The 124050-nt window shown below is 44.4% G+C and overlaps 2 protein-coding genes, 1 long non-coding RNA gene, 1 other non-coding gene and 1 pseudogene across 4 annotated transcripts; 3 read left to right on the top strand and 2 right to left on the bottom strand.

Annotated features, from left to right (window-relative positions):
• Window positions 1-2715: 2715 nt before the first annotated feature.
• Window positions 2716-91613, bottom strand: LOC136324997 (maestro heat-like repeat-containing protein family member 1). The gene is made up of 26 exons (XM_066258625.1): window positions 91404-91613; window positions 65133-65231; window positions 64287-64365; window positions 63619-63729; window positions 62593-62666; window positions 56378-56491; window positions 56129-56173; window positions 55193-55331; window positions 53901-53944; window positions 52588-52747; window positions 52052-52104; window positions 51359-51475; window positions 49122-49238; window positions 45802-45921; window positions 45292-45444; window positions 44444-44569; window positions 44026-44105; window positions 43315-43450; window positions 33941-33970; window positions 33108-33197; window positions 13483-13587; window positions 12573-12708; window positions 12029-12126; window positions 11312-11461; window positions 9694-9958; window positions 2716-4749 (listed from the first exon to the last, which is right to left on the bottom strand). The coding sequence occupies exons 1-25, from the start codon at window positions 91578-91580 to the stop codon at window positions 9728-9730; spliced, it is 2784 nt and encodes a 927-aa protein (XP_066114722.1). The 5' UTR covers window positions 91581-91613; the 3' UTR covers window positions 2716-4749; window positions 9694-9727.
• Window positions 60124-60199, top strand: TRNAS-GGA (transfer RNA serine (anticodon GGA)). Its single transcript has one exon. It is a non-coding gene; the product is annotated as a tRNA-Ser (tRNA).
• On the top strand, window positions 60548-61136 carry LOC136323755 (actin-related protein 2/3 complex subunit 3 pseudogene; annotated as a pseudogene).
• A 648-nt stretch (window positions 91614-92261) lies between the features above and the next one.
• On the top strand, window positions 92262-93492 carry LOC136323061 (uncharacterized). Its single transcript, XR_010728909.1, has 2 exons — window positions 92262-92357; window positions 93009-93492. It is a non-coding gene; the product is annotated as an uncharacterized lncRNA (long non-coding RNA).
• Window positions 93493-97032: 3540 nt separating this feature from the next.
• KRT8 (keratin 8) lies at window positions 97033-104755 on the bottom strand. Its single transcript, XM_066258622.1, has 9 exons — window positions 104319-104755; window positions 101119-101327; window positions 100445-100505; window positions 99896-99991; window positions 99136-99300; window positions 98665-98790; window positions 97899-98119; window positions 97721-97779; window positions 97033-97430 (listed from the first exon to the last, which is right to left on the bottom strand). Exons 1-9 carry the CDS (start codon window positions 104652-104654, stop codon window positions 97258-97260), a joined length of 1446 nt encoding a protein of 481 aa, XP_066114719.1. The 5' UTR covers window positions 104655-104755; the 3' UTR covers window positions 97033-97257.
• Between the last annotated feature and the right edge of the window lie 19295 nt (window positions 104756-124050).

Below are 124050 nucleotides of genomic sequence, written 5' to 3'. Positions count from 1 at the left end.
TCAGAATAAAAAGTTTTTGCTCAGCAAGAGAAACTGATATCAAAATAAACAGACAGCCAACTATATGGGAACTGATATTTTCAAACGACAGCTCAGATAAGGGCCTAATATCCAAAATTTACAAAGAACTCATAAAACTCAACAACAAACAAACAAACAATTCAATAAAAAAATGGGAAGAGGACATGAACAGACACTTCTCCCAGGAAGAGATACAAATGGCCAACAGATATATGAAAAGATGCTCAGCTTCATTAGTTATTAGAGAAATGCAAATCAAAACTACAATGAGATACCACCTCAATCCTGTTAGATTAGCTATTATCAACAAGACGGGTAATAGCAAATGTTGGAGAGGCTGTGGAGAAAAAGGAACCCTCATTCACTGTTGGTGGGACTGTAAAGTAGTACAACCATTATGGAGGAAAGTATGGTGGTTCCTCAAAAAACTGCAAATAGAACTACCTTATGACCCAGCAATCCCTCTACTGGGTATATACCCCAAAACCTCAGAAACATTGATACGTGAAGACACATGTAGCCCCATGTTCATTGCAGCACTGTTCACAGTGGCCAAGACATGGAAACAACCAAAAAGCCCTTCAATAGAAGACTGGATAAAGAAGATGTGGCACATATACACTATGGAATACTACTCAGCCATAAGAAATGATGACATCATATCATTTACAGCAAAATGGTGGGATCTTGATAACATTATAAGGAGTGAAATAAGCAAATCAGAAAAAAACAAGAACTACATGATTCCATACATTGGTGGAACATAAAAATGAGACTAAGAGACATGGACAAGAGTGTGGTGGTTACCAAGGGTGGGGGGGGAGGGAGGACATGGGAGGGAGGGAGGGAGAGAGTTAGGGGGAGGGGGAGGGGCACAGAGAACTAGATAGAGGGTGACGGAGGACAATCTGACTTTGGGCGAGGGGTTTGCAACATAATTTGATGACAAAATAACCTAGACATGTTTTCTTTGAATATATGTACCCTGATTTATTAATGTCATCCCATTACCATTAATAAAAATTTATTTAAAAAAAAAAAAAAAAAAAGTATATGCATATATATTGCAATATGATTACTACCAGAGCATTAATTAGCTAACACCTCCACCGCATCACATAATTATCACTTCTTTTTGTGGTGAGAGTATTTAAATTTTAGTCTCTTAACAACTTTGGAGTATATAATACAGTATTACTGACTGTGGTCACAATGCTATGCATTAGATCTCCAGAACCTGTTCAACTTCTAACTGTAAGTATGTTCGCTTTTACCAGTATTACCCCAATTCCTTTACCCCAGTCCCTGGTAACCACCGTTCTACTGTTTCTGTGAGTACAGCTTTTTTAGATTCCACATATAAATACTATACATACAGTACTTGTCTTTTAACATACATTAATACTTCATTTCTATTTATTGATGAATATTATTTCATGGTATGCATATGTTATATTTAAATTACCCATTCATTAGTTGATAGATTAGGGGTGTTTTCCTTCGCTTTTTGGCTATTTTTTGGCTTTTTTTTCATAGCAGCTTTTATGCTGCTATGAACACTTCTGTAAAAGATTTTGTGTGAACATTTTTTTAATTAAAAATATTTTATTGTCTTTTAGAGAAAGAGAGGACGGGACAGAGAGAGAAACATTGATTTGTTGATCCCTTTATTTCACATTCATTCGTTGACTCTTGTATGTGCCCTTTCTAACTTATCTCACTTAGCATAATGCTCTCAAGGACTGTCCATAGTAAAATTTCCCTCTTTCTTATGGCTGAATAATATTCTGTTATATATAAACCACATCTCTTTTTACCCATTCATCTGTTGATGCACATTTGGGTTGTTTCCATATCTCGGCTATTGTGAATAATGCTACGATAAGCACAGAGTGCAGATATCTCTTCAGATCTTGTTTTCATTTCCTTTAAATATATACCCAGAAGTGGGATTGCTGGATCATTAATTTTTGTGAGTAGTGTAAAATAGGGATCCAATTTCATTTTTCTGCCTATAATTATCCAGTTTTTCCAACACCATTTATTGAAGAGACTTTTTCTTACTGAGTATTCTTGGCTCCCTTGTCAAATATTATTTGGCTGTGTGTACGGCAGTTTATCTCTGCGCTCTCTATTCTGTCCCATTGGTTTGTGTGTCTATTTTTATGCAATATCTTACTGTTTTGATTACTCTAACTTTACTGTATACTTTAAAATCAGAAAGTGTGATGCCTCCAGATTTGTTCTTCTTTCTCAAGATTGCTTTGGCAATGGTCTTTTTTGGTTCCATACAAATATTAGAATCATTTGATCTATTTCTGAGAACGCCACCTTGGCCAGTTGGCAAAGTAGTAGAGCATTGGCCCAGCATGTGAAAGTCCTGGGTTCAATTTCTAGTCAGGACACACAGGAGAAACTCCCATCTGCTTCTCCACCCCTCCACCCCATCTCCCACTCTCTTTCTCTTCCCCTCCTGCAGCCCCTCGTCACCACCGCCCCTCACCCGCCCCCAGCTCCACGCCACTGCTGCTCCTCACCTCCCTCGTGCTTCCTGAGCCACTGCCCCTCACCCCCCTTCGCCTGCTCCCCTCAACCCCCCCATCCAGCTCCCCGCCCCCACGTGCTTCCCGAGCCACAGCCCCTCACTCCCCCCTCGCCTGCTCCCCTCTGCCCCTGGGGCCCCTCACCCCTCCACATGTGCTCCCAGGGGATTGTTGAAAAAACAGGTGTTATTTAGGTTTGCTCATTTGTATTGAGGGGCTGCGGCCTCCTTCACCCCCACCTGCTTTCTAAGCTGCCCCTCACCCTCACCCTCGCCCTTTTTCTTAGTTGCGCTAAAAGATTTGTCAATTTTGTTTATATTTTCAAAAAATAAGCTCTTAGTTTGGTTGATCTTTTATGTTTCTCTTATCTCTTCACTGGGGAACAAATTCAAGTGTGCTGATCTCAAATCTGACATTAGTTTTTCTCTGTAAGCTACAGTTTTTTTGCAATTCAAGATTTTAGGTTTTCATCTATTGTAAAATTTTCAACATTTAGTTTAATATAATGAAGTAGAATGTCTTCTTGGGCATCATTTTTGTGAAAATATAACAATTTAATGCAGTAAATACACCAATACACTAAAAGATATGATTGCATCAGAATTTGTCTACAATTTTGAAATAGAACATATTAAAACACTTATTTTAATCATAAAATTTGCACAAAACTTATTTAAATTCTATTCAGGCAAAAATTTGCATTTGTAGCTCTTGCATTTGTGTACTTGTTGAGGACAATCTCGTTCGATGCTCCAGCAGTAGTCTGCTGATCACTAACAGCTACAAGATTTTTGGGAAACTTATCAAGGTGACTGTTCAGGAAGTGAATCTTAACGCTCATGTTACATCAATGTCGCAGAAAGCCAACAGCATCCTTTGAACCAGAAGTTCATAGTTTTCTGCTTTTTTGTTGCCAAGGAAGTTCTTTGTAACTGCCACAAAAGACTGCCATGCTGCTTTCTCCTCCTTATTCATCTTCCTGGCAAATTCTTTGTCACGTATGAGGGTTCAAATTTGAGGTTCATCGAATACACCTGCTTTTATCTTCTCAAAAGACAAGGCAGGAAAAGCAGAAATAATATGTTGAAAGCATTCACTTTCTCTATTAAAAGCCTGAACAAACTGCTTCATTAAGCCAAGTTTGATGTGAAGTGGGGGGAAAATGATTCTGTCTCAATTAACTACAGGTTCATTCGCAATATTTTGCATCCCTACTTCCAGAGCTTCATGTCTCGGCCACTCCTTCTTTGTCCAGTGTTTCTCCCAAGCTCGGCTGTCCCACAAACACAGAAAGCAAGGATACTTCGTGAAAACTCTTTGTTGTCCTAGCAGGAAATTTACCATTTTAAGATCCACACAAATGATCCAGTTATGCTCCTCATACTTCAGAAAGTCGAGGACAATTCTTATGTCATTATGATCTTCTCGCAGATGAGTTGAATAACCAATTGGAACCGCTGCATAAACATTACCGTTGTGTAAGAGAACACATTTCAGACTCCGTTTAGAGCTGTCAAGAAATAGCTGCCATTCTGTTGGACTGTAAGTGGTAACACCTAGCTGGCTGAGAAGACTACTGATATCATGACAGTAAACAAAGTGTTTGTCTTCAGAAAAAAAGTCCACAAAAACTTGTTCACGCTTCCTGAAATGGGATACGTTAGCTGACCGGTGAAGTACATTCTTTTCTTGAAGCCTGGAAGCTAATAACTCAGCTGCTTCTTTGATAGGCCCAAATCTCTTACTAAGTCATTCAATTTGGGTTGGCTAAACTGCTGAGGGGTTAATGACTGCTTGGCATCAGAAGAAGACCCTTCAGATTCTACAACCATTTCCTCATGCATCTTATCAAAATACACTTGATCACCATGTTCACTTTCTTCATCCTTAGAAGAAATAAAACCATTGAAAACTGGAACCAGGAGTGTCTCAGAGTGTGGGATAGGTTGTATTGCTGAAGGAATATTAGGATATGCGATCATATGCTGTTTCTTCTTGCCGATGTCCTTTGTATAGATCAGACAGAAATAACAGTCATTGCTGTGGTCCTTAGGTTCACGCCAAACCATGGGAATACCAAAAGGCATTCCTTTGCGTTTTCCTTTTGTCCAGTCATGAAGCATTTCCTCACAATTATGACACACAATATGAGGAGCCCAATTCTTGTCTTGATCGCCAAGGGGATCTTGAAAATAGGCAATATATGCACGTCACAAATGATGAAATTGCGCCTTTGACGTTGAAGTGTGTAACAGCCACATATATAACAGAAGGTGTCAGGACTATTCTTACATTTATGCCTACTCGAAGAAGCCATGATTCAATCTTAAAATAAGAGGGTGTTTTTATCAGATAATAATTTTTTACATTTAAAAACAAGTGTTTCTCCTGAGCTCAGCTATTCCACAAACAGAAAGCAAGGATACTTCGTGAAACCTCTCTGTTGTCCTAGCAGGAAATTTACCATTTTAATATCCACACAAATGATCCAGTTATGCTCCTCATACCACATGCCCTAGCCAGGTGAACTCAATTCCATCTGGGGAAACATTAAATTACATTTAACTACAACTATGTAAAAGTGATGTTTGTAAAACATTAATTGCCTTGTGGTTGTGTTCAATCCAAGAGTCTTGCCATTTAACTCCAATTTTAAAACCAATGCATGCCATTAACTGTGACAAAAAAGAAATTAAAATTGCATAAAAACTATAGCATGTACCAAAAAACGGATTTCAGATTTGGAATCCGCGATGCAGAAATATATAGACATAGTTCTAAAACCTCATGCAAAAGAAAATGAAAAACAAAATTTGTTCCCCAGTGTTATTTTTAATTTTTCCTAGAGGAAGAAAGAAAGGGAGATGAGGAACATCAACTTGTAGTTGCATCACTTCCCTTGATTGCTTCTCATCCATTCCTTAACATAGAGGGAGTGGTGCTCAAGCTGAGCCACTGACCCCTTGCTCCAGCCCCCAACCATGAGTTCAAACCAGCGATCTCTGGGCTCATGTTAATGATCCTGTGCTTCAACTGGCAACCCCACACTCAAGCTGGTGAGTCTGCGCTCAAGCTGGATGAGCCCAAGCTCGAGTGGCAACCTCTCAGGTATAAAATGGAGATAACAGGACCTATCCTGTAGAACTCTTGTGAGCTCAATAAGATCATCTTGGTAACATAACAGGTTTCAAACCTGGGACCTCAGTGTCCCGGGTTGATGCTCTATCCAATGCCCCACCACTGGACAGGATATAAGTGTTTCTAATAGATTTGATTGACTGATTGATTGTAGAGAGAAAGGAAAAGGGAGAGAAACATCAACTTGTTGTTCCACTTTTTTATGCATTCATTGCTTTATTCTTTTATGTGCCCTGACCTAAGATTGAACCCCATAATCTTAGCTGTTGAGGATGATGTTCTAATCAACTGAGCTACCCAGCTAGTGTTTGGCCAGAATTTTTTGATACTTTTATTTCTGTCCTCATGACCTTTTGATAATTTTAAGTACATGCCCTAGTAAAATCAGACTTCCTGGATTCAGAACACTATTCCACTTTTAATTAATTGGGTAGCCTTGGAAGGTTGTTTATATACTCTGAGCCTCGGTGTTCTCAGGTATAAAATGGAGATAACAGGACCTATCCTGTAGGACTCTTGTGAGCTCAATGAGATCATCTTGGTAATGGGCTTAGCACCTTGCATGCCACATTGAAAAGTCTAAAATTAAAAAAAGGTTAGCTATTACTAATATTAATAATATTAATTGGGATTAGTTGTGTTCTTATGCTTTTAAGTTTCCTTAAATCCTCTTTAAAAATAGCTGTAATATAAATTTAACAATAAAGCCTGACCAGGTGGTGGCGCAGTGGATAGAGCGTCGGACTGGGATGCGGAAGGACCCAGGTTCGAGACCCCGAGGTCGCCAGCTTGAGCGCAGGCTCATCTGGCTTGAGCAAAAAGCTCACCAGCTTGGACCCAAGGTCGCTGGTTCCAGCAAGGGGTTACTCGGTCTGCTGAAGGCCCACGGTCAAGGCACATATGAGAAAGCAATCAATGAACAACTAAGAAGTTGCAACACGCAACGAGAAACTGATGATTGATGCTTCTCATCTCTCTCCGTTCCTGTCTGTATGTCCCTGTCTATCTCTGCTTCTGTAAAAAAAAAAGATCTCCAAATTTAACAATAAATACATAAATCTAATAATAAGTAAAGTCGAGTCCTAACTATGGATCAAATTTTGAAATCTAGGTTTTTGGCAATTGGAATAGCAGAAATAAGGAAGTAAATAAGATTATTCTGTGTCTGAGATGTTTCACATGCAGTTTGATGGGGTACACATTAGTTTTTGTTGTCAGGAGGGGAGAGGTCATTCACATTACAGGCAGGACAGGACCTCTCAATAGCATCTTATCCTGGGTATAGCCTAGCCTTGGCATTCATTCATTTAATAAATAGTAACTAAGCATCAATCCAGAAGCTGAGTTATCTTACTAAACTCAGCAAGTGTCAGGCCTACAAAAGATGCATAATTGCTAAATTTACATTTGTCAATAGACATACATTCATAAAAGAGTCATTTCCAGCAAGTGTAAGCTAATTTCGTTTTCTATTTGGAAAGCAGATGTGAACTGGAAGACTACGTGGTGAGTATAAATTCAAAACAAGAAAAACACAGGAATTTGAGTGAGATATTTTACATCAGCACCAAGAGAGTCCTATGAAATGCACCTGTCCTGTAAGAGAAAACACCATTCTAGAGACCAGTAGCTCTCCACCTCAAAAGCCTGTATGCCTCTCCCAGAAACTATAAGACACACCCTAATAATATTTGCCTCTCTGAACCCTAGATCAGTGTTGGTCCCCAACCCCCGGGCTGCGGACCAATACCGGTCCGCAGAGAAAGAATAAATAACTTACATTATTTCCATTTTATTTATATTTAAGTCTGAACGATGTTTTATTTTTAAAAAATGACCAGATTCCCTCTGTTACATCCGTCTAAGACAGTGGTCTCAAACTCGCGGCCCGCCGAACAATTTTGTGAGGCCGGCAGACTAATCCACGAAGTTCAAAATATTTTGGATAAAATTAAGTAAGCCTAGGGGCCTACTTGTATTTTTCATTTCTCTAGCATCCTAGCTAGATATTAGCTTAGTTAACAGCAGTTGTGATGCGAACTACAGTTTCTGGTCGTTTTGTGACACTGAGTAAACTGCATGTACGATTGTGCTTGTTGTACTGATTTTTTTTTGTTTTCAACTGCAGTGAGAAAAGTGTTGCGTAACAGTTGCCTTTTGTAGACCTAGTGTGGCCCGCCGAAGGGCTGTGATCTTGCTCTGCGGCCCACATGCTGAGTTGAGTTTGAGACCCCTGGTCTAAGACTCATTCTTGACGCTTGTCTCGGTCATGTGATACATTTATCTGTCCTTACCCTCTTTTAGCTGTAACAAGATCCAATTCTCTCCTGTTTTGTAAGGTATGGGCTGTGAGAGTCTATTTGGTCCTGTAAATTGACTAAGCTTTTTGCAATATTATCTAGGCTCTCTTGTAGACTCTCTGATAGGGTTTTGAAGTACTGTAGAGCTGTGACTGGTCCCCCTATATCTGTCCCAACTCCCGAAGTTATGTAGAGAGTTACTGAGAGAGGGATGAGCTGCACTGCCCTCCCCTGCTGGACTTGCTGAGTCACTGGACTAGGCAGGGACTGGTTGTTGGGGGCTGGATCAACACTGGGAGAGAGGTATGCTAGAGAACAGGTTTCTGTCCAGTTTGTAAGAAGGCAGAGGTGGGCATCCTTGCTGCAGAGGAAGAATATTCCCTGTTGTGTTAAGCAGGGAGAGAGATGAACTGAGAAGAGGTGAGAAAGAGGAAAGGGAGGTGTGCTCCTTTCTTGAGGAGCGCACCTGTCCAGACTGATAATGCAGATGTCATTGCAGCACAACTAAGAGTGAGAAATAGGTAGTTGTGCCAGGTGCAGTGAAAATGAGAGGGAGCAGTGAGGTGGGAGGTGATCCAAGGGAAAGGGGGGAACAGTAGTTAAAAGAAGAGGCTTGAAATGTGGGAAAGGAGAACCGGACTGGCCGGAGAAAGCAGCTGTTTGTCTCAGGAGAGAGCTGGTAATTTACTCATTGAAACTAAAGTGTGCTTGGAAGTTGCATGCTGTTTTTGGCAGATGGCTAACTCAAGTGTTCCCTGAAGTTCTGGAGAAGTAGAAGGGGGCTTGACTTAGTAGGGGAGTGTGTAAAGCAGTGGAGTCAACCTGGTCCCTACCGCCCACTAGTGGGCGTTCTAGCTTTCAGGGTGGGCGGTAGCGGAGCAACCAAAGTATAAATAAAAAGATTTAACTATAGTAAGTTGTTTTATAAAGATTTATTCTGCCAAACTTAGCGAAAATCCGACATAAAGTACTTGGTAAGTAATTATTATTATATGCTTTAACTTGCTGTAATTCTGCTTTATAAATCTTATAAAGTTACTTCCCTACTTTATAAATTACCATTACTGTAGAACCGGTGGGCAGTTAGAAAATTTTACTACTAACAGAGATACAAAAGTGGGTGGTAGGTATAAAAAGGTTGACTACCCCTGGTGTAGGGCAAGAGTCATTTTTGTGGGTGACATTAGGGGTGTTTTTAAATGGCTGCGTGAGTGTATGATGGGAAAGGTGCATTCGCAGTCAGTGTATGTGTTAATTTCGCATCCCTGGGCGAGGGTCAGTGCTCTGGTGAGAACTACTAATTCAGCTTGTTGGGATGTGGTTTCTAGGGGTAAGGATTTGGCCTTGATAGTTTGGTGGAGGGAAAGGCTTGAATTCAGGAGGGAGGGAGAGTTTGTGTAGCTAGTAAATCAGAAAGACTAGAAAGGAACAAACTGTTATTGGTTGTCCAAAAGTGAGTTTTTTGCTGTCTTATCCATCTCATCCTAGGATGAGGACTGGTCAGCTGGGAATAATGAGGAAGGAGGGAATAAAAGAGTGATTTCCTAGATGACAGAGGAAGGGGGTGATCAGTGGTTTGGAGGGAACACTGTGGACCTCAACAATCGAGATGGAGGAAGGAAACAGCAGTTCTAAAAATGGAGGGGTGCCAATAAGTGGCCCCCATATCTAACAGGAAAGAAATGCCTTACCGGTGACCTGTAGAGCTCCCCTAGGCGTCACCATTCAGATGGTGAAGGTGGGGGCCTGTGGTGAGGTTTCCTCTTTCCCCCAGGATGCCAAACAGTGCTGCTGCATCCAGGCTGGTGCAGCTTTTCTCTTCTTGAGCAGCATGGGCACGATGGTGTGGGTGTTGCTGCCTGCCAGCGAGCACAGGGCCTGAAGGGTCTCCTTCTCTGTGTCGTGCTCCAGCTGCAACCTGAGCAGATACAGGATGTTCTCCACAATTTCCTTCACCTACAGGGTAGAGCCAGAAGAACCTCAGTCATTCCTTCTTTACTTCCTTTCTTCCCCCTCCCTCTCTACCAAATCCTCAAACTCAGGGGGCCTACTGGCCAACCTGTCAGTGACTCTTCTTAAGGCCAGTTCTGGGGTGCCAGACCCAGAGCAGCAGAAACCACAAAAGGAATTCCAGAATGTTGTGCCAAAGCCTACTATAGCAAATACCTGCCCACAGCCCTAAAGGCAGAGGGGACCCGCAGGTGACTCAGGAGACACAGGATCCCTCCTGAAGAAAGGCAAAGGCCCTGGAGACACTCAGGGCTTTCCCTCCCAGCTAAGATCAACTTCCACCCATGAAACTGCAGGGACAGCCCGGCCTGTGGTAGCGCAGTGGATTAAAAAGCAACGACCTGGAACGCTGAGGTCACCCGTTCAAATCCCTGGGCTTGCCTAGTCAAGGCGCATATGGGAGTTGATGCTTCCTGCCCCCCCCCCCCCCGTTCTCTCTCTCTCTCTAAAAGTGAATAAGTAAAATCTAAAATAAAATATATAGAGAGAGACAGGGACAGAGAGAGAGAGAGAGGAGAAGGAAGGAAAGAGAAGGGAAAAGAAAAGAAAAAAGAAAACTGCAGAGACAGGGGCATTGCATGTGGAAGGACCATAAGGCTCTTGTCTGGCCCTCAGATCTCTAATCTCCGAACCTCAGGGAAGCCCATTTTATTGGAATACCTCAAGGACACCCCCATGGTGTCCTTCCATTTCTGGAACCTGGGCCAGGCGAGTCATATAAATGACGGGAGGCAATGGGTGTCTGGGGGTGGGGGACAGGAGGGTCTGGAGAGCCAATGCTTATATAACGGGGATGGTAGCCACACACAGTTGCCCTATGTGACCCCATTTTATAGTGTTTGTTTTTCAATGCAATGAGAAATGTAGATTTTTTCATGCTAAACCTTCCCAGTTTTACATTAGACTAAAAGAAAATTTACGCAAAGGTCAGAACCATTCTGTGAGCTTGTTAGCAATCCACAGCCTTACCCTTCACAGCAGTCTGAGCCCCCTGCCACTCCCGGGATTCAGGGTAAATCCCCCAACAATGCCTATGCCTCTTCACAGACCGGTCATTTACTGAGGAATCAGCCACCAGGTAGGAGGCACTGCAGTTACAAACTCAGGATTACAATGTCAGAGCTCAGTGGGACCACAGAGAAAATCTACTGCAAGCCTACTTGTGAGAAGTGAGTGAATTAAAGCTACCTGAGGAGAGGGCTGTGCCCAAGGCCCCCCAGCTGGTCAGTCACAGAGCCAGTGGAAGAGCCCAGAGCTCTTGGCTTTCAGGATAGAGCTCCCACCATTGCACCACACTACCTCTATGATGTCTGTGCCCCGCTCCTCCATGAGAGCACTCATCAACTGGGCTGAAGCCACAGACACCTCGGCCCTGCTGTCAGTCAGGTCCTCCTCTGCCATCAGCACCAGGTTGGTGAGCTGGGTCTGAGTGAAGAACTCAGCAAACACCTGCAAAAGGGAGGAAGCGGGCTGGAAGCAGGGTCCCCTGCCTGAAATAGCCTGTGCCATCCCCCCTGGTTGGGGAGGGCTCCTCCTGTCCTGGGACGTGATGTGCTTTTGTCCTAGGCCTGTGCTGCCAGCCCAGCTCCTAGAAGACTTGCTCACTGGACCGGCATGTTTGGGGATGGGAGAAAGAGAACTCTGACCTCAGGTGCCCTGTGGGCTCAGAGGTCAGTGTTTGCAGAGCAGAGCACCGGGAGAGGAGGGCTGGGGCTGAGACCCGCAGTGCCATCTCTCTGAGGCACGGGTTGAGTCTACACATTGCTCACAAAGCACCATTAGCACGAAGCAAGTGCTTCTGGGCGGGCGAGTAACAAGGAAGGAGCAGGGCCCATGATGCTCAAGGGGAACAAAGGGCAGCATGTGGCAGGAAACCTCCCCCAAAGGAAAAGTTCCCATCTAGTAATGGAAGGGGAAGGGAGATGGGATCAGAGAGTCCCACCCCAGGAGGCTATAACACCATGTGGATGAGAGGCCCAGGCTCTCCCTACTTTGTCTCTGGTCCTGACGCCTCACCTTTGCAATCTCAAAGGTATTCTGGTTGAAAACGTTGGCACTATACACTTCTATCTTGCCATCATCTTCCCACAAGCCAGATGTCTTACTTTGCATCTCTGAAACAAAGACAATGGGCCCGACTCCTCAGACACTCAGAAGGCATCCTAGCTCCCCGCTTCCCCACCTCGTACCCTCAAATTCCGACCAAACTAAGTCAGCTGGGGCTATGTACATCTAGTGGGGCTGAGAGAGGAGCAATGGGAATTAAAGTCCTCGAGGAAGGCTGGGGGCTGAGGTCAAAGGAACCCCCACATTACCTGCCTCAGAGCAGAGACAGGATGGGGTAAAAGTATGGGGCTCAACCAGAGGAGGAGAAAAGATGTCAAAAATCTGTTTCCTGTGTTGGGAGTTTTCTCCCAAGAGATTATCTATGGATGGTTGGGGGCAGGTTGCTCAAAGGAAATGCGGTACTCGGGTAGCTTCCTGGCTGTCACTCTTCTGGGACTGGGTGTGTGGGGACGGCTGGGCCTAAGTGGGAGGCTGGAGGGGGTGTTCCCCATACTCTTTTTCCGCAAGAGGACACAGTAGAGTTGGTAGACAGCCTTCGAAGACTGGAAGCAAATGCTGGCCACTGGGTCCTGGCAGTGCTTGGCCACCAGCATTACCAAGTTCTCCGGCCGGGTGAACTCAATTTCCATCTGGGGAAAAAAGCGGAAGTCAGAAGTCATCCCAGCCATTCCCCTTAGGCCGAGCTGTTACAGGAAACGAAGTAGGGGGTGGGAATGCCCATGTCAGAAACAAGAAAAGTGAGACTGGGTGAGGTGAACGGCAGTGAATGTAGACTGGTGAACTGTGGCCATAAAGGACATAAGGGATCACAGTTTTTAAATAACCTTACTTTCCCCCCTTCTTTGCCTCTTGACACCCCACTCATCTGTCAAGCCTAGCTCAAATGCCTCCTCCCCAATAAAGCTATCCCTGACCCCCTCACTTGGAACTGTTAGGTCTTTCATTCTCATATATTTGGTTAATATATTTATTATCAACTTGTATTTAAATTTGTTCTATGCATGCCCTCTCCCCACTGGACTGTAAGACACATGACGTCAGAAAACTGCCTTGGTCATCTGTGCATTCACTACAGCACCTAGCATAGTGCCTGGCACAGGTGACTATTTAGTAACTGTTAGTTCAGACAAACAGCATCAAACCGAACCAAGTGGAATGAAACATAATTGGTGGGTGCGGACAAAGACCAACTAGAAGATGTCAGAAGGGAGAAAGGAGAAAACAAGTTGGAATGCACAGGAGAAAACAGGATGAGGCCTGGGGGCTGGGGTGAGGGGGGCGGGGGAGAAATGGGAGGAGGAGAGGGAGTGACCGAGGCTAGGTAATGTAAGGAATGAAGTTTGGGAGAAAGGTAGGGATTAGGGCAACCAGACAAGTATGAGGGCCGCAGGGCTCCCACTCACTTTGAAGTTGTCCATTTTTGCAGTAAAATCAAGAATTCTGGCAGCACAGCTCATGGCCTGCTCCTGCTCATGGATCCTCTGAGAATTAAGCCATCTATCCAGAAGCTGGAAGGAGAAGAGGATAAGAGGAGAGGTCTGTTCAGCTGCATCCCAGAGGACAGAAAGCTATTCTTGAACCTGGCTGTGACAAATTATCGGGACAAGACTTCTGACAGCTGGACCTCTGTTGCCAAGAGGCAGATTACACGTGGGCCTGGCACCAGAGGCCTTCAGCCCTCCAGCCTCCAGCTTTTCTCTCATCTAGGAGCCAGAAATCTCCATTCCTACACCCCCTTCTTTCAGGTTAAAGCAATGGCTCTCAAAATATATTGACTCTGATTCACTTCAGTGGGTCAATATACCCCAGTGTTTCTACCCACCTCCTCCCGTTCTTCAGTAGGAAGAGAACTCAGCAGTAACAAAAAAGAATCACTATATTCACAGTTTCCAGGGTAAAGTGCATGTAAATCTGCTTGAATAAAATAATTATGAGTAATTTCAGTTGAAACACACAAATTAATGTCAGATCTTTGGTAAATTATGGGTCCAAAGTACCAGTGATCCTACGATACACTGCTACTTGTCAATCTACACTATCAATCTGACAATGATGTGACTCAACAAGAGCAACTTGTAATTGAAAAACAAAAAGAGCAGCAGGTGAAAAGCCACAAAGAACTCAAGAGAACACTGAGGCTGTACTGATCAGAAGAAACACTTCCTGAAGACATGAGGAAGTTTTGTGGGTGTTTTACAAGTGTTCCTGCAGCCAGGCTATAATGAAATACCCCAGTGCCAGGATTGTGGTGTCTAAATACCAGTTTTACTAAGAGAAATTAAAGCTCCTTGGAGAAACAGTGATTCCAGGACTGAGATAGGACGTATACAAGATATTACATTGGAAAGCAAGGAAGCTATGTCATGGTAGAGGGAATCAGAAGCCAACTTGGAAAGTCCACCATTGACCAAGGATGGGACTAAGTAGTACCAATCAGTACTTACAGAATAGTCAGGGGCTGTGAAGTACAACACAGGGAATACAGTCAATAATATTCAAACAACTATGTGTGATTTCAGATGGGTACTAGATTTATCAGGATGATCACTTTGTATGATGTCTAATCACAGGGCTGTACACATGAAACTAATATTGCTCATCAACTATAACTGAAAAATAAAATATTACTATTTAATAAAGATCATTGGACATTGTTACCTGAATTGAACCAGGTCAATAGCCTGGTAAAATGAAAATAACAACACTTTTTGTAGTATATATGCATATATATAACCCAGAAGGTCAGTATATAATATTCATAATGTTCAGAATACAATACAAAACAATTCCATCTATGAAGAAGCAGGGAAAACTCAACTCAGAGAAAACACGATCAATAGGTGCCAATACTAAGATGACACAGACATTAGAATTATCTGAGAAAGATTTTAAGGCAGTTATTATAGAACCCCCCCCACACAAAAAAGCACTCATGAACACACTAGACATAAATGCAAAAATCAGAAAGTCACTGCAAAAAAAAAAAAAAAGGCTATAATAAAAGAATAAAAAAATTATATAACTGAAAAAGACAACTAAAATATAATATTTATTGGATTAGGCTCAGTGGAAATATGGCAACAACAGAGAAAAGAATCAGTAACCTTAAAGAGAGACAAATTAAATTCATCTAAACTGACTAACAGAGAAGAAAATAAACTGAAAATAAACAGAACCTCAGGGACCTGCGGGAATGTCCAATATTCATGTCATTGGCATCCCAGAGGGAAATCAGAAACTGCAACACTGTAAAAATAAGAATAGAATGATGGTTGAAATTTTCCCCAATTTTCTAAAAGACATAACTTTAGAGATTCAAGAAGCTTAAGCGAATTCCAAACAAATAAATCCTATGAAATCCACATACAGACACATCATACTAAAATTTCTGAAAACAAAAAACATAGAATAAAGACCTTGAAAGAAACCAGAGGAAATGAAGCATTACCTATAGAAAAACAATTATTGAAATACCTGTGTATTTCGCATTAGAAAGAAGGAAGTGGAATGCTAGTTCTAATGGGTTAAAATATAACCCAGAATTAGTGTCCAGTGAGGGAACAAATCTTTAAAAATAAAGGCACTATCCGGTAAAGAAAAACTAAGAGAATTCATTGGCAGCTGACCAGCTCTAAAAGATCTGTTAAAGGAAGTGAAATGATAACAAAAGGAAACTTAGAACATAAAGAGCCCTGGCCGGTTGGCTCAGTGGTAGAGCGTTGGCCTGGCGTGCAGGAGTCCCAGGTTCGATTCTCGGCCAGGGCATACAGGAGAAGCGCCCATCTGCTTCTCCACCCCTCCCCCTCTCCTTCCTCTCTGTCTCTCTCTTCCCCTCCTGCAGCCAGGGCTCCACTGGAGCAAAGATGGCCCAGGCGCTGAGGATGGCTCTACGGCCTCTGCCTCAGGTGCTAAAATGGCTCTGATTGCAGCAGAGCGATACCCCAGATGGGCAGAGCATCGCCCCCTGGTAGGCATGCTGGGTGGATCCCGGTTGGGCGTGTGCGGGAGTCTGTCTGACTGCCTTCCCGTTTCCAACTTCAGAAAAATACAAAAATACAAAAAAATACAAAAAAAAAAAAAAAAAAAAGAACATAAAGAATGAACAGCAATGTAAATATCTCAGCAAATAAAACAGACTACTTTTTAAATTGAGATCCAGAAAATGGATTGGATGGCCCAAAGCAAATATAAAATTGTCTGATGGGGTTAATACATGTAAATATAATATATAAGACTGCTATGACATAAAGAGGGTAGAGAATAAAGAGTTCTATATGATAACATTTCTACATTCCACATGGAGGGGTAAAATATTGATTCTAGGAAGCTGTGAGTAGTATCTATATTGTAATTCCTAGAGCAAATGCTATAAAAACTATACAAAGAGATATTTTCAAAGCCACAAATAGAGAAACTAAAATATAATATTAAAATGTGAAAATAACTTAAAGGAGTGGAGAACACTGAGAAACAAAAACAAGAGGGAACAAACAGAACACAAGTAATAAAGTAGTAAACCTAACCACGTCAATAATTTTACTAAATGCTAATGGTCTAGGCATCCCAATTAAAAGCCAAATTGTCACAAAGCATTTTTTAAATGCATTTACTAAATGAGTTTCTTTTAAGAGAGAGAAAGAAAGATAGAAGGATGGGGAGGAAAGAGATAAGAAGCATCAACTTGTAGTTGCTTCACTCCAGTTGTATATTGATTGCTTCTCATATGTGCCTTGCCTGGGGGGGTGTCTCAAACACCCTTTGCTCAAGACAGGGACCTTGGACCTGACCAGGCAGTGGTGCAGTGGATAGAGCATCAGACTGGGATGCAGAGACCCAGATTTGAAACCCCAAGGTCGCTAGCTTGAGTGTGAGGCCGCTGGCTTGAGCGTAGGATCATAGACAAGACTCCATGGTCCCTGGCTTGAGCCCAAACGTTGCACTAACCTTGGGCTTATGGCCCAAGGTTAGTGGCTTGAGCCCAAGTTTGCTTGCTTGAGCAAGGTGTCACTCACTATGCCGTAGCCCCCCGGGTCAAGGCACATATGAGAAAGCAATCAATGAACAACTAAGGTGCTGCAACGAAGAACTGATACTTCACATCTCTCTCCCTTCCTGTCTGTGTGTCCCTCTCTCTCTGTCATTTAAAAAAAAAAAGACAGGGACCTTGGGATCATGCCAGCGATCTTAGGGCTCAAGCCAGTAAACTTGGGATCAGGTCCATGATCCTGCACTCAAGTTGATGTGCTGATGACCTCAAGGGGTACGAACTAGGGGCCTCAGCATCCTGGGCAGGGGGTTCAATCCTCTGTGCCACCATCAGTCAGGCCTAGATGGATTTTTTAAATGACCAACTGTATGCTATCTACAAGAAATTCACTTCAGGTATAACAATGTGGTTATGTTAAAAGTAAAAGGATGGATAAAGATATATGTACCAGGCAGATACAATAACAAAAATGCAAGGATGGCCATAGTGATATTAATAACAGAGAAAGAAGTCTTCAAGCAAAGGAAATTACCAGAGATAGAGAGGACATTTCATATGGATAAAAAGAACAGATTACCAAGAAGATAGAGAAATCCTAATGCAGGGGTCTCAAACTCGCGGCCTGCGGGCTGCATGCGGCCCGCCACACAATTTTGTGTGGCCCGCAGACTAATCCACGAAGTTCAAAATATTTTGGATAAAATTAAGTAAGCCCGTGGATTGCTCTGCGGGCCGCACAAAATTGTTCGGCGGGCCGCGAGTTTGAGACCCCTGTAATGTGTATGCCCTTTAACAACAAACTTGAAACTATACAAAGCAAAAGCTGACAGAACTGAAATAAAAAATAGGCAAATCCTCAGAGTAGTTCAAGAATTCAACATTCCTCTCTTAGTGATCAGTAATTAGTAAACAGAAAATTAGCAAAGAGACAGCAGATCTGAACAACACTGTCAATTGGCATTTTAGCACAGTCCCTCCAACGAAAGCAAATAGGAGGCCATGTCTTGCTCCATAAAATAAAACCTTCACAAATTCTAAAAATTGAAATCATAAAATATATATTCTCTGACCATAATGGATTTAGGTTAGAAAACAGTAACTTAAAGATCACATGGAAGAAAAATCTATAAACACTTGGAAATTAGCACACTTCTAAATAATTCATTGGTGAAAGAAGAAATTCAAGAGAAATTATATTTTTAACAGAATGATGAAAATGCATCAAATCACTATGTATAGGATGCAGCGAAAGTAGTGTCTTAAGGGAAATTTATAGCACTAAATATTTATATTAGAAAACAGGAAGATCTCAAGTCAATAATCTAAATTTCGGCCTGACCTGTGGTGGCGCAGTGGATAAAGCATCGACCTGGAATGCTGAGGTTGCTGGTTCAAAACCCTGGGCTTGCCCGGTCAAGGCACATATGGGAGTTGAAGCTTCCTGCTCCCCCCCCCTCCCCTCTAAAATGAATAAATAAAAATAATTAAAAAAAATAATCTAAATTTCCACATAGAAAAAAACTAGGAAAAAATCAAATAAATACAAAGCAAGCAGAAGAAAATACTACAGAGAATAGCAAAAATCAATGAAATTAAAAACAGAAAAATATGAAGAGAATGAATAAACAAATATGTTGGTTCTTTTAATAGGTCAATACTATTAATAAATTTTTATAAGACAAAGTGGTAAAGACACAAGAATGAAAAAAATCTATGCAGAGATTAAAAGCACAATAAAGGAATACTACAAATAACTCTCACATAAATTCAACAGTTTAGATAAAATGGAAATAATCAGTTCCTCACAAACTAAAACTGTCCTAGGATAAAACAGGTAGTGTGAATAACCCTATAAACCTTTTTTTAGACTGAAGATTTATATTTTTAAAAAACCCTAAAAAAAAATCTCCAGGTAAGGATGGTATTAATGGTGAATCCTACCAAACACCTAAAGAAGAAAGAATATTTTACTCAGAATCTTCTATTACATAGAAGAAGGCACACTTCCTAACTCATTTTATGAGGCCAATATTAACTTGATACCCAAATCAAACAAAGACTGCAAACACACACACATACACACACTTCTTAAGTCAACATTTCTCAGAAACATAAACACAAAAATTCTCAACAATATATTAGCAAATTAATCCAGCAATATATAAAAAGAGTAATAAATCACAAGCAAGTGCAGTCTAAACTAGGAATACAATACTGCTTCCATACTTGAAAATTAATGTAATATGCCATCTTAAGAGTCTAAAGAAGATCAACATGATCATATTAAACAATCAAGAGTCATAACGTGACCGTGGATTAGAAGACTCAATATAATAAAGATTTCAGTTCTTAAAAAATGAATATATAGATTTAAGGCAACTCCATAAAAGTTGATTCTATGCAGGGTGATTTATAGATCTAGATACAAAGAAAGCAAAACAAAAATTACAAGTTAAAGCTCCAACAAGGTCACAATAAAAACAAGGATAATCTATGACAACAATAACATAAAAGGGGAAAGGATAAAATCTGCAGTAGCAAAGGAGGATGGACTGCAAAAGCTCTCATAAGAAAAAGTATTCCTGCTGACTCCAACCCAAGAAGATCTAGAGCCAACGCAACTGGTAGTGGGTGGCAGACAGCACCAACCGTGGACTCAGCTAGCTACACAAGCAGTATGCCCAAAGGAGGAGTCCAGCAGGCACCAGACACTGTGGAGAATAAATATGCCCAGCAGGACAGACATTCAACGGTGTGTAATACACATGATCAAGGTTGACCCATAAAGCCAGCCAGCCTGAAGGAATAACCATACCCATGAAAGGACCAACTGCATTCAATACTCACATACAACAAGAAGGAAAACAGTAGTACCCTCAAGAAGCATTCCTAGAACAAGAAAAACAAGTGGCCTGGAAGTCCGTACCACTGAGCCCCTCTTCCTAATAAAGACACCACAAAACTTTCAAAGTCAGAGAATGCTACCTGACACACAGACAAAATAGGCAGAGAAATGCAAACCAAATGAATCAACAAGAGAAATCCCCAGAAAAAGAACTTAATGAAATGGAAGTAACCAAACTACAAGATGCAGAGTTTAAAATAATGATTTTTAGGCCTGACCAGGTGATGGCGCAGTGGATAGAGCATCAGACTGTGATGCGGAGGACCCAGGTTCGAGACCCCAAGGTCACCAGCTTGAGAGCGGGCTCAACTGGTTTGAGCAAAGCTCACCAGCTTGAACCCAAGGTCGCCGGCTCGAGCAAGGGGTTACTCGGTCTGCTGAAGGCCCGCGGTCAAGACACATATGAGAAAGCAATCAATGAACAACTAAGGTGTTGCAACGAAAAACTAATGATTGATGCTTCTCATCTCTCTTCATTCCTGTCTGTCTGTCCCTGTCTATCCCTCCCTCTGACTCTCTGTCTCTGTATATAAAAAAAAAAAAAGATTTTTAGGATGCTCAAGGATCTTAGAGCAATAATGGATTAACATAATGAGCACCTAAATAAAGAGATAGCAAGAATCAAAAAGGACATTGAAATAATAAAAAAAAACTAGTCAGAAATGTCAAATACAGTATCAGAAATGAAGACTGCACTAGAAGGAATCAAAAGCAGGCTGAAGGAAGCAGAGGATTGAATCAGTGATTTAGAGGACAAGATAAACGAAAGCATAGAAGCAGAGCAGCAAAAAGAAAAGAGGCTCAAAAAGACTGAGGAAACTCTAAGCGACCTCTGTGATAACATGAAGAGAAACAACATCCACATCATAGGGGTTTCTGAAGGAGAAAAGAACAAACAAGGGATAGAGAACTTGTTGGAAGAAATCAGAGCTCAGAGTTTCCCTAAGTTAATGAAGGAAAAAGTTACACACATTCAAGAAGCACAGAGAGTCCCATTAAGAGGAACCGAAGGAGGTCTACACCAAGACACATCATAATTAAAATGCCAAATGTTAGAGACAAAGAAAGAATACTAAAAGCTGTAAGAGAAAAAGCAGTTAATTACCTACAGAGGAGCCACATAAGGATGACATCCAACTTCTCAACAGAAAAGCTCTAGGACAGAAGAGATTGGCAAGAAATATTCAAAGTAATGCAACACAAGAACCTACTTCCAAGACTTCTTTATCCAGTAAGGCTATCATTTAAAATTGAAGGAGAAATAAAAAGCTTCCTAGACAAAAAACAAACAAAAAAAAACCTCAAGGAATTCATTACAACCAAACCAGTACTGAAAGAAATGTTAAGGGGCCTGTTGTAAAAAGAACAAAGGAAAAAAAAATCGAGGAAACGAGGTTGTAGGTTTAAAGAATAAAATGGCAATGAATAAATACATATCAATAATAACCTTAAATATAAATGGATTAAATGCTCCAATCAAAAAACATAGGGTGCCCTGGCCGGTTGGCTCAGCAGTAGAGCATCATCCTGGCATGTGGATGTCCCGGATTCGATTGCCGGCCAGGGCACACAGGAGAAGCACACATTGGCTTCTCCACTGTTCCCCCTCTCTTTTCTTTCTGTCTCTTTCCCCTCCCGCAGCCAAGACTCCAGTGGAGCAAAGTTGGCCTGGGCACTGAGGACGGCTCCATGGCCTCTGCCTCAGGTGCCAAAATGGCTCCAATTGCAGCGGAGCAATGCCCCAGAGGGGCCGAGCCTTGCCCCTTGGTGGGCATGCCGGGTGGATCCTGGTCAGGCCTATGGGGTAGTCTGTCTGTCTGCCTTTCCCTGCCGCCACCTCACCCCCATGTCTCACTTCAGAAAAATACAAAAAACAAACAAACAAACAAAAAACACAAACATAGGGTAACCCCTGGCTGGTTGGCTCAGTGGTAAAACATGGGCCTAGCATATAGAAGTCCTGGGTTCTATTTCTGACCAGTGCACACAGGAGAAGCACCCATCCGCTTCTCCACTATTCCCCTTCTCCCTTCTCTCTATCTCTCTCTTCCTCTCCTGCAGCCATGGCTCCATTGGAGCAAAGTTGGCCCGGGTGCTGAGGATGGTTCCATGGCCTCCGCCTCATGCTAGAATGGCTCCAGTTGAAATGGAGCAATGCCCCAGGTGGGCAGAGCATCACCTCCTCGTGGGCATTCTGGGTGGAACCTGGTCCAGAGCATGTGGGAGTCTGTCTCTGCCTCCCTGCTTTTCACTTCAGAAAAACACAGACACACAGAGAAAAAAAGGGTAGCTGCATGGATAAGAAAACAGGACCCATACATATGCTGTCTACAAGAGACCCACCTTAGAACAAAAGATATACATAGACTGAAAGTGAAGCGATAGAAAAGAGTATTTCATGCAATTGGAAATGACAAAAAGCTGGGGTAGGCCCTGGCCCGTTGGCTCAGTGATAGAGCGTCGGACTGGCGTGCAGAGGTCCCAGGTTCGATTCCCGGCCAGGGCACATAGGAGAAGCGCCTATCTGCTTCTCCACCCCTCCCCCTCTCCTTCCTCTCTGTCTCTCTCTTCCCCTCCCGCAGCCGAGGCTCCATTGGAACAAAGATGGCCCGGGCTCTGGGGATGGCTCCTTGGTCTCTGCCCCAGGCACTAGAGTGGCTCTGGTCGGGACAGAGCGACGCCCTGGAGGGGCAGAGCATCACCCCCTGGTGGGCAGAGCGTGGCCCCTGGTGGGCGTGCCGGGTGGATCCCTGTCGGGCGCATGCGGGAGTCTGTCTGACTGTCTCTCCCCGTTTCCAGCTTCAGAAAAAATACAAAAAAAAAAAAAAGCTGGGGTAGCAATACTTATTTCTGACAAAATAGGCTTTGAAATAAAGGCTATAGTAAGAAATAAAGAAGATCACTCCATAATGATAAAGGGAACAATCCAACAGAAAGATATAACTATTGTAAATATTTATGTACCTAATATAGAAGCATGTAAACATACAAAGCAGACTTTGACAGACATAAAGGGTGAGATCAACAGCAATACTGTAATAGTAGAGGATTTAATACCCCATTAACATCAATGAATAGATCCTCCAGACAGAAAATTAACAAGAAACAGCACCTAAATGACACAGCAACTGGATTTAATTGAAATCTTCAGAACCTTTCGCCCAAAGCAGCAGAATATACTGTATTTCCCCACGTATAAGACACACTTAAAAAAAATTGGGTCTCAACATTGGGTGCATCTTATACAGTGGTTGCAGATTTTTCAACTTGCATTTCCAGCTTTTTCGTGCTTGTTTTTACATTCATTGTTGAGGACAGTGATTCGTCATCAGACACCAATGACAACAAGCTAATGGATGGGAGTTTTTTTATTTTATTTTATTTTATTTATTCATTTTTAGAGAGGAGAGAGAGAGGGAGAGAGAGAGATAGAGAGGGAGAAAGAGAGGAGGGGGGAGGAGCTGGAAGCATCAACTCCCATATGTGCCTTGACCAGGCAAGCCCAGGGTTTCAAACCGGCGACCTCAGCATTTCCAGGTCGATGCTTTATCCACAGCGCCACCACAGGTCAGGCTGGATGGGAGTTTTGACAGTGATGAGGAGTTGTATGAATTTTATGATGAATAAAACTTGAGTTCAATAACTTTATGTCATACATACATACTTTTTCAAATTTGGGGCACCAAAATTAAGGTGTGTCTTATACATGGGGTCGTTTTATATGGGGAAATATGGTATATTCCTTTCAAGTGCTCATGGTACATTCTCTAGGATAGATCATATGTTAGGACATAAAACAAGTCTCAATAAATTTAAGAGGATTGAAATCATATCAGGCATCTTCTCTGATCACCATGGCATGAAACAAGAAATCAACTACAAGAGAAAAACTGAAAAACATTCAAACACTTGGAGGCTAAATACCATGTTATTAAATAATGAACAGGTTAACAATGAGATCAGGAAGAAATAAAAAATTCCCTTGAAACAAATGACAGTGAAAATACAACAACTCAAAATCTGTGGGACATAGCAAAAGCAGTCCTGAGAGGGAAGTTCATAGCATTACAGTCATACCTTGAGAAGAAAAAACTCAAACAACTTAACCCTGTATCTAAACAAACTAGAAAAAGAACAACAAAAAAAGCCCACAGGAAGTAGAAGGAAGGAAATAATAAATATCAAAGTCGAAATAAATGACATAGAGGCTAAAAAAAACAATACAAACTATCAATGAAACCAAGAGCTGGTTCTTTGAAAAGGTAAACAAGATTGATAACCCCTTAACCAGACTCATCAAAAAAAACAGAGAGAGGCCTCAAATAAATAAAATTAGAAATGAAAGTGGAGAAGTAACAACTGACACCGCAGAAATACAAAGGATTGTAAGAAAATACTATGAAGATCTATAGGCCAAAAAATTAGACAACCTAAGTGAAATGGATCAATTCGTAGAAATATACAATCTTCCAAACTCAATCTAGAAGCATCAAAAAAACTAAACAAACCAATTACAACATATGAAATTGAAACATTAATCAAAATATTCCCTGCAAACAAAAGTCCTGGACCAGATTGCTTCACAGGCAAATTTTTATCAAATATTCAAGAAGAACTAACAGCTATTCTTCTCAAGCTATTTCAAAATATTCAAGAGGAGGGAAGACTTCCAAGCTCCTTTTATAAGGCAAGTATTATCCTCATTCCAAAACCAGGTAAAGACACTACAAAGAAAGAAAAGTATAGGCCAAATTGGAAAAGAAGTAAAACCTGTCATTATTTGCTGATGACATGATACTGTACATAGAAAATCCTAAAGTCTCAATCAAAAACCTACTAGACCTGATAAATGAATTTTTTTTTTTTGTATTTTTCTGAAGCTGGAAACAGGGAGAGATAGACTCCCGCATGCGCCCGACAGGGATCCACCCGGCACGCCCACCAGGGGCTATGCTCTGCCCACCAGGGGGCGATGCTCTGCCCCTCCGGGGCATCACTCTACCGCGACCAGAGCCACTCTAGCGCCTGGGGCAGAGGCCAAGGAGCCGTCCCCAGCGCCCGGGCCATCTTTGCTCCAATGGAGCCTCGGCTGCGGGAGGGGAAGAGAGAGACAGAGAGGAAGGAGAGGGGGAGGGGTGGAGAAGCAGATGGGTGCTTCTCCTATGTGCCCTGGCCGGGAATCGAAACCGGGACCTCTGCACTCTAGGCCAACGCTTTACCACTGAGCCAACCAGCCAGGGCCTTGATAAATGAATTTGGCAAGGTGGCAGGACATAGAAATATCCAGAAATCAGTGGTATTTTTTTTTAATTTTTTTTTTATTTATTCATTTTAGAGAGGAGAGGGAGAGACAAAGAAAGAGAGAGAGAGAGAGGAGAGACAGAGAGAGAGAAGGGGGGAGGAGCTGGAAGCATCAACTCTCATATGTGCCTTGACCGGGCAAGCCCAGGTTTTCGAACCGGCGACCTCAGCATTTCCAGGTCGACGCTTTATCCACTGCGCCACCACAGGTCAGGCCTTTTTTTTTTTTTTTTTTTTTTTTTTTTTTTTTAACAGAGACAGAGAGGGTCAGAGAGAGGGATAGATAGGGACAGACAGACAGGAACGAAGAGAGATGAGAAGCATCAATCATCAGTTTTTCGTTGTGGCACTTTAGTTGTTCATTGATTGCTTCCTCATATGTACCTTGACCGTGGGGCTACAGCAGACCGAGTAACCCCTTGCTCAAGCCAGTGACCTTGGGTCCAAGCTGGTGAGCTTTGCTCAAACCAGATGAGCTCGCACTCAAGCTGGCGACCTCGGGGTCTCGAACCTGGGTCCTCCGCATCCCAGTCTGACGCTCTATCCACTGCGCCACCGCCTGGTCAGGCATCAGTGGTATTTTTATACACCAACAATCAACTGTCAGAAAGGGAAAATAAGGAAACATGCCCCTTCACTATTGCAACAAAAAAATAAAGTACCCAGGAATAAATTTAACCAAGGAGGTAAAAGACTTGTACTCAGAAAATTATAAGACACTGAAAAAAAGAAATCAAGAAAGAAGCAAACAAGCAGATGCATATAACGTGTTCATGGATAGGAAGAATAAACATCATTAAAATGTCTATGTTACCAAAATCAATCTATAAATTCAATGCAATTCCTATTAAAATATCAATGGCATACTTCAAAGATATAGAACAAATATTCCAAATATTTATATGGAACCAAAAAAGAACATGAATAGCCTCAGCAATCTTGAAAATGAATAATAAAGTAAGAAGTGTCACACTTCCTGATATCAAGTTACACTACTAGGCCACAGTAATCAAAACAGCTTGGTACTGGCATAAGAACAGGTATATAGATCATTGAAACAGAACAAAGAACCCAGAAATAAATCCCCACCTTTATGGTCACAACTGATATTTGACAAAGGAAGTAAGAGCATATACAGTGGAGTAAAAACAGCTTCTTTAATAAATGGTATTGGGAAAATTGGTCTGGCACATACAAAAAAATGAAACTAGATCATTAACTTACACCATTCACAAAAATAAACTCAAAATGGGTAAAAGACTTAAAGGTAAGTCAAAAAACCATAAACATCTTAGGAGAAAACATAGGCAGTAAACTCTCTGATATCTCTCATAGCAATATTTTTGCCAATACATCTCTAGGGGCAAGTGAAATAAAGGACAAAATAAACAAATGGGACTATATCAAACTAAAGAGCTTTTGCATAGCAAAAGACACCATTAACAAAACAAAAGACCACCCATATAATGGGAACATATTCACCAATACATGTGATAAGAGGTTAATAACCAAAATTTATAAAGGACTTTTAAAACTTAACACCAGGAAGGTAAACAATCCAATTAAAAAGAGGGCAAAAGAGCCTGACCCAGTGGTGGCCAAGCGGACAGAATGTTGAACAGGGATGCGAAGGACCCAGGTATGAAACCTCAAGGTTGCCAGCATGAGTGTGGGCTCATCTGGTTTGAGCAAAGCTCACCAGCTTGAGCCCAGGGTCACTGGCTTGAGCAAGGTGCCACTTGGTCTTGCTGTACCCCCCAGTCAAGGCACTTTTGAGAAAGCAATCAATGAGCAACTAAGTGGTGTTTAAAACACTCAATAAAATGGGTATAGAAGGAAAGTACCTCAACATAATAAGGTCTATATGACAAACCATCAGCTAATATCATATTAAATGGTGTAAAACTGAAGGCCTTCTCTCTAAAATCAGGAACAAGACAAGGCTTCCCACTCTCTCCACTCTTATTCAACATAGTTCTGGAAGTCTTAGGTAGAGCAACCAGGCAAGAGAAAGAAATAAAACACATCTATATCAGGGGAAAAAAAAGAAAAGGTATCACTTTTTGCTGTTGACATAATCCTGTATATAAGAAACACCAAAGACTCCACCAAAAAACATTTAGAAACAATAAACTAATACAGTAAAGTCGCAGGATACAAAATCAGTATACAAAAGGCTACTGCTTTCCTATATAACGACGATAAAACTTTGGAAAATAAACTCAAAAGACATAATCTTTCATAACTGCAACAACAACAAAAAAATGCCTATGAATAAACTTAACAAAGCATGTGAAAGTCCTATATACTAAAAAATACAAACTATTATTGAAAAAAATTGAAAAAGACACAAATGAAAAAATATTCCATGTTCATGGATTGGAAGAATCAACACAGTTAAACTAACCATATAGCTCAAAGCAATACACAAATTTAATTCAATTCCCATTGAAATACTAATGCCATTTTTTAAAGAAATAGAAAAAAAATCACCAGCTTTGTATGGAATTATAAAAAATCCTGAGCAAATGCAATCCTGAAAAAAAAAAAATGAAGCCAAAGGTATTACAATACCTGACTTCAAATTATACTACAGAGCCACGATAATCAAAACAGCATGGACATTGGACTAAACTTAGAGGACTCTTCAACCAAGGAACACTGAAGAAGCCACACCGAGACTGGTAGGAAAAGCGGAAACGTGGAGAGGGCTGCCCAGCTCCCCGAAGCGAACGGCAGCAGGGAGAGACTCGCGTGGCGGGAACTTAGTGTATCCCAAGGTTCTCTTTACCATGCCACAGTCGCAGAGCTCCAGGGAAAAGCTACCTGGTCTCATCTCTCCAGGCAGAGGGGAACAGAAGCTCCATATTCACGCATGCTGCAAATGGCTTCTCCAGTCTACCTGAATCATTACCAGCTAGAAGCAGCAGTCACTGGTACTTGGACATGAGCTGCAAAGTATAGAATAGTGACAACAATTCCAGTGCCATGCAGACTTTTCCTGGAGGTGGACTTTTCCTGGACTCCTGCTCCCTGTGACAGATCCTACAGACTGAACTGTGGTTGGGTTGCATTTTTCAGGGATTTGACATGGTGATGGGGCCAACTTGGACTTGGTGAACATGTTAAGGACACTACTCTTGTATGGATTCTTGCTGTATTGGCCAAGAGTTTGCTTAAAGGCTTTAATCACTGTAAAAAAAAAATAGAAGGCTGGATAAAGAAGATGGGGCACATATACACCATGGTATACTAGTCAGCTAGAAGAAATGATGACATCGGATCACTTACAGCGGATTGGTGGAATCTTGATAACATTATGCGGAGCGAAATAAGCGAATCAGAAAAAAACAAGAACTGCAGGAGTCCATACATTGGTAGGACATAAAAGTGAGACTAAGAGACATGGACAGGAGTGTGGTGGTTACGGGGGGTGGGGGGAGGGAAGGAGGGAGGAGGGGAAGGGGAGGGGTACAAAGAAAACTGGATAGAGGGTGACGGAGGACGATCTCTCTTTGGGTGATAAGTATGCAACAGAACTAAATGACAAAATAACCTGGAAATGTTTTCTTTGAATATATGTACCCTGATTTATTGATGTCACCCCATTTAAATAAAAATTTATTAAAAAAAAAAAAAAAAGATTTCCTGATGGAAATTCTCCACTTACCCACACAGTACTTTCCTATAGTGGCATTTTTCAAATGCTATCCTGTTGAACATTAATTTCATAAATATATGCTAAATAATTTTTGAGAAAAAAATTTAATGAAAATGAAAACAAAAACAAAAAAACAGCATGGTACTGGCAGAAAAATAAGCACACAGACCAACAAAACAGAGTCAAGAGCCCAGAAATAAAACCACATATATATATGAACAAAGCATCTTTGACAAAGGAGCCAAAAACACACAATGGAGAAAAGAAAGCCTCTTCAATAAATGGTGCTGGGAAAATTGAAAAGCCACACACAAAAGAATGAAGACTGACTACAGTTTGTCCCCTTCCACAAAAATTAATTCAAAATGGATCAAACATCTAAGTACAAGATCTGAAACAATAAATCATATAGAAGAGAATATAGGTACTAAACTCATGGACCTTGGCTGTAGAGAACAATTTATAAATTTGATCCCCAAAGTCAGGGAAGTAAAGGTAAAAATAAACAAGTGTGACTGTATCAAACTAAAAAGCTTCTGCACAGCAAAAGAAAACAACAACAAAATAAAAAGGCAGCCAACCAAATGGGAGATGTCATTTGCAAACAATATCTTTATTATATGCAGCTTAAGTGTCTCTTTGTCGCCGATAGCTTATTGGTTGCTTGCGTAACTGTACTAGCCAATGGGGTGAAGTTGCCACGGCATTCAAATAGTCCCGCCTTCTGGCATGCCACCTCACAAATTGAGGTTAAAGATTGGAGCAATTATTATGCTGTTAAGAAATCTTAACACCAGAAGGGGTCTTTGCAATGGTACAAGACTAGAGGTTCTCCAATTGAAAAATAATGTCATAATAGCTAAGTCTTTGACTGGCTCCTCTAAAGGTGAAATACATGTCATTCCAAGAATTGATTTGGCTCCATCTCAAACAGGGTTGCCATTTCAATTGAGACGTAGACAATTTTCTGTAAAACTTGCCTTTGCTATGACCATCAGTAAGTCTCAGGGCCAAACGCTTAAGCGTGTTGGCATTTTTTTACCTGAGCCTGTATTTGGACATGGTCAACTTTATGTTACCTGTTCAAGAGTTCGTGAAAGAACGGACGTAAAATTAAAAATATTATAATTGATGGTCCTCTGCAAGGTGAGCTTAAAAATGATGGAAAGATCTACACAAGAAATGTTGTGTACAAAGAGATCTTTGACATGTGAATTAACATTTTATTATTTAAATCACTTTTATTTATTGAGCTAGCGGTGGCTCTTAAGAAATGTACCACCAGTGGTTTCCTTCATTGCACTCTACTTTAAGGAATTAAGCAAGTAGAAGGAGGAAACCCCGTGGGGCAGTAAGCAAAGGGGCGTTCTCGCCGCCTGCCCTGGATAATTCAGTTTGAATTAGCAGACACCTTTGCACAAATCATTTTAATTACAATTTATAATATCTAGAACAGCGGTCATTTCGTATGACCACCGGGTTTTCTAGTCTCCAATAAGGGGTTAATATCCAAAGTATATCAAGAACTCACAAAGCTCAGCAACACACAAACAATCCAATTAAAAAATGGGGAGAGGCCCTGGCCAGTTGGCTCAGTGGTAGAGTGTCGGCCTGGCGTGCAGAAGTCCCGGGTTCGATTCCCGGCCAGGGCAAACAGGAGAAGCGCCCATCTGCTTCTCCACCCCTCCCCCTCTCCTTCCTCTCTGTCTCTCTCTTCCCCTCCCACAGCCGAGGCTCCATTGGAGCAAAAGATGGCCTGGGAGCTGGGGATGGCTCCATGGCCTCTGCCCCAGGCGCTAGAGTGGCTCTGGTCACAACAGAGTGACGCCCCGGATGGGCAGAGCATAGCCCCCTGGTGGGCGTGCCGGGTGGATCCCAGTCGGGCACATGAGGGAGTCTGTCTGACTGCCTCTCTGTTTCCAGCTTCAGAAAAATACTAAAAATAAATAAAAATAAATAAAAATAAAAATGGGGAGAAGACCTGAACAAACACTACCCCCAAGAAGACATACAGATGGCCATCAGATATATGAAAAGCTGTTCATCTTCACTAGCTATACAATAAATGCAAATCAAAACTACATTGAGATACCACTTCACACCAGTCAGATCGGCTATTCTCAACAAGACAGGTAAAAACAAGTGTTGGATATGAGAAATGGTTACTATAAGGAGCCGCAGTGAAGAACTGATGCTTCTAATCTCTCTCCCTTCCCCGCCTGTCTATCCCTATCTCTGTCTCTCTCTCTTTCTCTGTCACTCTTGCTTAAAAACAAAGAACAAAAAAGTGTTGGAGAGGATGTGGAGAAGAAAAATGAACCCTCATTCACTGCTGGTGGGAATGCAAACTAGTACAACTATTATGGAAGAACGTATACCGGTTCCTCAAAAAAGTAAGAATACAACTATCATATGACTCAGCAATCCCTCCACTGGGTATCTACACCCAGAACTCAAAAAACATTGGTAAGTTAAGACACATGCACCCCCATGTTCATCACAGCATTATTCACAGTGGCCAAGACATAGAAACAACCAAAGTGTCCCTCGATAGAGGACTGGATAAAGTAGATGTGGTGCATATATACAATGGATACTACTCAGCCATAAGAAATGATGACATAGTGCCATTTACAACATGGATGGACCTTGAGAACATTCTACTTAGTGAAATAAGTAAATCAGAAAAAGCTAAGAACTAGATGATATCACAGAGGTGGGATATAAAACTGAGACTCTTGAACACAGATAAAAAGCGAAGTGGTTACCAGGGGGAGGGGATGTGAGGGAAGGGTGTTAGGAGGGAGAAAAAAGAAACAGATATATGGTGATGGAAAATTATTTAAGATTGGGTGATGAGTATACAACATAATCACCAGTTCAAAGCTACAGAAACATCTACCTGCAATTTATGTACTCATTGATCAATGTCACTCTGTTAAATTTAATTTCAAAATATAATTTTCAATAAATATTTTCATGATTGAGCTCTTCAATTAAATAAGAGAAAATTCTAAGATTTAGCACAAGTCTATATGAATTCAATTTGATAATCATACAGTAAAGAATTATTTCAAGTAACTTTTAAATACAATATTCTATGGTCCTCAGTGATCTATATTCTAATAATAAGAACTACAAAGAAATCTTAAACTTCCTGTGGTAACTGGGGACAAGAATTTTCAGAAAGCCAAAGTATCCCAATAACATTAGTACAACGTAAATCAAGTCAATAAAAAGACATACAATGTTAAAATCGGCAAATTATTTGAAACTGCACCTTTCTTTGAACCAAGCACTTTATAAACATCTCATCTAATTATCCAATTTACTGTATTTACCAATTATTACTGTCATTTCATATTCCAGGAGAAAACTGAGCCAAACAGAAGTAAATACCTTCCCAAAACCACACAGCAAACAGCAGAACCAGAATCTGGACGTGTACTGTATGAAAGTCTAGAGCTCGTGCTCTGAACCACTAACTGCTGTGAAGGAACAGAGGAGAGCTAAGAGAGGAGCTGGCCACCACAATCGGCTGCAGGGAAAGAAGAAAAGAGAAGCTCTTCTCCTCCGAAGGCAAGACGAACATCATTTGTATCCTAGCCCTTATTCTCCTGTCCCTAAAAGCTCTGCACCCAAACTTCACCAGCAGTTCCAGCTCTAAGTTTGTCCCTAGACTGTTTTCCTGGCCTGTTGCCAACTGTACTGGGTCTATAGTGTCCCCCCAACCCCAAATCCATGTCCATCCAGAACCTCAAAACTTTGTTTGAAAAGAGGGTCTTTGCAGATGATTCAACTTAAGGTGAGTTCATATTGGATATGGTGGGTCCTAAACCAATGACTGCTGTCATTAGAAAGAAAAAACACACAAGCACACACAAATGCCTTGTGCAAATAGTAAATAGAGGCAGAGATTGAACTGATATGTCTATAAGCCAAGACACCACAGGTGGCCAGGGGCCACCAGAAGCTAGGAGAGACGCATGGAGCAGATGCTCCCTCACAGCCTCCAGGAGGAACCAACCTCGCTGAGACCCTGATTCTGGACTTCTAGCCTTTGGAACTGTGAGAGAATGTAATTCTGTTGTATGAAGCCACTCATCTGTGATACTTTGTTATGGCAGCCCTAGGACACCAATACACTGACTTTCGGGGACTTCATCCCACTGACCTCCAAGCAGTTCTCCATCCAAGTGGGCGTCTCAAAAACAAGTGCCTCCATTAGACTTAGGAGGGATTGCAGAGTCTCGTCCAACAGAACCTGAGGGGAAAAAGAGACTCAATCAACTGCAGAGCTATCAGCCCCAACGCCCCTTCTAAACTCTGCGCAGCACTCTGGCTCTCTCTCCCAGGACGCCTTCCTGGAGAAAGGCTGCTCCAAAGGTTTCTCCCTACCTTCCAAGTGCTGCCTGCCCGCCATTCACTTGAACAGATTCCTGTGTTGTTTTCACCAGAGCACAAAGGTCCACCTGCTGTGCACTTTGTCCTGGTGAGCTGGGAGTGTCCCTCCCCCTCCCGACAACATGGCTGCCCCGCCCCCTCCACCCCACTCCCTCACTGGAGCCTATCAGGGACTCTGCCATGGGGAGCAGCCATGACTGAGGGCTGGCCAGGCAGTCTGCAGGGCACCTGAGTCACAAAAGCTAGGACAGTGGGTTTCTCTCTATCGCCCTTGACTGAACTCAGTGGCCTTGCCCAAAACCGTATAAAGAAAGTCGGTGATCTGCCAAGGTGGGCTTCTAAATTAGAGGTAGGGGTCTGCTGGGAGAAACAAAGCAACATTCGTGACAGACCTGGACCACTGAAACTGAAAAGCAAGGGGAAAGAAAAAGAAAGGCCACCCTCCCTGAGTAAAGTACTCAAAGGAATCTACCTCAGCATAAAGCTGTTCTCACTCCGGCACCTGGAATTCACAGCTGGTCCTAAATACACGGAAATCCTGTCAAAATCCCCTCCTCACCCTAACCAGATTTACACATGAGGCTACAACCAAAGAATACCTACCTCAGCCCTTTCTCTGTGCATCAGTCCCTCCTTTGTAACATAAATAAATATGAAATGAAAAAAAGGATCACCAGACATCTGATGAAAAGAAGGCCCAAAATACACAGACCAACTGACAACTGACCTTAAAGAAAACCAAGTTAATGCAGTGTGTACTGTAGAAACCTTGATTTTTAAAATTCTAATTAGTACCTTCAAAAGAATTTAAGAGACTATGGCATCAATAAAATAAGAACCACCAGTCAAAATAAAGGAGCAATCACAGAACATGAGAGAATTTTTAGATTTTAAATATACGACTATAAATTAAAAATGAATCCCTCTTTCTTCCCTCAAGGAAACACTGCAGGTCCTGTAAGAAATGGATCCAGCCCTGGCCGGTTGGCTCAGCGGTAGAGCGTCGGCCTGGCGTGCGGGGGACCCAGGTTCGATTCCTGGCCAGGGCACATAGGAAAAGCGCCCATTTGCTTCTCCACCCCCCCCTTCCTCTCTGCCTCTCTCTTCCCCTCCCGCAGTGCCGCGGACCAGCGCAGCTTCCAAATAACGGTGCGGAATTAAGGAAACACACTTTGTCAGAACAAAACCGATGGGACCGGGAGGACTCCTCAAACTGCCTGGCAGCATCTGAGTGCCTCACAGCCTCAGTTCGCTTTATTATATGGACCTATGCAAATCAAGGACCCTGATACAAAGTTGCACATCAAAGGCTAAGACAGGAACTCTCCCAAGGCAAAAACAGTATACATTAGTGAATTTTACAAACATCTGAAAACAAAGAGTCAGAGGAAGGGTATGTATATTGCTTCCTGCAACCCAAGGAAGGAAGGGGAGTGGGTGCAAACACAGAGCATCAAAGCCAAATATGGAGATGGAGGGGGTAGAACTTAAGCCCCCTGCCAAGCCTTGAATCTATAATGGCTTTTTGCCATTACTGGTCCACAACATATCCCCCTTTTCTTTTTAATTTGTGTGCGGAGATTTGCACTCATCTGATTTTCTAATTTGGAAGCAGACGGAGAAAATACAGAATAAACACAAAATTAGTATAGCCAATGCTAACAGATACCCAAAACAACTATACCAATACATCACAGTGATCAAAGCCTTTGAGCAAACTCTTTAAGCTAATACAACAAGAATCTATAAAAGAGTAATGTCCTTAAAGTGTTCACCAAGTCCAAGTTGGCACCAACACCATTCCAAATCTCTGCAAATGCAACCCAACCCCAGTTCAGTCCATCAAAAATTGTCACAGGAGCAGGAGTCCAGGAAAAGTCCACATTCAGGAGAAGTCCTCATGGCACTGGAATTGCCGTCACACTTCCACACTCTGCAGTTAGCGTCAAAGTCCCAATGACCGCTGCTTCCCAGCTGGCAATGACCCAGGTAGACTGGAAAAGCCATCTGCAGCACGCATGAAGACGGAGCTTCCGTTTTCTTTAAACTGGAAAGATGAACCCAGGGGTCCTATACTGGAGCTTTACAGCCATGGAGTGGTGAGGAGAACCTTGGGATACACCAAGCTGGGTGGCAGAGGTAATTTTGTAAATTGGCAAAAAAGGAAAAAAGGAGCTCTGAATTAGGAGTAGGTCCTAGCCTAAACTATGAGTGGGGCATTGAGGCAGGAGGAATAAAAGAAAGACTGTATATTAATCAAAGCAGCAGAAAACAGGACTATCAATACCCACAACAGAGATCTTCGAGGGAAGAATAAAAAACCTGAATATTCAGGCAAGACCTAGTTAAATGACCCTTGTGTAAATGAGACCAGTCTACCAGCTACTTGGAAGAAATACCCCAGGCTCGTCCACAGTGTCGTAGATGGGGCTGACGGCCCTGGGCACCTTTTAGCCTTCAGTGGCAAATCCCAGTATTCTGGGCAAGGTTAGGTCACAGGTGGATGGAGCAGGGCTGGAAGAGACTGAACCCTCCCTTAGAGGAGCGAGGGGGAAGCCTACCTTCCAGTGTGTCCCTTCTTCCTCACAGCAAAGGCATGTAAGCCTGGCAGGCTTTGGCTTAAATGACCATCCTTTCCACTATTGAAGCAGGGCCCTGATGAAGTTCCAGTTGGAGCGTTGGAGCCTCTGAGGGCGTATGCCAAGAGCTAGTATTTTACCTGATCTCCTTTGGGCTTTTTCGGCCTCTTGGTACCTTAAAAGCCATGCTCAGAAGATCTCGCTGAGGGGCTTGAGAGTCCCTATCTGCCTATATATCTGGAGCTATTCAGAATAGAACAAAACAGTGTCATTAGCTGGAATCAAATAAAAGTAAAAAAAAAGGGTAGTAGTTTGCAGGACAAAAATTTGGGCATCTCTTGTACATCAGCATTCAAGATAAACTGTTTGAAGTAAAAAGCGTAACAGGGTAGACCTGCAGGAGCTCCAGGACATGACTCCCCCCCCCCCTTTCTTTTTATATTATTTACAATTGAATTACACTTTACAATATTTTGACTTCAAATATTGCAAGAAATTCTTGACTTTGTTAACTTTTAACAAAAATAGAGTAAAAGCACCTCCAAACAACATTCCCACACTTATCAAAACACCCCCTTAACATTAATTAACAGGCACTTTAGAGAGTACATATCAAAACTGAAAAATCCCATTGTGATCTTCATTATTCTTCTACAGCAAAAAAATCTTTACACCTTTATTATGTAAATCTATGCTGCTTCAAGCCTTTCACTTGCGGCCTGGAGCAGCCTGGCCAAACCAGCAAGTCTTTTGGATCCAAAATGAGCGTGCTCTACTTATTGCAAACAAAATTATATTTATATAGGGAAATGAAATTATTCCCGTTTTGTTTTCAATACTACAGCCGGCACTTCCAAAACTATTATTATCATTACTTTTCATGTAAGGACTTATTCAGGCCTTATAAACAAAAACACTTAGACATTAAACAAAGACTTCACATACAATCACACAAATCAAGAGTGAAACCCGGGGTTTTAGAGATTGAACTATGGCCTGCTTGATCTTAAGTAGGGCTATCTTAATAGGAACGTAATAAGGATATATACTAAACAGAGATCTCTCTCGAAAAATCTCAAGACGGCCGTATGAGATTTCTATTCAGCAATACCCAAATCAGGCCCCCCTTTCGCCCTCTTTTCAAGCAATGGATCAGGAAAATAAAATGATCTAAAACATTAAAAAAAATTAGATAATAATTGAGAAAGGGAAAAGAGCATAGTAACTCTTATGCAATTGCTCTTGTGAAGTGAGTCTCTCATCTAGAATCATGGTGTCTCACCAGTCATTCAGGGATCCACCGAGGAGCTTCAGCAGACCTAGGAAAAACACACACATATCCTCGGCCCCATAAGAGAACAGGGTCTGGCCCTTGCCAGATTCCTGTGAGTGGGTCCCTCCATCGCACTTCAGGGAAGGCTTTCCTTGCAGGGTTCCAGAGTCTCTCTGCTGCTGAATGACCCTGTACATCAGTATTTAAAAAATTTAAAGTGAAAAGAGCATGACAAAGAAGATTTGCAGGAGTTTGAGGGTATAATTCCCCTTTTTTAATTTTTTCCAATTGGTTTTTAAGTGTTTGATGTGCACGCTCTACAATGCCTTGACCCTGGGGATTGTAAGGAATTCCCGTCCTTAGGTCAAGTCCAAAAGTCTGACAAAATGTAGTAAATGCTTTTCCTACATATGCAGGAGCATTGTCAGTTTTAATCAGTTTAGGAAGTCCAATAATAGAAAATGCATACAAGCAGTGAGCTATAACATGTTTAGCAGCCTCTCCTGTTCTGGCAGAGGCTACTATAAATCCAGAATAAGTATCTACTGTAACGTGGACAAAGGATTGTTTGCCAAATGAAGGTATATGAGTAACATCCATTTGCCAAAGTTGCCCCGGTAGGAGTCCTCGAGGGTTAATTCCAAACGAAGGGACAGATTGTAATATAGGGCACCTTGGACAAGATTTAACAATCTGCCGTGCTGCTTCCCGAGAAAGTTGAAACTGTTTACGCAGGGCTGCAGCGTTCTGGTGATGGATAGTATGAGACTGAATTGCTTGATCTGTCATGGTTGCTCCAATAATTTTCTTTTGGGTAGCTTGATCAACAAGGGCATTCCCTTGCGCTAAAGCTCCAGGGAGCATGGAGTGAGCTCAAATATGTCCTATAAAACACGGAGCTGTATGTTGACGTACAAGTCTTTGAAGAAGGAGGAACTGCTGAAATAGTTCCTCATCAGCAGTTGTCCCTAAGACAGCAGTCTCTATAGTGGAAACAACCATAAGTAAATATCTGCTGTCTGTATATAAATTAAAGGAGGAGTATGGCAAATGCTGAAAAGCCATGATAATGGCATGTAATTCTACTCTTTGGGCTGATTTTAAGGTGACTGTTTCAGTATAAAGCTGTCCATTGATTATTAAGCCTGCTATTCCTGAGCTGGATCCGTCAGTAAAGATTGTAGGTGCTTCAGGAATGGGCTCATTAACAATTGTCTTAGGAAATATAAAGGTAGTAATTAATGAAAATTGAACTATTTTATCAGCTGGGTAGTGAGAATCAATTTGGCCTGTAAAATTTGCAAAAGCGATTTGCCATTTTGTGGAAGTTTCCCAGAGCCATTGTTGTTGATCCTTTGAAAAAGGAACAATAGTCTGTGGCTCAAAACCTATAAGCTGCAAGAGTCGCCTACGCCCCTTGATAATCAAGGAGGCAACAAGATCAAAATATGGAGATAAAACTTTCTTAGGAGTAACAGCTAAATGAATCCATTCAATAGGACCTGAAGCTTGCCACAATAGTCCTGTTGGAGTGTAACTTGAGGGACATATTAGTAGGGCAATTGATTCCTCAGGATTTATGCGTTTTAGTTGTGCTTGCTGCAAGGCCTTTTCTACAAGCTTTAAAGCTTGTTGTCCCGCAGGTGTAAGTAGCTGAGGAGAAGCTGGTTCAGCTGAGCCTCTAAGAATATCAAAAAGTGGCTTCAGTTCTCCAGTAGTTAATTTCAAGGAAGGTCTAAGCCAATTAATGTCTCCTAACAGTTTCTGGAAATCGTTTAAAGTTTGCAAATGATCTGTCCTGATTTCTATTTTCTGTGGGCGAATTTGTTGTCCCTCAATAATTTGTCCTAAATAAGAAAAAGGTAAAGATTGCTGTACCTTTTCAGGAGCTATATAAAGTCCTGATTTTTTCAGAGAATATTCTAGTTGTTGCAAAATGGTCAACACAGTGTCTTTATCTGGATGAGCAATAAGAATATCATCCATATAATGAATTATGTATGCCTTAGGGTGTTGCCTTCGTACTGGAGAGATGGCTTGAGCAACATATTTTTGGCACAAGGTGGGACTGTTAGCCATACCTTGAGGCAAAACTCTCCACTGGTATTGCTCCATGGGAGCCTGAAAATTAAGTGAAGGAACACTGAATGCAAAACGCTTGCAATCATGAGGGCTTAAAGGAATAGTAAAAAAGCAATCCTTCAAATCAACAACTATAAGGTGATAGTTCCATGGAATGGCAGTAGGAGAAGGAAGTCCTAGCTGGAGAGGACCCATAATTTCCGGTCTTATTTATTGCTCTCAAATCTTGTAATAGCCTCCAGTCTCCTGATTTCTTTTTAATAACAAATATAGGCGTATTCCATGGACTATTAGATGGTTCAATGTGCCCAAGCTGTAGCTGTTCCTGTACCAATTGAGCAGCTGCCCTAAGTTTCTCCTGAGAAAGGGGCCATTGGTCTACCCATATAGGATTATCTGATTTCCAAGTAATTGGGTCTGCACAGTGCATTATTGGGGTAGCAGGAGCTACCAAGGTCCCTATGTAAAATTTTGATATCCTAATCCATGCCTTCTGGTATTGGGTGCCACTTCTATGGGGGTGAGAATTCCTCGCTGTTCTTTCCCTAGACCCTTAGTGGGCAAAAATCCCTGATCAAGCATTTGAGTGCTACCTAAACTATTAGGACTGACAAGCAATGCCCCCATATTTTTCAAAACATCTCTACCCCACAAATTAACTGGCAATCCAGGGAGCACATAAGGCTGAAAAAGTCCAGAATGACCTTCTTTATCTTCCCATTGTAAAAAACTAGAACTTTGTTGAGGGGATTTACTCTGCCCTATACCTTGTAATTCTGTGGCTGCTGCATGAGTGGGCCAGGAAGGAGGCCAATGTAGCTTTGCAATAACAGATACATCAGCCCCAGTATCTAAAAGCCCTTTAAATTTACGCCCTTGTATTGTTAGTTCCATTTCAGGGCGTTCCTGACCTATTTTTTGAATCCAATAGGCAGTATCAGTGGAGCCAAATCTTTGATTCTCTTGGGGTCCCTTTAGCAGGGTTTGGCCTTGTCTTAAAAGAGGTAAAAGGATTAATTGAGCAATTTTCATATCAGGGGAGATAGTGACTATATTCCTCAAAGTGTGAGCCATTACTTTAATTTCCCCTGTATAATCAGAGTCTATCACTCCAGGAAGAACAAAGAATTCCCTCATAGTTAAACTACTTTTGCCTAACAAGATTCCTACTGTGTTACTGGGAAGTGGCCCAAAAATTCCAGTGGGTATGGCTTGAGGTCCCATCTCTGGAGTCAATAGGAATTGGGAGGTGGGACTGAGGTCCAGTCCTGTACTGCCTGTTGTTGCCTGGGATAGTTGGGCAATGTTTGGCCTGTTGGAATCTGAATTTGCTGAGGAAACACTGACATTGCCCCTATTGTTTGATGGGGCCGGGGAGGGCCCCATTGTCCGTTTCCCTGCCCTGCGGTAGTACATTTAGGCCTCCCCTTATTCTTCCAATGTTTCCCTTGTCTACAAAGTGGGCAGAGGTCCGGAGCCTTAAGGGCTGGCTGTCCTTGAGGGAGAGGCCGAGACCAATATCCGGGGAAAGCAGGGCAGTTTTTAGCAAAATGCCCCGAACCCCCGCATTGAAAATAGTTTCCACGGGCAAAAGTACTTCCCTGACCTTCCTTCCTTCGCTTGTTCTGTCCTTTATCTAAATTTTGTCCTGGAAATCTTGCCTTATTACCTGTGGTAAAGGCAAGACCTTGCATATATGAAGGCCCAACATCAGCGCAAATTCTAATATAATCCTCTATATCTCCCTTCTTGCGGTGAGGCCGAAGTGCAGCCTGACAAGCAGAATTAGCATTTTCATAGGCTAGTTGTTTTATTAAAACCTTTCCCACATTTTTATCCCCTACTATTCTTTCAACTGCTTGAATTAGCCGTGAGACAAAGTCTTGAAATCGCTCGTCTGCACCCTGCCTAATTTTACCAAATTCTTCTGGTTTGGTCCCTGGAATAGGCAGGCATTTCCATGCCTGTGTGGCTAGCTGATTAATTATATCATAAATAGCTGGTCGATATTCTAATTGAGTTGCCATATGGGCATACTGTCCTTCTCCAGTTAACATATCTACAGTAACAGCAACCTCCTCTTGCTGATTTTTCTCATCCAGCTCTATAGCCTTTTCATGAAAGTTTGACTTCCACAACAAATAATCACCCCCAGAGAGACAAGCACGAGCAATCGCCTTCCAGTCATTTGGGGGAAGAGCCTTTGCACTAATGGTATCTAATAAACCAAGTGTAAAAGGGGCAGTAGGCCCATACTGAGCACAAGCAAGTTTAAGCTCTTTCAGAGTTTTAAAAGGTACAGGTTCATGTTCTCGCACTAGTCTCCCTGTATCATCCTGTCTTTCCACAATAGGAAAACAGGCAAAGCCATCTATTGTTTCCCCTATATTTCGAGCCTGGTCTATAGATTGTTGGAGAGGAGATTTCCCAGATTTTGAGCTATAGACTCTGGAATCAGCCCGATAAGGGAACGGAGGAGCAGAGGGTTGAATGTAGGAAGGAGCTGAGGGCAGCGGAGGCCCCGCGGCTAAGGCAGCCATAGCCACGGATTTTTCATCCCCCCTGTCATCCTCAGACTTCAAGTTATCCTCATATTCACATCCCTCTGTTTCCGGCTTACCCTGATACTCTTCAGACAATGATTTGTCTTCATATGGAAACATTTTTACAAAAAGGTCCCTTACTTTTGACCCTATCTGTCCCATATTCTTTTACTCCCAACTACACTTTCCCCAAAAACTTTCTTTACTCACTGTGCGCACTTCACTTTGGGGAGTTCCGTCACCTTCCTTCAGTTTTAGTTTCCTCATACTCATACTCAAGTCGTCTGTTCGGGCGCCACTTGCCGCGGACCAGCGCAGTTTCCAAATAACGGTGCGGAATTAAGGAAACACACTTTGTCAGAACAAAACCGATGGGACCGGGAGGACTCCTCAAACTGCCTGGCAGCATCTGAGTGCCTCACAGCCTCAGTTCGCTTTATTATATGGACCTATGCAAATCAAGGACCCTGATACAAAGTTGCACATCAAAGGCTAAGACAGGAACTCTCCCAAGGCAAAAACAGTATACATTAGTGAATTTTACAAACATCTGAAAACAAAGAGTCAGAGGAAGGGTATGTATATTGCTTCCTGCAACCCAAGGAAGGAAGGGGAGTGGGTGCAAACACAGAGCATCAAAGCCAAATATGGAGATGGAGGGGGTAGAACTTAAGCCCCCTGCCAAGCCTTGAATCTATAATGGCTTTTTGCCATTACCGGTCCACAACACCGCAGCGAGGCTCCATTGGAGCAAAGATGGCCTAGGCGCTGGGGATGGCTCCTTGGCCTCTGCCCCAGGCACTAGAGTGGCTCTGGTCGCGGCAGAGCATCGCCCCTGGTGGGCGTGCCGGGTGTGATCGGCGCATGCGGGAGTCTGTCTGACTGTCTCTCCCCGTTTCCAGCTTCAGAAAAATACAAAAAAAAAAAAAAAAAAAAAAAAGAAAGAAAAAAAAGAAATGGATCCAGCCCTGGCTGGGTAGCTCTGTTGGTTGAGTGTTGTCCTGAAACTCCAAGGTTGTGAGTTCAGACCTGTCAGGGCACATACAGGAATCAACCAATGAATGAATGGATAGGTAGAACAAAAAGTTGATGTTTCTCTCTAAAAAATCAACAAATAAAAAAAAATAGACAAAGACACAGATCTCTTCCTCCTGGAGATCCCTGGTTTTACTTACCTACGATCCTTTAGTAAAATCACATTTGAATTTTCTAGTCAGGTTACAATGGCAGAGCAGTCATAAAGGGAAGGATCACGTACCTACCTTTGGGCCAAAGTGTTAAAGTGGTAGCTGTCACAGTAAATAGGAGGACGAGGAAGTAGGTGTCAGGAGTAGAGTTCAGACTGCATTACCTAGCAACCCCTTCTTCAGAGGGCTTCCCTCCAAAGACTTTTTTATTAAAAAATGCAAAAGAATTTCACATAAAACTGCCAACCCTTTACTTCTCATCCTCTGAAAAAGTGAACAGAACCAGAGAAACAATCACGCAAGAGTTATTTACCACACTGGCCTGGGCCTCCTCAGGACTACTTGCTTCCTTTTGCAAAACTTCTGTAGCTGGCAGGCAGAGCACACTCTCCAAGCATGTTTGGAGTATCTCTTCTCTTTCTTCTATCCCTAAGAGTGGCCTGAGCATCCTAAGAAACAGGAAGGAGAAGAAGTGTAACCAGACAGTGGTGGCCAAGATGACAGTTGAGAAAGGTACAGAAAGAGATGGTGGAGACAGAGGAAGAGGTGGGAGCAAGAAAGAGGAAGTTATCCAAAGAAAGGGTAATAAAACAGGAGAGGGAGGAAATAAGAAGAAAAGGCAAAAGAGCCAGGAAGATGAAAAGAAAGAAAATAAGGGAAGGAGGGACGTGTGACTATTACAGAAAAGGGTACTGGAATGTGGGATGATTTCTTAGTGTTTTGTTCCCCAGAGGTTTGAGAAAATGGGGGAACAGTGATGGCAATGGAGGTGCCTAGTCAGGGGATCCCTGAAAACAGAGGAAGACTGGGGCAGAAGTGACAAGAGACAGGCCCTGCCAGGTGCTTCCAAAATACCATCTAAAAAAATCTTGGCAAAAAGAAGTCTCGGATATTGTCCAGTAAATTTCTACTACTCCCTTATGCTAGAAGCAGAAGCAGAAAATAGAAGGTGGGGACCGACCAGGGGATAAAGAGCTGAAATAGAACCAGGGCAGGGGAGGCAGAGTGGGTGGCATGTTGTTACCTGAAGTTACTGATGATGGTCATTGCCTTCTGTCTAATGGGGCTGGAGATGGACGTCAATGGCTCCTCCCTGATTAGCTCCTGTCACACATACACACAGAGGATAGTGAACATATTCTTCTTGCCTGCCTCTACCTCCTCCCACTCCAGGTTTCATTCATGAGAAGATGAAATGTAGAATGACTAGGGACTCCAAAAGACTCTGAGGACATCACCTCTCTCCTACTCCCAACCACACCTTCCCCACAGGACTCATCTCTGCTTTGAGGATGGGAAAGGGAGCACTAATACAAAAAGCAACACCAGAAGATCTGGACTTCTACCTTCAGGCCTAGCCTAGGAGTGTTACCAACGGTTCCCACAGGACCCATCCTCCCTATCCATGCACTCCCTCCTCCATCCCCCTGAGAGGTACTCACCACCATACAAGCTAAAATCGAGAGTTTGTGGGGGAACTCTAATTGAAAGGCCACGTGCTGCTGGCTGCTCAGGGTGTCTGTCAGTATGGTCAGGGCATTCAGGTAATCCAGCTTCACATACTCATCCTGAATGAATAGTGTACTCAGAGACCTCCACGGTGGAAATGGGCCCACAGCCAGGACGCACTACCTACCCGAGGTCTGGGGGATGAGGAGCTAGGCCCCCTGTCGCCTTCCTTAGGCTGACGCTCTGCACCCTTGCTCTCAGGGCAGCCCAGGGCAGCCCTGCAGGGGACAGGTCCACCCTTTTCACCAACCCGCTTCCAGAGACCCCCTTGTATAACTCTTGAATTAGGATAGCTGTAGCTTCCTTGTCTCTCAAGGTATTGTCTTTCCCTGGAATGAGTTCCACAGAAGGGTATCTAGTTGGACATGAAAAGGGCTTCTTCTCCAACCCTGGGCACCCCTGCTCTGGACAAATAGAAAAGGCAAGAGAATAGTATGGGGCTCCCTCGACCTCCCCTGAACGTTCCTTCCTATGCACATTAGGTAATTAAGGTTTTACTTGTCCCTTCATCAGAGCGGGCAGCGAACAGCCCAAAAGCATGGCACCCCGCAAGCCAGCAGGGAAGGAGACACTTCAACAGACCTAAAATTACGGTGGTCTCCTCCTCGGGCTAGTTAGAGTCTCAGAGTAGCAGGATTAAGAGAAAGTACTGAAATGAGGGAGAAGTCCCTGTACTAGCCCCACCCACTGACTCCCACCAGGGCCAGGCATTGTTTTCTTGGAGGGGAGCAAGGAGATGGTAGGGATGGGCTGTTGAAGAAGTAGAGGAAGCAAGAAGTACCTTTTTCACAACACAGTTGTGGTAGTGTTGCATGACCAAGGCCAGGATGGCATTTAAATGCATGAAGATGGTTCCGTTGCTCTTTAAAATAATCTTGCTGTAGCTTAAATAGATTGTATAACAGAGCAGCACCCACTCCCTTTGCTGATGTTCCTGTAGAGGAAGGGGGAAAACTTGCTTGATCCTTGCCCAATCCTTCTTTCCTGACAGGAAATGGAGGTGCAGAGAGGAAAATGTTGCCCAGAGGATGTGGGAGAGAAGATGGGGCTGCAGAATGGTGAGCCGTTGGGGGTGTGGAGAGGGGTGCATCTGGTGACACCAGGGCCTGAAGTGCAGACATGAGGATTCAAGAGAAAGGGAAGGAGGATGAAACTTTCCCCCAGTTGGTCAGAGGGAGAGAGAAGCATTTATAGGTGCGTGAGGCCTCAGAGAAGTGGGTGGCTGGGGTGATAGGGATGCCTTGGAAGGCTTTGTGTGGTAGGCGGCAGCCCTTCCTGAGAATGATCTCACCTCTGACAGCTTGAGGATGAATGAGTCACTGTCAGTGAGTCTAGCACCGCACTCTTCCAGTTCTTTCAGGACTATCTCCAGATGTTTGGTGGACAAGATACTGAGCGCCACAGCAATGCCCTGTAACCAGGATAGTCTCAACCACATGCCAGGGCTCAGGGAGAGCCAAGCGCTTGCTAGGCTCCCCCCAGAAGCAGGATTTAGGGAGAGAAAAAGAAATGGAAGGAAAATCTGGTTCCCCAGACTTGAAATGTTTAAAATCCAAGTGGAGAACCAAATATCTTTGCAAGAAGTAATTCAAGAAGAAAATTATTTAAATAAATTAGTCACATATTTACAAAATCTTGGTATTATCAAATCCAGCATTGCAAAATAGAGAATACGTTTATATGCACTAAGAATTAAGAGAATGATTGCTCAGAGGAGGGAAGAGAGAAAAAGAACAAATTCCAGCTGCCGGAGGGAAGAGTGAAAAAGAACAAATTCCAGCTGCCATACTGACCGAACTGGAGAGCTCATCAGAGAGGGGACAGAAGAGAGGGAAGACTTCCAGATGGTTCCAATATTTCTAGTTAGACGAACAGGAAAGAGCAGTAACTCTGACCCAAACAGGCAGGCAAGATAAGGGGTCTAGGTCGTGAAGAAATAAAAGAGGGAGTGCCTGGGTGTGTTGTGTCGGGCATAGTGGCATGACAACTGAGTGGAAATGCTTTCAGGGCTAGTGGATCTAGTGCCAGTGGGCACTGGAAGTGAGGCTCTGGGAATCAACACCCTTGAGAGAGCCAACAGCTCCAAGGCTCGGTGATTCTGTGGTTCCAGCCAGGAGTTGCCTTGAACGTAAATCCCTCTGCCTCATAGCAGGTCCTTTTGGCTTCAGTGTCAGCCAAGCCTCTTCCAAGAGCTCACTCAACAGGGGTGACCGGGCACAGAGCTAAAAAAAAAAAGCTCAACACAGACAAGCAGGTGCCAGCTGTTTGCCAACTGGCTCTTTGTGCTGGAAGGACCACCGGTAAGACTTTACAGCAAGAGGAGGCAGAGTGGAGGGGATCTCAGGACAGTGACAGGCTCTAGGACACAGGTCCTCAAGAAGGGATAAAATGCCAAGTAGATGAGAAAATTATACCTCATTAGAAAGGAGGGACTAGCGGAGTATCAGAAGGAGCTTCTATTCTGTCCCTCTTCTTATGTCCTCCCTTAGCCATGGCTTCTACTCATCCTGCTCATCCCCTTTATCACCATCGTAACTGACATCACAGGAATACTACCTACTTAGTTTGGACTAGCCTGACACATGCTATCTCATTGATCCTCACACTAATGCTTTGAGTTAAATTTTATCACCCCCATTTTACAGACTGGGAAAATATTGTTTCCTAAATCTAGACATCCAGCCCAGTTCTGAGTTCTACATCTACATGGCTACTGGACATCTCCACCTGGCTCTACTGTGGCACCCCACTCCTCCCAGTCAAACACAGAATGCATCATTTTGCTCCCCCTTTTGTCCTTGGTTCCTGGTCTCAGCCTCCTCTCACCAACACCAGTAGCCCAGGAACCATCCTGGACGTCCTCTCCCCTTTTTGTCTTCTGTATCGAATCTATCCCCAAGTGCTTGCCAGAGAAGTCACCTCTATATCCTTGTCAAAGAACTCTGCAACCTAGTCCCACAAGACACTGACTCTTCTCTAGACATGATCCCAAAAGCTCTCAATCCTGAGTCTTGACTCACAATGTTATATGGGAATACCTGTCTTCATCCTTCTCGTAAACTCGCCCCAAGCAGTCCCAGTCCCAGCCAGCCCACATAGTCACTATGCCTCAGTGACTGTTCCTGCAGTTTTCAGTAGGGTTATTCTGTGTAGTTAGCTGTTTCCCTCCTGTATATGTCTTATTTCCCCATTGATACTGCTTGTAACCTGGGCTTGGTAAGTACCTGTTGCTGCCCGTGATGGTGAGGGATTCTTTGAGAACCTGGCAGGGGAAGGGCCCCGGAGAGGGGCAGCCTGACAGCACAGACACCAACACTACCGATAATCCCCGTGCAGAGTGCTTACATGCCAGGCACTCTTCTAAGTGCTTTTATGTTTTCAATCCTCACAACCATCCTACAACACATCACCAAAAATGCATGATCTGAATCTCATTTTGGGAAAATGCAAGACAAATCAATATCGAGGGACATTCTACAAAAAATGGTTTGTACCTTTTTTAAATGTCAAGATTGTGAAAGATAAAGATGAGTAACTTGTTCTAGATTAAAGAATACAGATAAATAACTAAATGCACTGTTTGATTCTGAATTAGACCCCAGAGCAGAGAAAAAAATGTTTTCTTTTTCATTTTTTTTTTCATCTTTTTCTGAAGTGAGAAGCAGGAAGGCAGAGACAGACTCCTGAATGCGCCAGACTGAGATCTACCCAGCAAACCAACTAGTGGGCAATGCCCTGCCTATCTGGGGGGTTGCTCTGTTGCAACCAGAGCCATTCTAGCACCTGAGGTGGAGGCCATAGAGCCACCCTCAGTGCCCAGGCCAACTCTGCTCCAATGGAGTCTTGGCTGTGGGAGGGGAAGAGAGAGATAAAGAGAAAGGAAAGGGGGAAGGGTAGAGAAGCAGATGGGCACTTCTCCTGTGTGCCCTGGCCAGAAATTGAACCCGGGACTTACACATGCCGGGTCAATACTCTACCACTGAGCCAATTGGCCAGGAAATGTTTTCTTTAGCTCTGAAACACTTTGGTGGGACCACTGATGATTTGCAAATTGGGTCTATAAATTAGATAACAGTGCTATAGATGTGAATTTCCTGATTTTGATCACTGCACTGTGCATATGTTAGAGAATATTTTATTTTTAGATAATATAAAACAAAGTATTTAGGGGTACATATACATCATGACTTCAGCTTCTATTTCAGATTCAGTAAATGCAATAATAACTTAATAAGTAAATTATAAAGTTTACATGAGAGAGAATGATAAAGCAACACAGAAAAACATTAAGATCTTAGGAATCTTAGAGAAGAAGAAACAAATTCTCTGGGACTTTTTCCTTAAGTATAAAATTATTTTAAAATTAAAAAAAAAAAAAAAGAACTTTTAAGAAAATATCCCATGAGGAAGGCACCATAGCCTCCACTTCCAGAGGAGGAAACTGAGGCACAGAGAGGTTTAATACCTTGCTCAAGGCCACATAGCTGGTAGGTGGCAGAGCTGGGATTCCAATCCAGAGGGCTTGGTTGCAAGGTCTGAGCTTTAGCCACCTTGCCATCCTGCCTCTTAATCTGAACGTGCTCCCCACTTCGCCACTGCCTTCTCCCTTACCTCCCTCTGCTGCAGCTCCTCATTGGAAGTACGGAGAAGGTAGGACACCATCGTCCTGACCAGGATCTCATGACTTGAGGCCCGCAGGCTGAAGCCAAAGACTTTGTATAGAAAAGCCTAGGAGGAATAGGAGAGCAGAGTCATGCAGAGCTTGGAACAAGCTTAGGACAGGCATTTCCAAGGCTCGCCGCCACCTTCACCCATAGCCGCTTCCTGCATCCCAGCCTCCTTGCTCTCTGGGGGCATCTGGATAGGGCAGGAACCTACAGAACGGGGGCTCAAGTGAGAGGGAAGAGAAAGCAGCATTTCTAATTTCTCAGCCCCTTAGGGCTCATCCTTTAGGAACTTTCCCTGATGCCTAAACTCACTTCCTGACAACCCCTCCCTGTGGGCACCTTTCCTGCTCTGGCAGACACTCATGGTGCCTTGTCCCAACCTGAGGGTTCTCCCTTCAACTGCTGCAGGCATTCTGTGAAGAGCTGCCCTCTGTTGCCTTTGGGACAGAGCTGCCCTGAGCTGAGTGGGGCCTCCTTGCCCAGGTGCCGGGTGCTGCATTATTCCTTCTCCCCTCCCTGTCCCAGACCAACCCTGAAATCCTGGAGCCAATGACTGACAAGCGGAAGGATGGGGGATGTGAGGGTACAGCCCCACACTTTACTCCAGGCTGGATAGACTCTGCCCTGAAGTTTCACCCAGGGCTCTGATGGGATCAGGACACATCCTTGCTCAGACTCTCCTCTCCCCTAATCTGCATCCCTGTGCTCTAGCACAACTTCTCCTGAGAGCACTTCCTTGCTAAGTCACTTGACGAGAGCTCTCACCTTAGGCTCTGCATCAGTCAAACCTGACTAAAGGCACCCACACTTCTGCTTAGCTGGCCAAGGACTACTGGTCTCCCAGCCTGACTCACTCCTCGGCAGGAGCCCCATCTTCCCGGTGTGCCTAGGACGGAAGCGGTTCCCTAGACACTGAACTTTCAGTGCCAGGATCAGAACAGTCTTGAGCAACCCTAAGCAGTGCATAGCCTCTAAGAAAGCTCCTCTGTCCAGTCCCACAGCCCTTCCCTGTGCTCCCAAGACACAGTGCAGACTTCCATCCTGACACAGTGCTTAGAATAACTGCCCACTTTGTTGTCTGTTCACTCAGGCAGACCATGATTTCCTGAAGGCAGAGCCGGTGCCTTTTCCATGAGTACTGGTGTCGGCCCAGGGTCTGGGCCTATACATGCCTATAGCAGATACAGGCATGTAGTACACATTTTTAATAACTGAATTGATCATCGGAACTTCTGCTTGCTTTGTTCTGTATCTTTATTCTACCAACTACAAAGATGTGCATACAGAAGGTGCTTCATAAATATCTGTTAATAATTATAGAGCAGTCTTGGAAATAAGGCCTCTTTCCTGGAAACGTTCTTCCCCAGAACCCAAATGAAGTGTTGCTTGGTAATAGAAAAACAAGATTCGAAATCAAGAAATCTGGATTCAAGTGCCAGTTTTACCAGTCATTTGCTTAAGACTAGAAATCCCTCCAAATTGTGTTTTCAATCTGCAAGGAAGGAGTAACAACAGCTATCAGGTTTAGGCTTTGGAGTTAAAGCACATTCACTAGCATCCTTGTTCAGTCCTCAGTCACTCTCCTGTGATGCAGAATTAGCGATTGCTGCTTCCTAAGTGAGGCAACTGAAATCACAAGGATGCTACACACTTAATCCAGACTGAACTGGGAGCCCATGGAGAAGTCAGGACAGGACGCAGGCCTCCACTACCACAGACCCTGTGCTCTGTGAGGAAAGGAGCCCACATTTCTTCTTCCTCAGCTCTGTATCCTCAACATGAAGCACAGTCCCTAGTCTATGGTATGCCCTCAAATACAATATTACTTGGATTAACTTGTTTAAATCTGTTTTAAAATCAATCATCTTTTCACTATACCCAAGTACCAGCTCCATTCTGTTAACAGCATACAGGGAGGTTCAAGTAAGACGAGACAGCAAAGCTCTTGATAAAAGCCTAAAACACAAATGTAAGACACATCGATATGTCTGTCGTGCCAGTGTGACCACCAGCCCCTGGTCCTCTCTACCCCTCGACCCCTAGGCTGCAGGAACAGCAGTTTGCTTTTCCCGCAAGGCCTGCCCTTCATGCATATTTCTACAGCCCCCCGTGTGACCCCTGGCTCCTCCTCCACCCTCCTCCCTACCCCCCCCCCCGCAACCACTGCATAGCCAGACACACCTTATCGTCGTCGTCGTAGTCATCGTTGCTGAAATAATTTATCCTCGCCAAGACAACTCTGATGAGGCGCTGCACCCAGTGGTCATTCTTAGTGGCCACTAATGTCTCATGTAAAAACTGAGGAAGGGGAAGGGAGAAGATGACCTCAAAGGACAGTGTTAGGCCTTCTCTGCCCCACAGAAGTGGGGTCAAGAAGAAGAGACAGGGGCCATGGTCTGTGACTTAGGGGGAAAAGGTGAAACACATGGTGGGGCTAGTCGGGACTGGAGAATGATAGCACAGTGACAGGATGTTCATGCCAGTTACATGTGTGAAGCCCTTCCCAATTTACATGGGAAGGGCTCGCCCATATCATCCTATTGAATTCTGAAAGACAGGACTTACTTCCAGATGAAAAACCTGAGACATGGAACAGCTAAATGACTTTGCCCAAGGACACAATGCTAGGGCCCTTTCACTTCCTCTATTTTAGACATAGGGCCTCAAGGGTGGGGAAGGTGAGCCAAGGCTTAGGATAGTCAGATCCTCTGATGCAGGGCCAGGAGGCACGGGGACCACAAAGAGAGGTTCTCCTGAGCGGGAAAGACCTTGAAAGTGGCCTCAGTTTGTGGGGCATGGGGCCATCCCCTCTCATCAATCTGAAGAGAGGAGGAAGGCAAGTGTGGAGGGAGGGAGCACTTGGGGAGTGCTTACCCAGAGCAGCGTGTCCTCCCACTCCTCTTGATTCAGGCTCTGCTCAGTGTGATCTAGGAGAAAACAGAGCACGGGACCACCCAACAGGAAGGCCCCAGCCAGGAGAATGGGAAACCCATGTGAACACTAGGTGATGCTGAGCCTACAGAATAATCGCTCTCGCACTTCACAGTCTCCAGAAGATGGATGACTAGCCAAAGCCAAACAGACACAGCTAGCCAGTGTCAGAGCCAGGGCACAAAACTGGTCTGTTTGTTTCAAAAGCCCACACTCTTCCCTGATCCTCCGCCCCAAAGAATGGGCAGAAATCGTTCTGGGAACTCTGGAGCCACAGAAGCCCGGTCTTCAACTCCTCTCAGTGCAGAACATCAGCCAAATAAGCAGACCCATCCTACAGCATCGCAGAGGGACAGAGAGGATGGTCCCAGTTTTCCTCACCCCAAGGAAGGTCCATCCTGCACCTCGAGCCTCCATCTCTTCTGGAGTCGGCCCCCTGCCCCAGCTCCACTCCTCCCCTCTCCTAAACAACCCCTTACCATCCAGTGTCTTCAACATCTGGGGGATCTCCATCCTCCACAGCTGGCCCACTTTTTTGTAGATAGGGCGGTGCTGGGAGGTGAGAGGGTGCAGGGCATCTAGGAGCCGTAGAGCGTTTGCCCCAAACGTCTTTTCCCTGTAGGGCTTCCGAGAAAACACCTGAGAAGCAAGAGCAGCAAGCAGGAGACAGAGGCAGGATTTAAGGCAAGAGAAGGAAGAAAATGAGAAAAAACCCACAGAATGATAGAGCTGGAGCTTACGCCCTCCACATTCTTTTCCACCTGTTGAACTCTAACATCCTCCAAGATACTCTAAAAGCATCACCCCTTCTGTGAGGCCTTCCTGACTCCTGGGTACCCCGGCAGCGCACTGCTCTTCTAAGATACCACTGCACCCTGTGCATTCATCTATTAGTACACTTATCACACTGGATACATGGTTACTCCCAAGCTTGTCTTCCCCTCTAAGACTGTGAACACCTCAAGGGCAGGCCTACCTCTGTCACCCCAAGTGTTCACAATTCTAACACATAATATCCAGGAAGACAGAGAACTCAGGGATCCAGGCCTGACCTTGGAGGCGTAATGGATAAAGCACCGACCGAGAATGCTGAGTCACTGGTTGGAAGTCCTGGCCTAAACCAGTCAAGGGACATATGACAAGCAGTCAATAAACAACTAAAGTGAAGCAACTATGAGTTGTACTTCTTGAGCCATCCCTCCACCCATCTCTCCTCTCTGTAAAATTAACAAAATAAGATTTTAAAGGAAAAAAAACAAAAAAACAACAACAGAGATCCAGAAAAGCATGTAGACTTGTCCAAGGTCAACAGAGAGCAGCTCACAATAAGGCCACATAGGAGACAGGCTAGGCCTCTCCCACCCTTCACCCCTTCCCCATCACCAGACCCCACCACTATGCGCCCACTTCCCTTTCAAGTTCTTCAGCACTCAAGATCCTAGGCCCTACCTTTTAATTCCATATCCACCATAGTGCCTGTAATAGAGTACTCCACTATCTGTAGAATGATGGATGGAGGGATGAAGGGATGACTGGGGTGGATAAGGGAAGGGATGGATGGAGCCTCCCTCAGCCCCTTACTTAGCTCTGACACACGTCAGCTCATAGGAGCCTCCAAGAATTTCCAGTGGTAGCTAACAACAGGCAGGGAATATAGTCACCCCCACACACACACCCTTTTATTTTTATTTTACAAAAGAAAAAACTGCAGCTGAGAGAACAAGTCACTCAACATTTTAAGTCTAGAAACTGGCTGAGCAGAACTCAAGCTCAGGCCTCCAGCATCACTTACCACAAGAGAGGTCAGGACTTCCTCTGGGGAGATCAGCTTGGTGGCTAAGTTAAAGAGAAGATAAAAGATGGAGAGAGTGAGTGCATGCTCCAGAATGCTCCACCTCCACTGTCAGCTCCCCATCGGTGCTTCAGAGGAGGAGAAAGAGCAGAGTGGAGACGAAAACATCAGTGCCAATACCATGGGGGACTCGTGACATTTTGGCTCTGCTTAAAAAACGAACCATTACATTTTCAGCCTATATTATTAGGCACACACCAACTACTGTGCTGAGCACAGTACCTGCTAACTCTAACACTGACCCCACTGGGAATAGAGGTTGGGGATGGGTTGAGCAGAGGGTGAGGCTCAGTTCTGGGGCAAAGGAAGAACTATGGTTCAGAAATGACTGTGTATTCTTTACTCAGTAATGAATGATATTTGTACTTCTCAACTCCAGCATTAGCAGGAGTAAAGGTAAAAAGGAACTGAATATCCCAGAGGTGTCTTCTTTTTTTTTTTTTTTTTTGTATTTTTCTGAAGCTGGAAAGGGAAAGACAGACAGACAGACTCCCGCATGCGCCGGACCGGGATCCACCCGGCATGCCCACCAGGGGGCGATGCTCTGCCCATCCGGGGCGTCGCTCTGTCGCGACCAGAGCCACTCTAGTGCCCGGGCCATCTTTTGCTCCAATGGAGCCTTGGTTGCAGGAGGGGAAGAGAGAGACAGAGAGGAAGGAGAGGGGGAGGGGTGGAGAAGCAGATGGGCGCTTCTCCTGTGTGTCCTGGGGAATCAAACCCGGGACTTCTGCACGCCAGGCCGACGCTCTACCACTGAGCCAACCGGCCAGGGCCCAGAGGTGTCTTCTTTACAGTCATGGAGTCAAATAGCCTTACAGTGCTGCCTTAACCTTTGTCTTACTCTTTTTTTTTTTTATTTATTTTTTATTTTTTATTCATTTTTAGAGAGGAGAGAGAGAGAGAGACAGAGAGAGAGAAGGGGGAGGAGCTGGAAGCATCAACTCCCATATGTGCCTTGACCAGGTAAGCCCAGGGTTTTGAACCGGCGACCTCAGCATTTCCAGGTTGACGCTTTATCCACTGCGCCACCACAGGTCAGGCCTTTGTCTTACTCTTGCCGCCACTGCCCAGGCTCGGGATCTGCTGCCTCCTCCTCAGGACTGAACCCGCTCCCCCACACCCACTACCCCTGCAGTGTCTCAGCCAGCCTCTCTCCCCACCACTCCATGCCCACAGCAGCCTGAGCCTTCACAGCGAGCCCCTCACTGCAGGCTGCCCACCCTTGTACTTACAGCTGTCTTGAAAGCAGTCGAGGTAGGGAGTCCTGCCCTGGGAGTGGGTCTCCAGAGCCATTTCTGTGACTATACCACTCACAAGCACGAAGGCGAAGATGAAGCACGAAGGCGAAGTGAGCAGTTTGGGTAAGGACACCTGGCAGGAGATATGGCAAGAAGTTCAATGCATGCCCTAAGCAGCCCCAGTCGTAAGTTCTCCAAACCCATGACCTTGTCTTCCATTCCTGGAGGGGCATTTGAGGCCTCTGTACACAGCCTCCTAATGCATTCATGGTCATTTCTCTCTCCCTCCCTTCCCAGTCCATATTGGTAAAATATAACCAAGGTCCTTATTAAAATTACAGCAGGAAGGGCTTGACAGATGAAGGCTTCTTGAAATTGGGAATGTGTGACTTGTAACCACCTTCCAGGGGCAGAGACATGCTGATGGTCAGGAGGCAGAGCTTACTGGGAGGGAGAGGAAACTGATATCCTTTCCCTCCCTCAGCCCCTTACTTAGCTCTGACACACGTCAGCTCATAGGAGCCTCCAAGAATTTCCAGGGGTAGCTAACAACAGGCAGGGAATATAGTCACCCCCCCACACACACACACCTTTTTATTTTTATTGTACAAAAGAAAAAACTGCAGCTGGGAGAACAAGTCACTTGACATTTTAAGTCTAGAAACTGGCTGAGCAGAACTCAAGCTCAGGCCTCCAGGCCCACCACCCGTGACCCTCTTTTGTGGTCTTGAGCACCACTCAGAGGAACCCAGGAACTTGAGTAGAACCAAATGGAGGTGGCGAGGGGTGGGCGAGACAGCACAGGGGTCAGATGGTGCAGGGTGCCGAGTACAGTCTGAGGGTCGGGGGAGTGATCTGGGAGCCCGGGGAGAATATGGAGAGAGTGCATGGGAAATATGGAGAGGCCTGTTTGACCCTTGCTGTTTGTACCATCTGTAGGATTCTGGAACACATTATTCTAATTCCTTCTTCATTCTGGAATTTAAAAGAAAGGAAAAATTTAAATCTGAAACCAATGTTAGCTAAGTCTCTGAGTTCAAAGCCTCCCCTGGCTCACTAATCACACCTGTGCTAGGCATACGCTCCTCTTCCCCTTCTGCTCCCAATTCTCCTTCTCTCATCTCCTCCCCTGAGGCCTGCTCCCACCCCCGGGACCCTCCCTGCCCAGGCCCTGCTCACTGAAGAGTCAGACTGGATCTTGATGGCATAGTCAATGACAGAGTTCCCCTCAGGCAGGTCCAGGTAGTTGTGCATGCCCAGCTTCTCAATGAAGTGCAAGAGGGCCTTCGGCACCTGTGGGGTCACAGATCATTACATGGCAAGACAGGAAGGCAGGTCAGGGACTCCCAGTATGACCCTCACGCTCCAGGTGACGACACAAAGCACCAAAGTAGGTGACGGACTCAGTTCTCCTGACTGCAAGCCCCGTGTGACTCCAGATATTGACAGACCACCAGCCAATGAACCTGACCACGTTTGTACTTCACCCCGAAGTTCTAACCCACCTTAGCTCCCACCATCCCTCTAGAAAACTCTAAGCACTTAGCTTGCCCACACCTTATCTCTCCAGAGCTATGAAAATTAGCAGGAGCATTGGATAGCGGGAGAATCTAGGCCCAATAAAGGTCCCACCAGGGGTCCCCAAACTTTTTACACAAGGGGCCAGTTCACTGTCCCTCAGACTGTTGGAGGGCCGCCACATACAGTGCTCCTCTTACTGACCACCAATGAAAGAGGTGCCCCTTCCAGAAGTGTGGCAGGAAGCCGGATAAATAGCCTCAGGGGGCCGCATGCGGCCCGCGGGCAGTAGTTTGGGGATGCCTGGCTGTGCTGGCACAGTGGATAAGAGCATTGACCTGGAACACTGAGGTTGTCGGTGGTTCGAAACCCTGGGCTTGCCTGGTCAAGGCACATATGGGAGTTGATGCTTCCTGCTCCTTCCCCCATCTCTCTCTCTCTCTTTCTCTTGTTCATGTGTGTGCTTTGTCTCTCTCTCTCTAAAATGAATAAAGTCTTAAAAATTTTTTTTTAAACAGTGCCATGTTCTGGCTTTCCCAGGGAAAACCAGGAACAAATCTCACAAGTCCAGAGGCCCAGCCCTCAAGACTCCAAGCTCTCCATTAACTTTCTGAAGTTTTTGGACTTTTGTGTTTAGGGATAACGCCACTGTCATCCATTTGGCACCTCAAACCACTGCTCTCCTGCTCCATTGTTCCCCTGTCCTCTGTGATCCAGAGCTGGAAATCTCTGCTGTTTACAACAATGGCTGCACAGCTTGGTAAAAATACAGTTCCTCACAGAGTACTGAATCTGTAACGTGGAAGATAAAGTAGCAGAAAACAGCCAATCAGAACAGCAAAAAGGAAACAGAATGCCCCCAAAATGAGGATAGTTTAAAAGGCTCTGATATGACATAAAGTATACAAATATTTGCATCATGGGGGTGCTGGAAGGAGGAGAGAAACAGTAAGGAATTAAAAACCTATTTGAAAATAAGTAATGATGGAAATCTTCCCTAACTTGGTGAAGGAATAAACATCTAAGTCCAAGAAGCGCACAGTCCCAAACAAGATGAATCCAGAGATGCCCACAGCAAGACACATCATAATTTAAATGTAAAAGGTTAACAAAGAGAGTCTTAAAAGCAGCAAGAGGAAAGCAGTTGGTTACCTATAAGGGAGCTACCATAAGACTGCAACTGACTTCTCAATATAAACTTTGCAGGCCAGATGGGATTGACAAGAAATACTCAGTGATGAAAAGCAAGGACCTATAACCAAAATTACTCTACTCAGCAAAGTTATCATTTAGAGTAGGAGGATAGATAAAGAGCTTTCCAGACAAGAAAAAGCTAAAGGAGTTCATCACCAACAAACTAGTATTACATGAAATGTTAAAAGATCTTCTTTAAGAAGAAGAGGAGGAAGACAAGATTAAAAATATGAAAAGGGGCCCTGGCTGGTTGGCTCAGCGGTAGAGCGTCAGCCTGGCGTGTGGGGGACCCAGGTTCGATTCCCGGCCAGGGCACATAGGAGAAGCACCCATTTGCTTCTCTACCCCACCCCCCTCCTTCCTCTCTGTCTCTCTCTTCCCCTCCCGCAGGCAAGGCTCCATTGGAGCAAAGATGGCCCGGGCGCTGGGGATGGCTCCTTGGCCTCTGCCCCAGGCGCTAGAGTGGCTCTGGTCGCAGCAGAGCGACCCCCCCCCCCCGAAGGGGCAGAGCATCGCCCTCTGGTGGGCAGAGCATCTGGTGGGCGTGCCGGGTGGATCCTGGTCAGGCGCATGCGGGAGTCTGTCTGACTGTCTCTCCCCGTTTCCAGCTTCAGAAAAATACAAAAAATAAAAAATAAAAATAAATAAATAAATAAAAATATGAAAAGGCAATAACTAAATATCTATCCACAATTAGTTTAACCCTTTGACTAGTGAGTACTTTTCATGCTCACTGACCCCCAGGAGTGAGTTTTTTTTTTCAAAAACTGAAATTAGCCTGACCTGTGGTGGCAAAGTGGATAAAGTGTCGACCTGGAAACACTGACGTTGCCAGTTCAAAACCCTGGGCTTGCCTGGTCCAGGCACATATGGGAGTTGAAGCTTCCTGCTCCTCTCTCTCTCTCTCTCTCTCTCTCTCAATCTTTCTCTCTCTCCTCTAAAAATGAATAAATAAATAAAAATAATTAAAAAAAAATAAAAATAAAAAAAATATATATTTAAAAAAAAAACAAAACTGAAATTAGTTCCAGTTACAGTTTTATAAAGTCAAAATCATATTTGATAACCAACTTATGGAAACAAGAAGAACATATATTTGCCTTTTTTAAATGTTGTCTTACACATTTTTTTCTACTTTTAATTTTATTTAGACAATTAATTTTAACAGGGTGACATTGATCAATGTGAGTACATAGGTTCTGAGAAAACATCTCCAGATCATTTTGACATTTGATTATGTTGCATACCCATCACCCAAAGTCAAATTGTCCTCCGTCACCTTCTATTTGGTTTTCTTTGTGCCCCCTTTCCCCGCTCCCCCCTGGTAACCACTGCATTCCTGTCCATGTCCATGAGTCTCAATTTTGGCCTTACATTTTTTTTTTTTTTACAGTGACAGAGAGAGAGTCAGAGAGGGATAGATAAGGACAGACAGGAATGGAGAGAGATGAGAAGCATCAATCATCAGTTTTTCGTTGCGACACCTTAGTTGTTCATTGATTGCTTTTTCATATGTGCCTTGACCGCGGGCCTTCAGCAGACTGAGTAACCCTTTGCTCGAGTCGGCGACCTTGGGTTCAAGCTGGTGAGCTTTGCTCAACCAGATGAGCCCGCACTCAAGCTGGTGACCTCGGGGTCTCGAATCTGGGTCCTCTGCATCCCAGTCCGATGCTCTATCACTGCGCCACTGCCAGGTCAGGCAGCCTTACATATTTTTAAAATAGAAATTTTTGTACGATTGTACTCTGGATGGTCAGGAGACACGAGGACATACAAGAACGTTCATACTACTCAAAGGGTTAAATGCAAATAAATTAAAGGCTCCAATCAAGACATAGGGTGATTGAATGGATAAAAACACAGTATCCTTACATATGCTGCCTACAAGAGACTCACTTCAGATCAAAAGACACAGAGAAACTGCAAGTAAAGAGATAGAAAAAATATTTCATGAAAATAGAAACAAAAAAAAATCAAAAAGCTGCAGTAGCAATACTTAAACCAGACAAATTAGACTTTAAAACAAAGGCTATCAAAGGCTATAAGGAGAGACATAGAAAGACCCAACAATTCTACTTTGGGATATTTATATAAAAAAACCCAAAACACTAAACTGAAAAACACACATGCATCCAAATGTTCATTGCAGCATTATTTACAATAGGCACAAGTTACAGAAGCAACTGAAGTATCCATCAAGAGATGAATGGATAGCCCTGGCCAGTTGGCTCAGTGGTAGAGCGTCGGCCTGGAGTGCAGGAGTCCCGGGTTCGATTCCCGGCCAGGGCACACAGGAGAAGCGCCATCTGCTTCTCCACCCCTCCCCCTCTCCTTCCTCTCTGTCCCTCTCTTCCCCTCCCGCAACCAAGGCTCCATTGGAGCAAAGTTGGCCCTGGCACTGAGGATGGCTTTGTGGCCTCTGCCTCAGGCGCTAGAATGGCTCTGGTCGCAACAGAGCAACACCCCAGATGGGCAGAGCATCGCCCCCTGGTGGGCGTGCCGGGTGGATCCTGGTCGGGTACATGTGGGAGTCTGTCTGACTGCCTCCCCATTTCTGGCTTCGGAAAAATAAAAAATAAAAATAGATGAATGGATAAAGAAGTGGTGATCTGCGTTGACACTTAGACTCAGGGGCCACCAAGATGCCAGCTTACCACTCTTCTCTCATGGAACCCAAAACCAAACCCATTGGAAACATAGCACTGTTGCCTATCAGAAGTCAGTTCAAAGACCTGCTCCTAGAGACTCAAAAGATATAGACATTGTGGAGGAAACTGTCTATTACTTCAAAGCCAATGTCTTCTTCACAAACTACAAAATTACGAATTAGGCTGATAGAACCTTGAATTCATAACTCTCTACATTTCTGAGTGCCTAAAAAACTCCAAAAGTCTGATTCCAAAGCAAAAGTGAAAAAGAAATGTACACACTGGGAAGCACTAATTTCCCCATTCCTGGAGAGCCTGTTTTACCACTTAACGCAACTTATACCAAACCTGCAAATAAACAAAAAGACGAAGTGGTGAGGGCCTGTCTACAATAGCTAAGGCAAGAGACTGGACTGAGACTGTGTGAGAAAGTTTTCAAGACTTAGAATGATATACCCAGCAAGTGGTGGACTTGCTTTGTGAAGAGACAATTCATGAACAAGAGTCTTTCAGGACCTGGACAGAAAAAAGGAGCCTGGGCAGATGCTGTTTCCACAGCCATAGCCAGGGTTTTATAGCAAGACGGACACCACTGCTTGCCTTTCTTTCATAAAGTCTTTACAGAGAAGAGAGAAGTAAATGTGTCTTTACTTGAAAAGTTCATTAGCAAGAATTGAAGGGGGGAGGAAATAAATTGTAAAAAGGTAGTTTAAAATTTTCTGAAGTATCAAGCTGGGCTTAATAAGTAATAAAAAAGTTTCTAACACAAAAAAGAGAAAAAGTGGTGCATATATATACAAAGAAATATGACTCAACCAAAAAAAGATTGAAATCTTGCCAACAACAAGATGGATGGACATAGAGGGTATTGTGCTGACTGAAATAAGTCAGACAGAGACAAATGTCATATGATTTCATTTACCTGTGGAATCTAAAAAATAAAATAAACAAGTAGAACTGAGACACACCCATAGACACAGAGGACATGTTGATGGTTGTCAGATGGGAGAAGGGGTGGGGGAATGGGTGAAAAGGTGAAGCAATTAAGAAGTACAGATTGGTAGTTACAGAACTGTCATGGGATGTGAGTTACAGCATAAAGCATCCAGTCCATAATGGTGTAATACCTATGTGTGGTGTCAGACACAACAGATTTATTGGGAATATCACTTCATAAGTTATATAAATAAATCTGTAATAACTGAGTTGTACACCTGAAACTAACATAATATTGTATGTCACCTGTAATTGAAATACAAAAAAATATTTTTAAAAAAGAAAACAATATATATATGGCTTCTCAGACCCCACACCAGAGGCAATGTTTGAGGACTTCTCTCCCCAAGCAAACTGTGAATCCTCAGGAGACAGAATTAGTATTTTTTAGAGCTCCATGACCCCACTGGGCCCACCACAATGCTTCCCAGAGAAGAGGCTCAGAAAATATGAAGGAACCACCTGTCCACTTGTCAAAGTTTTCTCACTTTTTTTTTTTTTTAGTATTTCTGAAGTGAGAAGCAAGGAGGCAGAGAGACAGACTCCCCCCCATTCGCCTCACCTGGATCCACCCGGCATGCCCACTATGGGGCAATGCTCTGCCCATTTGGTGCATTGCTCCATTGCAACCGGAGGCATTCTAGCACCTGAGGCGGAGGCCATGGTGCCCGGGCCAACTTTGCTCCAATGGAGCCTTGGCTGCAGGAGGGGAAGAGAGAGACAAAGAGGAAGGAGAGGGGGAGGGGTGGAGAAGTAAATGGGTGCCTCTCCTGTGTGCCCTGGCCGAGAATCGAACATGGGACTTCCACACGCCAGGCCAATGCTCTACCACTGAGCCAACCAGCCAAGGACAAACCTTTTTCACTTTTAAAAGAGCCCAAATGTAACCCATGGGCAGCAGTCTGAGGCCAGAACTGCTTGGCGAGGGTGCCTTACCTCTCTCCTGTCCCCCACAACCCTCCCCTCTCCATTTTACCAGACCTCAAGGTCTCAAAGCAGCAACTGCCCTCCCAGCCTGAACACTGCCTTTCTGCTCACTGGCTTGTGGTCCTTCTGGATCACCATGATGATGAAATTCATCACCTTGCACTGCAGCTCCTCTGTCTGTGGCACTAGAGAAAAAACAGACGTGCATGAGGGTCGGTGTCCTCCCTCCCCCTCTTGCTTTGGGAGGCAGAGGACAGCCAGTAGGAGGGCTTTTAGGTACAGTCCCGATCTTCAAAGCCAAGGTCAAACCCCAGAAGTTATCTCCTCCAGCCCTCTGCTGCAAACCAGACTAAAGAGTGGCCTCAAACAGTATCTTCATCAGGCTGGCACTTGAGTGTCAGCCCTTGCCAGTCTCCCAGGACTGCCCACACATACCGCCTTTCCAGGTGAGCTATTCCCCTCGCCCTCTGCACACCTCACACCTCACCCTTCGGAACTGCAAGCACTGCTCTTCTGTGTGAGCTCCCTCTGCTGACTCGGTCCCCTGCCTGCTCTCAGGACAGCTCCTAGTCAGTCCTGTCTCCCCTGACTGTTGCCTTCTCTGCACTCGTTGCCCATTGCCATGCTCACATTGAAGTAACTTAGCACGTATTATCATGCACCATTCTGCTGTGTGAACAGCCTCCTCTTCCCTACTTAATAGTGAGTTCCTTGAGAGGAAGGGTTGTATCTTATTCATGTGTGTATTTTCTGTGCCTCACCCTGTGCTAGGCACACAGTAGAGGTTTGAGCACCTGACTGCAACTGAAGCCTACACTCCAAGATAGTAATCACACACTAAACCACTGCAGACTGACTACAGAGTAAGCACTGGCCTCAGCACGTCACGTTTTCTCATTTAACTCACTAAAATGCCTAAGGGTCAGTATTCTGTTACCTGCATTGTTCAAATGAGGAAAGAGAGGTACAGACTAAAAGTAATGGGCCCCAGTGTGCACAGCTAGTAAGAGTCAAAGCCAAGATATGAGCCCATTGAGCTTCAAGCTGTATTTTTAACTACTGTATGGGAGTATCTCCCAGACAAAGGAGATCTCACGAGAAAGAAGATCCCTAGGTGCAGGCTCAGTTCCCACTCACCATTCTCGAACACTTTTGTGAATACTTGAAGGGCTAATACCATCTTGCCTGGATCGTTGGACTCCGCGAACTTTTGCATTAAGACAACCAGCTGATCACTGTATAACCAGGCTATAAGAGGACATGGGTAAAGAGAGTCATGTGTGAGTGGCAGGTGGTAAGGAGGAGTAAATCATGCTCATGGCAAACAACTGATCCCATGGGCAAGATAAATTAGGGCCCATTAGGTTAGAGAAAATAAGGAAGAAAGAGAGCCAGTGTTTGTCCAGCATTTACCACGTGCCAAGCATGGGGGCAGACGCTCTTCCCCAGCAAGGACTGCCCTTCACCTGCCCCACCCATAGCTGTGCCCTCCCATAGGTCAGGACCTCTTTCATGACCATGAGTACTGTAATCACATCACCACCTTTCTGACTTGGGGATCACCAAAGGAGAAGAGAAGACAACCCCAGGTGAATGGGGTGGGAACAAAAGGGGCGCGGGTGGGACAATGTCCAAGCCCTTTGAGATGCACTGAATTGCAGGCAAAGTTCACATGGGTTACTTTGCATCTTGCCTGGAGCACAAAAGCCCCTCGTGGGAACCGAGGCCCCCATCACAGGCCTGGGAGAGAGTAGGTCCTGAGCGCCCGTGGACACCCACAACCAGGCGGGAAGATGTAAACTTACTCAGGGTGGAGAAAGCCTTCAGAATAAGCTTGTGGTTCTCCACAGAGTAAGCATCTGATCGCTGGACTTCTTTACTCAGCTGTGGGGAGACCCAGGCCATCAGACACGGGAGCACTAAACCCAAGGGCCCTGAGCAGGGATGAAGACACTGAGGGATGCAGCCATGGAAAGTCCAGCACTTGGCCATAGGAGAACATGAAAACACACAGCCCCAAAGCAAGGAAGACAGTAGCCAACAAATGAAATATATGGAAGGTAACACCTTTTTGCAAAATGTTCAATTGTCCTCTTCCTCCTCAAGGTTGCCACACAGAAAGCCTGCCATGCCTGACCTGTGGTGGCGCAGTGGATAAAGTATTGACCTGGAAATGCTGAGGTTGCCGGTTCGAAACCCTGGGCTTGCCTGGTCAAGGCACATATGGGAGTTGATGCTTCCAGCTCCTCCCCCGTTCTCTCTGTCTCTCTCTCCTCTCTCTCTCTCTCTCTCTTCTCTAAAAATTGAATAAAAAAAAAAAAAAAAAAAAAAAAAAAAAAAGCCTGCCATTTCCCACAGGCATGGAGTGGTTTGAACATTCTGCCTTCAGCCAACTTAGGGGGAGCAAAAAAGGCCTTCACCCCAAGAAACATACAAAATGTGTCCAATCTACCTCATGGAGAATGTCCACTCTGGGACCAGAACCCAGGCATAGACCTGTTCCAGGGAAGCCTGAGGTGTGTACAGTTAAGGTCACAGTGAGAAAAACCCTGAGGCTGTGTGGAGGTTGTGAGCTGGGCGGGGGTAACCATCACCTCCAAGAAAGAGAGGGAGAGCAAACCCCGGGCACTTCCAGCCCCCACGGCACTCACCAGGTTGAAGAGCATGCCTGTGATGGTCTCCACCTGAGATTCCAGGTTCTGATGTCCACAGCTGCTGCCAGCCAGAGCAGTCAAGAGTTTGCAAATGCACTGTAGGGTGTAAAGACATAGTCAGTGCCACTCGGCCAGCCTTTGCCACAGCCTCCAGGGAAAGCCTCTGTCCTCACATCTTCTCTGAGGACATGGCTACAGCTATCCTCTAAGTTTCACACTACTCTTTGGGCCTTTTCAAGAAAGGCCTAGGGGCTGTTTTCTCCATGGCCCAGTAGAGCCATGACCTGCCTTTCCACCTCAACCAGGAAGCTACACTTACTTTCAAATAACCTCATTACTCCACAGAAACTTTTAGGGCAACTCAACACTGCAGGTGTTGGCTGACTTCAAGAAGTAGGATGAAGTACTCATGGCCACAGAGAGAACTGCACTCTATTGTCCTGACTCAAAATTTGGAAAGCCAAGTTTAAAAGCCTAAATATCCACCTTTACCTCATGGATTAAATTGTTTTATGGGTTGTTATCACTTGTATGAGAGCACTACAATAGCCTTGGTTTTCACATGCATCAACATTCCACTGAACTTTTTTCAAAACAGCTTTATTAATTTTTAATGGATATATATAATGAACTACACAAATTTAAAGTTACAATCTAGTAAATTTGGAGGGGGGATTTTTTTTTCTGACGTGAAAAGCAGGGAGGCAGAGAGACAGACTCCCATATGCACCCAACTGAGATCCACCCAGAATGCCCACTAGGGGCGATGCTCTGCCCACCTGGGCCATTGCTCTGTTGCAACCAGAGCCATCCTCAGTGCCCAGGCCAACTTTGCTCCAATGGAGCCTTGGCTGCAGGAGGGGAAGCAAGAGAGAGAGCAAAAGGAGAGGGGGAAGGGTGGAGAAGCAGATGGGTGCTTCTCCTGTGTGCCCTGGCAGGAATCAAACCCAGGAATTCCACATGCCGGGCAAACATTCTACCACTGAGCCAACCGGCCAGGGCCCAAGCTTATAAGTTTTAATAAATGGAAACACCCTTGAAACCATCTCCACAGTTAAGATAATGAACATATCCATCACCCTCCAAAAGTCTCTCCTTTTCTCTTTGTAACCTCTCCCAACACCTTTCCCTTCCCTCATGACCACCAATCTACTGTCACTTTTTAAAAAACTCCCTAGCTGTTCTCCAGAACGACTGTGCCACTTCACATTCTAACAGATGTGTAATAGCATCTCACTGTAGTTTTAAATTCCCCACCAGGCGTCCCAGGCGTCCCCAAACTACGGCCCGCGGCAATGCGGCCCCCTGAGGCCATTTATCCAGCCCCCACTGCACTTCTGGAAGGGGCACCTCTTTCATTGGTGGTCAGTGAGAGGACCACTGTATTTGGCAGCCCTCCAATGGTCTGAGGGACAGTGAACTGGCCCCCTGTGTAAAAAGTTTGGAGACCCCTGATTGATGTTTAGCAACTTTTCCTGTGCTAACTTGCCATCTCCATATAGCAGTGGTTCTCAACCTTTCCTAATGCTGTGACCCCGCAATACAGTTCCTCATGTTGAGGTGACCCCAAACCAAAAAATAATTTTGGTGGCTACTTCATAACTGTAATTTTGCTACAGTTATGATTCGAATGTAAATACCTGATATGCATTATGTATTTTCCGATGGCTTTAGGCGACCCCACCGGGGTCACGACACACAGGTTGAGAACCGCTGCCATATAGTCTCTGATGAAGCATCTATTTAAATTTTTTGCCAGATTTTAAAACTTTATTTTGTTTGTTTGTTTGTTTGTTTTTTGTTTTTTTTGTTTTTTTGTTTTTTTTTATAATTTTATTTTTTTAATGGGGTGACATCAATAAATCAGGATACATATATTCAAAGATAACAAGTCCAGGTTATCTTGTCGTTCAATTATGTTGCATACCCACCACCCAAAGTCAGATTGTCCTCTGTCACCTTCTATCTTGTTTTCTTTGTGCCCCTCCCACCCCCTATCCCTCTCCCATTCCCCCCTCCCCCCCCGTAACCACCACACTCTTATCAATGTCTCTTAGTTTCACTATTATGTCCCACCTACGTATGGAATAATACAGTTCCTGTTTTTTTCTGATTTACTTATTTCGCTTCGTATCATGTTATCAAGATCCCACCATTTTGCTGTAAATGTTCCGATGTCATCATTTCTTATGGCTGAGTAGTATTCCATAGTGTATATGTGCCACATCTTCTTTATCCAGTCATCTATTGATGGGCTTTTTGGTTGTTTCCATGTCCTGGCCACTGTGAACAATGCTGCAATAAACATGGGGCTGCATGTGTCTTTACGTATCAATGTTTCTGAGTTTTGGGGATATATACCCAGTAGAGGGATTGCTGAGTCATAAGGTAGTTCTATTTTCAGTTTTTTGAGGAACCACCATACTTTCTTCCATAATGGTTGTACTACTTTACATTCCCACCAACAGTGTATGAGGGTTCCTTTTTCTCCACAGCCTCTCCAACATTTGCTATTACCTGACTTGCTAATAACAGCTAATCGAACAGGTGTGAGGTGGTATCTCATTGCCGTTTTGATTTGCATTTCTCTAATAGCTAAAGAAGATGAGCATCTTTTCATATATCTGTTGGCCATTTGTATTTCTTCCTGGGAGAAGTGTCTATTCATATCCTCTTCCCATTTTTTTATTGGATTGTTTGTTTGTTTGTTGTTGAGTTTTATGAGTTCTTTGTATATTTTGGATATTAGGCCCTTATCTGAGCTGTTGTTTGAAAATATCATTTCCCATTTAGTTGGCTTTCTGTTTATTTTGTTATCAGTTTCCCTTGCTGAGCAAAAGCTTCTTAGTCTGATGTAGTCCCATTCATTAATTTTTGCCTTCACTTCTCTTGCCATTGGAGTCAAATTCATAAAATGCTCTTTAAAACCCAGGTCCATGAGTTGAGTACCTATGTCTTCTTCTATGTACTTAATTGTTTCAGGTCTTATGTTTAGATCTTTGATCCATTTTGAGTTAATTTTTGTACAGGGGGAGAGACTGTAGTCCAGTTTCATTCTTTTGCATGTGGCTTTCCAGTTTTCCCAGCACCATTTATTGAAGAGGCTTTCTTTTCTCCATTGTGTGTTGTTGGCCCCTTTATCAAAAATTATTTGACCATATATATGTGGTTTTATTTCTGGACTTTCTATTCTGTTCCATTGGTCTGAGTGTCTATTTTTCTGCCAATACCATGCTGTTTTGATTGTCGTGGCCCTATAATAGAGTTTGAAGTCAGGTATTGTTATGCCCCCAGCTTCATTCTTTTTCTTTAGGATTGCTTTGGCTATTCGTGGTTTTTTATAGTTCCATATAAATCTGATGATTTTTTGCTCTATTTCTTTAAAAAATGTCATTGGAATTTTGATGGGAATTGCATTAAATTTGTATATTGCTTTGGGTAATATAGCCATCTTGATTATATTTATTCTTCCTAGCCAAGAACAAGGTATATTCTTCCATCTCATTATATCTTTTTCGATTTCCCTTAACAATGGTTTATAGTTTTCATTATATAAGTCCTTTACATTCTTTGTTATGTTTATTCCTAAGTATTTTATTTTTTTTGTTGCAATCGTGAAGGGGATTATTCTTTTGAGTTCCTTCTCAGTTGTTTCATTGTTGGCATATAGAAAAGCTATTGACTTCTGTATGTTAATTTTGTATCCTGCGACCTTACTGTATTGGCTTACTGTTTCTAGTAGTCTTTTTGTGGATTCTTTGGGGTTTTCGATGTATAGGATCATATCATCTGCAAAAAGTGATACCTTTACTTCTTCTTTTCCGATATGGATGCCTTTTATTTCTTTGTCTTGTCTGATTGCTCTGGCTAGAACCTCTAGTACCACATTAAATAAGAGTGGAGAGAGTGGACAACCCTGTCTTGTTCCTGATTTAAGGGGGAAAGCCTTCAGTTTAGTGCCATTTAATATGATGTTAGCTGATGGTTTATCATATACGGCCTTTATCATGTTGAGATATTTTCCTTCTATACCCATTTTGTTGAGAGTCTTAAACATAAAATTGTGTTGTATTTTATCGAAAGCCTTTTCTGCATCTATTGATAAGATCATGTGGTTTTTGTTCTTTGTTTTGTTGATATGGTGTATTACATTAACCGTTTTACGTATGTTGAACCATCCTTGAGATTCTGGGATGAATCCCACTTGATCATGATGTATTATTTTTTTAATATGTTGTTGTATTCGATTTGCTAGTATTTTGTTTAGTATTTTAGCATCTGTATTCATTAGAGATATTGGTCTGTAGTTTTCTTTTTTTGTGCCATCCTTGCCTGGTTTTGGGATGAGGGTTATGTTGGCCTCATAAAATGTGTTTGGAAGTATTGCTTCTTCTTCAATTTTTTGGAAGACTTTGAGTAGAATAGGAACCAAGTCTTCTTTGAATGTTTGATAAAATTCGCTGGTATAGCCGTCAGGGCCTGGACTTTTATTTTTGGGGAGGTTTTTAATGGTTTTTTCTATTTCTTCTCTACTGATAGGTCTGTTTAGGCTTTCTGCTTCTTCTTGACTCAGTCTAGGAAGGTTGTATTTTTCTAGGAATTTATCCATTTCTTCTAGGTTGTTGAATTTAGTGGCATAAAGTTTTTCATAGTATTCTACAATAATTCTTTGTATATCTACGGTGTCCGTGGTGATTTCTCCTCTTTCATTTTGGATTTTGTTTATATGAGTTCTTTCTCTTTTTTCCTTGGTAAGTCTTGCCAAGGGTTTGTCAATTTTGTTGATCTTTTCAAAGAACCAGCTCCTTGTTCTATTAATTTTTTCTATAGTTTTTCTGTTCTCTAATTCATTTATTTCTGCTCTGATTTTTATTATCTCCTTTCTTCGGCTGCTTTTGGGTTGTCTTTGTTCTTCTTTTTCTAGTTCCTTAAGGTGTGAAGTTAAGTGGTTCACTTGGGCTCTCTCTTGTTTGTTCATATATGCCTGAAGCGATATGAACTTCCCTCTTATCACTGCTTTTGCTGCATCCCATAGATTCTGATATGTCGTATTGTCATTTTCATTAGTCTGTATATATCTTTTGATCTCTGCACTTATTTCTTCTTTGACCCATTCATTTTTTAAAAGTATGTTGTTTAGTTTCCACATTTTTGTGGGATTTTTTTCCTCTTTTTTGCAGTTGAATTCTAGTTTCAAGGCTTTATGATCAGAAAATATGCTTGGTACAACTTCAATTTTTCTGAATTTGCTGATATTGTTTTTGTGGCCCAACATATGGTCAATTCTTGAGAATGATCCATGTACACTGGAGAAAAATGTATACTCAGTCACTTTGGGATGAAATGTCCTGTAGATGTCTATCATATCCAGGTGCTCTAGTGTTTTGTTTAAGGCCACTATGTCTTTGTTGATTCTCTGTTTGGATGACCGATCTAGAGCCGTCAGCGGTGTATTGAGGTCTCCAAGTATGATTGTATTTTTGTCAGTTTTTGTTTTAAGATCAATAAGTAGCTGTCTTATATATTTTGGTGCTCCTTGGTTTGGTGCATATATATTAAGAATTGTTATGTCTTCTTGATTCAGTGTCCCCTTAGCCATTATGAAATGGCCATTTTTGTCTCTAAGTACTTTTCCTGTCTTGTAGTCAGCATTATCCGATATGAGTATTGCTACACCTGCTTTTTTTTGGATGTTATTTGCTTGGAGTATTGTTTTCCAGCCTTTCACTTTGAATTTGTTTTTATCCTTGTTACTTAGATGAGTTTCCTGTAGGCAGCATACAGTTGGATTTTCTTTTTTAATCCATTCTGCTACTCTGTGCCTTTTTATTGGTGAGTTTAATCCATTTACATTTAGTGTAATTATTAATACTTGTGAGTTCCCTATTGCCATTTTATATCTTGCTTTATGTTAGTTTTGCGTCTTGTTTGATCCTTCTCTTTCGTTTTTCTATCTTTTGTTTTTATTTGGTTGTATTCCATACATCTTTCCTCTGTTGCTATCTTTTTTATCTCATGTGCTTCTGTGGTGGTTATTTCAATGGTGGTTACCTTTGAGTAATGAAAAGGGTCCCTACCCTGTTCATTGTAGCGAACTATTTTGTGAGTACTTTTGCACTCCATCGTCCTTTGCTACTGTTAATCTCCGTCTTCTCCCCCTCTTTCTTTTTGTTGTTGTCACATTTTAAATTTGGTTTTATTGTGTTCTTCTTGGAGCTTTTACTTGTGGCTCTGTTTTTTTTTGTTCTTTGTATCTGATTGGAGAACCCCCTTTAGTAATTCCTGGAGTGGGGGTTTTCTGATGATAAATTCCCTCATCTTTTCTGTATCTGTGAATGTTTTTATTTCTCCTTCGTATTTGAAGGATAGCTTTGATGGGTATAGTATTCGTGGCTGAAAGTTCCTCTCTTTCAGGACTTTAAATATTGGGGTCCACTCTCTTCTAGCTTGTAGAGTTTCTGCTGAGAAATCTGATGATAATCTAATGGGCCTTCCTTTATATGTTGTATTCTTCTTTTCCCTGGCTGCCTTGAGAATTTTTTCTTTGCTGTTGGTTTGTGTCAATTTCATTATGATATGCCTTGGAGTAGGTTTGTTGGGGTTAAGAAAACTTGGAGTTCTGTTTGCTTCTTGAACTTGAGGCTTTAGTTCTTTCCACAGGCTTGGGAAGTTCTCATCAATTATTTGTTTAAGTATGTTCTCCATTCCATTTTCTCTCTCTTCTCCCTCTGATATACCTATTATTCTTATGTTATTCTTTTTGATGGAGTCAGATAATTCTTGTAGGGCTATCTCATTTTTTTTAATTTTTGAGTCTCTTTCTTCTTCTCTCTGTTGTACCTCAAGTTGCTTGTCTTCTATTTCACTAATCCTCTCTTCTATCTGACCTGTTCTATTAGCTAAGCTTGTTACTTCATTTTTCAGCTCGTTAATTGAGTTTTTCATCTCTGTTTGATTTGTTTTTATAGTTTCAATTTCCTTGGACATATATTCTTTGTGTTCATGGAGTTGTTTTCTGAGCTCCCTATATTGCCTTTCTGTGTTTTCTTGTATATCTCGGAGGATTTTTAGGATTTCTATCTTGAATTCTCTGTCATTTAGCTCCAAGGTTTCCAATATATTAAATTTTTTCTCCATAGATTTTTCCTCATCTAGCTGTGTTACCTCTCTTTCTTTTGTATCCATGATATTCGATTTTCTCTTCCTTAATGGCATCTGAGGGTGGTTTTGTTGATAGTATTAATGAGATTTAATAAAGAATAAAAAGTTAAAAAAAATAAAAAAATAACAAATCGAAAAGAGTTGTTTTTTTTAAAAAAAATTAATAATGAAATAAAGAAAAATAAAATAAAATAAAAATTTTTTAAAAAAAGGAAATTATTCCCCCCCTCTTTTTTTTCCTCTCCTCTCCTCTCCCCTCTTTCTTGAGAAAATCTTGTGGTGGACTGTGAGTTATAACAAACAATGTCTGTGATGGAGGGCCTGAATTGGGGAAAAAGGAGTAATAAAGGGGCAAAAAAGAGAGAAAGAAAAAAAAAAAAAAAAAAAAAAGGAAAAAAAAAAAAAGAAAAAAGAAAAAAAAAAGAGCGTATGGACCCACAAAAAGCAAATAAGGAAAAAATTTGGGTCAAGAATAAAATGATTTGCTTTTAGGTGTTGGTTTTCTAAGAGTTATGATGAGAGGAATAAGAGGAAAATGGAAAAATGGGGGGACAAATTAAAAACTTACTATTGTATTTAGTGGAACAAGAACTAGATAATATGGAGAGCCAGGGATGGGAGCACTGCTAGTGAGTTAAAAAGGTGAAGTAAAACCCCCCAAAATGCCACAAACATAGGTTTGAGTCCCAGATAAGATAATTTGTTTGTTATTGAGGTTTGAATGAGAGGAGATGTAAAGGAGAAAGGAAGAAACTAATATAGAGGGAGAAAAGAAAGAGAGAGAGAGAAAAAAAGAGGGAACCACTAAAAGAAGAAAAAAGAAAGGAGAGAGAGAGAGAGAGTTAAGGGTTTTGGAGTGCAACCCTCATAGAGAGAAAGGAAGAGAAGAGAAATGATAATGGGAGATGTAACACTTATGGGTAGTGTAGTTCAAGGAGAGGAGAGAGTAAGACCGGTAGAGAGTTAATCGGCCAAATTGGAGGAGGAAAAAAAAGTCTCAAGAATGAAGATAAGAGAAACAAACGAACAAATATAATAAAATGGGATAGGTTATAAAGTCTGCAGATTATTCTTGATTTTGAGAGGTTATCTTCTTGCTTTTTCTTTTCTCTCCCTCTTCCTGGTCGGTGACTCTGTACCCCGGGTTCTGCCCCTTTGGCACGCTCAGGTAGAGGTTTGCAGTTGATAAGTCTCTATGGCAATGTCATGTATTGTGCTTTATTCTCGTTGGGAGTTGAGGCTCATTAGCATTTATAGGCTCCGACAGTGAGAGAGTCCGTGTTCCTGGAGCCTTTCTCCTAGTCTTTCCTTCCTCAATTAGTAGCCTGATAGTCCAGGTATGGGGTTGCTGCTGCCTCTGCCTGGATAGTAAGAGGCTCAAATTGCTGGCAACTCCCCACTCTATTTCCACTCAGCACAGGGCTCTGGGTAAGGCTCAGTCAGTCAGAGCTGCTAGCATAATCAGGTGGGCTTTCCGCCCACTCAAAGACCACTGGCTCTGCCACTCTGTCCGGTAACACAAGCGGGCGCCCACTTCCGGGGCGCTTGGAGGAAACTCTCACTCACTGTCTGCAACCAGGATATCCGGCCAGCAGTCTCACGCTCTGAGTGAAACCCCCAACCTGCAGGGAAAAGTTGCAGCGTTGGAATTGAGTCTCGCTCCGTCCCCGTGTGCGGCTTTTGCAAGGCGCTGGGGCGGCCCGAGATTCCGCTTTGGCCCACACAAAGGCCCCTGACTCTGCCCCTCTGTGCGATAACACGGGCGCGCACTGCCGAGGCACTCGGAGGAATCGCTCACTCCTTATCTGCGCACGCACACCAGGATATGAGGCCGGCCGCGGTTCCCTCTGAGTGAAACAGCCTCCAGCACGGAAAATCTCCACCGTTGGAAGTAGTTCTCACTCCCTCCCGTGCGTGGCTTTCCCAGGGCGCTGGGGCTGCCCAGAGACTCTGCCCTCAGCCCACAGAAAGGCCTCTGACCCTGCCTCTCCGTGGGGCAACACGGGCACCCACTTCCGCGGCTTAGGAAGAAATCTCTCTTCCACTAACTGCGCACCGACCAGGAGACCGGGTAAAATGGCCGCTCCGCTTGTCTTTCTTTGTTTGGGTTTGGCGCGAGTGTTAGCTTGTATTGCCCGGGTTGCCACAGGATCAGATTTTCCTCGGCTTGGATCTCTGAGCCACAGCCTGGTTCGGCCGTTTTTGCTGCGGCGGCCTGGATCTATTCACCCCCTTTGCCCGCCTCAGTTTCTATATTCACAGTTACCAGAGAAAGCCGCCCTGTTTAGGTAGTGAGGAAGGCGGAGCATTTCTTACTCCCTATTTCCTTCGGGGTTTGGTTATATATTTAGCCAATTTTTCACTCAATCATACCTTTGGGTGTATTGCGAAGAATCTGGAAGCTCCAAGTATAGGTTTTTCTGTTTCTGGTTGAAGATCTTGTTGAGTTTTGGGGGAGATTTATCGGTATCACTTCCTACTCCGCCATTACTCTGACGTCATCTCAGATTTTAAAACTTTTAAAATGAGTTTTGAGAATTCCTTATGTATTCTGGATACATATATATGATTTGCAAATATTTTCTCCAAGTCTGAGACTTGTCTATTCATTCTCTTAACAGCTTTCAAAGAACAGATATTATTCACTTTGATGCAGTCTTATTTATATTTATCCATTTTTTAAATCATGTTTTATTTTTCAATTACGATTGGCATACAATATTTTGTTCCAAGTGTACAACTCAGCAACTAGACATTTAAATTACTTATAAAGTGATCACCCTGATAAATAAATCTATTAGCCATCTGACACCATACAGTGTTATTACAGCATCATTGACTCTATTGCCAATGCTATCATTTACATCACCATGGCAATTCTGTAACAACCAATTTGTACTTTTTAATCCCTTCACCTCTTTCCTCAACCTCCTAACCCCCTCCCAATCTGGCAACCATGAAAAGATCCTCTGTATCTATGGGTGTGGCTCAGTTCTGCTTGTTTGTTTTTTAGATTCCACAAAGAAGTGAAATCATATGGCATTTGTCTTTGACTTATTTCACTCAGCACAATACCCTCTATGGCTATCCCTATAGTTGCCGGTACAGGATTTCATTCTTTCATGGATGACAGTGTTTATCCAGTACCTCGAAGGTGTTATTCCACTATCTTCTCACCTGCGTTGTTTCCACTGAGAAATCTCCTGTTGGTCCTGGCTGGTTGGCTCACTGGTAGAGCATCAGCCTGGCATGTGTATGTCCTGGGTTTGATTCCCAGTCAGAGCACAGAGAAGTGCCCATCTGTTTCTCCACCTCTCCCCTTCATTTTTCTCTCTATATATCTCTCTCTCTTCTCCTCCCCTCCTGCAGCCATGGCTCAATTAAAGTGAGTTGGCCCTGGGTGCTGAGGATGGCTCCATGGCCTTTGCCTCAGGTGCTAAGAAGAGCTTGGTTGCTGAGCAATGGAGCAACATCCCCAGGTGGGCAGAGCATCAGCCCCTAGGGGGCTTGCCGGGTGGATTCTGGTCAGAGTGCATGTGGAAGTCTGTCTCTGCCTCCCCTCCTCTCACTGAATAAAAAGTACATAAATCAATAAAGAAAGAAATACGCTGTTATTGTTATCTTTATTCCTCCTTATGAACATGTTTTTGTTTTTACTTGTTGCACTTAAGATTTTCTTGTTTCCACTTGTCTTGAGAAAGTTTACTATGACATGACTTGGTATGATTTCTTGTGTTTGGGGTTGAGTGTCTTGGATCTGTGGGTTTATTCATTTCTTCAGATTTGGACATTTTCAACTGCTATTCCTTCAAATACATTTTCTGTCTCTGCCCTGTATGAGAAAACTTGAATTGTTCATAAATTAGGCTGCCTGAAGTCGTTCTGTGCCTCATTATAGATGCTTTCTTCTTCATTTATTTTTTTACCTCTTTTCTGTTACATTTTGTGTAGTTTCTATTGCTGTCTTCCAGTTAACTTTTTTTTTTCTTTTCCAATGTCAAATCTGTCATTAATCCCATCCAGTGGTTTTTCATCACTGATATTATAGATTTTAGTTCTAGAAGTTCAATTTGGGTCTTTTTAAAATCTACCTTTATCCTGGTTTCTATTATTTACTTAATCTCTCCACTAATTTAAAGCCAATAGGATAATTTAGATAATGTCTGCTTTAATGTCCTTGTCTGCTGCTACTTTTTTTTTAAAAGATTAAATTTAACAGGGTAACATTGATCAACAAGAGTACATAGATTTTGGGTAAACATCATAAGCTACTTCGAACATCTAGGTGAGCTCTGGGTTAGTTTTAATTTTCTCCTTATTATAGGCCACATTTTCCTACTTCTTTGCATGCCTGGTGATTTTTTTTACTTCATACCACTTGTAAATTTATCTTATTGGGTGCTGTATATTTTTGTATTCCTATAAATATTCTTGAGTTTTTCCTAGGACACAGTTAAAGTTATTTGGAAATAATTTGATCCTTTTGGGTTCTGCTTTTAAATTTGTTCGACAGGACCAGAAGAACATTCAGCTTGCTGCTAATTCTGCCCCCACCCTCAGTCCTCTACCTAAGACCCTGTGAATTATGAGGTTTTAAGGCTCATTGGTATGAACAGTTATTATTCTTGGCCCTTGTGAGTTGTGGCTTGTTCTTTCAAGTCTTGATTCTTCCTCACCAGGGATCACTTGCTTATACACATGGACTGTTTAGGACCCACCCTGTAAATTCTAGCTACCGTGGCCTCCCTGTACTCTCATGGCTTTCTTCTCAACTCAGGGAGCCGTTCAGACTCTTCCTGGGTTTTCTTTCCCTCTGCCACTCCTGGAAACTCTCTGAAGGAAGTAAGCTGGAGTGATTATAGGGCTTATATCACGCCTGTCCTGTCTCTGTCAAGGATCACTATTGTTTGTTGCCTGAGATTCAATGGCTCGAGAACTATTGTTTCCTGTATCGTGCCTGGTCTTTTAGTTGTTTCAGAGAAGAGAGTAACTCTGGCCTCAGTTCCTCCGTCACGACCAGAGCAGAAATCCGTGCACTGGATTTTGAATATTTAACATTTCTTCTTTGGTTTGCCTGATGGAACCCCGAATTCAGCCAACACCCTTAAATAGAGCTGGTTAGTACTAGCTGATATCCAAACCCATTCTATGACACACTGACAAATATCTCAATTTTCAAGCACTACCTCCCGGCATGATAGAGAAAGAGGAGAGAGAAGGTGGAAATAGCTAAAATATTTCCACTCACAGTCAAAATGTAGGGTAGAATCTCTACTGCACCAATCCACAGACTAGCACTTATGTTAGAGACTTCATCCTCCAACTGGCTGACTGCCTACACAAAGCAAACCTCAGTTCCACATTCACTGACCTTACCCTTAGGCAACATACAGACCTGTGACAGGAGGGTGAGGAAGTAAGAGACTGGCTGCTCCACTAATGGAGAAAACTCGGAGCACATATGTGAGAAAGGTCAGGTCTTCAAATAGCACTGAGGTGGGAGTGCAGTGGAAGACCACAAACTCTGATCCCTGGACACTTGATGCTAATGGATGCTGTACTCAGTCTCCTCGTGGAAATGTACAAGTGCATATTAACATACTGAGCAACCATGAAAAATGTGCCTCTCAGATGCCTACTCTGGAGGGCAGAATTGACCAACACCTGCAGCCTCCAGACTCTAAATTCCATCACTGTGTTAAAACAGCCTAGATCAGGGGTCTCAAACTCAACTCAGCATGTGGGCCGCAGAGCAAGATCACAGCCCTTCGGCGGGCCGCACTAGGTCTACAAAAGGCAACTGTTACGCAACACTTTTCTCACTGCAGTTGAAAACAAAAAAAAATCAGTACAACAAGCACAATCGTACATGCAGTTTACTCAGTGTCACAAAACGACCAGAAACTGTAGTTCGCATCACAACTGCTGTTAACTAAGCTAATATCTAGCTAGGATGCTAGAGAAATGAAAAATACAAGTAGGCCCCTAGGCTTACTTAATTTTATCCAAAATATTTTGAACTTCGTGGATTAGTCTGCGGGCCGCACAAAATTGTTCGGCGGGCCGCATGCGGCCCATGGGCTGCGAGTTTGAGACCCCTGGCCTAGATCCCCACAGGTTCCTCCCCGCCAATGACTGATTATGGCAAGTCCACTGAGGCAGGCCTATTCATGCAAGATGTGGGCTCAATGACTCCTGTTGGCATTGCTGAAACTTTCTGAGAACAACACTATACTCTAAGACTTTGCTCTCTCCTTCCCTCCCCCTTCGTCTTGTCAAGGGTCAGACCTGCTACTCAGTCTGACGGCTCTCCCAGCCTCCTCTGCCTCTTTCCCTGTCGTCCTCACAGCTGTTTCTCCAACATCTCTTGCACCTCAATTCCATGTTGGTACCTGCTTTGTGGAGGACCAGACTAACCCACATACTGAAGGCTCTGAGAAGTCCTACAGTTAAGATATTTGTTCAGTTTTTAACTCTGCATTTCCCACCCATTTTACTAAATAAACTCCTTCTTTGTTGCAAAATAACCATTAGAAGTTGGAAGAGCTTGTGTTGAGAAATAACCACCTGAATTTGGGGAGGACTGAAACAACAATCAGAAATGGGTTTCTGGTTCTTGGTCCTCTGCTCATAAAAAATTATCTAATATTTGTATAACATTTCTATCAGAGGCAGAATTCTGATACAACCCTTGAAATTCCAGGACCCTGGTGGACACACACCTTCTCCTGATTTTTTAATCAAGCACTGATCTAGATGTTGTTGTGAAGGGACTTCGCAGATCTAAGTAAGGTCTCATATCAGTTGACTTTAAATAGAGAGATTACCCAGGTGGGTTTGATCTAATCTCATGAGCACTTTAAACCTGGGTCTAGAGGTCAGAGACAGAAAAGTCAGAGAGTTTCAAAGCATGAGGGGAATTCAACAAATGGGCATGGCTGAGTTCCAGTGAAACCTTAGTCACAAAAACCAGCTTCAGGCTGGACTTGGCTTGCGAGCCGTGCTTTGCCAACTCCAGCATTAACTACTCAATAAATATGAAATGCATGAACTAGTTAAATCTCCTTCTCACCCCCACCCCAATCACCTGCAAAATGTAGAAAAATTTCACTTCTGAGGACATCAAATTCATTAACCGTTGGGTTAAGCGATTTACTTCATTCTTGAGTTTGGATGACGGCATGAGAGAAAAGAGATTGCTCGTTATTGCCAGAACTTGTTGCGCCACCTGCACTCAAGGAGACACAACAAACTTGCCTCAGCAAAGGGATGAAGGTAGGACAAGCCCTCCAGGGTTTGCCTTATTCATCTTTGTATTACCAGGGTCTAGCACAGTGCCAGGCAAATGAGAGGAATCAACAAACGTAAATGCATACTTAAGAAATAAGTGAATGGACAATGGAGTGTTTCCTGACTCTACCCTTCTCTGGAGAACGGTGAGGAGTTTGAGGAGAATCACCTAGCTCTCCTGGAAGAGCCTGGTGAGTCAGCCCTCCATCAGCAAGTGGACAGATATTGCCCTTCCCCACCTTTGGCTCACGCCTTATTCTGTCAGCCCATCCACCCAAACCCTGCTATTGCCCACTCCCACCTGGGGTTTTCCATTAAAAGACCAGCGGTTGAAGAGGATCCGGAAGGTGAGGTAGGCTATGATGACACACCCTTCCAATCGGTGCCCCTCACTTCATGATTCCCAGTGTCCAAATGCTTCTGGGCACTGATGGCCAAGGCGGAGAGTACTGTGAGGGGATCAGGGAGTTAGAATTGCCTGCCACCTTGCCCTTCCCACAAGCGGAATGATACACACCTGTGAGTAAAGTCTCCTCCCTGACCCTAAAGGGCTTTTGGAGTCCTGTGCTGAGAAACACAACCCATCCACCACCTGCCCCTCTTTCCTTTCCGACCATACCTAGTGCACCCAGCATGGGCAGGGAAAGTGAAAGAGGAAGGTTGTCAACACCTACAGCGTCCCCGTCAAGCTTGCTTCTTGACCCAAACCAGCCGAGACAGGTCAGATGGGGAGGAGCACCTACTCACAAGCCTGGCCTTGATCTCCCAGTCCTTCATCTGCCCTTTCCACATCGCCTATGGATCCACATTCAGAGGGAATCCAGCCCCTTCCTGGCCTTCTTCCTCCCTCCCCAATTCCAAAGAGGTCTTCCCCAGACCCATCGGACCCTTACCTTGGCCCACTGTCAAACATGTCATCCTCCTCTTGGACCATCCTCAGATGGTGCAGGACGTATGTCCATGTGGGTAACAGATAGGAAGCTCCATCTGGAAGAGTGCAGAACGTCCCTATCTCAGGGAGAGGAGTGTCCCTTGCCTTCCTGTAGAAAATCTAATTCTTAGGGGCCGAGAAGGCTTGAGTGCTGAATCCTAGCTCTGCCTCCAAGAATCTGGACAACTTGGAGCAAGTTGCTTATTTATCCTAGTTTCAGCTTCCTCAGCTGTTAAATAGGAGTAGTTTCTAATGAGACCACCTTATAGGGCTTCTGGGAAGAAGCTCCATCCAGCTCGATAGTGGATGTTAGTCCCGCTCAACAAAGTGCAAGGTAACCGCCACGCCACACCCTACCACCTGCAAACCTGAGACCCTGCAGGCACAAAGAGCTGTGCTGCCAGAGGCTCTTGTCACTGCCCTGAAGTGAGAACATCTGCCCCGACTAGACAGAGACGTGCTTCCAGCTTCTGTTGCTGTGTCCCCTGAGCCTGTGGTGCAGCCCCACCCACACGCCTGGTCAAGTTAACCTAATGCCCAGAAGGCCAGCTGACTTCCCCCAACTTCTCTCTGGCCCCAACTCAAGTGGCAAAGAAAGGGCACATACTGTCATTTGTCCAACGACTTGTGTGCTGTTTTCACACTTGGTGATTGAGAAAGGGGAGTGGAATGGGTAGGAGAGCCTGTGCTGTCACCAAAGCTACCAGGATGGAGGTTATACAAGGATTCTCTGCCTCATCCTACTACACTATTACTTTCTAGACCTTTAATCAACTTCAAAACTCCAGGTTGCCCAAACAAAGCCTGCCTCACTTCTCTTTTCCCTCCCGCCCTGTTGATTGGGGGCTTTCTAGTCAGACTTCTCTCTCCATCTTTGTTGGCAAGTCCTACCTCCAGCGCCACAGCCCCCCCCGTACACGCACTGCTGTGCCATCCCAGGTCCCTGTGACCTCCCTCCCGAGTTCCCAGCAGCCCCACAGGGATCCTCCTTTGTCCGTCCCCTCCCTACACGTTCACCCATGACAGCACTGAGTGGAGCTGGCCAGGGAACGGAGTCAGGAGGATAAAGCTTTATTCTAGATTCCATACAGCTCCCCTTAGCGGGCTACCCCTGCTCTCAGACTCGAACTCTTCCACCACAGGGAGCAAGCAATACCTTTGGAGCGGGTGAGCTTCTTCACTATAGCCAGGAGACTCCTTGGAGGCAGACTGTGCACGTGCAGTTGATCCCAGAGCTTGTCGATGACCATTTCTGGGGACTGGGACACCAGCGCCATCAGGACTGCATTGCACAACATCTCCAGTTCTCGCTCTGGCTTCTGGAAAGAGAAAGACTAACTGTTCCAGGGATAATCTGCAAGATGAGTCCCTTGGCTTCTGAGAATCAGCTTTGGTCAATAAGAGACTCCTCTACTCCAGAGGGCAGGAACTAACCTACCTCATCCTACCGCCCCATTCAACATACACTTATTCCCCTTGATGGAGGACAAGAGCTTCCTAGACTGTGCCACAGGACAGGAAATGAAAACATCTGCAAAGTCTCTGGCTTGTGCGTTGGAGTGGGATGTGGGATTGGCATGTCCAGAGCACAGAACTCTCCCTGCAGCAGCAAGTGAACCCATCATAAAGGTGGGGCAGAGTGTGGAAGGCAACTTTGAAAAGTCCCTTGGTAGGTCAGGGGGTCTTGATCAGAAAATCAGGTATGTGCCAAGAGAAGGCAGGCAAACTGGCAATGTATTTAGCAGTTAACCAAGAAAACAAGGTTTACCCAGTGTCAGGAAAGCACAAAACTATGTGGATAGTTGAATAGGTAGATGTCATGAATGTTCAGCCCAAAGTTGGGCTAGCAGACAAGTGGGTGGATTTATACCAGTGAGTAAATAGATTGAGATGTTAGTTGAGTTGCAGTAACAAAGGAGACTGCCTAAGATATTCCAGGCTTAAGACACCGTGTAAGGACCAGGTCAGGCTTTGAGGCCAAATGCCTAAATCCTTCCCTGCTTTCCAGCTCACTTCTCTCACCTTACCCTCTGACTTCACTACCATATCTTCTAGGTCACTATGCTTGAGACTTGTTCAGGGTACAAGAGACAGGCTCTAGTAAAGTGCTGGAAACCTTAAGGTGCTTCATATCCAGATACCACTTGCACTTCCAAGTGCGCATCTAAACCCTCCCAAGGAGCTGCTGGGTTTAGACCCGGGATCCATTCTCCCCCAAAGCCCCCAACCCAGAGGCATGGGCTCTTCACCTCTGTCCTCAGGTAATCGACAAGGACATCTGTTATTTTCTGGCACAACCATGTTGCCAACTTGCCATTTAGGATCTCACACTTTATGAAGGTCAGGGTTTGTTTAAAATCATCTTCTGACAACTAACAGAGAGAGGAGACGAAGAAAGGAAGGTTGAAGAATGGAGATTAAAAACAGAGAGAGCCTTGGTCAAGTGGCTCAGTGGATAGAGTCATGCCAGCATACCAAGGGTGTAGGTTTGAGCCCCAAAGAACATATGAGAAGCAATCAATGAGTGCACAACTACTGTAAACGGAACTGAGTGAAATAATGGGTTCATGTTTCTCCTTCTCTCTCTACCTTTTCTCTCTCTCCCTTCCTTTCTCTTCTCTTTCTCACTCTCACTCAAATCAATGGGGAAAAATATTAGAGAGAGAGAGAGAGGGAGAGAATAATCATCCCTGGTAGAGAAAGGAAGAGGAGTGAATCTAGAGAGAGGATTCAAGCTGGACCCCGCATGGGGGCGGAGGACAGGATGGAGAAAGTATAAGTCAACCCAAGGACATGGGAACATGACCTGGAGCTGTGAATGGACTGAGCTAAGTAGGGGTCGGCCGGCTAGAAATGATTCCCACTTTCTGACACAATGTGTATTTGTCCAACCAGCTACCTTTATGGAGGTGGTTCTTCCCTGGCTGGGGCCAGGAAGATATCTGAGATGTCCTCACTTGACCAGCAACTTGAAGTGCCTCTATAAGTCTCTCAATGCCCACTTTTGAGATATTTCCTTCTGAAATCCTTCTCACGTAATTCCAAAGACCTTTCAGTACTCTAAATCTACGCATCACTGTAAGGAATAAAGAAGATAAGTAAAAGGGAGTTGTTTCCCTCTTTGCCAAAGGGGAGTATGTATTTCTTCAAAAGTGGGTAATAAGGTATGATGAAAATGTGCAAACATAATAAAAAGTCAGAAGAGGCAAGTTTCATTCCAGACTATGACTTTTCCTCTCACTAAAAATATGTCCTTTGGCAATTCGCTTAACTCCTGGACATTCTATTTCTTCAAATGCAAAATCAGTATAATAAAATTTAATATGAGAATCCTAAGAGATGAGATATGTGCTATTAGGTGTCAACTTTTGAGATCTCAGCCTGCCCTTTGGATCATATCATTTCTTTTGAGATAAGTGCCTTCTCAGGGTGGGAGTTGGATTGAGAATTAAGGGAGGAGTGGCTTATCCACAGGACATGAAATATTGATGACTACAAACTAAAAATAAACAAATTAAAAACTTGGATATTAAAAATATAGGCATTATTAGAATTCAACTGCAAAAAGAAAGTAAAGGAACCCACAAAAACGTGGATATTAAACAAAATACTTCTAAAAATTGGATCAAAGAAGAAAGAAAAGCAGAGATCAAAGATATATACAAACAAATGAAAATGACAACACGACATATAAATATTTCTGGGGTGCATCCAAAGCAGTAATAAGAGGAAACTTTATATCATTACAGGATTATATCAAGAAACAAGAGCGATCCCAAGTGAACAACCTAACATCACATCTTAAGGAACTAGAAAAAGAACAAAGGCAACCCAAAGTCAGCAGAAGAAAAGAAATAGTAAAAATTAGAGCAGAACTAAATGAAATAGAGACCAAAAAAACTACAGAAAAATACAACAAAGAGCAGGTTCTTTGAAAAGATCAATAAAATTGACAACCCCCGGGCTAGATTCACTCAAGATAAAAGAGAAAGGACTCATATAAACAAAATCTGAAATGAAAGAGGAGAAATTACCAAAGACATCACAGATATAAAAAGGATCATACTAGAAATACTATGGAAGAGTATATGCCACTAAATTCAACACCTGGAAGAAATGGATAAATTCCTAGAACTATACAATCTTCCTAGACTGAGACACAAAGAGGTGGAAAACCTAAATGGACCCAGAAGCAGGGAAGAAATACAAACAACTATCAAAAACCTCCCTAAGACTGACCAGGCGGTGGCGCAGTGGATAGAGCATCAGACTGGGATGCCAAGGACCCAGGTTCGAGACCCCAAGGTTGCCAGCTTAAGCGTGGGCTCATCCAGTTTGAGCAAAACTCACTAGCTTGGACCCAAGGTCGCTGGCTTGAGCAAAGGGTTACTCAGTCTGCTGAAGGCCCGCGGTCAAGGAACATATGAGAAAGCAATCAATGAACAACTAAGGAGCTGCAATGAAGAACTGATGTTTTTATCTCTCTCCATTTCTGCCTGTCTGTCCGTCGTCTGTCTCTCCAGTCTCTCTCACTAAAAAATAAAATAACATAATATGCCATATTAACAGTCTAAAGAAGAAAATCAACATGATATCAATTAACACAGAAAGCATTTTACAGAATTCAACATCTATTCATGTTTAAAAAAGCAAACTTCCTAACCTGATAAATGGAACCTACAGAAGGTATATAGCAGACATCATACTTAGTGGTGACTGAATGACTTCTCCCATGATTGGGAACGAAGCAAAGATGTCTACTTTTACCACTCCTATTTAACATCATACTGGAAGTCCTAGCCAGTACAATAATGCGTGAAAATGAAATAAAAGGTACAAGATTAAAAGGGAAAAAATCAAATGGTCCTTATTTGCAAACAAGACAAGTTCTACATAGAAAAATTCCAAACAATTCCACAGCCCTCAAAAAGTCTTAGTTGTAATGTGTCAACATGAAAACTCAACTGAATTTCTATATGCTAGCAATGAATAATTGGAAATCAAAAACTTCTGAATAATTGCATTTATAATACGTACTGTCAAAAATAAAATACTTAGATATGCACAGTATTTGAATGCTGAAAACTACAAAATGCTAATGAACAAAATCAGAACAGATTAAACAATAAAGAGACAGAACATAATCGTGGATGAGAAGACTCAACATAATAAAGATTTCAATTCCTACAAAATAAACCTATAGATTTAAGGCAACTCCATAAAAGTTGATTCTATTCAGGATGATTTATAGATCTAGACAAGTTGATTCTAAATTTATATGCTAAGTAAAAAGAAGAAAAATGAATTATATCATACAATTTTAAGACTTTACCAAAGCCATTTACACACTGGAATACTACACAGCTGTAAAAAAGAAAATCTTACCCTTTGTGACCTGGAGATTATTATACGTGAAATAAGCCAGTCAGAGAAAGACAAATACCATATGATCTCACTTCTACGTGGAATCGAATATAAACAAACTGAACTGATGAACGAAAGAGAAACAGTCATGACAGCTGTCAGACGAAGTAGGGGGAGGGGACTGGATGAAAGAAGGTGAAGACATCAGTCAGAAAACATACATACACAACACACAGACAACCGTGTGGCAATAGCCAGAGGGAAAGGGTGGTGGGGGCTAGGTGGGGTGGGCAAAAATGGGAAAATGGAGGCCAAAAGAGACTTTGCTTGGGGCAGAGGGCACATGATGCAGTGTGCAGAAGGGGTTTTGTTGGTGTGTACACTTGAAACCTGGATAGTTTTGCAAACCAATGTCATCCAATAAATTCAGTTAATAAAAATAAATATGTTAATTATTTAATTAAAAGACTTTAATAAACCTCAAATAATCAAGATATTTTAGTTTGTGGTATTGATGAAAAGATAGACACAGCCTGACCTGTGGTGGCACAGTGGATAAAGTATCGACCTGGAACACTGAGGTCGTCGGTTCAAAACGCTGGGCTTGCCTGGTCAAGGCACCTATGGGAGTTGATGCTTCCTGCCCCCCCTCACATACACACACGCTTTCTCCTACCCCCTATTTCCCTCCTCCACTAAAATTAATATATTAAAAAAAAATTTTTTTAATCTCAATCCCAGACCACATTAAAATTTCTAGAAAAGCCTGATCAGGTGGTGGCGCCGTGGATAGAGCGTCGGACTGGGATGCGGAGGACCCAGGTTTGAGACCCCGAGGTCCCCAGCTTGAGCGCGGGCTCATCTGGTTTGAGCAAAAGCCCACCAGCTTGAATCCAAGGTCACTGGCCCCTGCAAGGGGTTACTCGGTCTGCTGAAGGCCCGCAGTCAAGGCACATAACAATAAACAACTAAGGTGTTGCAACGTGCAACGAAAAACTAATGATTGATGCTTTTCATCTCTCTCCGTTCCTGTCTGTCTGTCCCTGTCTATCCCACTCTCTGACTCAGTCTGTAATAAATAAATAAATAAATAAAAATTTCTAGGAAAAAAAAGGAAAAGAAAAAATAGACACAGAGACCACTGGAACATAATAAATACAGAATCAAACACAGATCTACACAAACACGGTCAATCGATTCTGACAAATGTATAAATGCAATTCAATACATGAAGGATCCTGTTGAAACAATTGCAAAATATTGAACTTCAATCTAAATCTCATACTTTATATAAAAATTAATTCAAATGGGTCACAGGTTTAAATGTGAAATGTAAAACTAAACAGCTTTCAGAAGAAAACAGAGAAGAAATACTCAGGACCTACTTCTTAGACATGACACCAAATCACAACTCAATCTTTTTTTTTCCCCCCAGAGACAGAGAGAGAGTCAGAGAGAGGGAAAGACAGGGACAGACAGACAGGAACGGAGAGATGAGAAGCATCAATCATTAGTTTTTCGTTGGACGTTGCAACACCTTAGTTGTTCATTGATTGCTTTCTCATATGTGCCTTGACCGTGGGGCTACAGCAGACCGAGTGACCCCCTTGCTCAAGCCAGCGCCCTTGAGTCCAAGCTGGTGAGCTTTGCTCAAACCAGATGAGCCTGCGCTCAAGCTGGCGACCTCGGGGTCTCAAACCTGGGTCCTCCACATCCCAGTCTGACGCTCTATCCACTGCACCACTGCCTGGTCAGGCCAAATCACAACTCAAAAAAGGAAAAAATATAAAAACAACTTCATCAAAATTTAGAACGTTGATTCTTGCTGTATTGGCCAAGAGTTTGCTTAAAGGCCTTAATCACTGTAAAAAAAAAAAAATAGAAGACTGGATAAAGAAGATGTGGCACATATACACTATGGTATACTACTCAGCCATAAGAAATGATGACATCGGATCATTTACAACAAAATGGTGGGATCTTAATAACATTATATGGAGTGAAATAAGTAAATCAGAAAAAACCAAGAACTGCATGATTCCATACATTGGTGGGACATAAAAACGAGACCAAGAGACATGGACAAGAGTGGTGTGGTGGTAACGGGGGGAAGGGGGGGGGCACAAAGAAAACCAGATAGAAGGTGACAGAAGACAATCTGACTTTGGGTGATGGGTATGCAACATAATTGAATGACAGGATAACCTGGACATGTTTTCTTTGAATATATGTACCCTTATTTATTGATGTCACCCCGTTAAAATTAATAAAAATTAAAAAAAAAACTTAGAACGTTGGCTCTTTAGAGGACCCTGTCAAGAGAATGCAAAGACAAAGTACAGGTGGCTCTCTCTGTGGGGCACGCCCTCCCCCAGGTGCACTTTCCTTGCCTCTCTAAGCTCCAAGGGCCCTTCCTTTATCTCTGTAAGTCAAGTCGTTTCCTGAGCCTATTTCTCCAACAGCTCATTTCTTCTACCTCTATGACTTTCTAAATAAACTTTCTCTTAAAGTTGGGGGAATAAAAGAGAAACTACAGGTTGAATAAAAACATTTGCAAAGTATGGATCTGACAAAGGACTCGTGACCATTAAGCTTAGTGAGAGAAACCAATTTCATAAAAGTTGACATACCTGATGATCCCCTGTATATAACATCCTAAAAATGACAAAATTACCGAGACAAAGAACAGATTGGAGGCTGCCTGGGAGTAGAGACAAATGGGAGAGGAGATGGGGCTATAAAGGAAATTTCTCTCAAGGAGGGAGTATCCTATATCATGATGGTGGTAGTGGTGATTGTTACACAATTCTATAAAAAAGATCAAATCGCATAGCACACACATGGGTGAGTGCATGTAAAAACGGATGAGAACTGAGTAAATTCTGTGGTCTTACAATAGTGTGTCAACATCAGTTCCCTTGTTTGGATTGTGTACCATCCAAGGGGCTCTAGTACTATTTTGGCAACTCCCTATGCATTGACAGTTCTTTCAAAGTTATGAGTCAAGAAGAAAACTAGCCCTGGCCGGTTGGCTCAGCGGTAGAGCGTCGGCCTAGCGTGCGGAGGACCCGGGTTCGATTCCCGGCCAGGGCACATAGGAGAAGCGCCCATTTGCTTCTCCACCCCTCCGCCGCGCTTTCCTCTCTGTCTCTCTCTTCCCCTCCCGCAGCCAAGGCTCCATTGGAGCAAAGATGGCCCGGGCGCTGGGCATGGCTCTGTGGCCTCTGCCTCAGGCGCTAGAGTGGCTCTGGTCGCAATATGGCGACGCCCAGGATGGGCAGAGCATCGCCCCCTGGGGGGCAGAGCACCGCCCCTGGTGGGCGTGCCAGGTGGATCCTGGTCGGGCGCATGCGGGAGTCTGACTGTCTCTCCCTATTTCCAGCTTCAGAAAAATGAAAAAAAAAAAAAAAAGAAGAAAACTAGTAGCAAAATGATTGCAAATTATCAAATGTCCATTCATAGAGGACTGATCAGGTAAACTAGTAAATACACACAAGGCATGAAACCATAAAAAAATAAAGAATGTATCTGTGGACTGATGTGGATAAATGAAAAACAGTTTCAGGTCACTGGATGAAATGTGTTAACTACTGTGTAAAAAAGAAAGGGAAATAATAATATACCATGAACACAGATTTGTTTATTTTATTTTATTTTATTTTGAATTCTTCTGAAGTTGGAAACAGGGAGGCAGACAGACTCCCCCATGCGCCCGACTGGGATCCACCCGGCATGCCCACCAGGGGGCAATGCTCTGCCCATCTGGGGTGTTGCTCTGTTGCAACCAGAGCCATTCTAGCGCCTGAAGCAGAGGCCATGGAGCCATCCTCAGCCCCCTGGCCAACTTTGCTCCAATGGAACCTTAGCTACGGGAGGGGAAGAGAGAGACAGAGAGGAAGGAGAAGGGGAGGGGTGGAGAAGCAGATGGGCGCTTCTCCTGTGTGCCCTGGCTGGGAATCGAACCCGGGACTCCTGCACGCCAGGCCGACGCTCTACCACTGAGCCAACTGGCCAGGACCCAGATTTGTTTGTTTTTACAGAAAAAAGAACAGGAAAGACAAACCAGAAGTTAATGACAATGCTTATTTATAGAGGAAGAGTGGGAATGAGATTAGGAGGATTAGGATCAGATTTACTCTGAGTAAAACTTTATATAGTTTTAAGCTTTTAATTATGTAAATCTTTACATAATCGGGGATCACATCAGAATAATGGCAGCGTAAGAGATACTCCTGATCTCTCCCCTTAAAATTTCAACAAACAGCTTCTTTTCCATCCAGCTGCTCACACTGTCCATCCGTCTGCTTTCTCTCTTCCTCCTCTCTATGCTGGCAACTCCCTACCATCTCGAAAAACTTAAAAAAGCAGAATTGTATATTAAACTATGTAAGTTAAAAAAAAATTCAACAAACTGAACAATTTTAATGCAGAAAAGAAACTCCAGCTGGGCTCTCAGGCACACCTGAAAGATCTACACACCTAAATAACTAAAGGTGGGAAGGGTCGGAAAGGGAGATGGAAAATAAAACACACTCACAGTTGGCTCCCAGAGTGACTGGGGGTTTTTTCTCTGCCAGAATACGGGAAAGAGACAGCTCAGGCTGTCTGGGTTTTATCTTCTGGGATACAAAGAGGTTACAAGCCTGGAGTGCCCCAGTCTCCTTCTGCTGGAAGGAGTGGAGACTCTGAGGTGCAAGAAGTGTGATACTAAGCCAAAGCAGCGGCAGAATAAAGGGTTATGGCCAGTGTTCTTGTGGTTGGTCCACAGCCTGCACTTGGTGCAGAGACAGAGAAAACCAAAGTGTGGTCCCCCAGCCTCCCATATCCCACCTCCCTCACCTCACAAGTAGGAGAGTGGCAGAGACAGACCCCATAGCTAACTCTCCAGAGAAACTCCCTTGAAGAACAAACAATCCAATTAAAAAAAATGAGGAGTGGGCCTGAACAGACACTTCTCCCAAGAAGACATACAAATGGCCAACAGAGATATGAAAAATACTTATCGTCACTAGTTATATGAGAAATGCAAGTCAAAACTACAATGAGATACCACCTTGCACGTGTTACATTGGCTCTTATCAACAAGACAGGTAATAAGTGTTGGAGAGGCTGTGGAGAAAAAGAAACCCTCATTCACTGCCGGTGGGAATGTAAATTAGTACAACCATTGTGGAAGAAAGTATGGTTTATGTGGTTCCTCAAAAAATTAAGAATACAACTATCCCATGACCCAGCAATGCCTCTACTGGATATATACCCCCAAAACTCGAAAACATTGATACGGAAAGATACATATAACCCCATGGTTCTTGCAGCATTATTCACGGTGGCCAGGACATGGAAACAACCAAAGTGTCCTTCCATAGAGGAAGACACGTCTCAAACAAAAAGACACAGGAAGATTGCAAGAAAAAGAATAGCAAAGACATGCCATACAAACACTCACCCCAGCCCCATTCCACCCCCCAAAAAAGCCAACCAGCTAGATTGCTAGCTTCTCCAACGGCTCGCTCAGTACTCACCGACTGTGGCTCCCGAGCCAGACCCCGGAGGGCAGGTAGCCTGAGAGTCTGATCCTTGGAGTAGTTTGCGGTTAGAAGGCAAGGCTGCCCCACCAGCACTGGGACCACCGTGCGGACAGGCCGCTGCGACAGAGCTCCGCTCGCCTTCACTGCCCAGCGCACGGAATAACGGGGCATAATCGCTGAGGAATCAACATTCCGAAATCTCCCGGGCGGAGGGAGTGGCCAACAGCAGATCACGCGGGGGGGGGGGGGGGGTGGCCTCGGGACGGCGGCTCGGGAAGCACGCGGGGGCTCGGGGCTGAGCTCGGCTCGGGAAGCACGCGGGGGCTCGGGGCTGAGCTCGGCTCGGGAAGCACGCGGGGGTGAGGGGCTGAGCTCGGCTGGGGAACCACGCCGGGGGAAAGGGTCGGCGGCGCGGGAAGCCCCCTGGGGGTGAGGGGCGGCTGCTCGGGAAGCACGAGGGGGTGAGGGGCGCTGCGGCGCGAGAAGCACCGGGTGATTAGGGGCTGCTGCTGGGGAAGCAGGTGGGGACAAGCGACAGTGGCGGCCCGGGGAGTACGCAGGGGTGAGAGAGAGGATGAGGGAGTGTGACCGAGGCTAGGTAATGTAAGGAATGAAGTTTGAGATAAAGGTAGGGATTAGGGCAGGGGTCCCCAAACTACAGCCCTCCGGCCGCATGTGGCTCCCTGAGGCCATTTATCCAACCCTGGCCTCATTTCCGGAAAGGGCACCTCTTTCATTGGTGGTCAGTGAAAGGAGCACTGTATCTGGCGGCACCGCAAAGCGCATCGTGGCTCAGGTACGGTACTACTTCCGCTGACCCGAGAGGCACGCCTCACGGCTCCGGAAGCCCTCCATGTCACTTGTTAAGACTAGCAGTGACAAATATGGAACCGGACATTGACCGTCTGATTAGCCAAAAGCAGGCCCATAGTTCCCGTTGAAATTCTGGTCAGTTTGTTGATTTAAATTTACTTGTTCTTTTTTTTTTTTTTTTTTTTCCTTAAGCTGGAAACTGGGAGGCAGTCAGACAGACTCCCGCATGCGCCCGATGGGGATCCACCCTGCACGCCTACCAGGGGGCGACGCTCTGCCCATCCGGGGCGTGGCTCTGTCGCGACAAGAGCCACTCTAGCGCCTCGGGCAGAGGCCACGGAGCCATCCCCAGCGCCTGGGCCATCTTTTTGCTCCAATGGAGCCTCGGCTGCGGGAGGGGAAGAGAGAGACAGAGAGGAAGGAGGGGGGGTGGAGAAGCAGATGGGTGCTTCTCCTGTGTGCCCTGGCCGGGAATCGAACCCGGGTCCTCCGCACGCTAGGCCGACGCTCTACCACTGAGCCAACCGGCCAGGGCCTAAATTTACTTGTTCTTTATTTTAAATATTGTATTTGTTCCCTTTTTTTTTTTTTTACTTTAAAATAAGATATGCACAGTGTGCATAGGGATTTGTTCATAGTTCTTTTTTATAGTCCGGCCCTCCAATGGTCTGAGGGACAGTGAACTGGCCCCTGTGTAAAAAGTTTGGGGACCCCTGGATTAGGGCAACCAGACAGCTATGAGGACTCCTGGGCTCCCACTCACTTTGAAATTGTCTGTTTTTGCAGTTATATCAAGAATTCTGGCCTGACCTGTGGTGGCACAGTGGATAAAGCACATCGACCTGGAACACTGAAATCACCAGTTCAAAACCCTGGGCTTGCCTGGTCAAGGCACATATGGGAGTTGATGCTGCCTGCTCCTCCCCCTTCTCTCTCTCTCTCTCTCCTCTCTATAAATTAAATAGTCTTAAAAAAAAAAAAAAAAAAGAATTCTGGCCTAACCAGGCAGTGGCACAGAGCGTTGTCCTGGGACACAGAGGACCCACGTTCAAAGGCCAAGGATCACCGGCTTGCTCGCAAGATCATCCAGCTTGAGCACAGGCTCACTGGCTTGAGCAAGGGGGTCACTCGCTCTGCTGTAGCACCCCTCACCCAAGGCACATGAGAAAGCAATCAATGAACAACTAAGGAGCTGCAATGAAAAACTGATGTTTTTTATCTCTCTCCCTCTCTGCCTGTCTGTCCCTGTTTCTCCTGTCTCTGTCTCTCTCACTAAAAAAAAAAAAAAAAAAATTAACGTAATATGCCATATTAACAGTCTAAAGAAAAATATCAACATGATATCAATTAATGCAAAAAGCATTTTACAGAATTTAATATCTATTCGTATTTTAAAAAGCAAACTTCCAGCCCTGGCCGGTTGGCTCAGTGGTAGAGCGTCGGCCTGGCGTGCAGGAGTCCAGGGTTCGATACCCGGCCAGGGCACACAGGAGAAGCACCCATCTGCTTCTCCACCCCTCCCCCTCTCCTTCCTCTCAGTCTCTCTCTTCCCCTCCCGCAGCCAAGGCTCCATTGGAGCAAAGATGGCTGGGGCGCTGAGGATGGCTCCATGGCCTCTGCCTCAGGTACTAGAATGGCTCTGGTTGCGACAGAGCAACGCCCCCTGGTGGGCATGCCGGGTGGATCCTGGTCAGGCGCATGCAGAGTCTGTCTGACTGCCTCCCGGTTTCCAACTTCAGAAAAAGACCAAAAATAAAATAAAATAAAAATAAAAAAGCAAACTTCCTAACCTGATAAATGGAACCTACAGAAGGTATATAGCAGACACCATACTTAGTGGTGAAAGACTGAATGACTTCTCCCATGATTGGGAATGAGGCAAAGATGTCTACTTTTACCACTCCTATTTAACATCATACTGGAAGTCCTAGCCAGTACAATAATGCGTGAAAATGAAATAAAAGGTACAAGATTAAAAGGGAAAAAAAATCAAATGGTCCTTATTTGCAAACAAGACAAGTTCTACATAGAAAAATTCCAAACAATTCCACAGCCCTCAAAAAGTCTTAGTTGGCCCTGGCCGGTTGGCTCAGCGGTAGAGCGTTGGCCTAGCATGCGGAGGACCCGGGTTCGATTCCGGCCAGGGCACACAGGAGAAGCGCCCATTTGCTTCTCCACCCCTCCGCCGCGCTTTCCCTCTCTGTCTCTCTCTTCCCCTCCCGCAGCCAAGGCTCCGTTGGAGCAAAGATGGCCCGGGCGCTGGGGATGGCTCTGTGGCCTCTGCCCCAGGCACTAGAGTGGCTCTGGTCGCAACATGGCGACGCCCAGGATGGGCAGAGCATCGCCCCCTGGTGGGCAGAGCGTCGCCCCTGGTGGGCATGCCGGGTGGATCCCGGTCGGGTGCATGCGGGAGTCTGTCTGGCTGTCTCTCCCTGTTTCCAGCTTCAGAAAAATGAAAAAAAAAAAGAAAAAAAAAAAAAGTCTTAGTTGTAATGTGTCAACATGAAAACTCAACTGAATTTCTATATGCTAGCAATGAATAATTGGAAATCGAAAACTTCTGAATAATTGCATTTATAATACGTACTGTCAAAAATAAAATAGATATGCACAGTATTTGCTGAAAACTACAAAATGCTAATGAACAAAATCAGAACAGATTAAACAAAGACAACATGATCATGGATTAGAAGACTCAACATAATAAAGATTTTAATTCCTATAAAATGAATCTATAGATTTAAGGCAACTCCATAAAAGTTGATTCTATTCAGGATGATTTATAGATCTAGACAAGTTGATTCTAAATTTATATGCTAAGTAAAAAGAAGAAAAATTAGGGAAAGGGAATGCTCCCTGGAACTTTCCTGCCTTTACCTGAGCAAACACTGGAGGTGTGGAGCTCTGTGGACTCAGTGGGGACGGCCTGGGGCAAGGCCTGATGAGACATGCTGATCACTTCAGGGAGGAGTCGGATGTAGGCACAAACTGACATTATTGACTTGGGGGCCTCAGGGGCAAGCTCCCTCTCAGTGGGGTGGCTGGCCCTGGGCTCTTCACCACCCATTCTGTTTTCCTGAGGCCTGGTTGAGAGGGCTAGTCAATACACGATGAGTGGGCAGGTTGGGATTGTTTTATGATATTTGTGTTATATACACATCTACATTTGACAGATTGTATATAAGTTGAATGTCTTACTGTGAGCTGCCAAAATAGAGCTGTAGTTCTAGATCAAGGATCTGGAACCTATGGCTCACGAGCCAGATGTGGCTCTTGCGATGGCTGCATCTGGCTCGCAGACGAATCTTTAATTAAAAAAATGTTAAAAATATGAAACATTCTCATATATTACAATCCATTCATTTCCTACTACTCATGTTCATGGTTGCGGGTGGCTGGAGCCAATCACAGCTGTCCTCCGGGACACCACCAAATTTTTATTGGATAATGCATAAAGTACACAGGTCGTTGTGTGGCTCTCACAGAACTACATTTTAAAATATGTGGCAAAAAGGTTCCAGACCCCTGCTCTAGATAATGGTGTTCTTGGTTTTATCATCAAAGTGACATCCTTTGTTGTGACACAGTCCAAAACCCTGGCCTTGGCCCTAGGTGGGAGGGCGGGGTGGGTGGGGGGTAGGCAGAATGTCTGGGCTGTCTGGAGCAGTTCCCCCGAGGAGGGCAGCTAGGAAGGCAGCTTTAAATGAGGACCCGGGGACAGGAGCCCTGGAGACCCCACTGAAGGGCCAGAACCCAAGTGTCCTGTGCCAGGCTGTCCCTCCTACTGTACTCTCCACATGTGCTTGTTTATTCCTTGTTGGTGTTTCGGGAAGTCTGACATGCACTCATCTCAGCTGTGCTAGGGGCTCATCCACTTTGTCCTGTGCTAAGGAGTCAGCATGTGTGCCCAGAACTCTGTGGTGGTGGCAGTGGAAGCAAAGCTATAGCTCCCTGTTCCACCCAGTGGCATCCTAAGCCTGTGCCTGCCGTAAGCTCTGGAGACTGTTTCAGCAAAGATAGGCAAACTCCATTACACTCACACACACACAGCACTCCCCCACACGCAGGCAGAATGTACACGCCTTTACATACTGCGCTGTGTAGGTGATAAGAACACCTCATGTGAAAGGGTAGAAAGGAGGTGGCAAGGGGCAATGCAGGATCAATTTGACCAAGCAGAGCAGGAAGAGTCCAATTACCAATATCAAGTCCTATACTACCTTGGCTTCTAGAAAGTGTGGGTGTGATACACCAATTGCTAATGACAGACTCTGGGCCTCTGAAGGAATGGGAAAACCAGGACACCTTGGTCCCTGGCTGCAAAGGAATGAAAGTAGTTTAAAAAAAGAAAAAAAAATCTCTGGCCACCAAGGAAACACCATGTGCCAAGCCAGGGAGCACAACCCTGAGAACTGGACAGCCCTGGGTGCAAGTCCTCATCTGTCACTTTCTAATGAGGCCGATTACTTGGTCTTTCTGGGCCTGACTTTTCCTTACCTCTAAGTAGTCCTGATGTCAACATCCTGTGTCTGTGGGGACACTAAACTCTCTTGATACCATCTGAAACCTGCTCTGCCTACCTCCCAGGCTTGCTACACAAATGAAATGAAAAAAGGTATTTGAGAGCACATTCATGAACAAGGCCTAACAGCTTTCACCCAAGAAGTCTCTCTGGGAACAGCCGGAAGGTCAGATTTTCCTGCCCACCAGCCCCTCCAGCCCCGCCCTCTAGCTTCCGATTCCATGGATGGACCTCTCGACCATCTCTCACCCAGCCAATGGACAAGGGCTACACGTAGAGCAAGCAGGGTTGGCAGAGCCAGCTGAGACTTTATTTTGGAAAAAAAAAAAGCCACTTGATTTGGCTTTTAGTTAAGGGTACAGGTAAGAGTTGGTCCCCCAGGCAGTAAAACTGCCCCACCCCACGGGGGAGCTGAGGACTGGGGCTGAGCTCAGGCGGGTCTCCTGTACTGCTCCCCATCCAGCTCCCTCCCCACAGGCTCAGAGGACAGGAGAGACTGCAGTAGTCATTCATTCACTTGGGCAGGACGTCAGATGACTCAGACACCAGCTTCCCATCGCGGGTCTCAATCTTCTTCACAACCACAGTCTTCGAGGAGCTGGTGCGGCTGAAGGAGCCAGTGCCACTGCTGGAGCCCAAGTTGGCCTGAAAGCCCAGGCCGTAGTTGAGATTCGGGCTCAGCACACCTGGTTAGGGAGAGGCAGCCATGTGAGCACAGGAGTCCTGCACACATCAGGTTCTGATGCCCCCTTCTTCCCCCCCAGCCCCTGGGGTGGGGAACCACCCTGGTTCACTACTCAAGGACTGTCCAGAATACCAGGAAAAGGGCCAGAAAGAGCTTTGATATTAGCTATGTGACAATGGACAAAACAGTTAATTGGTCACCAGCTTCCTCAGCTATACAAGAAAGAAATGCATAGAGGCTTTGTAAAAAGACCCTACCCTCCTGCCCTGCACCTAAGGCAGGAGCACTCACCTGAGTAGCCAGTGGTGGTCTTGGTATGGATATTCATGTTCTGTATCCCAGCCTCCAGCCTATACCCAAAGGACACAGATGTCAGGATCAACTCCTGGCCCTGTCCTAGGACAACAGGGTCCACCCCTCTCCACCCCAGGGATAAGGTACAGGGCCAGTCAAATATCCCCACACCTACCGGCTCTCCTCGCCCTCCAGCAGCTTGCGGTAAGTGGCAATCTCCACATCCAGAGCCAGCTTGACATTCATGAGCTCCTGGTACTCACGCAGCTGCCGGGCCATGTCCTGCTTGGCGTTTCGCAGAGCAGCTTCCAGCTCAGCCACCTTGGCCTGAGCATCCTTGATGGCCAGCTCCCCACGCTGCTCAGCATCAGCGATGGCGGCCTCCAGGGAAGCCCTCTGTAGGGGGAGAACAGGTCAGCAGAGCAGAGTGTGGTGGCCTCCTGCTCTTGCGCCCACCCTTCTCTCCCTTTTCACTCCTCTAGACCTAGACTATCCAACTCCACCCAGCCCAAAGAAAATCCCACTGCTGAGTGCAGGAAGCAGAATGGGGAAATTTGAGCAGCTTCCAAGCACTTCCTGCACAAATTTTTCAGCTACAAGGTATTATCTCCACCCTAATTGGAATAGATCTCTGCTTTCTAGACTTCCTTAAAGTGCTAACCTTACCTTGAAATATAAGACATAAGATAAAGTAGGCTTGTGGCAACCCCTCCCAGACCTACCTTCCAAACCCCCTTTGACCCATCATGGCCCCAGGGACCTTGTCAGCACCTCTCAGTTTCCCAGGAACAGTCAGAAGCTGGATTGTAGCTGCCCCTCCAACTCCCAAGCTCTGCTCTAGGACTCCTTCCCCAACCCCAGACCCCTCGCTCCTTCCTGCATTATTTCCTCTCACCAGGATGTGTCTGAGGATCCCCTCTCATAGCCAGTCCAGCCCATACCTGGCCTTTGAGGCCCTCAATCTCAGCCTGGAGTCGGCTGATGTTCCGGTTCATCTCAGAAATCTCTGTCTTCGTGCGACGGAGGTCATCCCCATGCTTCCCAGCCAGCGTCTGCAGTTCCTCATACTGTCGGGATGAGATGAGCAGTGAAGATTAAGAGAAGCCTCTGGAACCCAAGGTGACCCCCATCTGAGAGAAAGTACCCTCTCAACCAAGTCACCAGAGCCCAGGTCATCTCCCCGCTCCCTCCACCTCAAATACACACACACACACACACACACACACACACACACACACAGAAGGCCTTCTTCCAGATTTCCAGGCACAGGGACATCCCAATCTCCCCAGCAACTACTAGGCAGGCCCAGCTCATAGCAGGCAGAGTGGCATTTGAAATTCTCCTCCCTGCTCATGAACTGGGGCACAGAACTGGCCAGAAGGAAGTACCAGCTTCGTGACCCTGCTCCTTACCTTGATCTGGTACATGGTCTCCGCCTCAGCCCGGCTGCGGTTGGCAATCTCCTCATACTGAGCTTTGACCTCGGCAATGATGCCATGCAGGTCCAGAGAGCGGTTGTTGTCCATGGACAGCACCACAGATGTGTCAGAGATTTGGGACTGCAGCTCACGAATCTCCTATGGTGAGGAGGAGAGGTGGTCAAACCCTGTCCCTGCATACAAGGAGCCCTCTTTTGCAGAAGGACCTTCCTTAGGGGACAAGCTAAGGAACAACAAGAGAAGAGAGGAGCAAGTGGGCATATGAGAACCTGGGAGAGAGCAAAGCTCCTAAAGTAGTAAAATAGCCCAAAGACCTGGAACCTGGAACAATGTAAGGATGAAACGAGGCTAGGAAAAAGGGAAATCTGGCTTTGGGTGAGTAACCAGAGGGGCAAGGCCCTTCCATGAGTCAGCTACCAAAACTGAGCCCACAGTGGGCTCCCACAGCCCAAAGACTCGGAACAAAAGCTCTGAGACTGAACAAGCCCAAGTTGCCACTAGGCCACCACTCTGTGTGATGGATGACCTTGGATAGGCTATTTCAGTTCTCTGAGCATGTTTTCTGATCTGTGAAATGGGGCAATCAACCCTCCCTCATGTGGTGGACAGAACTAGAGAACATCAATGCTGAGTCAGTATCAGTAACTACAATTATTCAGTGGTGGGCCCTTGTCTGTTGGTGCACTGGGGGCTGGGAGGAGCCTCTGATAGGGTTGCCGAAACAAGAACATACCTCTTCATACAGCTGCCTGTAGAAGTTGATCTCATCAGTCAGCCCTTCCAGGCGGGACTCCAGCTCTACTTTGTTCATGTAAGCTTCATCCACATCCTGGGGGTGTGGGGGGAGGGCCCCTGAGCTGAGTGCCCACACTGGTCCCCAACCCAGAAGCACCTGATAGCCTAGACTTGGAACTTTCTAACTGTTGCCTTCTCCACCTCACTTTGTGGCCTCATCCTCCAGTCCAGCCTCTGCCCCATCACACCGGCGTCCCCAGCCTACACACCTTTACTGCTTTCTACAGTGCTCCTCCTCCTCCTTTAGCAAATCTTCTGTGGCTAGACCTCCAATTCTATTGCTCCATTTTCTTAACCATGTCCCAAGTTCTGTCCAAATACACCTCCTTACCTCTCTGTTCTTGCCTACTCTTTCTATACCATCTATCTAAGAAGCACTCAAACGTTGGCCCATTACTTAATAAAAACATTTAGGGACAGAACCCAAAAATCCTTAGTCTGAGTCCCTAAGCCTCCAGTGTATGATTGGGGTAAAGGACACCCTCACCTTTTTGATGAGGACAAAATCATTCTCCATCTCTGTGCGTTTGTTGATTTCATCCTCGTACCTGGTAAAGAAAAGATGTAGAATCAAAGGACGAAAGCAAACGGGAGGTTGTCCTGAGTTTTCTGAGGGGGGTAAAATATCTAGAAAATTCAGTTCATAGAAACGCAAGATATGAGAGAGCTGGTCTAGTCCTTCTGCTCATCAGCCAGTGGGGAGGCCTAGTCCAAATCCATGAATACTCATTGGATTATACACAGTAAGCATATTAGGAGAGTTTGCAACAGTGACTGACATAAGACCTCAGACAACAGGGCTGGGCAGAAAATTAAGGTAAAGAATAAAAAGGGACCAGGTATATAGGTATATAACAGGGGACAGTTGGCTACTTGTCTCTCCCATCTGAGTTCTACCACGTAAATATTAATGTATAATTTGGTGTCCAAATCTGGACAGTTCTGTGAAAAGGGAGTGGGTGTAGTTAACAATTATGCCAGGACAATAGGTATAAACTAGATTGTACTGAGAAAACCTGGTCACATGGTCACCCTAATTATATAAGGTTGCATTGTCCAACAAGTGGATGGCCATAGGGTCTTAGGCCTCTAGTACCCTAGGGTAGGACAGAAAGGATGACTTCAGTTGGGCAGATGGCAGTGCAGAGGAGGGCAGCTCACTTATTCTTCAGGTCCTCCACCAGCCCCTGCATGTTGCCAAATTCTGCTTCCAGCCTCAGTTTCTCCTGGGCCAGTGTGTCTAGCTGCCGCCGAAGGCTGTTGATATAGCTCTCAAACATGTTGTCCATGTTACTGCGAGTCGTCTTCTGCTGCTGCAGGAGGTTCCACTTGGTCTCCAGAATCTTATTCTGCTGCTCCAGGCTCCGTACCTGCACAAGGGAAGAGGGAACGAAAAGGTCCATGTCAGGCCAAGGCTCAGAGTCTGGGGGGAAGCAAGCAGTGTTTCCCACTCCCCAAACAGTGGGTCCCCAGAACCCAGATCTAGTTAGCAATGACTTAACAGAGACAGCCTGGTCAGTGGGATAGTGAGCCATGTCTTTCTAACTCTGGGGGTGGGGACATGAGTGTGTATGGTTGGAAGGAGATAGCTAGGAGAATCATGTTGAAACTGTTTTACTTAATAGAGTGTATATTACAGATCAGTAAAAACAGCCAAGTTGTAACACTTTTCTTTGTTATTTTTATTTTTTAATTGAATTTATTGGGGTAGAAGTTCAGGTATACAACTTAATAAAACATCATCTACACACTGCATTGTGTGCCCATCGCCAAGGTGTTAACACTTTATATAAGACTTAAAAATGGTAGATTATTCTTTTTTCTTTAATGTGAACTTTTTTTAAAATGATTTTATTTATTCATTGTAGAGAGGAGAGAGAGAGATAAGTGGGGAAGGAGCAGGAAGTATCAACTCCCATATGTGCCTTGACCAGGGAAGCCCAGGGTTTCAAACCAGTGACCTCAGCATTCCAAGTCCATGCTTTATCCACTGCACCACCACAGGCCAGGCAGATTGTTCTATTGTCAACTATTACCATTATCATTATTATTTGGAGTGACTTTTATAGGGAAACATTAGCCGTAAGGCCTAGAGAGTAAGGGTCAGAAAACCTATGTTTTAGCCAAACACTGCAACTAACCTAGGCTACATAAGCTTGAGTTGCTTTCCTTCTCAGAAGCCTGGGGCTCCTCAACCCTGCAATGGTCTAGAGAGCAGTGGTAGTCAACCTGGTCCCTACTGCCCACTAGTGGGCGTTCCAGCTTTCATGGTGGGCAGTAGCGGAGCAACCAAAGTATAAATAAAAAGATAGATTTAACTATAGTAAGTTGTTTTATAAAGATTTATTCTGCCAAACAGCAAAAATCTGACATAAAGTACTTGGTAAGTAATTATTATTATATGCTTTAACTTGCTGTAACTCTGCTTTGTAAATTTTATAAAGTTAAGTTACTTCCCTACTTTATAAATCACCATTACTGTGGAACCAGTGGGCGGTTAGAAAATTTTACTACTAACAGAGATCCAAAAGTGGGCGGTAGGTATAAAAAGGTTAACTATCCCTGACGCAGAGGAATTTGGGCAGGTCCTTTTAGGAACCCCATCTGTGCAGAAGTCATTTGTGGCCAGAGAAAAGACAAGGGACTAAGTAGATCTGCTTGAAAATGGAAGACTCCCTCTTACTGTACCCCACCACACCATACCAACCCCAGAAACTGCAACAATCTCCTCTGCCCCAAACACAAAGGTCCTGGGATCCTTGGCTCAAGGAAATGCAAATTTTAGGATAAAATTAAGGCATGTTAGAAGGAAATGTTTAAAAAATATAATACATTAGTTTCAAGAAGAACATTTTTTCCTTAATCAACCCAAAGTTGTTGTTTTGTGTTTCTTTTTAATTGAGAAGGACTTAAAAAACAAGGTTGACTTAAGGGTCTGGCCTAAATCCCTTTCTTCCCCAGGTCACTGTGCCCCAAAGTTATGAAAAATAAGTGATTATAACATTTGGTTAAAGACTGCTAAGCTCTTCTCCTACATTACATGCTTGAATAAGCAAAACCTCTGATTTAGGGATTATCATGCCCATTTTATAGATGAGGAAATCAGATTCAGCAAAGGAGTTCATCAAAGGAAAAGAACACTGGAAACCAGGAATTTGGAGTCAGAGCCTGTGCTTAACTACTGGCGGGGAGAACTCAAGAACGCAGTCAAGAAGCAAAGTCAGGGTGCATAGAGCCAAAGAACTAAGAAGCCCTCTCCAAAGAACAGGGAGTCTGGGCTTCCTGGGGGACTTCCAATTCCTAAAGGTGCTAATCTGCCCCAGGATTTCCCACCCTCCGTTCCCAGAGTGCCTCCCAAGAGCCAGTCAGCAGGGAGGGGCCCAGTCCTCCAAACACTCTGAGGCCCCTGGGGCAGGGAACAGAACTCCCTACCCACGGCAGCAAAACGCGGTCTGGACAATTTGGGAAAATAGAGCCAGGCCACTGGGGTGGGGCCTAGAAGAAAAGAGAGGGGACAAGGGCCAAGTAGGGAGAGGGGTGTTGGCGGACGGACGCGTTATCTAAAGCCATAAACTCTGGGATTTAATAGGACCTAAAGCCTGGGCAGGGCGGCCAAAGCCAGAGACTTTGAATCCTGGATGGGCTTTCCTCAAGCCAACCCCTGGCGTCGCCCACGCCCACCTCACCCTATCCTGACACATACCCTTTCCAACCCCAGACGCTCCCTAGATGGAGCAGCGCAGCCTAGGTGGCAGGCCTCAGCCCCACACCCACTGTGGGGCGGGTCTCTGCCTAGCCTCGCCCCGCCCACTGCAGGCTCCAGGGCAGGGGCCAAGCATGACTCATCCTGGTGCCCCCAACACTCAGGCCTTACGATGCCAGAGGCTTCAATCATTATCTGCCCGTTTGGATCAAGACATCAGTTCTTTCTCAAACTCTAACTTAAAATAAAAAAACGCCCAGGGACACCTTTAAGAAGCTATTGGAACAGGGTTAGGGGAGAAAGGTGAACTTGGAGGAGAAGCTCCTCTCCCACCCCATAGCTGAACAGCTGGGGTTCTTCCAGGCTGAAAGCGTTATCCACGGTCAGAATTAGGGTTGGAGTGAGATGGGTGAGGGAGGAAGCCCCAGATTTAGAATCAGAAGATGCCCAGACCCCCTCCCCATCCTTGCGCCAGCCCGAACCAAAGTCCATAGGAGAAGTGAGTCATAGGTTGGAAAAAAGGGTTGCCGGCGTGGGTAGGGTCCAGCAGGATGCCAGTGGCACCTGGAGATGTGCCTACCGACAGGGCGACGAAGAGAAAGGCCGTGGACCCTCATCAAGCCCCAGGCACAGCTCGCAGCGCAGAGGGAGCCCTCACCTTATCGATGAAGGAAGCAAACTTATTGTTGAGGCTCTTGATCTGCTCCTTCTCTTGGTTGCGCACAGCCTGGATGTTGGGGTCCACCTCCAGCTTCAGGGGGCTCAGCAGGCTCTGGTTCACTTGGACAGCTGTGATGCTGTGCCCCATACTCCCAGCTCCACCGAAGCCCCCGGCCAGATTCATGTTAGCGCCCAGGCCAACCCGGTAGCCGCTGCCCATGCGGGCAAAGGAGCTGACGCGGGTGTTGGGCCCACTCGAGTACGAGCGGCTGCTGAAGGCCCGGGGGCCAGAGGTGGACACCTTGTAGGTCTTCTGGGTCACCCTTGTAGACATGATGGAGACGAGAGGAGTCGAGGAGGATAAATCAGGAGTAGACTCGAGAAAGAGCCAAAAAGAAGTTTCAAAGTGGCGGACAGGATGGCCCTTTATAAATGAGAGCGCAGCCCAAAAGGAGGGGGATGGGCCTCGTACCTGAGTGGCTAGGCCCTGAGGGGGCCGGGCCTAACCCGACACCTACAGGCCGGACTCAGGTGGGGGCAGCAGAGAGCTGCTCCCACCCTGGAGCCCATTTCAGCACTAACCTAGAAGAAGCCCAGGAAAGAGCAATTCGGTGAATGTAAAACTGGCAGGAATCCCATGGCCTTGCACAAGTTTCTTGTAACAAAGACACTGGCCATGGATCCCCCACTACTGCAACCCTGACTTCTGAGTCTTTTCTCCTTCCTTCCTGCGGGAAATCAATGCGAGGATTGAGAAGCACAGCACAACAGGGAGCCTACCATTTCGGTCTCCTGTGAGCAGCTGACACCCATGTTCTTCTCTTCACTTTGAGTGATTGTGAAGGCCTGCCCAAGGCTGGAGGACAGAAAACATGGGTTCTGAATCCTTGAACCCAAGGTCAACCATTTGCCTAGTCTTCCCTAAGTTACTGTTGTACCCTCAGCTCATGGTACAGTGCCAAGAGGGTCTGGGTAGATATTTGTGGAATAAATGAATAAACACATGCGTGTGCGCACGTGCACACACACACACACACACACAGGCTGTCTTCCTTCTGGGTCTGTAGGTACAAGATAAAGTGAGATCCAACACAGCACTTTTCCTGGACACAATCTGGTACCCTCTTTCCTCCCAAGATCTCAGGACTCCCAGAGCAGGGCTGAACACTGTAGACTTGCTGAAAGAGGATGAAGAACAAGAGCTAAAGAGGCAGAGGGGTAGAGGGAGCTTAAGAGAGAGGAAGCTGCATTTGGGGTCTTTATTGTTCCCACTGTTCCTTGAGGAAGTTGTTCCCACAGTTCCCGTAGCTCCCAGTGGATGAATCAGGAAAGGAAGGAGAGGGTGGGGGGAGGGGGAGAGGAGACTGATGGTGAGTCAATCCACAGCCACCTGAGCCCTCCTTCTCTTCCCAGTCCCCAACTAGCTCAAGGAAATTAAGGAAGAGTTCCCGCACCTGTCTCTCTAAACCCATTATCAAAATGAGTCAGGAGAGCAGGTTGGGGCACAGAATGCACCTGCAGGTTGGAGAAAGGGGAGCTAAACAAGGCACCCCAGGCCTGGGCAGGGCGGGTGGGGCAGGCTGTGGGCGGAAGGCAGGAGGTTTGTTTGGGCCCCTGAGGGAGAGATTCCAGCTGTAATCACCTGATGATGGGGCTGAATTCTCTGAAAGATCCTGCAGGGCAAAGTAGGGACTGGATGGCTCAAGCTAGAGAGACCAACCAATGCCAATCACTCAGACACCCTGTGGGAGAGGGAATGGTGGTACATAGCATCAAACCCAGGGAAGGGGGTGACTACCACTGCCCACCTACTAGGAGGGTGGTTATACAGGTTCCTCCCTATTCTTCTCCAGCAGAGTAAGCCAGGCTCCCAGAGGGACAGACACATAGACCCTACACAGTGACAGAGAGACCCAGAAACCCCCTCCTTGGGGGACAGATATAATTCCAAAAAGGCAGACAACCTCCCCTCAGACTAAACACACACACACACACACACACACACACACACAAGACAAAAACACAATTTTTTTTTTCTGTATTTTTCTGAAGCCGGAAACGGGGAGAGACAGTCAGACAGACTCCCGCATGTGCCCGACTGGGATCCACCCGGCACGCCCACCAGGGGGCGATGCTCTGCCCCTCCGGGGCGTTGCTTCTAGCGCCTGGGGCAGAGGCCAAGGAGCCATCCCCAGCACCCAGGCCATCTTTGCTCCAGTGGAGCCGGGGCTGCGGGAGGGGAAGAAAGAGACAGAGAGGAAGGAGAGGGAGAGGAGTGGAGAAGCAGATGGGCGCTTCTCCTGTGTGCTCTGGCCGGAAATCGAACCCGGGACTTCTGCACGCCAGGCCGATGCTCTACCACTGAGCCAACCGGCCAGGGCCCAAAAACACAATTTGAAGTCCCTTCTATAAAGAAAAATCCAAAGACTCCCAGAGGAGCACAATGATCACATCCCTTTCTTTCTCCCCTCTTTGCTCCTCCTCTTCCTCCCCAGGCTCTGGCTCCCTCTGTGCTAAATCAGGCAAGGAGCAATCCAGTCAGTACCTGTTTGCACCAGGCAGACCTCTCCCAGTCCCTTTAAACAATGCCTAATTTTGCAAAGAGTGATTTAATGCATGCCACCCCCTCCCCAACAAACACCCACACCTAACAACACACAGAGAATTATTTCCAGAGAGACCACAGGGAGGGGCTTCAGCCCAGTGCCAAACCCGGGACAGAGAAGGCGGAAGGAGAGAGGGAGGAGCCGGTCAGACAGGTATGGCAGCTGTGGGGAGAGAGGAAAACCAGCTCCCCACTTCTCCCCTCCCCTACTGTTATTGGGTGGACCTAGGCAGACTCCCAGGGGGAGAGAGCATACCTAAAGTCCTGAACAACACCACAGAAGCCCCCTGAAATCTCAGCCTCTGCCACCATCCACCTGGTTCACTGGTTGCAGGGGTACCTTGTGATTAAGGTGAGGACAAAGGGCAGCAAGGGACCCTGTGATTATCAGGCTGTAGGGCTGGGTCTCAGGGAGAGCCCCTCTTTATGGGGGTAACCCAGAACAATCCAGGACCAGAAGTGTCTGCATCTCATTTGTCAGCTCCCTGTTGCCAAGAAACCCTAGCCAACCCTGCCCTCATGCCTCAAGCTCAGCCTCAGTGCAGAGAAGAGGCCAGCACTGCCCTCCCCGCTTGAGGTCTCAGGGTAGAGTCAGAAGGGGAAGGTTCCAGGACCAGGGCCAAATGGCGAGGCAACAAAAACTGGATTGGGGCAGCTTGCAGGTACAACTCCACGTAATGTTGACTCTGATCACTGTGGTCTGCCCAACAAAAGGGAAAGTATTTGCGATGACTGGGTCTGAACCAGAAGACTCTGCTGCCAACTGCCTTTCCTGGAGAACAGAAAGGGAAGGAGGAGACATTCAACGGTCCCTCATCCCTGACAGTGATGGTATAGAATGACTCAGGGAGGCTCTGACGCCTGGGCAGCTGTGTCAAGGCTGGGGACAGAGGTCTGTGGGCAGGGTATCATGACATCACTCCCAGTCACCGGAAAAGGTGGCCCGAACAAGTCCTTCTCAGTGCTCAGGACTGGTGATACAAAGACACCACATCGGCAGCAGCACTGTCAGTAGTAGCCAAAACAGAAGCAGCACAAAGGTCCACCAACTGATGAACGGGTAAACAATGTGGCACATCCATACAATGGTGTATTATTCACAATAAAAAGGAATGAAGTACTGAAACTTGCTACATTCAAGGTAGATGAATGTAAACATTAAGCAAAGTGAAACAAGCCTGTCACAGAAGGCTACTTACATGCATAATGCCATTTATATGGAATGTCCAGAATAGGCAACTCCATAGAAAAAGAAAACAGATTCATGGTTGCCCAGTCTCAAAGGAATGGAGATGATTGCTAAAGAATAAATATGTTGCTAAAGAATAAAAAGTGTTTCTTTTGCCTGACCAGGCGGTGGGGCAGTGGATAGAGCGTCAGACTGGGATGCAGAAGGCCCCAGGTTCAAGACCCCAGGGTTGCCAGCTTGGGCGCGGGCTCATCTGACTTGAGCAAAAAGCTCACTAGCATGGACTCAGGGTCACTGGCTCGAGTGGAGGGTTACTCAGTCTGCTGAAGGCCCGCGGTCATGGCACATATGAGAAAGCAATCAATGAACAACTACGGTGTCGCAACGAGAAACTGATGATTGATGCTTCTCATCTCTCTCCGTTCCTGTCTGTCTGTCCCTATCTATCCCTCTATCTGACTTTCTCTCTGTCCCTGTAAAAAATAATTTAAAAAAAAAAGTGTTTCTTTTGGGGGTAATGAAAGTGTTCTAAATTCAGTCGTGGTGGTGATTGCACAGTCTGTGAAAATACTTAAAACCGTGGCAGCCTGACCAGGCGGTGGCGCAGCAGATAGAGCGTCAGACAGGGATGCAGAGGACCCAGGTTCGAGACCCCGAGGTCGCCAGCTTGAGCGCAGGCTCATCTGGCTTGAGCAAAAGCCCACCAGCTTGAACTCAATGTCGCTGGCTCCAGCAAGGGGTTACTCGGTCTGCTGAAGGCCAGCGGTCAAGGCACATATGAGAAAGCAATCAATGAACAACTAAGGTGTTGCAACGCGCAATGAAAAACTATGATTGATGCTTCTCATCTCTTTCCATTCCTGTCTATCCCTCTCTCTGACTCACTCACTGTCTCTGTAAAAAATAAAAATAAAAAATAAAAAAAAACAAAAACCATGGCATTGTACACTTTAAATGGTTGAATTGTATGGTATTTCATTCAGCTCAATAAAGCTGTTACCAAAGAAAAAGAGAGCAGGAGATACCGCAAAAGCATAAATTAGCCACATATATAAAGCAGGGACTTTGTGGACCAGCATGGGGATCAGGGGATAGAAGGGAAGATTTTCTTTAGATGCTGAAGGTAAAGAAGTTCCCCCTCTCTAGGTTAAAAATCAGTGATATCCCCAAACAACTGAAATCACTTTGAAAGATGGACAATTTAAAATCTTACTGTTGGCATAGTGATAGCTGAGCCTAGCACTGAGCAGCCAGTGAGAACGATTAGTTCAAGTAGGAAGCCACAGATGGTGGGAACACCCATCAGTAAGCTGCATCATGAATAATAAAGTTAATTTGGTTGCTGATTTTTGTGCTGTGTGCCTCAAGGCCAAAATTGTTCTTAGTCAATGCCAAAACAGTGGTGACTGTTTTTCTTCATGATTAACGGCAGCTCTGATGATTAAAGCCAGCAGAATGGGAGGGGACTGCCTAGACTGGCAGCAAGCTCCTACCCCTAGAAATCTTGGGACTGTGGCGTTTCACCATCCGTTGTGCAGTCAGGTTTGAACACCCAGGTGCCCTGGGTTCACTGTAGCAGGAGTCCTAGGTCATGTAAAGGTTTGAACTATAATGTCCAAATTCTCCCCGCTCTGAGAGCCTTTGATCCATGTCCCACCATCACAGAGCTTTACACATAGATTAGACATTCATAAATGTGCTCAGAATAGAAATTTGAATTTTGATAGATGTGCTTAGAAGTTATTAGAACAAGCATAGGAAGAAGGTGGCAAGGTAAGCCTTATTGCCAAGGAAAAGAGACATTAGCCTGTGGGGGAGGAGACATTCTCCCCCTTTCCCTCTTGGTTCTTCTGGCCAGGGGAGTAATTAAAATGACATAAGGCAGATTAACAGGGAAAAAAATTAAGTTTTAATACATACACATGGAAAATTCAAATAAGGATGAAAATTCTGAAGACAGAAAGGCAAAATGAGGTATATGTCATTCTGGAATGCAGGAGAGGGAGATAAGGATCTGGGATTTCAAACAGAAAACTGGCAATTCACAGAACATGTGAAAGAGCAGAGGCTTGGGAAACAAGTGGTTTGGCGGGACTACCCAGAAACAATGAGACACAGATAGGAGTCTAACAAACAGACTTTGCTAGATTCCTCCCTGTCTGCCACATCTTGTACATATTATACTGGAACAGGTTTTTCTGTCTGAATTCCTTCTACCTGAATTTACCTCCCTTGGGGGGAGGTAAAAAGCTCTTCTTGAGTTTGTTGGGCTTTAATTGTTGTCCGCTCAAAATAATCCAAATAACATACATGCCCGGTGTGGCATGTTCTGGGAAGACTCATTCTGAACCCCTACAAGCCCAACAGCCTGAAGATGATGAGTCCCCTTTCGCATCCTCACACCCTCACCTCCACTGATACTAAACCAGAAGAGGCCAACCATTGATGGGTAGTCAAGCCAGGTGGGAGGGATTCAGCTGTGGCCCAGCCATTGGAGTCCTTCCCTTTAACTCTGGTTCTCTGCCTAGACCATACACAGTGGAGCCACCCAGGCTACACTCTGTCTGCATTTTTTGAAAGTTTCCTTTGTGCAGCCAGGGTTGAACACCAGGCTTTGGCTCTGGTCCTACCTCCAAGATCTCCAGGACCACACTCTTCCTATCCCCAAGTCTAGAACATTGCCGAGTCCCTGCTTAGAAAGGACAATAAAATTGCCCTTCAGGGAGGAAAACAGACAGTGGCTAAAGGCCAGTTCCCAGAGCCTGACCCTCCACCCCACGGGCCAGGTACACTGAGACAGAGGCTAAATGGACCTGCTGAGGTCTCACTTATGGCAGTGAGAACAGCAATATGGCTTCCCCAGAGATGGGGTCCCTGAAGGAGCCCTCAAGAAAGAATCACACAGCACCTCCTCACCCCAACTTTACTTCCAGAAAAATGCTTTCTTAAAGCTGTGTTCAGGTAACCAGACAAGAGTCTAGGAGGAAGGAATGGAAAAGACTTGAGGATCAGCTATATACTCCCTGTCCCCACCCCCATCCCCACTCTCTAGCTGCAAGCCTGGGCTGCTTGGCAATGGAGCTATTGTCCAGAGGTCTATTGTTCTGAATTTCCTGCCAGGCAACCTGAGGACCAAGGTGGAAGTAGGGGCAGAGACCCAAGGCCTTTAATCCCTCCTGTTTTTATTCACTCATTCATTTATCCACTCATTTGTTTATCAGGTATTAGCCTTACCAATATTAATTCAATTAATCTTTATAAGAACCCTAGAATGGCCTGACCAGGCAGTGGTGCAGTGGATAGAGCATCGGACTGGATTGTGGATGACCCAGGTTCGAGACCCCGAGGTTGCCAGCTTGAGCACAGGTTCATCTGGTTTGAGCAAAAGCCCACTAGCTTGAACCCAAGGTCGCTGGCTCCAACAAGGGGTTACTCGGTCTGCTGAAGGCCCGTGGTCAAGGCACATATGAGAAAGCAATCAATGAACAACTAAGGTGTTGCCACGCGCAATGAAAAACTGATGATTGATGCTTCTCATCTCTCTCCGTTCCTGTCTGTCTGTCCCTATCTATCCCTCTCTGACTCACTCTCTGTCTCTGTAAAAAAAAAAAAAAGAACCCTAGAATGTAGGTGCCATAATCACTATTTTTGCCATATGTGGTTAAGGTACATGCCCAAGGTCACACAGCAGTTGACTCTTTTGCCATGTCCTAACCTCTATGTCATACTTCTGGTATAATGATGGGGAGCAAGAAAAGTAGTATAGTGGTTTAAAAGCTCAGAGACTGTCCTCAGATCATCAAACTGTCATTAGCAAGGCAGGGCATGAGAAGAGGGGACTGAGGACAGCACACTTTGATGGACAGAGGAGCAAAGTGTCAGCACTGGCTCCAAAGATCCCCTGAGGAGGCAGGAGAAATGGTGGGATAGTGAAGGATGCTGAGGTGAGCGCCCTTACCTCTGTGTTGCCTGAAGTTTGTCTTTTCTGGGATGAAAACTTCTGAGTCTCCATTTTTCAACCACCTACCTCCAGCTACAGTTCCTTTGAGAAATCTAGGACTCTGTTTATAAAGAGGATCCCTTCATGGTCTGAAAAACATTCCCTAGACCAGGGGTCCCCAAACTTTTTACACAGGGGCCAGTTCACTGTCCCTCAGACCATTGGAGGGCCAGACTATAAAAAAAACTATGAACAAATCCTTATGCACACTGCACATATCTTATTTTAAAGTAAAAAACCAAAACGGGAACAAATACAATATTTAAAATAAAAAACAAGTAAATTTAAATCAAGAAACTGACCAGTATTTCTATGGGAACTATGGGCCTGCTTTTGGCTAATGAGATGGTCAATGTGCTCCTTTCATTGACCACCAATGAAAGAGATGCCCCTTCCGGAAGTGCAGCGGGGGCCGGATAAATGGCCTCAGGGGGCCACATGTGGCCCGCGGGCCGTAGTTTGGGGACCCCTGCCCTAGACACTCCCTTAAAAACCTGTAACATGTACAGTTGGACAAGAAACTTTGAATGTACTGGTACCCTGTACAAGGAGCCCAAGTTTAGGGCCCCCTATCACACCCTAGTCCAGATGCTCACCCACCAGGCCCCAACTGAGTGAAGAGAAGGGCCCCTTTCTTGTTTTCCTGGTACATAGGAGCAGTGACTCTTCCATGCCTGGTACAGAAGAGAAAACCAAACAACAGTGGAGATGGGAGGTGGTGAAAGGTCATGGGTTAGTCACAGTTCTCTGAGAGGTGTTCTTCTGGTTTCTGTATCTTATTCCACTTTACCTAGGAAAATGGCCACTGCTTAAGGTATTTTCAACCTTTTCCATGGTCATGAGTCATGGCCTGCATGATATAATCATTTGTGTAGGGCAGGGTCTGCTTGGGACCAGATGTGGTCAGGCCAGGGGCTGTGGATGCCCCAGGCCTCACTCAAGCACTCATATACTCAGGGCTGATGGGCTCAGTATATCACAAAGTTATAGCCCACTCTTGGGACAGCCAACATGACCAGGCCCCTGCCTGGGAAGTTCTGGCTTGAGGAAACCAGGCTGTTTTGCAGAGGTGAGGAGCTGAGGGAATGAGATGCAAACAGATAAAGCCCAACCAGCATTGGAGAGAAGACTGAGGGATCAAAGACATCCATCAGAGCCAAGAGCCATAAACCCCCAGGTTTTCTACCCAGGCACAAATATGTAGCCTCGCCATAAATATGAAGCCTGACATTAATCACCCACCATAAAAGGAACCGCACCCCATGGAGAGACAGGACTGAGGAAGCAGTCTCCTCAAAGGTGAGCTGCCCCATGGTCAGCCCTGCCCACCTGTCCCTATCTGCTGGAATGCCCCAGTTCAGATAAAATTTGGCTGTACCCCAATAAATCACACCTGTCTGAATCTCAGTTTCCTCTTCTAAAATGTGACGTTGGTCTAAACAACATGTGATATCTCTGACTCCCTCACACTTGCATACAACATCAAAAAAGTTTTATAACACTTTATAATCAGTCAATGATACTAAGGAATTTGACTTCAGTCTAAAAACAATGAAGATTTTTCTCTGAGGCTGTAGAGGCTAATGACAGTCTGTAGGTGTTTTGTGATTATATAAATACAAGTTGTGCTCCAGCCTTAAGGATACATTGTTCTCTGCCAAAACAAACAACACTGGCCAGGTAGAGTGGTAGAGTGTCGTCCCAATACACCAAGGTTGCAAGTTCCATTCCCAGTCAGGGCATGTACAAGAGTCAACCAAAAACTGCATAAGTAAGTGAAACAACAAATCAATGTTTCTCTCTCTCTCTCTCTCTCTCTCTCTCACTTTTCCTCTCTCTAAAATCAGCAAATACAATTTTAAAACCCTCATATGCCCATCCCACTGTGCCCATGCAACCTCAGTCTATGCCAGTGTTTCCCAACCTTTTTTGTGCCATGCCCCACCTTAACCTTTCTAAAATTTTTATGTCCCCCCATGTAACATACATAATTTTTAACATTAAAAAATTGATTTGTTCACTTAATAAACATAAATGATAGGTTCTAGGAAGAAATCACTATGAAATTGTTAACAAAACACAGTAAGTAAAATTTCAAAACATATAATGAAAAACAGAAATTTAAATTCCAAATAATTTTAATACAGATTTTTCTATATTAATTTATTATTTTAATTTAGTGTGATCCTTGCGCTTGATGCTTGCTGCACAGAGATTTTATATTAGGTTCCAATTTGGTTAGCTTTAGTCTCAAGTCTCCACGTTGTGTTATATGCAGCCGATTTCTTTTTTTTACCAGTAAATCATTTACAGCACTAAATCCACATTCAGCTAAAAATGAAGATGGAAACAGTAGCAATAGTTTTCTTGCACACTTGGTTGAATTTGGGTATTTGATTTCTATTTCCTCACAAAGCCATGCCATCGCTCCTTTGATATTAAATAAAGCTTTAACTGACTCATCATTTTGCAATTCTGTGAGTTCTTCTTGATACTGCATATTTGATATATCAGACAAATCCACTAACATTGGCTGCATCATCCATGTTGGGAAATCAATTTGTTTTAAATCAGAAAATCTTTCTTTTAAATCAGCCGATAGAATATTCAAATGATTGACAATAACAAGTAAAGTGGTATCAGTTACTTCACATTTTTGGAGCCAATAGAATTGTTTAAAGTTTTTGTTGTTAATATGTTTCTGACATAACTCAATATTGGTAATGAAACCAAATATCTTTGCTTTTGCATCGACAAGAGTTTTATTTGTTCCTTGAAGTTGCTTATTTAATATATTTAGTTTTTCAAAGATATCGGCTAAATAACTCACAAATGCTTTACCATCTATTGTTAACAGATACTTCATTTCAGGTTTGTCGCTTAAAAAATCACTAAGAGTATCAAACAGTTCCATAAATCTTTTCAAACAGTTTCCTTTAGATAGCCATCTTACTTCAGTATGAAGTAAAAGTCTTACATGGTCTTCATTTTGTTCTTCACAAAATAGCTTGAAAAGACGCTCACATTTGGCACTAGCTTTAATAGCATTAACACACTTTATTACTGTATGTAATACTTCATTCAGAACAGGTGAGATGTTTTTAGCTACCAAGTTTTCCCTATGAATAACACAATGCACAAGAATCATTTCTGGATTCGCATCTTTCATCAATTTTAAGCAGCCATTTTTCTTGCCCATCATATTTGGAGCACCATCTGCAGCACAAGATGTTATATTTTTCATTGGTATATCATTGACATCTAAGTAGTTTTTTAGCTTATTATATATATATATATATATATCTTTGGAGGTAGTGGTGCTTTTTAATCTTTTACAGAACAACATTTCTTCAGCAAAATGTCCTTTATCAATATATCTTACATAAGTTATCAATACTGCCTCACTGTCTCTCAAAGTTGATTCATCCATTTGCAAGGAGAATTTTCTTGTTTTCAGCTTTTCAATAAGTTGTTTTTCAATATCCTCACTCATTTCGTCTATTCTTCTGCTAACAGTATTGTCACTGAGTGGCATAGCTTTTACATCTTTATCATCTTTTTCAAGAACCGTTTTAAGAAATGCTGATATTGACAGTTTTATTAAATTCTCTCCTATAGTGTGATTTTCTCCAGTTTTAGCGATGAATAAAGAAATTTGATAACTAGCCTCAAGAACATGATTATTAGTTGAAGTATGAGCAGTAAATAGAGACTTTAATGTTGTTCTTTTTTCAAAATTTTTCTTTAAAGTTTTAAAGTAACTCAAATCTGAATTAATATGAGCACTATGTTTCGCCTTCAAATGCGCCTCAAGACGACCTCATTTCATTGATTCATTGGTCAAGCATTGCTGGCATAAAAGACAAAAAGGAATCCGCTCATCATGAACAGTGGTATGAACCCAAATTTTAAATATTCCTCCGAATATTGACAAGTTTTTTTCTTGCTTGCACCACTCATTTTACTATGGGCTATAAGAAATAAAAATAAGATCAATTAAAAACTAATATTAAAATATGTGTTAAAATATATTCAATGTGACATAAACGTATACTAAAAGTTCATATTTATTTAAATGTATATAACACATTTACTACACTACCACTGCAAATCAAAAGGTATCTATATTTTTTCCACTTGACAAAATTTTCTGGAAAGTTATGCTTCTAAAATTAAAATTGTCATGCATGCACTATTATAGCCCCAATAATATTTATAAAATATTAGTGCTTTCTAGCCCCGATGCAAGAAGTACTTAATAAAGAGTTTAATATTGATAAAAATAAAATCAAATACTTACCAATTATATCTATACAATATATATATGTATATTTATTAAATCAACGAGCTTTTACAACAGTTTTGACTGACACTTATTTCAAATTAACACCAACTGAATGATGTGAAACACTACAGAAGTTGCGATGGGCCAATTAGGTGAGAATAATTGCGTTGTTTAGCAACTTTTTAAAACGTCCGGGGTTCCCCGTGGCAGATGGTAAGCTCCACGGTGAACCCAGGACGAAGTTTACTTGACGACGCCAATCACCCAGTTGATATTTTGGTCTCGTCAAGCGAAATTATACTTAATAATTATTTACCACAATTATTTAAGAATTGCATTTTTTGTTAAATTTGGCACCGATATCTAGCATTGCATTTAAATGGCCCGGGGCGAAAGAGTTAAAGCCATGTCGAGTCCATTTTCAAATTGCCCCCCTTAACTATCGAATTGCCCCCCTGTGGGGCGTGGGCCCCACATTGGGAAACACAGGTCTATGCCACACACCCCCTCTGTCCCCACATGTACCCTCACAGCTAGTCAGTCCCTTCCCCTCTCTCTCTCCCTCCCTCCCCCTCGTCTCTCTCTCTCACACACACACACACAAACACACACACAGCTCCCTCACAAAAGTATGTGTCACCCCTCACCTCACTCCCCCACCCAGCACAGTCATGTGCATTGCACATGTACCTGTGCACACACAGCCATACCATCACCGAAAAATACATACACATTACTGTTCGGGACTGTTGATTGAGACCTGACTCAAATGGGCTTAAGCATAAAAGATTGCTTATTAGCTCACACAATTAGAAAGTTCAGGGGTGCATTTGGCTATTAGCATAGCCAGCTGAGGGGCTCGGTGATGGCATAAGGACCATCTTTCTCTACTTCTCTGGACTCTCTTTTCATGTGTTAGCTGTCTCCCCATGAAGGAAATGTTTAACTCATGTTCTTTTCTTCAACTAATTCCTAACCTCCTTTATTCTGACCAGGGAATAGAATGAGAAACAGCTAACTTGTTTACCAATCCCCCAACCCCCTTTGTCCAGTCATTAGGTTGTTTCCAACCATTCCTCAACCCCCTTACCTAGTAAATGATGTCCCCGTCTCTCCCTTCCACCTTGGTGCAGCCATTTAAACTAGCCAATTGAGAAAAAATAAGATTGTACAGTCAAAGCTCTGGCCATTGGAGCAAGAGCCAGCATACTAGTGCCTGCGTTAGGGGTAAAAACAGAATTTGCCCTCTGCCTGCACACTTGCTGGCTAGCTTTCAATAGCGGCAGCACAGCTTTCTGCAGAAGTTATTCAAGTTGCCTTGCTGAGCTATTTTGTCTCCACGAGTCTTGCTTAATTTCATCTCTAGCACCCAGAAGACCATCTCCAAGAATATGCCAAATCCCTCTTTCCCAGTCCTTCCCACTAAAGTGCTAAGGCTGACTCATTTTCCCTTCAGGAAAAATTGTCATTGTTTGTACACTGAATTCAAACTCCTTAGTATCTTTGAGTGATATAAAGAATTATAAAATTAGCCTGACCGGGTGCTGGCGCAGTGGATAGAGCGTTGGACTGGGATGCAGAAGACCCAGGTTCAAGACCCCGAGGTCGCCAGCTTGAGCAATGGCTCATCTGGTTTGAACAAAAAGCTCACTAGCTTGAGCCCAAGGTTACTGGCTCGAGCAAGGGGTCACTCGGTCTGCTGAAGGCCCATGGTCAAGGCACATATGAGAAAGCAATCAATGAACAATTAAGGTGTTGCAACACGCAATGAAAAACTAATGATTGATGCTTCTCATCTCTCTCCGTTCCTGTCTGTCTGTCCCTGTCTATCCCTCTCTCTGACTCTCTCTCTGTCTCTGTAAAATAAATAAATAATTAATTTTAAAAAAAGAATTATAAAATTATAAGACTTTTTTGATGTTTTATGGGAGTGTGGGGGAGTCAGAGATATGAGGCTGTTTAGACCAACCTCTAATTCAGAATAGGAAACTGAGATTCAGACAGGTGTGATTCAGACAGGTGATACAGCCAAATGTCAGCTAGTTTGGGTTATTACTTTCGTCTGTTCCAGCAGGGAGAGAGAGGAATGGGCAGGGTGGGTCTTGGGACAGCTCATCTTTGAGAAGACCTGTAAGGCTGTGGCTGTGGCCACACAGGTTCCCATTGGATTCAGGCAGACAGAAAAGGAACTGTGGAGCCAGAAAATGGTTATATTATATTAGAGTCTTGCAACGTCAGACAAGCAAGCAGACTGGGAAAACTGCTTCCCTCTCTCTCTCTCCTGACTCACAAGCAAAACAGGTGCAGGGCGGGGTCCCTTCTCCAGCAAACAACGGCCCCCTCCCAATGGCAGCAGGCAATCCTCAAGGCACTCACAGCCTTACATAGACTACACACACATGGCCTGCCTCATACTCATGCAAAGTGCCAGCGACCAAACCTAGCACACTTGTAACACACTGGTTTGCCCAACAAGACCCCTTCTTTTTTTTTCCAAGTGAGTTGAGGGAAGATAGATAGACTCCCATAAGTGCCAGGGCTGGGATCCACCCAACAACCCCCATTTGAGGCCTATGCTCTGCCCATCTGGGGTCATGCTTGCAACCGATCTATTTTTAGCACCTGAGGCAGAGGGTCCACGGAGCTGTCCTCGGTGCCTGGAGCCAATGCACTTGAACCAATAGAGCTATGGCTGCAGAACAGGAAGAGAGAGAGAGAGAAGTGGGAGAGAGAGAGGGGTGGAGAAGCCGACAGTTTTTCTCCTGTGTACCCTAGTTGAACCCAGGAATTGAACCCAAGGCATCCACATGCTAGGCCCACACTCTACCACTGAGCCAACCAGCCAGGGCCAAGAAGACCCCTTCTTCAGTCCTGTCTTTCCATTGGTTGTGGTTCCTTTTATGGTGGGTGATTAACATCAGACTGCATATTTATGGTGAGGCTACATATTTGTGGCTGGGTAGAAAAGCTGGGGGTTTATGGCTTTCAGCTCTGATAGCTATCTTTGATCCCTGAGTCTTCTCTCTAAGGTCAGTTGAGTTTGTTTGTTTTTTTTCTGTATTTTTCTGAAGCCGGAAATGGGGAGAGACAGACAGACTCCCGCATGCACCCGACCGGGATCCACCCGGCACGCCCACCAGGGGGCGACGCTCTGCCCCTCCGGGGCGTCGCTCTGTTGCGACCAGAGCCACTCTAGCGTCTGGGGCAGAGGCTGAGGAGCCATCCCCAGCGCCCGGGCCATCTTTGCTCCAATGGAGCCTCGGCTGCGGGAGGGGAAGAGAGAGACAGAGAGGAAGGAGGGGGGAGGAAGGAGAAGCAGATGGGCGCTTCTCCTGTGTGCCCTGGCGGGGAATTGAACCCGGGAATTCTGCACGCCAGGCCGATGCTCTACCACTGAGCCAACCAGCCAGGGCCTGGTCAGTTGGGTTTTGTTTGCATCCTATTCCTTCTCGTTCCTCCCTCATTGGGCTGACTTCAGTCACACGTTCATCCCTTTTTATTGAATTTATGGAGGTGATACTGATTAACAAAATTGTACAGATTTCAGGTGCATCATTCTACAACACATTATCAGTATACTGTACTGTGTGTTCACCACCCCAAGTCAAATCACTGTCCATCACCATTTATACCCCCATACCCTCCTCCACCCCCACCCCAGCAATCAACATACTGTTGTCTGTGTCCATGAGTATTTTCTTTTTTACTCAATCCCTCTACCTTCCCAGCACCTCCCTGACAGCTCTCTACTGCTATCTATGACTCTGTCTCTATTTTGCTTGTTAGTTCATTTTGTTCATTAGATTCCACATATAAGTGAAATCACATGGTACTTGTTTTTCTCTGCCTGCTTTATTTCACTTAGCATAATACTTTCCAGGTCTATCCATGCTGTCACAAATGGTAAGACTGCCTTCTTTTTATGGCTTAGTAGTATCCCACTGTGTAAATGTACCACAGCTTTTTTATCCACTCATCTATTGGTGGACACTGGGCTGCTTCCAAATCTTGAATATTGTAAATACGCTGCAATAAACATAGGGGTACATGTAGTCTTTCGAATTAGTGTAATTTTGACTGCACTGGATCATGTGCCCATCCCCTGAAGAGGGGTGATCATCCCCCAAACTATATAGAAGGAGGAAAAAGGGATGATTTACAAAAAGAGGAGGAGAAGATGTTGGACAGATAAAAATAACAGATGTTCGCTACCAATACTGACCCGAGTGTACGCAAAGGCAGATATGGAAGTCCCGAGGACTACAGGGATATAAAGATAACAGTGTACACATTAAGCCCTTGTATAAATAGAAATACCACCTGGCCAAAGTCCACCTTCTGCACCTTATCAACAAAATATGAATTTCAGATAATGGAGTGATTCAGACATACGCTATAGAACTCCAGTGGAACAGGAAGGGCTGTTTAAGATGGATTCAGGCTTAAGTTGAGTTTAGAAAAAAAGTAAGATATGAATGAAAAGATCTGGAAATGAATGAGCCATTGAATGGGAACAAGATTTCTAAGGCTGGAAAGAGTTTATCCTGTATGTCACAGGGGTCAATGAAAGTGTGAGGGGTGGAGCCTTGGCTGTGGGAGGGGAGGAGAGAGGTGGAGAGGTGGGAGAGGGGGAGGGGTGGAGAGGTAGATGGGCGCTTCTCCTGTGTGCTCTGGCTCAGGAATCCTGCATGCCAGGCCGATGCTCTGCCGCTGAGCCAACCGGCCAGGGCCTAGGAATGCCCTTGTTGATCAAGCTACCCAAAAGAAAATTATATGGAGCAACCATGACAGACTGAGCAAGTCAGTCTCATACTATTTGTCACCAGAACGCTGCAGCCCGGTGTAAACAGTTTCAACTTTCTCGGGAAGCAGCACGGCAGATTGGGAAATCCTGTCCAAGGGGTCCTATACTGCCCCCTCATTTGGAGTTCACCCTCAAGGACCCCTACCAGGACAACTTTGGCAGATGGATGTTACTCATATACCTTCACTTGGCAAACAGTCATATGTCCACATTACAGTGGCTTCATATTCTGGATCTATAGTAACCTCTGTCAGAACAGGAGAGGCTGCTAAGCATGTTCATGGTCTGTATGCATTGTTCTATTATTGGATTTCCTAAACTGGCTTAACTGAAAATGCTCCTGCATATGGAGCAAAAGCATTTACTGTATTTTGTCATGCTTACAATCTTTAAAGTTACGGTATTATTAAAGTGTACTCAGCAAACATTTTAAGGTCAATTAAAAAAAAAACAATTTAAAAGGGGGTAGTCATATCCTAGAACTCCTACAGGTCTACCATATCATGCTTTTTACTTAAAAAAAATTTTTTTTTTTACATTTCTTATGAAGGCTGATGAACAGGAGACACCAAATCTTTTTTGCCTGCAAACTACTACCTTCTTTATTAGATCCAGCTAATAACACTGTTTTGTCTTTTTCCAAATAGCTCCAGATATATAGAAAAGATTTATATAGGCGGATGGGGATCCTCAAACCCCTCAGCGAGATCTTCTGAGCATGGCTTTTAAGATACCTAGAGGCAGAAAAAGCCCAATAGAGATCAGGGGAACTACCAGCTTTTAGGATATGCCCTTAAAGGCTCCAATGCCCCAAAGGGGTCTCCTAGGATGCCATCTGGGTCCTGCTTCAATAGTGGAAAGGAAGGTCATTGAGCTAAAGCCTGCCAGTCTTACACGCCTCTGCTGTGAGGAAACAGGGACACTGGAAGGTAGGCTTCCCCCTCACTACTCTAAGGGAGTCTCTTCCAGCCCTGCTCCAGCCACCTATGACCTAACCTTGCCCAGAAAGCTGGGGTTTGCCACTGAAGGCTCAAGGTGCCTAGGGCCGTCGGCCCCATCTATGACACTGTGGACGAGCCCAGGGTATTTGTTCCAAGAAGCAGGTAAACTGATCTCATTTGCACAAGGGCCACTTAACTATGTTTTGCCTGAATAGTCAGGTTTTTTATTCTTCCCTCGAAGATCTCTGTTTTGGATGTTGATAGCCTTATGTTCTGCTGCTTTTCTTAATATATAGTGTTTCCTTTATCCCTCCTATCTCAATGCCCCACTCATATTTCAGGCTGGGACCTACTCCTAATTTAGAGCTCTCTTTCCCCCTTTTGCCAACTTCTATTATGAATCTACCTTTGCCACCCAGCTTAGTGTATCCCAAGGTTCTCTTTACCATGCCACAGTCGCAGAGCTCCAGGGAAAAGCTACCTGGTCTCATCTCTCCAGGCAGAGGGGCACAGAAGCTCCATATCCACGCATGCTACAAATGGCTTTTCCAGTCTACCTGAATCATTACCAGCTAAAAACAGTGGTCACTGGTACTTGGACATGAGCTGCAAAGTATAGAATGGTGACAACAATTCCAGTGCCATGCGGACTTTTCCTGGAGGTGGACTTTTCCTGGACTCCTGCTCCCTGTGACAGATCCTACAGACTGAACTGTGGTTGGGTTGCATTTTTCAGGGATTTGACATGGTGATGGGGTCAACTTGGACTTGGTGAACATGTTAAGGACACTACTCTTGTATGGATTCTTGCTGTATTGGTCAAGAGTTTGCTTAAAGGCTTTAATCACTGTAAAAAAAATAGAAGGCTGGATAAAGAAGATGGGGCACATATACACCATGGTATACTAGTCAGCTAGAAGAAATGATAACATCGGATCACTTACAGCGGATTGGTGGAATCTTGATAACATTATGCGGAGCGAAATAAGCGAATCAGAAAAAAACAAGAACTGCAGGATTCTATACATTGGTGGGACATAAAAGTGAGACTAAGAGACATGGACAGGAGTGTGGTGGTTACGGGGGGTGGGGGAAGGGGAGGAGGGGGGAGGGGGAAGGGTACAAAGAAAACTGGATAGAGGGTGACGGAGGACGATCTCTCTTTGGGTGATGGGTATGCAACAGAACTAAATGACAAAATAACCTGGAAATGTTTTCTTTGAATATATGTACCCTGAGTTATTGATGTCACCCCATTTAAATAAAAATTTATTTATAAAAAAAAAGAGAAAGTGTGAGGCAGGAAAGTGACATGGTCAAAGCAGTGTTTTAGGAAGATTAAGCAGACTGAGATGTGTAGGTTAGATGGTAGAGGCAAAAACTTAAGGCAGGAGATTAGAAAGAAGGCTATTTCAGAATGAAACTGAGAAGGCATGTGGTGTGGTAGGAGCAGTGGGATGGGGCCACAGGGGTGAAATCAGGCAATGGTAAGACACAAGAACCAACAGATGTGGCAGTTGATTGCATGGTTGAGTCCAAGGCAAAAGGAATCAAGAAAGTAACTCAGCTACACTTCTGGTAGCTCCCTGCTCAATCATAGCACCTTCTACTCCAGCCAGACTAGTGCACACACTTGCCATGAGCCACTGGACCTACCCCTCCATCGCATTCATCCCATCAGTGCCAGATCACAGCTCCCAGCAGACAGAGCAGGGTCCTTTAATGTTCATGTCTGGTTCCCATCTCTGTGCCAGTCTCTGCCTGGCAGGGCTCCAGCCCAGAGTAGATGCTACAAAGTGAATGTGTAGACCCTCCTCTGAACATGCAGTTCAAACGTGCTTCCTTACCTTTGTTTATTATACACACATGCACCCACATGTACAGGCCTCACTACGCCAGCACATAA

The sequence above is a fragment of the Saccopteryx bilineata genome, chromosome 2 (genome assembly GCF_036850765.1).
Source record: "Saccopteryx bilineata isolate mSacBil1 chromosome 2, mSacBil1_pri_phased_curated, whole genome shotgun sequence".
In the NCBI taxonomy this organism is placed as follows: domain Eukaryota; kingdom Metazoa; phylum Chordata; class Mammalia; order Chiroptera; family Emballonuridae; genus Saccopteryx; species Saccopteryx bilineata.
Note: the sequence above shows the minus strand (reverse complement) of the source record. Positions and strands in the feature narration are given on the sequence as shown.

Excerpts from the sequence above, each read along its gene's own strand:
- LOC136324997 (XM_066258625.1), bottom strand. The coding sequence starts at position 91,580 with ATGCCCCGTTATTCCGTGCGCTGGGCAGTGAAGGCGAGCGGAGCTCTG. Across the intron at positions 56,174-56,377 it reads AGATCCAGTCTGACTCTTCA|AATGAAGAAGGAATTAGAAT; the intron begins GTGAGCAGGGCC and ends TTTAAATTCCAG. Across the intron at positions 12,709-13,482 it reads CAAAAATGGACAACTTCAAA|ATGGAAATTGAGTTCACCCG; the intron begins GTGAGTGGGAGC and ends TTTTTTCCCCAG.
- KRT8 (XM_066258622.1), bottom strand. The coding sequence starts at position 104,654 with ATGTCTACAAGGGTGACCCAGAAGACCTACAAGGTGTCCACCTCTGGC. Across the intron at positions 99,992-100,444 it reads ATTTTGTCCTCATCAAAAAG|GATGTGGATGAAGCTTACAT; the intron begins GTGAGGGTGTCC and ends CCACACCCCCAG. Across the intron at positions 99,301-99,895 it reads ACAGGCAGCTGTATGAAGAG|GAGATTCGTGAGCTGCAGTC; the intron begins GTATGTTCTTGT and ends TCCTCACCATAG.